Genomic DNA, 144179 nt, shown 5'->3' on the forward strand with positions numbered 1-144179 from the left:
GCCACATAAGTGGGGTCATATTCAAAAGTCTTGATTGCACATCTTTCCTCTACATTGGTCATGATTTGACAACCTTCTTGTTCCCACTAGATGTGGAGAGTGTACCATTTCCATAGAAAATTGGATTCAAATTCAGCTAGCTTTTTCAGCTCATCAAGTTCTTCAGGTGACATTAAAACTCTACTTTTCTTGAAGGACGTGATTAACCATTGGTTTAAGACTTATTCTCAGGAGATTTCAATGACAATCAACTCTTTTGCAATCATGGGAGTTTTTGTGAATATGAACTCAAATTCCTCCCAAGAACAACGCAAAGAGCGTACAACATTTGCTATTTGTTCGTCAAGCAGGCCTAGGTCGAAGTGTTCATAGCTTCTAGCAAATAGAGTGAAAGTTGAGTCCAATCATCTGATACATGTTACTAAGTCACCTTTCGTGTTCATGGCCATATTGAATGCCAATTTGAGAATGGATCGACGTTGATAAGATGGTTTAAAGGCTATGGGTGTTTGGGGTTTGACTGAACTAGATTGCTTACCTATAGTTGCCTCTGCTATGAGGTGGTTATTACAGTGTTTGTTATCTATCGCATGTGATTGAGCTTGTGATTCAGGGGATGTGTGGTTCTCTGTTTGTGTAGTGGGTGGTGCACTGGAGGTATTGAGGCAAGGCCTATTGGTAGCAAGTCTGACTTTTGGGCAATAGATCCATTGAGTGTCCATGAGTTGAGCCTCTTTTTGCTCATTGTGGTTTTGACCTCTTGCTGGCTTATGGGTACGTGTATGTTGTTTGGGAGGTTTTGGTAGATGGGTAAGTGTGCCATTCATGGATTTAGGCAACCACACCAAGGTGTTGCCATCATAGAAACCTTGGGCACACAATAGGGCTTTTGGCACCCATCATAGTTGGTCCTTTGTCTATTCATGTAACGTCAGCTTTTTCTTTTAGATCTAGTGTATAGGACACGAGAGCTATGAGATCTTGCAATTGTGCCCTTGGTAGGTTGCGATTTACATTTGGGAATCCACTTGGTTATTTGGATTGCAGCTTTGGTTGGGGCTTCTAAGTGTTGTGCTATTTCACATCAGATGTCTATGCAGGTTCTCTATTCCCCTCCTTAGGGTTGACACTAGGTTTAACTATCGATGGTGCTATGGGCTTTGACGAAGCCATGGTACCCTTGTTGAAAGCCGTAATTATCCTGACATTGCCGATGGCAAGGTGGATGCACTAAGAGTCGTATCCAATGTTGCAATGAATCTGTTTCTTGAAAGTGCGACCCAAAAGTGATTCCTTGCCAACACCTTTTTTGTTAGGCAATACATAAAAGATGATCAAGAGGCTCTCAATCTCAGTAGAAACCATTACCTTGTACTTTTCTAGTAGTGGATCAAATTGTCCTCCAAATGGGTTGAGTTTGGCATTTGTCGATTGCACTTGGGGCTAACTAATGAGGGTCCAATGATCATGTGTGAGGATGTTGTTCTCAACTCCCTCATCGATTAATGCATCAAAGACGTGTGCCTTTTGGCCAATTGCCATTATGCTCAAGTAGGTTGGTGCTCTTGTTTCTTTGTCCTCATCCTCTATGCCTGTGATGGTTGCCACTCTAACATTCATAGGTGGTGTTATCATTGGAGACTCGTGTAGTGGGTATGATGGAGGGTAGTACGTCTTGATGTGATTGCCATTGAAAAAGCCTATATCCTTTCCTTCTAGGATCTCAAGCTCCATGTTTCCTATTCTACTAATATTACAGAGTTTGAAAGATCCCAACCCCTTAAACTTCATCTTTTGTTTGTGACCCTTTACAAAGTACAACAACACACTGTCTCCATGTTCAAAGTCGTGTTGTTTGACATGCTTGTTAAACCAACTGTTACATCATGCCTTCTCATAGATTAGGGCATGGATTGCAATGAGTCGGGTTTTAGATAAGGCATTCTAGTTCTACTATGTGATTTTTCCATGCTTCCTTGCCATCCCATCTCTCTTGGATCACTATTCTCAAGCTTGGAATGAAGAACTCAATTGGTAAGATTGCTTCAGCTTCCATAGGTCAACTTGGATGGTGTCTATCCTATTTTGTAGGTTGTCCTACAAGCCCATAATGCTCCCATTAGCTTATTTTCCTAATCACTGTGTGAGGCAGAGACCACCTTGGTTAGGACAGTCACTAGGATTTTATTTGTGGCTTCACCATTGGCTTGAGGGTAATACAGTAAGGATTCTTGATGGATTATCAAGAAGATGGATAACAAGTGGGCAATCACTTCATTGATGAAGTGTGTGCCTTGATCACACTGACTAATTCTATGGGACATCTGAACGTGAGATCATTTACTCCCAAAAAAATTTGGCAGTGGTCCTAGCATCGTTTTTTTGAGTTGCTCGAGCTTCAGCCCACTTGGTGAGATACTTTGTGGCTACAATTATGTACCTCGCTTGTGAATATTATGCTACAGGGCTAACTGGACAAATGAAATCAATCCCCCATTTTTCAAAGGGTTAGTGCCCTATCATTGGGATAAACTCCATCTTATCCTTACAAATAGGGACTTTCATTCATTGGCACTCATCACATTGCGTCACAAACTTACCTGGAATAGTGTAAACCACCACAATTAACATGGAGCATCTTACGTGTTGTAATGTTCCCGTTGAAGTATCCTTGAAGTATCCTCCAGCAATTTCTCCATGAGCTTCTACAAGCACATCATGCATCTCATGCTGACAGACACATCTTCTCAATAGTCCATCCTGTCCTAATCGATAGAGTTGGCCGGTAATCAATTGATAGGGTTGAATCTTTAGAATGAAACATTTTAACCTAGCCTTCTCAATTGTTTGATGTTTAGATAATCCATGTTCTAGGATGTGGACTATGTCATCTACTCAATAAGATATAAGGTCTGCTCTAAACAAATCTCTTTCATTGGATATTCTAAATGGATGTTCATCGGGTAGGTCATCTACAATGCCTTGTCCAATTGCTTGTCTTGAAATCATGCAGTACATATGGTCTACCATATAATGCTATTTGCCCTTGCATACTACTACTACAAAGAAGTCAAATTCTAATAGCAAATGTATCCTATTGTGGAGGGTTTGTTCATAAGATAAAGCAATGCTTGATGATCAACAAAGAAAGTAAAGGGTGTAGCTAGAAGGTAATATCGAAATTTCTTAATAGCAAACACCATAGCTAGCCCTTTCCTCTCTATTTTGGAGTAGTTCATTTTCATTTAAGTGAATTGTTTGCTTGCAAAGCTCACCGGGTAATCAAAGTTATGCCCTCCAGGCTGGCACAAAATTGCTCCTATGGTGAACTTTGATACATCAATGTACACATGGAAAGTAATGGACCAATCTGGGGCTCGTAGATGTGTCAAAGCCTTTTTCAATTCTTTGTAAGCATATTGGCACTCCTCAGTCTACTCAAATACAATCAATAGCTTGTAAAGTGGTCATGCAATGAGTGTGTAATTCAACACAAACTGTCGATAGTACCCAATGTGGCTAAGGAAGCATTGAACTCCCTTGTGGTTGGTTGCTGTGGTGGTAAATCGACAATCACTCTAACTTTGGAAAAGTTGGTAGCAATGCCATTTTTCAAGACCGTGGGTCTTAGGATACATCCATGCTTTATCCAAAACTAGCATTTTAAGGGGTTTAGTGAGAGGTCATATTTGTCTGCACCATTCAAAGACAATGCAAAGTTTTTTTAGGCACTCCTTCCAACTGGAATGAACACACAGATCATCAATGAATACTTTCAACCACTTTCTAAGCATGTCCTTGAAAATTGCACGCATAAGATGCTAAAAGGTAGCAAGTGCATTAGTTAGCCCAAATGGCATGACTATGTAGGTAAACACACCCCATTCTATTGTGAGTGCCATTTTATGCCTGTCATTTGGGTACACTTGCACTTGGTTATAGCTATAGAAACCATCCAAGAAATTGTAGGCTTCCTTTCCTGCCACCTTTTCAAGCATCTGCTCAATATATGGTAATGGATAATTGTCTCTCTTTGTTGTTGCGTTGACCTTTTTGTAATTCATGCACACTCAAATATTCCTATTCTTCTTCAAGACAAGTACTATGGGTGATATCCATTCCGTGTGCTCAATCTTATAAATGAATCCAACATTCAATAGCTTATCTATTTCCCCTTTCACAACACGAGCATGCTTTGGATTCATTGTGTATGGTCTTTATTTGACTGATGTTGTGTTGGGGTCATAGGAATTTTGTGAATCACACCTTTGGTGCATTTGGTCTTAGGTGGTTGTAGGATTTCTAGATCACTCTCAAAGCTAACTTCTCACTCAAAGTTGAACTTATAGTAGCCTTCACTGGAAGAAGGAGTTTTCCTTGGTGGTCATAGCTTCGATATTGATTCCACTCTAGGCAATGGTGTGGCACCTGATTAAACTAATCCTACTTGCTCATAGTCCACTATGTCCAAGTGCTCTAACTAGTTACGATCACAATTTACCTTGATGACTTCTTTTTCCACTCTAAAAGTGCTAGCCTCTCAAGGTTTATAGTTCTCTCTTATCTACTCAATCACTCATCCATATATGTTATACTATGGTTTCGGCTTCTTCCTTACTTTCCTCACCATTGGAACAACAGTCTTTATACTCATCATCCAAATCCTCATACTTAGACTGTGCATCATTCCCATGGTTCCCGTTCATAGGACTTTTCTCATCCACAATGAGGGCCCAATTGTACAACAAATTTAGGTCATGCACCTTAGTCCATTGCCACTCCGAATTCTCTATGACATCCTTAAGATGTTTGAAGTTTGTAGCTAGCTAGGTTGCTAGCTAGCTCTCTCGTCAGGTACTCAAGAATTCTATGGAGTTCAAGTTTATTAGTTGGTACATGGTAGGTGATAGGCGTTGGTCGACTAATTGAACTTCTACCTATCATGTAGAGAGGTAATGATGACATAGAATCATTCTTGGGTAACTCAGAAGCTGTGACTCCCTTGGGTTTACTAGTTGCTTCTACAACTTATCTATAGTCATCCTCATCGTCTAAGAATGGCAAGTCAATGGTTGCTAATACATGCATCCAATCATGCTCATCCTCAGGGCAAGGAATATACTTAGTTAAGGGTCCATATTTGTGCTTTCCTTGTGAGTCACCCTTTAGTATTACAAAGTTGGCATCAAGGTCAACTGGTAAGGTTTTCCAAGTGTTCATCTCTACTCGAATAGCTTATGTTCTATTTCCCAAGAATATCAAGCCATTACCCAATCCTCTATCACTCAAGCATTTCTCATCCATGGCCTACCTAACAAAATATCATAGTCCACTCCCTTCGTGACTATAAAGTTAATCGAGAATTGGATTCCTACTATCTTTAAAGGCCAATCTTTTAGCACTCCAAATAGTCTAACTTTCATTCCATTCACTAGTGTAACATTAAATCATGCAGTTTCCACTAGTGGGTTTCCCCAAGCTTGCAAAATTGCATGGCTACACACACTAACTCCTGCGTCTATGTCCAGAATTACTTTTCATGGGGCCTCGCCTAATGTAATAACAGGTAAGACTGTGTACTTTTTCGTGCCCTCCCAAAAGGCATTCATTTGTAGAGATTTAGACAATGGGTTCAGGGTGTTAAGCTTGGTATATGCGTCTCTTTGCATCATGGTCGGCAAGTCGGTCACTCCATGTCCATTGGGTCTTTCTACCCACTGCTTCAATACTTGCCATAGCATGGGGTTTTGCCTAAGAAATTCTCCTAATGGCAAGGTTACAGGAGTTGATATCAGCATTCTAAGCAAATTGCCAACCTTTTTCTTTTTCTCCAACTCAAGGCCTTTTTGTGAATGCTCTTAGGCAGTTTGTATGTCTGTAGCATCTAGATTATGCTTGTGTGGTGCTACATGGGGTGTTGATATGCCTCTTGATCTCAAGTGCATAGGGGAGCCTAGCGGATTCATGCTAGAGAGCTCATTAATCTCATCCTCCATGATAAGCTCTACATCCTACAGGTGCGCTTGAGTTTCTTTCACCCACTCTTTGACTTTGTCCACAACTTCTAGTTGGTATTTTGGGGTGGGGTATTCTCTAACCTTAGCACTTCCCTTTTCCATTGTCTTAGGAGTGGATGCTTCTACCTCCACATCTGTAACTTGTTTCCCTTTGGTTAGTGTGGTGGCACTATCAATTTTGAGTGTTATCTTGTCATCCACCCTCTTCCTTCTCCTCCTCCAACTCTTATTTCCATCACATGTTGCCACTAAGTTGCTAGGTCTAGATAATGAGATACCGGCCCACTTCATTGGAGCCTAGGTCATGATGTTTAGTGGGATTGGTGTGGCTTCATCATCACTAAAGAGTCCAAGTGGTGCTGATGGCATAATTGAGTACTAGTGGAGGGTTTTTGTCTAGGGCAATCAATATACAAATGTGTAACTCCACACTCTAAACATCTCAAGTTAGCCTTGTCCTTGTTTGCTTACTTCTTTTCAGGTAAACGAGATGAAATGTGCCCTGGATGTCCACAAGTCCAACATGCTAGTGGCTCTTGGTTCGGGCCCCCTCCTAGCCTCTATCTCTTCCCCTACCTAAAGCTATAAATGGTATTGGTCTAACATCCATCAATATAGGATTACCCTCCTCGTCATAGTTGACATAGGGGTTCGCATATGTTTTGTCCTCTAGTAGCTCCTCTAAAAAGTGTATTGGAGCATTTTGCAATGGATGGGTCACTATGGGTCTAGGCGGCCTAGGTATTCCTGTGGGGTTTATGTTAATCCTAGGGGCAGCTGGCTTCGAATCATTGGGTGCTGGTAGAGCTAATGGAGATCCTCTTCCAAAGTTGGGTTGCCTATTCCTCGGATAATTGAATTGAGTATAGGGTTGTGGGTATGGGAGCCTTCTTGGCAATCAGCAATACATCGCATCATGTCCAAATCTACCGCAATCAGCACAAGGCCATGATCTATGGTTGAGACATTTAGCTATATAAGATGGTTACCACCATAATGCACACATTGTACATGGGGTCGCATCATTGGCCATCCCAACATCTCTTGTAGCTTGGCAACACTTGATCACTCACTAAGGGTTGTGGTTCTCTTGATGTTCCTAGAGGTGGTGTTCTCTTGCGGTGTGGCTCTTGAGCTTCTCTCTCACAGTAAGTCGTCCATGCATATTGCCTCTTCAAAGACCTTGGCTAACACGTCCCTTTGCATGTTCAAGTTACTAGCTAAGGCCTTATAGAATTCTTCATTTCGGGTTCCGTTGATAAACATAGTGAAGACTACTCTCTCATTGGGTCACTCCATTCGTTGGAATCCTCTTATAGAGACTTCTCATGCGAGTGACTTAGTCTCTCAAATTTCCTCCTTGTCTTTTTGGTTGACATTCATCAACCTAACAATGAGGTTGTCTGAGTATTTGGTTTTAGAAAATCTCTCAATGAAAAGATCCTTTAAGCTATTGAACTTGTTGTGCTCAGCATTGTCTAGGCTAGTAAACCAAGTTGATCCCTTGTCTTAGGTAGAGTCCAAAAGCTTGTGCACACTGAGCGGGGTCCATGAGGCTATTTGCCTCACACACCTACTTGAACTACTCAACAAGTTGTAAGGATCATTACTACCTGCTCTATACAAGTTGCTTTGCAACTATAGGTATCTTGGTCTAGCTTCTAATTCCTATCCTCCTCGAGATTACCTAATTTCATTTATGGATCTCTCGTTGTGTGCTATTTTTGTTTGATAGTCATATTATGATATGAATTGCTGTATGTGAACTAGAAAATCTCACAGGTCAAGGTCTCGGTCACTTGTGTTTCTGCTAGCACCTGCCATGTTGGCGGTCTCTTGAACCACTAAGGTGTTAATGAGGGGGGTGATTAGGTGAGCTAAGGATGCATCTGGTTCATTCCTTTCTTCACTTGGTTATTAGGTGGTTTGAGGCTATTCACTTCTTAATGTTGGGCTTCTTAGTTTATTTTTGTGGTCCTAGGGGTTTTGTAAGTCCGACTAGTGGGTTCCTTTCTTAGCTTAATTCCCCTTTAGTATGTTCTTTATTAATTAAATCACTTCGCAAGTTTATGCTTACTCACACATTGGATGGTGCAATGCAAGGTGAGCTGTGCACAATCAGGTTTTCAACCTTTCTCACGCACCTAAGTGCCTACAATTCAATGTGCAACCTTCAATGAGATCATTCACATACAACTTGGTTACGGCTATTTTACACAAGTTACAATCACACTTGGTGGTCAATTTTGATCCTCTATGGGGTCTTGATGGTGGGTAGTCCACCTAGGCAGTCAAATAGTGTCTCTAGTGGGAAGTAAACTAAAAGTGACCCGCTAATCGGGTCAATTCTTGGGTTGGTCGATAAATTTCAATGTTGGTTAGCTCTATGGTCATACTTGCAGGTTGGGAATCCAACTAGGGCCACCCACCCACTAATTAGCTCATAGCCTTTGGTATATATTAGGGAGTTTGGATGGTCCCTAAAAATGTGTTTTGGTTCACGTTGTCTACAAATTCAGATGTCCAAGTTGTAGGTTTTTGTATGTTCGAGTCTTAGACTTGACCTTCCAAGTGGTCAATTTGGACTATTCGAGTGGTTAGTTTGGATTGTCTGAGTGGCAAGGTCTGACTTTTTCTCTCCTTTTAATGCTCTCTCTTTATTCCCTTACTACTCTATTTTCCTACTAAGGTATTCAAAATCTAATTTCTTTTCTTTCCCTACTTCTCGGTTGTTACAAAAACTTATATTTTCTTTCTTTTTCCTTATTTCATCAACCTTAATACATCCTACTAATGAAAAACACCATACCACTAATCTAACTAATGTTCCTAAATCTTCTAAAACCTAAACTATCTGACAAAGAAGATCAAATACCTTCCAACTCCCTCACTTCCTACCTACGCCAAGCATCGTTTCGAAGACAAACTCCTACTCCATCGCTCAATTTGGAGCGCCTAAGCACTCAATCTGATAAAGAAGATCAAATACCTTCCAACTCCCTCACTTCCTACCTACGCCAAGCATCGTTTCGAAGACAAACTCCTACTCCATCGCTCAATTTGGAGCTCCTAAGCACTCAATCTTGATTTGTTGGTCCCGACAATGGAACCAAAATGTTGTCACTATCACTAGCATTTGCCGAGACCCTACGGACCGCTTATCAAGTCAAGTGTTTCAAGCAAGTGGAAATAGCTACCTCTCACATAGTCTTGCATGCTCTCACACAAGGATGTAGTTAGCTTACCATTGAATTTAATCATTGTAGTCCTCTTCTCGAATCCTTCGATGGCTTTATGATTTAAGGCACTAGCTCAAGCAAGCTTTTTCTATGCTCCAACCTCCAACCTCCATAGTTGTGCATGCGAGAAAAGAGAAGAGAAGAAGGAGAAGAAGAGCTTCTCGGTCCCTTACTTTCACACACTCACACTCTCCCTCTCTCACACTCCCTCTCTCCCTCTCTCATGCATAAGTAGGAAGCAAGAACGAGAACAAGAAAAGAGCTAGTTTGCACACACACCAAGAATGAGCTTATCCATTAACTTGTTAACTTTTATACATGCCCTTCTCCTCTTGGGGATCCAACCCATTTCCATGACCGTCCATTCGGCCTTGGTCCTCTTTTCCACTCTTTTCCTATTCTTTCCCATTCTCATGGCTCCTTTATATACACATTTTCATCTACAACTTGCACAAGAGAGAGCCTGTACTCTTTTACAAAGGACTAAAATGCTCTTTATCTCTTGTTGCCCTATTCTTGATTTTTAAAAAAATTCCACGCTTCTTGGTCTTCTTTTTCCATCAAGCTGTCTTCTTATGATCCTTCTTAAGCCTTCTTTGTGCCATGTGTCATTTTGAGGGTTAGGAAGCATACATCAAACTGCCCACTACGTGGATGCATAAGGAATCTTGGTCATCTCAGTCTTCTGCTCATCATGACAAATTGCGAACAATCTACCTAACTAACCTTTACGTAAAAAGCTAGAGGACATCCAATAGGGTTTATATCATGCGAATGAAATTGCTCAAGGACCTTCCGAATATACCCTTTCTGTGACTTCTGTGACAAGTAGAGGAACCCCTTAGAGAGATCACACATAATGCACATCCCAATAATATGTGAGGCATGTCCCATGTCCTTCATCTCAAAGCTCTTCTTAAGCTAACCTTTCAAGGTCTCCAACTCATCATGAGCACTCCTAGCAACCTATATATCATCCGCATAGAGGATCAAAATCATAAGGTTACTATCACGAGCCTTCTTTGTGTATAAACATGAATCTATATCACTGTGGAAATATCCCTGTGAATGCATAAATGCATCAAACCTGTGGTACCATTCCCTAGGTGCTTGCTTAAGGCCATAAAGACTCTTTCACAATCTACACACTAGGTGTTCCGTGGTATGTTTTGCAAAGCCCTTAAGCTACTTCATGTAAATCTCCTCATGCAAATCCCCATGAAAAAAAGTCGTCTTGATATCCATTTGATAAAGATCCAAGTCAAGTTGAACAACCAAAGCCAGTACCAAGTGTAGGGTAGTCATCTTCACAATAAGAGAAAAGACTTCATCAAAGTCCACACCGTATTCTTGCTTGAAGCCCTTAGCAACCAATTCGGCCTTATATTTCAACTTGGGACATCCAGGGGTACTTTCCAACTTATACACCCACTTGCATGGCAAAATACGTTTGCCAATTAAGAGACTCACCAGCATCTATCACCATAACATAATCCATAGAGGGCTCAAACCACACAGGTTGTCATCTATCTCTAGTGGACAGCCTCAAAGCTGGTTGTGGGGCTTGTACATCCTATATGGAGCATTAGGGACCTAGGCCATTGGGACATCAACTACTATGGTGGTAGGCTATCTAGTTGGCTACACAGTAGTTAGCAGGAGGCTCCTCCTGAAAGATCACCCTGCGTACCTTGATGACATGCTCAGGCTACTTATGCATTTTCTCCTCTCATGGTTACATCATGGCTGCATATAACCTTTCGAGCTTGCTGATACCATATGCGATAGCCCATCACACCTACATCTCCGTAGCCAAGAAGATGCATTTCCTAGACTTAGAATCCATCTTATTGCACTTGTCCTTGGGTACATGGCAGAAAGCCTCACAACCAAAGACATACAAATGAGCATATGAGGAAGATTTTCCAAATCACACCTCATCTGCAACTTGATAGTCGAGAGCAGTATGGGGATCGATTTATCAAGTGTACAGCAGTAGTAACTGCCTTAGCCCAAAAATATTGTGGTAAGCGTGCATGACTAAGCATATTGCAAACTTGCTCCTGAATTGTCCTATTCATGCGCTCAACCATACCATTCTAGGATGGGGTGTACGGGGTGATCAATTGATGCTTAATACCTCTCTTGTCACAAAACTGCTCAAAGGCTTTAAAGACATACTCAGCTCCATTATCTGGCCTTAGGCATTTCAACTTATACCCAAATTGGTTCTCAACCAAAGCAAGCCACTATTGAAATGTGGCCAATACTTCCGATTTCTGCTTAGTAGGATATGCCTAAACCTTATGATATAGTCATCAATGAAATACTTTGTGCCACCTAATGGTTGGCAGGGCATGGAAACATGTACATCAAAATGAACAAGAGCCAATGGCTCACCTATGCATGTCATACCAGACTTTTTATGCATATTGCGTGTCTGTCTACTATATAAACAATGATCACAAGACTCAAAGCACTTATAGTCAAGGGGTAGAAGATACTTCAAACAGGTGAGCATTTTGATTCCTTTCAAGGACATGTGCCCAAGGCAACAATGCCAAAGAGATACATATGGAACTGCATCCATTGCTAAAATATGGTTAATTGACCCAGATACAAGCAAGGGGTAGAGAGTATTGGACCTTACACCACGTGTAATTCCCACAGGTAATATTCCATAAGGAATCACCAAAGGAAACCACATAATCTGCATAATCCAAAGTGCCAACAAACATAAGGCTCTTCATGAAAGTTGATACATGATGTACATTATGAAGAGTAAACATGTAATCTAAATCAAACTATAGCTGGACATTACCAATACTAACTATCTCCAATGCCAGGTCATTATCCAAACAGATAGATCCAATCAAACTATGATAGAAGTGAAACCACTCTCTATGAGAGGTCACATGAAAGGAATCCCCTGAATCTAACATTCAACACTGTCTATACCATGACAAAGCATCCGTTAGCTGTGGAGTATCAAGAGAAGAAGCTACAAGTATGAAATCATCATCAGAATCAATATGTATAACATTAATCTCTTCAATCTTAACATTGGACTTACTAGGGACAATGCTGCAATCATCATCTTTGTTCTGTACTTTACCCTAGCCCTTTTCTTTGTACTTGTCCTTGCACATCTTATGGCACTATGGCTAAATATGCATTGCTTTTCCATAGTAATGACAAGTCAATGAGGACTTATGGGTATGGGACTTGCTGTGAGACTACCCATGTAACTGAGAGCGAGATTGCTAAGAGTCTCTCCTACAACAATCATTAATGCTCCTACCATTATTTCCTCTAACTATCATGAGAGGTGTGGAAAGCATCAACATTCTGTTTGTCAACCTCTTCAGTAAAAAATGCACCCTCTACATCTCTACATCTTGCAAATTATAATCCATTAGTAGGTATGTTGGCACACATAATAGTACGAAAGGTATCTCATGATTCAGGCAATGTAACTGAGAGGAACAAGGGAAGAAGACTGCCATTGAATTCAATATCCTATGAAAACACATGACTAATAATGGAATTAAACTCATTTAAGTGAGTTGACATAGAAGTGCCCTCTTTCATGTAAAGGTCCATGAGTTGCTTCTGCCAATACATTTGAGAACCAGGGCTTTGCTTGTCATAGACATTGCCAATCTTTTTCCATAATTCCCATGCAGATTTCCCATCAGAGACACCATTATAGAATACTCTCTTAGAGAGGGATAATATGATAATGGAATTACATAGCTCATCTACTTCAGCCCAATCCTCTACATCAATAAGTTTAGGCTTGACACCCTTATGTTTCAAAGGCACCTACATTTTCTGCACTAAAACTTGCCAGATTTGGGCCTTCCAATAGCTGTAGTTGGTGCCATCCAACTTGTGAATATTAAAGATAGTACTATCACTCGAGCTACCAGCCACAATGAAGACAAACAAGTGCAAAACTATCAAAGAAGGCTTGTAATTACTGCAAACACCCTTAAACACTGCCAAATCAAGGTGAAGACAAGAGGTACCAACCAAGTAATGAAATGTCTACAAACTCAATGCAAAGAACTGTTAATTGAAGGTGACTACTCACATAAACAATGTAGTAAACTGGAAATACATCAAGTTGAAAGTATAACAGTAAGAAATCAATGCCAAAGATGGGCAATCATTGATATAAGGCAAACTCCAACTTCCAAGGAATAGCTCCAACTAGTAATGAGTAAATATGTGATTGGCACTGAGAAGCGTCAAAGGATTAGTGTGTCAAACTGAGATACATCCCATAGGCATAACCATCATGCATAGAGTGGGTCTCATGGGTAACAAAAGAGACCAACCAAAGGGACAATGGTCTGAGCAATGTAACAGAAGCTCAATACATAACCAGCCAAGATGCATACATTGTTGACAACATCATGCTAGAAATAGGTGCCGGCCCAAGAGGAATATCAGACCAGCCCACTAAGCATCAACTTTGTACATAAAGCTAAGGAGTAGAAGCCAAATAGGAGGTAGGAGAAGTGCCAGACGAGGCAGGAAGAGGGGTAGGGATAGCAGGCGCAAACACGTTGTCTACAACCTCTCTTGCTAGAGCTACTGTTGCCCACAAGGGAGCCCAAAGCAATGATGATTGGGGCGAGGGGAAGGCTTGAAGCAAGCCTCAACACGTTTCCTATCACTAAGAAGAAGAAGAGTACTAAATCATACCTCAAGGTGAAGAATCCATGGCTACCATTGAAACTATGAGTTGAAGCTTTTCTTCACAAGTTGCAAGTTGAACTCCTCAATGGTGGTGTAATTGCTCTGATGCCAATTGAAGGGAGTGAGTCTTGAAGTGAAAGCACGGAGTAGAAGCAAGAGCTATGGTAAAAGGAGTAAGAGCAAGAGAGAGAGACACACACACAAGATGTGGGAACTCCAACAATCACAATGTGTGACCGGCCTTCTCTTTATTCAAATGTCCCTAAAAGAATAAAGAATGAAGTGACAGTGATGGGCGCCCACCACCTATAGTACACAGGTATGTGGATATGTGGGTACAGTCAGTGCAACTAATACACAAGTAGCTAGGTGCAGGTGCCTTTACTCCCAACAACACACACACACATAGGGTCAGACTAGTACACAACTACATTATCCCTAAAGGGCAATACTGACAAATTATATATATGAGAGGTATAAAAGAGTTACAAAACTTTGTGCTTTTTCAATTTGTTCAATAACTTTGTGTGTTATTTAGGCACAAACACAAATACAATATCAAATAATCTTCAAAAAATAATAGAAACAATGTATTCATCCACACCTTCTCCAAGGTGCAATGCTATTTTAGCATTCCATCCCCTTACATTAAGTCTTGCACCTAAAGCACCCAAATACCCATGTCCAAGTCCCATGGATAGAATCCATAATCCACACTTTATCTAGAATAGGGCCTTCCAACATCCAAAGATGTTTGGCCATAGAGGTTTTCCATCTCCATCTTAGGTCCAACAACATGGGGCATTCATCCTTGAACCGTATGCTATTTTATGAGTGAACCAACATTACATGGTGGTCTTCTCATTGCTTGACCTTCAGTTCATGTATCGAGCAATGCCCATCTAGGTCTCTTGCCTTTATCAACATCTCTTTATATATGGTGTAATTATAGACGTGATCCACTTGTGTATCAAACCCTCATCCAACGAACCCTCGGAATGAGTAAAATTTTCCCCTTAGAGCAACTTAAATCAAAAGCAAGGTAAACAATCTATTTTTACTAAAGAAACCATATATTTTTCACACAACAAAATGTATCTTAAAACATGTTTATTGATACCAAAAGAATTTCCTTTGAATATCCCATAAGAAACTGTCCCATAAGAAACGACACAATTTACAACACTTCCTTTCAAGGAATACAACATTCTTAGAAATGAACACATAGCCCATTGTCAACATTTAACAATTGTTCAAATACAAATTCATATTAATGTTTGGCCCTAGGCAATTTTTGATACTCACTTCCCATTTGAAAATAACCATGCATCTTAGTTTCTAGCTTAGTCTAACTTTTAGAGCCATTCTTTTGTTTATAATACATGAGTTCATGTAGAGCTAGGGAAAGAGACCAAGATGACTTATCTTGTAGTGTCTTCCTAAGCAGATGAGTTTGCTACAATTGATAAGCACACATAGTACCAAATTGATTATAGCCCTTCAAGATAATCTAGTCATGTGTTATGCATATTCTTTTACAACATGACCAAATAACTTCTATTAATATAACATAAGACTACAAGGGGATTGCTCTCATGGAAGGAAAATCCACGGACAACTCCCATCTTCTTCTAGTATGATAAAGTTATGGATGACCTTCCCTTTTGATGAGCAATCACCTCATCACTTCTATGCAAGTGTATTTCAATTTAGGGATTGATGAGTTTAAAGCTAGTATCTTTGCCTCATCTTAATAATACGGAGCCCATTGTGACCAACTAAAAAGAAGTAAAAATCAAGAGTGGGAAAGAGAACTAACAAAGCACCTAGGAATCCATTGCAATTCATGGGTTTCATGTAGTAGTTGGAGTGACATGACAACGTGGAGCTGTCTCTTGTCTCGTGTCTCTTTGAGCTTCTCAATACTACCCACAAATCTTGAGTCTTTGAGCTTCGTCTCTAGTGCAAACCACCGAGAAGGATACCAAGTTTTCTTTCATCCTCGAGATCTTCTTGCCTTTAACCTCCTCCCTTCCTTATTCTCTAGTCTCTCTCTCTCTCTCTCTCTCTCTCTCTCTCTCTCTCTCTCCCTCTATTCTTCATTCCTCTCTCTTTCCCCCCTCTCTCTATCTCTCTCTATGCTGCGATTTTAGAAAACAAAATGATCAACCTTAATATATTTTGCTAAAGGCTATTACATAGCCATAATATTCACAGCTGTTATCATTGAACTCAAATTGCAGTTCAATTTGTGAGAGCATAAAAAAAGCTTTTCTAAGCTTTTAGACTTAATATGATTATAAATATTATTCTTACCTTTGGTCCCTCTTTTGCATGCCCTTGGGTGACAAGTCTAGGACATTACAACTTTGTCTTCCTACATATTGTTAATGACATTGCTCTTTCTACTAGTTAATTCATAGTTTTGTTGTTATGTATGCTATGGGTATCATGACTCTTTCTACTACTTAATTCATTAATATCTACATGTTGTGCATAATTTTACTCTTTCTATGGAAAGAAGGACTGCACAATTTCATGTGTAAACCAAATGATTTTTATATAGCACTTATGCTTCCACAACTTAATTAGTAGAAAAAGCATCACGATTGACAACACATAGAAAGATAAAGCTACTCTAATAAACTCTTTAATGTTTGGTAATTCAATGAATTAACTAGTAGAAAGAATAATGCTACCAACAACACACATAAAACAAAGCTAACTACAAATTACTCTTTTATGTGAGGGATACCCCTCCCAATAGCACACAATCTTGCAATTGGTTCATTATTTTCTTTTTAGAGAAGACTTGAATTTTGAAAGATACCTCAAGGATGTATCGAAGGTTTGAACTCATGTACCCATCTAAACACACACACACACACACACACACACACACACACACACACACACACACATAGAGCTAACCAATTTGGGCTCAATGGTTAGTCGTGGATTGTACATAAATCAATTCACTTGGCTACTAGAGAACGTGGTCAATGGAGGTCTCTAGTACATCATTTGAACTTGTGTATTGGGCTGCTTGGAAGCTGGCACATTAGGGAGAAGCTCCACAAAACAACAATATTCTCGTTAAACCCTTGACCTGAAAATTTAAGGTACGGGAATGTGCGTGTGTGTGATGTAGTATGCACTGTCTTTCCCTAAAGGCTTTGTGTAAGTGACAGTCCTCAATGCTTGAAGTAAGAAAACGTGCCAGGAGGCACAGAAGTTAGCGAGCGAGCGAGACGTCGAGAGAGCGAGGGAGAGAGGCATGAGGTCCCGCTCGCTGCTACAACTTCGCGTTCCTGTTGCATTTGTCTCTAACCTTACCACTGTGCGGCGCCTATGTGCAACCACGCAGCAAAGCTCGGTCCAGGCGCCATTGAACACGATCAGCTCATCATCCTCCCCGCCTGAAAATGAAACGGCATCCGGACAGCATGGCCAACATTCACAGGGCGAAGAGGCAGCACAGCCCGCTGGAGACCCCAGCATGGGGGCTGCCGCCGACGCCTTTGAAGGATCTGAGAAGAATCTCAAGGGTTTATGGACAGCCTTTAAGATTGTCTTGAAGGGAGCAATTCTTGTTGGAACAGTAGGAGCAGTATATGCCACTTATGGTAGGAGTCCGCCAACTTGATTAGCGTTTTTGTTGATTTTCATTGGTTCAAAGAATCTTCGGAGCTACTAGCTGTATTTGTTTGAAGCGTCATTTTATGCGTGCATAGCCATAGAAATTATATTTGCTTGTGTTAACATGGTTAAAGCGTAAGTTCATTACAAGGTGGATTGTGGATAGGGTATGGTTTTTGCTGACCAAGCGCACAAGGATCCCTGATGCACGTGAAGAAGAGATTGTCCAAGGAGGAGATGTGTTGCTTCAAAACTTTAGGGGGTTTGGTGAACATAGGCTCTACAAGAATGATTGAGAAATGATGCCCTGACTGGAAGTGGAGTTTATCACTCAATGTCCCATACAAGAAATTTTATAAGCATTACTTGAAGTTTACTGGTTGTCCTATGTTCCTCATAAGCATGAGAGAGCTATTGAATGAGAAACTCAATTTTGTGGACTAATGAAGATTGTATTTAGGCTTTGTAGATGCAAGTTTGGTAGGAAGTAACGATTAAGAAATTGGCAGTTTTATTAGCTAGAAAACACTTTATCAGAGTAGAATCTCCCATTTTGTATTGGATGTGCTTTGTTAAATCTTAAGGTTATGGCCAAGCTTTGTATCGAGTCACAAACGAACATGATATTGCTATGAGCTTGGTGGTGATGGTACCAGTGCTTTCAGATGGATCACATTGTGAGGTTACCTCATGTCTTATGTGCAACTTGGCCTTAACATATTTTATGATCAATATCTCCCATTCTACAATGGTTTGCTTGAAACGCAAAGGCTTGCATGAGTTCTGTTTTACTCTTATGGACTATGTATCATCTTCATAGTATGATCGCTGCCTTTAGAAGTTGAGTTGACTATGCCTCCTCTGTATTAACCAATGAAAACTTCCTTAATTATTGGTCAACTTATTTGGCTCTCGTACAACCCCAAAAAGGAAATTAACTTTATTCCTTTTATTTAGAGTTTGGCAGAGGGGGGACAGCCACTTTTTATCTCACACCAACCATCATTGTGTCCAACGTCATCATCTCCTTAAATTTCCATCAGCCTTGGTGACCTTATTTGCTGCTGCATGTTGATGTCTTGGTTCCTAAAACAGATGTTCCAGCTGTCCATTATCAGCCTCATGTGTCCAAGCTGCTGGTGGTGATTGAACAACAGCCTTCTAGCTGATGTTAGCTCCTATGGCCTGCACTAGAATCTCTCCTCACTTCTGTGCTGCATCAAAATGTAGCATTTGCTTCTCTTGAACACATCCCTCGCATCCTAAAGGGTGCAATTTTGTCTTGTGAACAAAACTTCAAAGCCTAAAGAGTTTGATTGGTGTTTCCTTCAATCACTCTTGGCTTAGGAAGTTATTGAATTTTTTCATGTGTGTTGAGATATTGCCTTGGTGTAGAGGCCTCCCTTGATAGTCACTCAAATAAAGCTCTCCCTCTCTTAGAATGGATCTAGTTGGAAAATTTCTAGATTCATTGGTGAGAATTCACTCTCTACCACACATCTTTGTGACTACGAAGCCTCCTTCACTCATCAAACAATAGTTAGTACAAACAAGCTTGGTAGGATGTGCTTGGTTCCTCTGAGATCACCATGGTCCATCTTGCGGTTGCCACTCCTCAGGGATTCCCTCAATCCTTGAATCACGGAGAGTGTATTGTGCCAAATGAGGAGGCATGATTCCTCCTCTACATACACCATTTGCTGAAGTCTCTGGCACGAGGTGCAGGCTCCAAAGGTACTGTCGCTGGTGCCCAACTATCTCTTGGATCTCCAAGCATGGGGTGATCCTCACCCCCATTTGAGGCTAGAACTTCCACGAACGGAACATCTTGACTCGTGTAGACATCTTGTTTAATGGGATTATACAAATGGTAACCTTGGGATTGCAAGCTATAGCCCACAAATAATTGTCTTTGGGAAGCTACTTCAAATTTATCATGTTGTCTTTGGAATGTGGACATAGGTGTCACCTAAAAACCCTAAAATAAGAAACATTGGGCTTAGACCCAAAATATGCCTCATAGGGTGTCATATCAACAATTGCCGAAGTGGGGGGATTGATTTAGGATGTGAACTGCAGTAGCCACAGCCTTGGTCCAAAGACACGGAGGCGTCTGTCGATGCTCCATCATGGTGTAAGCCATCTCAATCACACTTTGGTTCTTCCACTCTAATATGCCATTCTCTTGAGGTGGGTTTGTGTTTGCAAACTCCAGATGGATACCACGATTTGCATAAAACCTAGCAAGCTCATTAGAAACAAATTCCCCACCCTTATCTAATTGTAATGTCTTTAGTTTCTTGCCTAATTGGTTCTCCTCAAAGAGCAACCAATCGTTGAAGTGGGAGAACGCCTTTGACTTCAATTGCAAAAAATAAGCCCATGTCATCCTGCTAAGATCTGCGAGAGTACGCAACAGAAGAAGGAACTTGAACATACAGTGCTACATTAATAAGGTAAATTACGGGAAACAGGCGCGAGGGACGATCGTCTGGGGGCCTTGGGCACCCGAACGGGGTTTAGGGGAGCCTAGAATGAACTAGAGTCCAAGAATAGTAGGACTCACTAAAGGTTGACGGCTGGCAGTCGGATCACGATGAGAGTTGCTAGCAACTATCTAGGCAAGGTTGGGAGGAGAAACGGGACTGGCGCCACTATTCTGAGGATCGTTAGTTGTCTTTGTGTGTGGAATCGACTCTTAGTGATTTTGGTTTTACCTGGTTCCACGTTTTCATTTCTGCACATCGTATCATAGAGGAAGAGTGAGAGACAATTTGCAAGAAAAGAAGAAAAGAAACCTACCTTGAATAAGGAACAAATGCTGAATACAAGAGGGAGATTGACCAGTCATTGCACGGAGCCCATAGTGTCAGTGAGCGCTCTAGATCAGGCTGATGATGACGTTAGCATTAGAGACAGAGGAGGATGACGGAGTCGGAGTGTGCACTTTCTAGGGAAGAAGGAAGTTGATGATCTGTATGATTGCCAAGAGGGGAATGGCTGTAAATAGCCACAAAACCCCTAAATTGGCTGATTGAAATCTGAAAATGCCATAAATGCTGGCCAACCAGCATTTAATGCTGGTCATGGCATAATAAATGCCTAGAAAATGCTAGATGGCCACCAAAAAATCCAACTAGCAAGGACAATGTCTGGCAAGTGTGGACAACTTGGGAAATGTTGAAATTGCTCATGGAAAACACATTGGAACTTGTCAAACAAAAGAAATGCACCCATATAGCCACTTTAGAATGAGTAGCCTTCCCCATCAAAACACATGATAGACCTATTAGAGCTCCAAAAGTCCTTGTCTGATTCAGAATGCGGCTCACAAGCAAGAGATGACCAGGCATGATAATCATGATTGCAACACCCCCTCTCAAATCTTGGATGTGGCGGAAGACCAAGGAGAAAACGGATATTGGGGTGGTAAGAGGAATGCCAATGTGGAGAAGTCTGTCGATGAAGAAGCTCTTCATGATCTTGGGAAACCCCCTCTGAAACACTAGGGGCCAAGAAATCTATAGCTGCATCACCGAGATCGTCCGCCTCTGAAAGGGATGGGGGGTTACAAGGGAACCACCGGAGGAGTGGGTGGGGGATGGGAAGGAACTTGTGGAAAAGATGGTGCACAAGTGGGAAATGGGTGTAGCAATAGATAATTACCTTGGAGGACCTTGCATAAGAGAAGAGAAATGAAGCCTGTGAAGCTCACTCTTGGACCAACTTGTCGCGATAACAGCCCTTGTGGAAGAATCCTCAATATAAATGGCTTGCTCAGTGAAGACAACTTGGGTACCAAGCTTAGTAAGACCATAAACTGAGAGGAGTGGAAAGCCTAAGTCCGGAATAGAAAGGGCTTGTAAAAGGAGCTCGAAGCGCAGTCTGGAAATGAAGGCAAAGTGCCAACACCACTAATAGGCATTGAAACAATGTCACTAATAGTGATTAAACCCTCAAAAGGGCGTAGATCTTGCGACAAATCACCTCATGGAGTTATATGAGTAGAAGCTCCACTATCAACCAACCAAGGCCTCTTAGAAGATAAGGCAACCATTGAAGGAGGCTTCTCCAAATCGGCAATATGAAGAAACATTGACTCATGGATAACCGCTGGAGTAGAGGTAGACGACTTGGACATTTTGGCTCCATCCTTCGCTCTTGAATGAAAGTGAGGCTACTTCTTCCAACATTTCTCCTTTGGATGTGTCCCCTTTCCACAATATGGGCATTTAAGCTTCTCCGAGTGGGAGTCAGAGCTTGAAGAACTCTCCTGTCAGTTAGTCTTTGACTTCCCTTCCTTCTTCTTTTCCCCTTTTGACCGCGAACAAAAGCTTTGGTGGAGGTGGATCCACTGGCTACCTCTTTGGTGCACTTGTCATACTCCAAAACAAGTGGGGCTAGCACCTCCCATAGAAGCTTCTTATGGGTCCTCGATGTAGAAGGTTGGTGTAGAAGACATTAAATCAGGGAGATGGCAGTTGAGTAAAAAGGTTCATAGTCATATCCTTTGAAGAGATCATCTTGCCAAGGGACGCAAGCTTATCCCTCGTGTCCTCCAACATGTTGATATGATTCTTCATGGAAGGAGAATCATTAATAACAAGCATATGTAATTTCTTCTTGAGAGTAATCTGGTGGGCAAACGTCCTTTGATGATACAAAGAAGCAAGCTTTGTTCACACTTTTGTTGCTTTCCACAATCTGCACACTTGCACTAGGATAGAATCCTATAAGCTTATAAAGAGGAAAGATCGAGCTCTAGAGTTGAGCTGATCCCATAGGGCTGCACGATCCATAAAGAGGAAAGATACACTACACTTTACACAACCAAAGCGAGTAGTTGGAACCATCAAGCAAGTCTTCTTTGATTGTTCGACACCCTCTATTACTTTGGTTCCACAGTACGCTCCATTGAGAGATGACAATTGTTGCCCACCCTTGGCTCTGCATGATCCTCACCTTTCCCCACGATTGCTCAGGTTCAAGAGGCCACCTTCGATATCTTCGATACCCCAGATACCTTCTTCGGCATGTTCAACGACACTTTCTTCGTCATCAAATGACTTGGAGTCCGTGATCCATGAGTTGTTAGAATCCCTCTCTCTTGTAGAGGGAGCTTCAGAGGGGGATGTTCTCTTTGCCCTTAAATGGGGCTTCTACTTCATTGGCTTCAGAGGGGGCCCCTGCGTCTCCACCCTTTGGGGGGGGGCACCTACTCATCTTGAAGTTTGTCACCCTCCATTTACTCTTTGGAAATGGTTGTCTTCGAGCAGTCATTTCTCCTATTGATACTTAGAATCTTTAGAGAAGACGGGGCCTTGGTTCAGTCACGACTTGGCGACGAGATCTTTGAATTCCTTCTAGCATGGAGTTATAGAGCTAGTGGCTTCTCTCGTGAGGTGGAGTCAGGTTCTATAGTTCATCCCATCTACTGTTTCTTTAGGTTACCTTTCAGGTGGAAATCTTAGATCTTTGGGATCCTCTTATTCATCGTATCTCTCTTCGCTCCTTTTTCTTCATCCCTTTTTAAGCTTAAGAGGGGGTGTCGAGAAACCACTTCTTCAGTTCACACACTTCATTTAAGGTTTTGCATTGATAGCCCCTAAAAGGGCTGGTGTCCACATTTTGGCCACTTTTTCAATGCGCTTCCACACAATAGTGCGCCACCCTAGACAGCTTATGCCTATAAATAGGCAGTCATGAGATACCCTTCCCTTCACTAGCCCCTTCCACTACCCTCACACCCCTTCAAGAGGATATTGTGGTTCGTGGCTCATGGTTGCCTTCACCCTTCCTCTTCTGTTCAGGTGCCCTGTTTCAGCATTAGGCCTTGCGTTTGGAGCACCTTTCATTTGGTGTTACCGTCATCTGCTTGGCACCAACACCCTTTTTTATTGGGCTCTATCTCATAGAAACATGAAACGGGGAACGGGAACGGGGAACGGGGACGGGGACGAGGACGGGGACGGGAACGCCAAACCTAGGGAACGGGGACGTGGGAACGGGAACGACATTTAAAAAATCAAAATTCATGAAAAAAATTTAAGATTTCACTTATAATCCATGTGGACTCTGGAGTGTTAAAACTTAAAACCAAGGTATATAATCCACAAGGACAAATCATTTTAAGTTTTAACTTTAAGATATCATGCATTATTCTAAAACTGCTCATTAGAAATTGAATTGCAACTTACAAGGCTCAAGAGGTAAGCTATTTAATTATAAATAATAAAATCCATAATACATATGCAAAAATCATAAATGATAAAACAATGAACAATGAACAATGAACTAAACTTTAAAGTCTAAGCTAAATAGGAAAAGAACATGCCTATGGTACCATTGCCAAAAAACTTAAAAGATTACAAATATGAAATTGAAGTCTAATCTTTGAAAGAACATGCTCATTGCCCCAAAAAAGACTACAAATATAAAGTCTAATCTCTAGACTGAAGCAAAATGCGGCATGCCACAATAACCCAAACGGCAACTGCAAGACTGCAAGACTCAAGTACAAATATAATATCGGCATGGCACAACTGTCAACAGCCCAAGTGTCACAGTGTCATCAATGATCATAATATCATATATAATGTAAATGTGTCATGACTCATGTATCATGAGACTTGTGATAAGTAAGCTAAATCAAAGATCATGATCATGATCTGAGGCTGCTCTAGCCACTCCTGAAGTGCTAGCCTCATCATCATGTGTACCATGAATTGCTGCATCTCCCTCAATATCAGCATGTGTCTTCTCTTCTTGCTGCATCTCCCACTCTGTGAATGGATCAGGCTTTGTTGTCATACTGTTACATAACATCCTCAAATTAGCACTAACGAATACTAGATCGTTTGCCCTCTCCGCACCAAGACGGTTCCTCTTCTTTGAAGCAATGTGAGCGTAGGTACTCCACAATTGCTCTAAACAAGAGGAGCTAACTGACTGACTCAAAATACGGATGGCTAGTTGCTGCAACTCAGGACCATCCGAACCATAGTCCTCCCACCACAAAGCTGCCCCAATCTTACAGCGATCCTCCTATGCATCCCCACAACCAAAAGAACCCCGAAAGGTCCTATAACATGAAAGCTGATCTCTGATCTTTCGTCTAGTGCCATGATCAGGCATTCGACGAGACAATATAAGTCTCCATGCATCCATAACCTCAGTGTCATTGTCCTGACCCTTGCCCTGGAACTCAGGATCCACAACAAATGCAGCTGCATGCATGGGTGAGCTATAGGAGTTCCACCTCGTCACAACTAAATGGTGTATTTCCTCATACACCTCATCATTTGGTGCCAACTCCTGCAACTTTTCATTCAGCCTGTCCATAGCCTCATATACCTTGCCAATGCAAGGCTGCATAGCATCCATAACCCTCAATAAATGTACAATGGGTGATACCATAGCATCTATCCGCTCTACATCATCCCAAAAAGTGGAGTTATTTGCTTTCTCCAAGCATAAGATACCTGTAGGAGTATCTGCCAATGTTGATGAGGTAAACTCATCACTAAGAAATAACCGCCTCAAGGCATCACTGCATTCTCTTTACCTGCCTAGCATCAAGAAGTTAAAGGTAAATCTGGTATCAGAGTATTTTAAAAGTGTCTTCTTCGACCGCAAAGAGAAGTGATGGCGAAGAAACTGGTGATTCAAAACAAAGCTAACCATTTGAGCTCCTTACTCTATGACAGGTGCAATCCATGATACGTTACCAATATCCTTTAGTAGGTTGTTCAAGCAATGAGCCATACAATATGAAACTGTGATATGCGGATAATATCCCTGAATAATAGCACCTGCTGCCCTATTTGCAGGCTCTCCCTCTGCAACAAATCCCACAACATGCTCTGGGCCAATAAGCTCAACACTTGTAATCCACTCTGCTGCAAGTACATCTGCTGACTTTCGTGTCCCCGATGCATCATGTGAAGATATGAAATACATTTCTCCACGAGAATAAGCAACCATACCATGAATGGATTGCTTGCGTGTATCACTCCAACCATCAGCAATCAAGGAAACTCCATTTTTAGCCCACATGCTCTTTCTAGTCACTGCTGCTTGCTCAACAAGGCGCTTTTCCTTGTCGAGCAAAGTGGTGCGTAAGGTCTCTGATGATGGAGGTATATACGAAGGGCCATACTCACCAATCTTCTTGCACATCAATTTAAAATACTCTGACCTGGCTGCACGAAATTGAATGTGGTCATGATAAAAAAAGCGTGCCACTGATGTATCCACCTCTTCCTTCTTCTTGGGATCCCAACTAGCATCAAGTGTGCTTTGTCTACGTGCAACGTGTGGCGTTGTTGATGCCATGGCCAATGCAATGCCCGCAGTAGGTGTGGAGGTAGCATTTCCTGATACTGACCTTGCTCTAGATATATCTGATGGGGATGGTATCACAAAAGTTGCAGGGTCAATTGCAACACGTCGTGGTCTAGATGCAAGATAAGCTTGTTGACCTGCTACACGGTCACGAAGCTCCCTTTGCTTCTCCAAGGTCACATTTGGACAAAACTGCACCTCTGAATTTGGCTCATGTAGGAGATGAGCTCGGACTTGATTATGCATAAATATTAAAATGGAACAAGTGGCAATTGGTAGTCCATATTTAAATATTTAAGTAACTTTGAAAAATTAAAATCAATAAAAATTTGAAATACAAATGCTCGGCTCAATGGATTACCTTGTTTGCTCCACTAGTTCGCTTGTATGGGCAAAGCTTGCAAGTCCATGGTCGAGATCCTCCACCACTCAAAGGGCGGTCAGCATTTACTTTTTCCCATCATGACCAATCATCAGACCTTCTTCCTCGACCACCAACCCGACGAGCGGGGCGGGAAGATGAAGCCATTTATGATTTCAGGTTGAAAATTGAAGGTTCAAGAGTCGAGAGAAGGAAAAATTGAAGGCTGAAAATTGAAGGCTCGAGAGAAGGGAGAAGGCTCAAGAGTCAAGACTCACTCAAGAGTCGAGAGAGAAGGGAAAGGGAGAGAAGGGAGAAGAAGAAGAAAAGAGAACTTGGAAGCTTCAAGGAAGAAGGAAGAAGAGAAGGGAGAAGGAAAGAGAAGGTAGAAGGAAGAAGAGAAGGAAGAGAAGAAAGAGAAGAAGAGAAAGAAGAAGAAGGAAGAGAAGGAAGAGGTTGGAGGTGGGAGGAGAAAGAAGAGAAAGAAGAAGAAGGAAGAGAGGGAAGAGAAGGAAGAGAAGAAAGAAGAAGAAGGAAGAGAATGAAGGTGGCTGGCCGCTGGGGGCAGGATGCATGCGTATCCCGGGAGCAGGATGCAGGCTGGAGTAGAATGCGAAGAGCAGGATGCAGGATGCAGGCGGGAGTAGAACGCGAAGCGCAGGCGGAAGCAGAATGTGGGCGACCGGGCGCAGGTAAGTTTTGCCTGCCACGTGGCGTTCCTTGTCCCGTTTCAGACAGGGAAGGCGCAGGTAAGTTTTGCCTGCCACGTGGCGTTCCTTGTCCCGTTTCAGACAGGGAACGCGTTCCCTGTCTGGAACGGGACAGGGAACGTTCCATCATTTGGAAACGCGGTCCATGACGGATACATTCCGGGGACGGTGATTCCACGTGCCGGGGGTCCGTTCCGGCCATTTCCTGTCACTATGCTCTATCTTCACTTGCGTTTTTCAATGTGGAGACCTTCTGTTTGGTTGGCATCATCACCTCCAGCTTGGCGTCAGCATCCCATGCTTTGGTGATAGTCTCCATCATTGAGCATCGGTGATTTCATCACTTGTCTATCACAAGGGTTTTTGGGACCTGCGTTTTTTGCAGCTTGGCTCCTCCTCCATTACTTGGCGTCACTTGTCTATCATAGAGGCTGTTGGGACCTGCTTTTTTGCAGCCCAGCTCATCTTCCATCATTTGGTGTCATGATTTATCATTATCCACCTAGTGTTAGTGATACGTGGTAACCAGACTGACGAAGAGCAAAATCACTCGCGATGATGGACTGATTAATCTTGAACAAATCAGTGGTACGAGACATTCGTTTCTCCTCCCAACCTCGCCTAGATAAGTGCTGGCACCTCCCTTCTCGTTTCCTCTGCCAGCCGTCCACTTCAGGTGAGTCCTACTATTCTCAGACTCTCTAACTCTCTAGGCTCCCCTAGACCCCGTTCGGGTGCCCAAGGCCCCCGGACGGTCATTCCTTGCGACTGTCTCTCATAATTTACCTTATTAATGTAACATTTTCTTCCCCTTAAGAATCGGTTTCGTCCTCGAAAACGATACTCGGAAGGTCCAACTGTAAATTGGGAAACCTTTTCCTTAGCGTACTTACTCGCTCCCATGTTGAGCTTTCTTCTGAACAATCTTTCCACTTAACCAAACATTCTTGATAAATAGTATTCCTTGTTCGTTTGTTATAAACATTTAATATTCTTTCTGGTTTATGTGGATTAGATTGGTCATCTAATAGCTCCTCAATGTTATCATTTAAGATCAAATTATCCAAATCACCAAGCTTCCTCCTTAATTTACTTACATAAAAAATTGGATGTATTTTACTACTAGCAGGTAGTTGGAGCTTGTAAGCCTGTTCTCCCACTCTTTTAAGTATTGTGAAAGGACCACAATACCTGGGTGAAAGCGTTGGACATCGTCCCATTTTCATGGTTTTAGTTTGTTCAGGCACCTTAAGATAGATCAATTCTCCTTCTTCAAAGGAGATGTCTCTTCGGTGAGGATCTGCATAAGCTCTAGCTCAATTTTCAGCTTTCTTAATATTTTCTTGAGCAAATTTTAACATATTATTCATATCCTCCAAAAAGTCCTTGGGTGCTTGAATCTTTTCCTTATGCATTCCTACTGCATGAGGAGCTCTGGGCTGAAATCCATACATTAACATAAATGGACTATATCCAGTGGAATAGTGCTTGGCACTATTATATGCAAACTCTGCTATCGGTAGATACTCTTCCCAATTAGTTTGCCTTTTACTTACATATGCCCTGAGCATATCTTCAAGGATTTGGTTAACCCTTTCAGTTTGCCCATTAGTTTGCGGGTGGTCTGCCGTACTCATGCTAAGTTTAGTATCCAGCTTCCTAAATATAGCACGCCAAAATTGACTATCAAATTTTCTATCCCGATCAGAAACTATATTTGCTGAAAGGCCATACAATCGGTATATGTTCTCTACGAACAATCTAGCCAATTCTGGTGTCACAACTCTATAGAAACAGAATTTGTATCCTTTTTCATTAATTTGTCTATATAATGATTTATTAAATTTATTTCCTTTGCACTAATTAGATATAAAGAAAAGTGCATTGGAGCTGGCCACTGATGAGTGGTCAAAGGTTATGGTGGACCCACGCGGTGGGTTAGAGAAAAGATAGTTCACACTTCCACCTATATGACCCGATTGGGCGCCTGTGACTAGAACTCACGCATATCAGGGTTAGACTCGCACACAGAAAGGATTGAGGCCTTGAAGTGTGGGCTAGATCCACCAGAACGGACAGTTACAATCAACAAGATGGCATGATCATGAAATGCTTGTATAATGTGCATGTGTGGGCTGAAAGCTTGAAATGCAAATTTCTTTGCATAGGAAAGTCACATGAAGATTCGGATACCATTTTTGTGATGTACACGGAAAAAGCTTTCATATGATACCCATATTGGGGGGTCCCTAAATTTTAGGAGATCCCTAAATTTTAGGAGGTCCCTAAAATTTAGGAGCCTCGAATTAGCCTAAAAATGCTAGTCCTAAAAATAGGGATGTCATTCTAAAAATAGTAAGTTCTGTACTCTGACTGTGCTTACTAAATTTGGTTGTTTCTATTCTTGACAGTATTCAACCCAAAAAGGAAGGCCATAGAGAAGAGACAAGTGTCAAGACACTTGTCACACAAGTTTCCAAGTGTCCCACCACTTGTCACATCTCATGACATGTGGCTGGACACTTGTCTTGTGCTACTCCACTTTCCCCTTTTGTACTAGCTCTCCCCTCTCCTATAAATAAGAGCTCGTTTTTCTTCATTCATCATCATTTTTCTTTGCTGTAAACTCATGAACAACACCCACAGATAGCCAGAAACTGGCCCATCCATCCCCATCATCATCCCCCACTTCTCCATTATCAAATTCCTCCATATTCCCTCTTCTATCACTGTTTTTTTTACAAGACAGCAAGCCTGTAAATTCATTACAGCACCTCCTTCTTGAGCTCTTTCTTCCATTTTAGCTACAAGAAGCAAGCTCTATCCCTGTACTGCTGATCAACGATGGAGAAAGGCTGAATTCCCCTTTTTCTTCTCTCATACTGTAAAGAAATCAGTTCTTATCATTGCATAATAGATAATGCATGTGTGTTTGTACATCTTTGCATGATCTTGTGAGAGTGAGAATTACTTCTTCTCACTCTCAGGTTGATTGTAACTGAGCTCTTCCCTAAGGGACTTGGGTTGAGCAGAAATACATTCCTTCGGGGGGGGGGTTGCCCATCTTCAACCCTCAATCTTGTCTCCATTACTTTTACATTTTTATGGCTGTAATTTTGTGAGTAATTTTCATTTTCAGCTTTAAGTGTTCATTCTCTTTTCTATTAAATCTCGAAAACAAGCAAATATCATAATTGTTAAGCATACTACGTTGTTCGGGGCGTTTACAGTGGTATCAGAGCTTTGGCTCGGTCCTCACCCCCAACACTGGTAGTGCTTACAACTATAAGTTTGTTTGTTTCAGCCCTTGCATTGAGTGCTTGAGCATATTTTTTTTCTTTAGTCTCAATGGATCAATCGAGTGCTATCCTTCAAGCCATTCAAAGTCTTAGAGAGGAGAATCAGCAAATTCGTGAGCAACTTCTCAAATTAGAAAAAGTTGAGAATCCCAAAGAATTCAAGGAAAGAAGCCCATCTACTTCAAGGAGACAAAGCCATACCAATGAAAGGAGCCGATCAAGAAGTCCAACTACTTCTAAGAGGCAGTCCCATTCTACTTCAAGACAAAGAAAGAGATCGCGTCGAAGCTCATCCTCTTCTTCAAAGTCATCTGGCGCCTATTCTGATGGATCCTCTTCTAGTAATGAAGAGTCACACCCTTCTCGTGGAAGACCTCATCATCGTCAAAGGCATCGACATTCTTCACCCTCGTCTCCATCTTCATCCCCATCAAGCACTTCATCATCTTCAACCTCAATATCCGAGCATGGACGAAGGCATAAGAAGAAGAAGAAGACTAAGTCACTATCTCAACTTGAAAAGAAGATCAAGTTCAGTATGTATGATGGTTCCCGAAATCCTGATCTTCTTCTGAAGTTTATTCGTCAATTGGACGGGGTTGGAATATGATCATGCTGCCCCAAAATCATGGCGGTCCTTTGTTCGCCTGATACAAAGCCAATTTCTTCCTGTTCATTTCAAAAGAGATGTAAAAATGGAATGGGATCGGCTTTGGCAAAAGAAAAATGAGTCACTTGGTGACTATACCAAGAGATTTTGGGAGCTACTTTTGAAGGTCCAACATTTCAAGAAGATCAGCAGTTCGGAAAAGCTTAGGAAGTTTCAAGGAGGTTTGCATTTTAAACTTCGTACTGCTCTTAATCATTATCATTGTTCTAGTCTCAGGGAACTCATTGACCATGCTGAGACATGGGAAATGGAGCACAATGGCAACAAATCATTCCAAAAGAATGATAAGAAGAGAGTAGCTGATGATGAGGAGTATTCAGCCCCAAATGAAGGACAAAAACAGTGGCAAAAGCAGCCATCAAATCAAAAGAAGATGAAGCCCTATGCACCTCCTAATGCTCCTCAATTTCGCTCCAATCTATACCCACAAGCAAAGCAACTTTCCGAAGAAGAAAAGCAATGCTTCATGAAAGAAGGAAAGTGCTTTAAATGTGGACAAACAGGCCACATAGCGAAGCAATGTCCAAAGAAGGGACAAAGCAAGGTTTCTGACAACAAGCCTAAGTTGCCAGTGAAAATCAATGCTATCAGTGATGTAGTTGCAAACACAACTCACACTCCAGAGACGCGCAAATTATTAAAAGCTTGGGGACAGTTGCAAGGTAAGCAAGCACTATTCTTGATGGATCTTGGGGCGAATGAAAATATCATTTCCTTGCAATTAGCTAAAGAGCTTGGATTAAAGAACGAAGAGATGGACACTCCGGCAGAAGTTCGCCAAGCTTTAAATGCTGATGAAGGTGACACAGTGAAGACTGTGATACCCTACATTGGCAAGCTCAAGTTTCAAATTCAAGGCTACAGTGACGAAGATACCTTCTGTATCGGAGACCTTGATGGTTGCGATGTGATTCTTGGCATGCCCTGGAATCATAGAGTAGATTCAACCATCTTCTCTCAGAAGAAGAAGGTAGAACTCACCAACAAAGGCAAGAAGTACGAGATCCAAGCTGGAGTTTCTGGAGACACCATACCTATGGTAAGCCATATGCAAGTCTCTAGAGCAATTAAGGATTGTGTTCAATGTTGTCTGCTTTATGTCACTGATGTAAAAGATAATATGAATGCTGAAAACCAAGAGCAACTTCAGCTCTTGGAAAAGTATAAAGATTGTTTTTTGGAAGATCTTCCTTATCAGCTTCCCCCAGAAAGGCCAGAAGACCATCATATTGATATTATCCCGGGCAGTTCTCCTCCTAATATAGCACCATACCATGTGAGCCGTCCTCAACAAGAAGAAATCAGAAAGCAAGTCGAAGACCTACTCAACCGTGGGCTAATTAGGCCAAGTAGCTCACCATTTTGTTCACCGGTTCTTCTTGTTCAAAAGAAAGATGGCACATTCAGGATGTGCATTGATTATCGAGCCCTCAACAAAATCACTGTGAAGAATCGGTTTCCTATTCCCAGAATTGACGACATTTTGGATCGTCTAGGAGGCTCAAAGGTTTTCAGCCGCATTGATCTAAAGAGTGGTTATCATCAAATTAGGGTAATACCACAAGATGTACACAAAACTGCTTTCCGCACTTCATACGGTCTTTATGAATTCTTGGTGGTTCCTTTCGGATTAACCAATGCACCAGCCACCTTTAATCGAATGATGGAGCGCATCTTTAGAGAGCATCGACAATATGTCGGTACTTTCTTTGATGATATTCTTGTCTTTAGCAAGAATGAAGAGGAGCATCATCAACACTTGGAAATTGTTCTACAATTACTACAACAAAATCAACTCTTGGTAAATGGTAAAAAGAGTGAATTTTTCATGCATAAAATAAATTACCTTGGGCATGTCATCTCTTCTGAAGGGATTCAGATGGATCCTGAAAAGATTAGGATAATCCAAGAATGGCCTCATCTTCGTGATGTACATGAGGTGCGATCGTTTCTTGGCTTATGTTCTTATTACCGCCGCTTCATCAAGCATTTTGCACATATGGCTTCTCCACTTCATGACCTTACAAAGAAGAAGATCTCTTTCCAATGGAAGGAAAAAGAGAAGGCAGCCTTCACAAGGCTGAAAACAGCTCTTACTTCTGGACCTGTTCTTATCATTCCAGATCTGGTAAAACCATTTGTGGTGGAAGCAGATGCTTGCGGTGATTGTATTGGTGCAGTGCTAAATCAAGAAGGCCATGCCGTAGCCTTTGAAAGCCGCCGTCTAAATGATATGGAGAAAAGGTATGACATTTATGAAAAGGAGCTCTTAGCAGTGGTTCATGCTTTAAAGATATGGAAACATTATCTTTTAGGCAATGAATTCCTTATTAAAACCGATCATCAAAGCTTGAAGTATTTCAAGACTCAAAAGCATTTGCAGGAGAAACATGCAAGATGGGAAAATTTCTTGTCTATGTTTCATTTTCAAATTATGTACACTCCAGGGAAACAAAATGTAGTTGCTGATGCACTTTCTAGAGTGCCTCGCATTGCAACTATTACAGTGGCTCATCATGAAGATTTTCAAACGATGAAGAATACTTATGATGAAGATACTGATTTTGCAGCAATTTGGTCAAATTTACAGCAAGGAGGTTCTCATCCAGATTATTCCATCAAAGACGGTTACCTTCTCATGAACAATCGCCTTTGTGTCACTCTTCCTGTTCGACAAAAGGTGCTTAAAGAAAGTCATGAACCCCCTTATGCAGGGCATAGAGGGAGGGCAGCCACTCTAAGTGCAATTGAGCGCTACTTTTATTGGCCAACATTACGAAAAGATACACATAACTTCATTGAGGCTTGTTTGGTATGCCAAAAATCCAAATATGATAGGCAGAAGATTCTAGGATTGTTGCAACCTCTTCCAGTGCCCAAAGATCCATGGGAATCTATCACAATGGATTTCATCTCAGGTATTCCAAGAACACCTCAAGGTCATGATATGATTTGGGTCATAATTGATAGATTCAGCAAACAATCCCATTTTATTCCATGTCATAAAACATTGAAATCCGCACAAGCTGCAAGACTTTTCATTCAACATATCTTCAGATTACATGGTATGCCTTCTGAGATCATTTCAGATAGAGACTCCAAATTCACAAGTAACTTTTGGCGTGCTTTATTTGAGAATTTGGGAACCACTTTAAAGTTCTCCTCAGCTTTTCATCCTCAAACTGACGGCTAAACAGAGGTGATGAATCTCACTCTTTTGGATATGTTGAAAGCTTATGTTAGTGAACATAAGTCACAATGGGAGAAATATCTTCCATTATTGGAGTTTGCTTACAACAATACAGTGCACTCATCCACAGGGAAAGCTCCAAATGAAATAGTACAGGGTAAAGTGATTCCTCCTCCAATTATTCGCACTAAAGATAAGATTTTTGCTGCTGATGAGTTTGCTTCAGATTTAAAAACCGCAATGGATCAAGTTCGAGCCACTATCAAAGTTGCCCAAGAGCGACAAAAGAAGCAAGCAGATAAACGAAGAAGACATTTGGCTTTTGAAAAAGGTCAATATGTCTTGCTAAAGTTTGATAAAAGCAGGCTCAAACAAGGTTCTGGTCAAACTTCATCTTTTCCAAAGCTCTCCAGTAGATACTTTGGACCATTCAAAGTGATTGAGAAAATAAATGAAGTTTCTTATCGACTTGAGCTTCCTACTCATTGGAAAATACACAATGCTTTTCATGTAAGTTTGCTAAAACCTTACATAGGACCAGAACCAAAGGAACCCATTACTGAAGATCCCCCAGAAGTTGAAGAAACAGAGCAACTCTTGGAACCTGAAAAGATTTTGTTTCTCAAGGATCGAACCACGAGAAGTGGCCTTGTGACACGAAAATTCTTGCTAAAATTCAAGAATCTACCCACAACAGATGCACAGTGGGTAGATGAAAAATTCATGAAGGATTACCCAAATATTCTACAGCAATATCAAGAAGCTTTTCAGCTGAGGACAGCTGAATAAAAGCCAGAGGGCTGTCACAACTCTATAGAAACAGAATTTGTATCCTTTTTCATTAATTTGTCTATATAATGATTTATTAAATTTATTTCCTTTGCACTAATTAGATATAAAGAAAAGTGCATTGGAGCTGGCCACTGATGAGTGGTCACAGGTTATGGTGGACCCACGCGGTGGGTTAGAGAAAAGATAGTTCACACTTCCACCTATATGACCCGATTGGGCGCCTGTGACTAGAACTCACGCATATCAGGGTTAGACTCGCACACAAAAAGGATTGAGGCCTTGAAGTGTGGGTTAGATCCACCAGAACAGACAGTTACAATCAACAAGATGGCATGATCATGAAATGCTTGTATAATGTGCATGTGTGGGCTGAAAGCTTGAAATGCAAATTTCTTTGCATAGGAAAGTCACATGAAGATTCGGATACCATTTTTGTGATGTACACGGAAAAAGCTTTCATATGATACCCATATTGGGGGGTCCCTAAATTTTAGGAGATCCCTAAATTTTAGGAGGTCCCTAAAATTTAGGAGCCTCGAATTAGCCTAAAAATGCTAGTCCTAAAAAATAGGGATGTCATTCTAAAAATAGTAAGTTCTGTACTCTGACTGTGCTTACTAAATTTGGTTGTTTCTATTCTTGACAGTATTCAACCCAAAAAGGAAGGCCATAGAGAAGAGACAAGTGTCAAGACACTTGTCACACAAGTTTCCAAGTGTCCCACCACTTGTCACATCTCATGACATGTGGCTGGACACTTGTCTTGTGCTACTCCACTTTCCCCTTTTGTACTAGCTCTCCCCTCTCCTATAAATAAGAGCTCGTTTTTCTTCATTCATCATCATTTTTCTTTGCTGTAAACTCATGAACAACACCCACAGATAGCCAGAAACTGGCCCATCCATCCCCATCATCATCCCCCACTTCTCCATTATCAAATTCCTCCATATTCCCTCTTCTATCACTGTTTTTTTTACAAGACAGCAAGCCTGTAAATTCATTACAGCACCTCCTTCTTGAGCTCTTTCTTCCATTTTAGCTACAAGAAGCAAGCTCTATCCCTGTACTGCTGATCAACGATGGAGAAAGGCTGAATTCCCCTTTTTCTTCTCTCATACTGTAAAGAAATCAGTTCTTATCATTGCATAATAGATAATGCATGTGTGTTTGTACATCTTTGCATGATCTTGTGAGAGTGAGAATTACTTCTTCTCACTCTCAGGTTGATTGTAACTGAGCTCTTCCCTAAGGGACTTGGGTTGAGCAGAAATACATTCCTTCGGGGGGGGGGGTTGCCCATCTTCAACCCTCAATCTTGTCTCCATTACTTTTACATTTTTATGGCTGTAATTTTGTGAGTAATTTTCATTTTCAGCTTTAAGTGTTCATTCTCTTTTCTATTAAATCTCGAAAACAAGCAAATATCATAATTGTTAAGCATACTACGTTGTTCGGGGCGTTTACATCTGGTGTTTTAACATCAGTTGAAGTTGGAATAAACCTAGCCATTTTGGTTAACCTATCCACAATCACCCACATAGAGTCATGCCCCCTTTGAGTTCTGGGTGCAACAATAAAGTCCATGGAGATACTCTCCCATTTTCCCGAAGAAATCTCTAATGGGTGGAGAAGTCCTCCCATTTTCAATCTTTCAGCTTTATTAACGTGGCATTTATTACATTTGACCACATAGTCAAGGACGTCCTTATTCATTCCAGGCCAATAGAACTGCATTTTAATATAATAAGACTATAAGTCTTATTAACTCCTGGATGTCCCACGCTAGGGGTATCATGACACTCAAAGAGTATCTGGCGCCTTATTTCTTCATCTTTCGGGACACATACCCTACCCTTGTAGAGTAAATAACCATTATCAATGGTAAAATTCTTCCACTTGAATCCCATTTGAGCAACCCCTGATGCTCCATTTCCTTGTTGAACATCCTCAGATAGTCCTTCCTTAGTGGAGGCCCTTCCATTTGGATCCCCATTTTCTATTGCTTACCATATGTTGGAATATGCCGGATCAACCAGGCATTTCCCTTTTAAGGATTCAAGCAAATCGGAAGTGAACTGAGTAAAACTCAATTCATTTATGATGGGCATTTTGCTGAGTGCGTTGGCCACTATATTATACTTCCCTTTTCTATACTTATCCCATTTGAGCAACCCTTGATGATCCATTTCCTTGTTGAACATCCTCAGATATTCCTTCCTCAGTGGAGGCCCTTCCATTTGGATTCCCATTTTCTATTGCTTCCCATATGTTGGAATATGCCAGATCAACCTGGCATTTCCCTTTTAAGGATTCAAGCAAATCGGAAGTGAACTGAGTAAAACTCAATTAATTTATGATGGGTATTTTGCTGAGTGCGTCAACCACTATATTATACTTCCCTTTTCTATACTTATCTTATAGTCGAACTCTTGGAGGAGTTCGGCCCATCTGGCTTTACGCCCTTGTAGATCCGGTTGGTCATTAAGCCACTTAATGCTTTCATGATCCGACAAGATCAAAAGTTTGGCACCATACAAATAGTGTCTCCATTTCTTCATTGCATGTACTATTGCATACAGCTCTCTCTCATAAACAGAATAATTCCGTTTTGCACGGTCTAATTTCTTGCTTTCAAAAGCAACTGGTCGACCTTCTTGTAATAAGACCGTGCCCATCGCCTTATCACTGGCATCAGCTTCAACCACAAATGGTTTATTGGGATCCACAATTAATAGTATTGGAGCTGTAGCAATAGCTACCTTAAGTTTTTGAAAACTTTCCTTTTGGTGTGTTCCCCAATTAAAACGCTTTCCTTTCCCTTTAAGTTGGTCTGTCATTGGAACAGCTATTTTGGCATAATCTTGAATGAATCTACGATAAAATCCAGATAATCCTAGGAAGATGTGCAGCTCTTCCAGGTTCCTTGGAGACGGCCATTCAATAATTGCCCTTACTTTGTCTGGATCCATCTTGATTCCCTCTTTCGAGATAATATGCCCCAAATATTTGACCTCTTGTGCGAAGAATTCACATTTAGTTTTCTTCACATAAAGGGAATGTGTTCTTAACAATTGGAATACTAATCGTAAGTGTTCCAAATGTTCTTCTCTCTATTTACTAAAGATCAAGATATTATCCAAGAAGACTACTACAAAGTGTCCTAGATCGGACCGTAACACACTATTCATCAGCTTCATAAAGGTAGCTGGTGCATTAGTGAGGCCAAAAGGCATCACCAAAAAATCATAATGCCCATATCTAGTACGAAATGCTGTCTTAGGAACATCTTGTGTCTTAATTCTTACTTGGTGATAGCTTGATCTTAAGTCTATTTTTGTGAAGAATTTTGCCCCTTGTAATTGATCAAAAAGATCTTCCATTCTGGGCATAGGAAATTTATTCTTCACCGTTATCTTATTAAGTGCTCTATAATCAACACAAAGTCGCATAGAAACATCTTTTTTCTTTACCAATAAAATTGGCGAAGCCCAAGGTGAATTGTTGGGTTGTATAAACCCTTTATCAAGGTAAACCTTAATTTGTCTTTCAACTTCTTAGTGCTGTGTTTCACTTAACTTATAAGGTGGTTTAGAAATAGAGTGTGTATCCTTATTTGTGTCGGTGATTTGTATCACCCCTATCTGGTGGAAGGCCACTTGGTAAATCAGAAGGAAACACATCTTTAAATTCATCTAACAAACCACTTAATTCATTACTTACATTTAACTCACAAACATAAGAAAATTGTTGCTTTATATTATAGAAAGTAAAAGTGTTTTGCATAAGAAGAGACCATAACATATATACCTCACAAGCTTCCTTCTTTATTAGCTTCTGAACTTTAGTGGAACACAACAAAGGATTATCGGATACTTCATGTTCACCTTGAATCACAAAAGTCTTACCATCCCTTTCAAATTCCAGTGTATTATGATGATAACTACGTTTTAAGGATGGTTCCAATCCCCATAGCCACTCCCTCCCTAAAGCAATATCGGCTCTTTTCATATTCATAATTTGGAAATCAAGTTTATCTTTATATCCTTGGATCTCAATTTTCAAATTGGATATCATTCTATCCTATATTTTATTATCTTGACCTTGCATCATACGTACAATATATTGATGCCCACTCTTTTGTTGGGGAAGTTTTAATTTTTTGACAAGTGCATAATTTATGAAATTGTGGGTAGCAGAGTCATCAATCATGACTCTAACCCTCTTTCTAGCTATCAATCCATGCACTCTAACTAAATCATGTGGCCTAAAAGTAGGTTGCCACATAGAAGTTGACATACAACACCTGTGTTGTACATCCTTGTGCAAAACCTCTAAAGATTTATACTTTTCATGCCCCTTTAATTCTAGGGTCTGCACTACATGGATTTGTTTTTTTGCCCTTGTCCTTATCCTTTCCTTTATATTCCCCCTTTTTCCTTTGAGGGCAATTCTAGGCAGCATGGTTAGGGGATAGGCAATTGAAACACAGCCTTTTTTTTTGGCCTTATCAAAGTCATCTTGACTTAACTTTGTGTAATGTTCCCCCCTCCCCCTCGTCTTGGGTACAGTACTCCCCCCTCCGTTGTGGACTGCAATAGTGGCCCTCTTGGGCTTCCGACAGAGAAACCCCCCCATGTGATCACCGTGAAGAGGAAGAAGGAGAGAAGAGAGAAGGTGAGGAAGTAGAAAAGAAGAAGAAGAAGAGGAAGAAGAAGAAGGGAGAAGGAGAAGAAGAGGGAGAGGAAGAGGGAGAAGAAGAAGAAGAAGAAAAGGGAGAGGAAGAAGAAGAAGAAAAAGAAGAAGAGGGAGAGGAAGAAGAAGAAGAGGAAGAAGAAGGAGAAGAAGAGGGAGAGAAAGAAGGAGAAGAAGAAGGAGAAGAAGATGGAGAGAGAGGAGAAGAAGGAGAAGAAGGGGGAGAGAGAAGGAGAAGAAGAAGGAGAAGAAGAGGGAGAGAGAGGAGAAGAAGAGGAAGGGAGAGAAAGAAGGAGAAAAAGAGGGAGAGAGAGGAGAAGAAGAAAGAGAAGAAGAGGAAGGGAGAGAAAGAAGGAGAGGAAGAGGGAGGGAGTAGGAGGAGGAGGAGAAGAAGAGAGAGAATGAGAGAAAGAGAAGGTTCTAGAACCTTCTAAGTTTCCCCTCTTCCTCCCCCTCCTTAAGCCTTGTTTCTACTCATCGTTCCCCCTCACTTAAACCGCGGGATCATTGGCACTATTCCCTTCAAATTGAGGGCTGCCGAATTTCTAGCAAAGCTATGGAGTTTCCTTGCAAGGTTCGCTCTTTGAGGAAGGAGGATGAGAGCTCGTTCGACGCGATCGAAGTACGAAAGTGTGAGCTGCGAAAGGGGAAAAGAAGCAGACCGAATCAAGTGGAGCTGTTAATGTCTCAACTCCTGCGGATCAAAATCAGGTTTTTCTAAGACCCGGGATTTATGGTAGATTATAAGTTCGAAAAGATAGTTTAATTACATTAGAACTTGGGACGGAAAAATTCTCCTGTTTTTCCAGGAAGGGGAGACTTACATACTAGGGCAAGGACGTCCTAGTGGACTCAATGCACAACATCATTTAGGAGTTAGATAGGTAAACTATCTAGGGGAAAATTCCTATGAAGACCTAGTCGATGCTAAGGTTGTTGGAAAGAGCGGAGCATCAGTCCATAACTCGAAAAGCACGAGTTGAATTGGTATACGACTATGTAGATTCTTGTTCCTTACAAGCAAAGACGAACTTAGGGAAAACCCCAATTCCTAAGGTATCGGATCTTGCGGGTTGCAATCGACCTAAGGAAGAATGTTGAGGGTATTCAGGAAAGGAACTTCACCTTAACAGGAATGTTGTACAAACCACCAAGCTTGTCTATGTTTGAAACAATAGGACAATGTTAGCCTTGATCAAATCAGGATCAAGGGGAAGACCACTTAGATCATTTAAAGGATCTAGAAGGAATTTGTTAAATTGACCTTGCGAAGCCCTAACCCAAGGGGGAGAGCGGACTTTATGGTAGTTGATTTATGCTAAGCATGTTGCTTGGAACTGTTGAAATGGTTTTAACAAAGGTTGATTTTGTTAAAGATGGATTGTTGACCCAAGTTATGCTTGGTTGTTTGAAAAGGGTAACTTCAAGTGAATGTCGATTGGTTGTGTTGGTAAGAGGAGAGAATCTTACTAAGGATAGGTGGATCATAAGCAAGGTGATTGCTTGATGTGGTTTTGGGTGCTAATCCAAGTTGTTTGTGATTGATGATTGCATGGCCGAGTCTAAGATGACTGATTGCCATGGAAACAAAAGGGATGTTTTCCCTAGTAAATGCTATTAAGCTGGTTGCTTCAGCTGTGGTTGATTTCCTAAAGGGATAATTAAGGAAGGATGGCGGTAGCTACCCTCCGCGAACTGCCAAACCCTAACCAAGGGGGTTATGAATCCGCGCCGAGAATGTGGACCGAACCAGTCGCGAGAGGTCTCTTCGTGGAAATTACTTGGCGTAGGAGGATGCTTGGGTGCCAGTGGGGGCTTTGGTCGTAAATCCCAATGCCTTCGGACCCTACACAAGTGTTCTACGTGACTCGAGATGGGATCTCGAGGCCTTGATACTAGTTACAAGGCAGAATCTTGGTAGGATAAACCTTCGGGTTTTTATTGTCGGAAGACGGAAGGATTTTTCTGCGGAGGCAGAAAGGGACACTTAATTCTCTTGTATGGGCGGGAGACAAACATTAACCTGAAGATAAGTTAAGGAAGTGTTTGATCTTGTCTTTGTGTCAGTGCCCTAAATTACGTAAAAAACTTGTGATTAACGGGTTAATTAAGGAAGTTACTTTTATGTGTCAAGCATAATGTGGTAGGTAATTAGATAACTAAAACACCCCCCCGAGCGTGGTGGTCTTTCTCAAACCGAGCCAGTCACGTTGAAAATAAAGCTTATTGGCAGGAACACCGAATAAGGAGGGGACTAAACACACCCCCTCCCCAACGGGTCACGTGAACGAGCTGTACCCCTGCTATGTGTCAGGTTCGTTCGACTGGCTTCATCCGACTGGTTTTTACTGCGGTTCGATTGCTACTGCCGTTCGATTGCGCTACACGAATTCAATCATGTATGATGGAATACGGGCCAGTGTGACGTGTGACATGTGGGCGCTGTCTTCTCAAATTTGGTACCTGTGTGACGTGTGGGCGTCATCTTCTCGTCCGATATCCGTATGACGTGTGACGTGTGGGTGCCGGTGAAGACTGCTCGAATCTGGTACCCGTGTGATGTGTGACGTATAGGCGTCGGAGAAAGTCTTCATGTGGGGACAATCGAAAGCTTTCGTGGGAGACAACGAAAGTAGGACCCGACGGCTCTGATACCAGTGATACGTGGTAACCAATCTAACGAAGAGCAAAATCACTCGCGATGACGGACTGATTAATCTTGAACAAATCAGTGGCATGAGACATTCGTTTCTCCTCCCAACCTCGCCTAGATAAGTGCTGGCACCTCCCTTCTCGTTTCCTCTGCCAGCCGTCCACTTCAAGTGAGTCCTACTATTCTCGGACTCTCTAACTCTCTAGGCTCCCCTAGACTCCGTTCGGGTGCCCAAGGCCCCCAGACGGTCATCCCTCGCGCCTGTCTCCCATAATTTACCTTATTAATGTAACACTTAGCATTTGGGCTGCTCTCCTTTCGTTTGACAGCTTCGACACTCTGGGATTTGCGTTTTGTTGCCTAGGTCACTCCTCGACATCAGAGGAATGCGGTTTGCTCCGTGGATAGCTGGTATTATCTTCCACATCTCGGATGGCATCAAAGGATTGCAATCCACTTCCTCGATAGTTGTCTTTCATCTTCCAATGATTACTTTAATAGCCCACTGCTTGGAGGACTGCATTCTACTCCCTTCACTATGCAAATTTCCCATAGGTGCTATTGCTTGATTTAGACATGACAATGTAGTTATCTTGTGAGCTTCAGCTCCGTTGAATCAACTTTTCTTCTCATAGCTTGATTCAGTGCATCATCATCGTGTTCTTGTGTTTTTGAGTTTCTCTTCTCTCTCAGTATTTGCTGTACATACTCTGTGTTACTCCTTGCAAACCCTACTGTCTCTTTGCACACACTTATTTTGACATGATATTAGAGCATGCTTGTTATTTTTGACAAGATCGTCCACAATCAACATGAAATACAAGCTCCCCTTAAGAGACTCCGTCCTCATAGATCCACACAGATTTGTAGATACAAGCTCCAAGGGTGTTGAAGACCGCCTCAAAGCCTTACTGGGAATGGCATCACGATGCTGTTTCCAATGAATGTAGGATACATACGGCTGCTGGCTCACCACAATGTCCGGCATATCTTGAACAAGTTGTGCTCTAAAAGCCCTTGAAGGTAATCATAATTTAGGTGGCCAAACCAAAAATGCCAAAGCTTGGATTGAGAGGTAGTAAGAAGAGAGATCAAGGCAGAAGGAGACCTTAACTTGTAGACTCCATTCTCCTCATAACCGGAAGTAAGGACTTGTCTCCATCCATGATCAAGAATCTAAAAGGAATCCTCGTCAAACTCAACCAAGAGGCTGAGGATACAAATCTTGTATATGGAACCTAAGCCTGGCACGTAAAGCACCTATGAAGTATGGGCACCACCTTGCCCATTTGGAATAAGCTACATATTATCCCTCCCTTGAATAGGGACATAAGAGCTATCGCTAAGGAGAATTTGTCCATGGTAGGTTGTAAATGTACAATACTTGCTACAAGAGTCATGATTGAGAGGCACTGTCATGAGGACATGTATTTTTGAAACCTCACTTAACATGTGGATTAATTTTTAATCACATGATCAAGTGAATGTTGCACATTTGAGGTGCAACTGGGGTTAAAGTAAATTTATGAGTCTGGGATCCGAAGAAATCACGGGATGTTCAAAGGCAAAAGTTGCTATAAGTTATGCTGCACAGGTACTTGGTGGTATCTGGTGCCAGTTGTTGGTCTAGGTCATTCATTTGGTCATAAGTGTCAGTTGGTGACACTAGAGAAGTGGCGTTTAATGGTACCTAATGCCAATCTGATGGTCGAAGTTGGTGCAGAGATACTCGGGAATGAGACTTGCCTAGCCAATTTAATTATTGGCCAGTTAGATTATTTTTCAAGGCACCGAAATAATTATTAGATTAATTTTCAGTATTTTAAGGCTGAAAATTAATATTTAATTATGGAAAATGTTGGAAAAACCATTTTGGGAAGGCTGCCACTTGTCAAAAATGTCCATGCAAGAGTGAAAAACGTCTTTAGAGGCTGGAGAGAGGCATTTTTATAAATTCAGCCTGCAAGAGAGAGAGAAGGGAGGTTGGTGGTCTGATTTGCAGCCATTGGAGGACCTTCTGAGGATGCCGAGGGTAGGAGAAGACCAATCAACAGTAGGAGATAGCATCTATAGGCTGTTGAGATAGGGCAGCAGCAGCTGCATTTGACTGATTTTCAGTCATTCTTTGCGACAAAACTCTGAATTTTCTCTCTCTACAGCTTTCCCTCTCATCTCGCAGCCATTTCACAGCCTTGCTCCGAAGATCTCAGCATTTGGACCCTTGGAGGTTGAGAAATTTCAGATTTCTTTGCTGTAAACCCTAATTTACAGTAGAAATTAGGGTTTAGCAGCAGCCTTGAGAAGCGTGCCAGAAATTAGAAGCTCCAAGTCTTGGATTGAACAGGGCTGAAGCTGTTTTTAGCCCTATTTAAGTGGAGGGACTAGCAAATAATTGTATTTGGGGCCTCATTTGAACCTCTAGGGACACTTGCTTTATCACGGTTATCTGATTGTACATTTGATTAAGCTTCAGCCATATGTCTCGAGCCACAGTTAACTGCTCAATGTGAGCAATGACAGCGGGAGTATAGGAGAGAAAGAGGAAAGAACAGATGTAGACATTCAATTTGTCCCAATGTGCTTGTACCTTCATCAACATGGCTTTCTCATTTGAAGAAAGCTTGGAGGGATTAGGAGCTGTAGGACGGTCTATAGCCTCAGTCACAAGCTTTGCCAAATCACAAGAATCCAAGATGGCAAGCATCATTACATGGGAGATGCCGTAATTCTCCCCATCAAGCTTTTGAGTTGTAGGAAGAGGCGGCAACACAGGGTCCTTACGGTCCATAATAGCCTGAAACTCGGCATGAATTTCGGTTGACATTGTAAATAGAATGACTTGCACAAAATCAAGGGCAGCCTCCTCTGACTCTGCGCACAATGCGAGTGCTTGCTAGGGCTTCCTCCACTCGTCCTCAAAGAGTTTCACTTGTCAGAGGCAATGAAAACTCAAAATCTGTAGCAAAAGGCTTAAAACACAGCCTTTCCTCCTCCATGAATAGCAAAGACATGCCAAAAACAGCAACTTCACTCCTTCTCCGCGCACAACCTATTCACCACAGCCTCCAAAGGCTGAAAACTCAAACTTTTGTTGTGAAGAATCCTCCCGATCAGGTCTGCCCACGACCAATCAGCCCTCCTACGTTGCTTTGATGCCATGTTAGAGTGCAGCAAATATAGAAGTGTATGGACAAGACTGAAAGAAAATGAACACGAGAGAAAGGAAAAGAGAAAAGAGACAGAAGAACGTAGAAATCCACAGTCAATGAATTCTGAAATGAAGAGGGCAGATATACAAGGGCTGTAAACATATCTCTTGGAGCCAAATCTCTCCCATTGGCACCTAGAAAACAAGTGTGTGGGGCAGGTTGCCAAGTGGGCTAAATAAGAGAAGAGAATGCAATAAAATAATGCAGTCGGCCAGCAAAAAACTGGCCGACTTGATAAAAAATTACTGACTACAACATAAATGAATAAAATAATTAGTGATCAGTCCTCCAGCTGCCATGTGGCACCATCACCTGCTTGATAAACTGCCCGTACACTGTGTTTGCTGAAAATGCCCATTGACTGATAGGAAAATGAATAATGTCCTTTGAGAGTACCTTCAAGAGAACTAATTGCACCATGGTAACTTGAAAAATGCTAGTCTAGGGGATGAAGCAGCCCTATGTGATTCCACATGTTGGTTCTAGAAGATTACGTAGGACTTAGGAGTGGCTTCCTTTCACGAGATACCACAAGGTCTCAACAATCAGCTTGGGCATTCACCTTTGTGTGAATTATGCTCTTATGAGTTGGATCTTAGAGAATAGAGAGCCTACTAACATTGAGGAGGCTTTGGCACAAGATGTTTGGTGCTGTGCTATTTTGAGTAGAATGAGTTGGGAGTTAGTTCTACGTTGAGGCAAGTGGAAGGTGATTGGTATGAAGTGGGACTATAAGGCCAAATACTTAGTTGATGGCACCTTGGACAAGCACAAGGCGAGGCTTGTTTGCCAAGGGATTTGTTTAAAGGGCAAGGTTGGATGTTCAAAAGCTTTTACTTCAACGGCTCGTATGTCTATTATTTGGCATGTTTTGGCTCCTATAGCCCAGTATCATTGGCCCATTTATCAAATGGACACAAAGTCCACCTTCTGGAATGGCATCTTAAAGGAGGAGATTTTTGTCGATCAGTCTCTAGGCTTTTGTGTGCTTGGAGAGAGGAGTACTATATCTATCGCTTGTGGGAGGTCCTTTATGGCCACAATTCTAACCTCTACTTTCAATTGGATGGTCCAGAGTGTGTCTTAGTCATCCTTTATGTGGATGGTTTGATCTTGATAGGTAGCCACACATAGGAGGTGGATCCTACCCGCATGGATAACTAGAGTGCTCCTACTTTGGTGAAGAACCTGGTGTTTCATGCTTGCACTCATGAAACTCATTGAGGTTCAATATCAACATGTTTGAGAGTGGGTCATGGAGTCCAAGCTAGTTAGCAGTGGTCTATTGTCCTACAGGGGACAATGCCACTGATTTTTTCATGAAGCCTCTATCTTAGGCTTCTATTCTCCCGTCACATGAGATTGTTGGGTCTTCAGCTCCTCCTTGGGATTTGAGAGGGGGTGTTAGCATTGCTTGTATTTCATGCTGACAATCTCCTGGTTATGAGTTCAATTGGAGCCTGATGGAGACAATGCAGCTGCGATAGCTCTTGCATCTCAATTTTCAGCCTTGCATTTCGTTTTTTGTGTCTTAGAGTGAGTTTGCACGGCTAATTACTGATCCAATTTGGTGCATTTCAGTTTGTGCAGCTTTTATGACTGCGTTCACATTGGCAATGGCAGCCTGTTTGAAATGGCACAGGCGATTGCAGCCTGTTGGTTCAGTATGGGCTGGTCAGCCAGTTTTGGGGCTGGCTGCTATAAATAACAGCCCTTCTCTTGCTGCTGCTCATTTGGTCTTTTATGTTGCCACTCTCTCCCAGTTCAGCCTGCCATACTCTCTCTCAATCAGCCTGATCTGGTAAAGAGGAGTGGAAGGAATGAGGATGATCAGTGAGAGCATGGAAGAGTAAGAGAGGATGGATGCCCACATCATGTCCTTATATTGGGGATTTTTGGGATTTGTCTTATTGAATAAAACAAATGCTTCTTTCATAGATAAATCTTTTTGGGCTTGTTTTTTCGAGTGAATTAGGCCAAAATGCATGGTATTATGTGTTAATGCAGGCCTTAATAATAGTGCCTCAACAACCTAGTTCTATAGTTAGCACATTGCACACATTTATTCTCTTAGCTTTGGGGGGACTAGATTCTCCTTGATTGGCTGTCTTGAGCTGTGTAGCCTTCTGCACATCTAGTATGTCTGAAGCCAGAGCAAAGTTGTCATGGCAGAGTGATTTCAAGTATTTCATTGAAGGATATTCCTTGGTGGTGTGATCATGTGAGAAGAAAAATTGTTTTGATGTAATGTTGTCTTTATTAACTTGGAGTATTTTCAACTTTATGATCTAGAATACAGAGCTAGAATAGAGTATGTTATCAAGGCAATGAATGCAAAAGTTATGTGCTCAACTGTTCAGCTGATTCTTAATGCTATGTTATCATGTACAGATTTTATTTCATAATCAGAAATTGTTAAATTTGGGACTAATTATCAAGGAGGAAGTGGGTCTCCTTTTTGCAGAATAGTAGGCTAGGAATCATGACCTGTGTTGACTGATAGTCTGTTTTGGTTTCAAGTCTTGAGTGTCAAATGCACTTTCTGCATACAGATATTTCAAATCCATTTCCTTACTATCACAGCAAGTTTGATTTATATAATTTATTGTTTGTTTAAAAACATGGGACTAATTGGGTACACCTCATAGCTAACTGATTGAGAATATGTTTTTCCATGTCTTGTTATTGTTGTTGGTAGTACATATGTGGTCTGAATGCATCTCATGTGGATTCTATTATTGATGTTTGGCTTGCTGTTTGCCTTCTGTTAGCAAGGTGGTTCAGATATGGGTGGTTTAAAACTTCTTATAGTCAGGAGTAGCAAATCTTTTCCTAACATTGTACATTTGGGATTGTGCAGCTTTTACTCCTGAACAAATGGAGGAGAAAATATCAGCAATGCGTCAGTGCCAAGGAACAGTGTCAAATGAGGATGATAGTCTTTTGCAAGTAATAATTGACTCATTGAATGCACTGCATTTTAAGTACAGATGGCCAACACACTTTACTGTACTGCATGTAGGGTTTGACATAATAAAAATGAATGCTTTGAAGATGGAGGTTCTGGGATGCTTTTTTACAAGGTTGATGCTCTGTGTGTTCTATTTTTGGAATGTTTTTTAACAAGGTTGATGCTTTTTATGTTCTATTTTCTACAATTTTCTTGTAAGCTGCTCTTTGTGTCTTCCTTAAAGTTGGGAACTAAAGGCAAGAGGAAGGCAGGAAAGAAAGAGGTGTAGAATTGAAGCTCAATGAACTTCAATGCCAGTTATTTCTTGCCATTTGAATGAAAAGTGGCGAGTGTACCTTTCTCATGCCCTGAATTATTGAATGGACAAATGAAAGCTCACACTTTCAAAAAGGATCATCTTGTTGTAAAACTTATTAATGCTTTAACTGTATTCTGGAATCTATTTGCTTCTGTATTTGGGTTCGATGTGCTTGTATGGGGTATTGCTTAGCTTAGATGCACGTATTGTGAGTAGTCATCTTGGTCTTCTCTTACCTGTTGCTTATTACATTTTTAATTTGTGCCGCAGAAAATCCAAGGTGCTGCGTATTCTACCGCAGCTCAAGGTATGCCATTATTGCTCTAAGCAGTTTTCTAAAAGAATAATAGAATGATGAATCCAGATGTACTCAATACATTTGAACACCATGCTTTCCTCACATGAGTTGGAATGATGCAATGATTAGTGAGTGGGTCATATTTATGGGATAAGAGTGTTGGCAAAAGCACAAAGTCTATGTGTGTGTGTGTGCTTTCACGTGAGTGTGTGCAGTGAGCCTCCAAATGATCAAGATTTTTGATGTTTTTATTTTTATCTTTGTACTTTGTGGTGGGTTTCACTTGGGTTAGGGTTTCCTAAATAGTAATAAAATATCGAGAGAGATTGGGTACATGAGACCCTTCAGGCTAAGGTTTGGCAGCAAATCGATGATGTGTCAACAAAAGTGCAGAGGGCATGCCATTAGGCAATGGAAACCAAAAGGGGGGAGCCTGATGGAATCTCTCCAAGGGCTCCAACAGGCAAGGCTGGAAATAGACCAGTAGCCAATGAGGGCTGGCCACATCAAGTGATTTACGTGACGGATATTTCGGAGTCACATGCTTGTAACTCCAGGCAATAACATGCCCATGATTCTGATAAAGTTCATCAGACAATGAAGTAGTTGGATGTCAAACTGAAGGCCTCATGTGCATGCGCGCGGGCACGCGCGCGCGCACACACACACACACACACACACACACACTGTGTGTGTGTGTTTTATTTAATGTTGTGTGGAGGCCAAAGTGACCTAGAGAACATACCAGTAACGTCATGTTGGAGCTTGGCATCTCCCTGGACAGGTAGTCCATGTAGGCAGACTGGTGACACGTGGCAGCAGGCAGGTGACACGTGGCAGCTGATGTGGCAGGTCGGACAGCTGGTCCAGTTGGCTGCATGTAATGCAGCTGACTTGTTATTTTTGGCATTTTCTTGCTGGCCTATTTATTGGCCTCGGTCTTCGCAGTCTTGTTCAGTTGTGCTCCCAGTTTTCAGGCTGCAGACTGTAGAGACTGCCCTCGGGGTTCATGGAGATTGAGATCTTCAAGGTGGAGACATATGTAGACATTCTCTTTGCATATGTGTATATTTCTGCATCTTTATATAGCATTCTTTATTGCAGATTTTTTGCGTTTCATTGTCTCTTTCTCTCTCTCTTCACTCTTTGTCTTGGTCATTCGCTTTTGTATTGATTCACTTTGACATGGTATCAGAGCATTGAAGGACTGATCTAGGGTGGACCTTACCGAAGAGGAGATTTCAGCGCGACACAAGTCTGCGTTTTCAGCGTTCAAGGGTGAGCAGGAGGGCTATGCATCAGAACAAGGCTGAGGCGAGCGTGGGTGTGCGAGAAAGGAGAAGATTTGCTGAAGTTGTTGCAGGTTTTTGCTGTTAGAGAAGGAAGAAGAATGTGTTTTGGGCCTTCTAGTGTAGATTTTACATTTTCACTGCCTTCTGCGGGTGAAGGAGTGGGACGAGTGGTGAAGAGCCCTAGTAGGTTGTATTCTCACAATCAGAGGGGGTTGCTTTTTGTGTTTTGTGTAGGCATTGTAGGTGAAGATGTCTTTTGAGGCCAAGACAAAGTTTCAGGCGATCATGGATCGGAAGGTGCTCGTCTTACCATCTCTTTCATCAGATCAAAAGCTAGATGACGAGAATTACTGCATCTGGTGGGTCATGATGCTTGCCATTTTGGAGTCCTATGATTTGGCGGAGCTTATTATGGAGGCTATTCATCATCCTTCTTCATGAGACAAGTCTAGACTCTCTTCCAGTGATAAGGTGGAGTTGGCAAAGTCTCAGGTACATTGGGATAAACTCAATGCTTGCATCTGCTTGTTTTTATTTCTCTCATGTACTACAGTTGTTCTTCTTGGGTGTAAAGGCCCTTTGCTACACTTCCCGTGTATATATTTTACTTGTACATGTGACCGCACTCTTGCGGGTGTAAATGTGTAAAGGCCCTTCGCTACACTTCCCGTGTATATATTTTACTTGTACATGTGACCGCAGTCTTGCGGGTGTAAATGTACCGTACCCTAAAACATAAATACATTCTTTCATTCTTTGTGTGTGCCACACTGGTACACACCCAACTCAAGTCTCTACTCTCTCTGCACTCTCTACTGCTGAACACACTCCATTCTCGTTGCGCACACCACTTGGGCATTTTCGCTTTCCTTCAAACTGGTATTAGAGCTTCGGCTAAGGTGTGCACACTTCCCGGAGCCTGTGCGAGACATCGCCAGCGCTTCGCTCGTGAGAAATCAGCAAGTCGCCATCTTTGCTGGTTAGGCGAAAGCACGTGCGAAACAGGCGACAGTGGTGCAGGCTCGTTTTTGCTCAGTCTGTAACCAGACAGGTCAGGCGCAGCCCTTCCAGGTCAGCACAGGTCAGGTCGTCATCTTTCCAGGTCACGTTTCTGTTCAGGACAGTCAGGCGACAGTGTTCAGGTCACGTTTTACACAGGCGACAGCTGGACAGACAGTCGCCAGGTCAGAAACAGGTCAGCGTGGACAGGCGACAGCCAAATCTGCTCAGCGACAGTCAGGCGACAGCTGACGTGGTCAGCGTGGACAGGCGGCAGTTCGTTTCTGATCAGCGTGATCAGTCGATAGGTCACGATAGTCATTTTTGCAATTTTTTGTGACTTGTCACATTAAAACAGGCCCCAGTTCGCGCACGCAAGCACAGTTCTCAGATTTGTGCAGATTTGAGCCAGAAAATTTGGGGCTTTTCCAGATTTAGTGCTGTTCATGCATAATACAGACATCTGCGTCAAAATTGCAGACATTGTGCGCGTATAAATTGGGGATTTCGCCAAATTTGGTGAAATTTTACTCGTTTGAGTAAAATTTCTCAACATTGGACCCATAAAATTTGGGCCTTTTTGCTGTATTGGTGAAATTTTGCTCAGCTAAGTCAGATTGGTTGACATTCGCGCACACTTGGACCCGGAAAATTTGGGGCTTTTGCAATATTTTATGAAATTTTGCTGAATTTGCCCGTTTTATGCTCTCGGGAACATGTATTAATGCAATTGGGGCAGATTTATTGCAGAAAATTTAGGGCTTTTCACATTAGTGATGTATTTTGAGCTGATTTGTGCTTTGACAGTGGAATTTCAGCAAATTCACTGCTAAGCGGGAGAAATTTGGACTTGGGATGTATCAAATGTTATGAAAAGGCAGCTTCTCTTGGTACATGTATTGCTGAATGCTCATTGTGCAATGAAATAGTGGCACATACAGCACTCGGGTTATTGCATTTGGGCATTACGGTGATGTATTATTGAAGTGGGAGCTATCTTGTATGCATATGTATCAGATTTGCTTTGTGTATATGCTGTAATCAGCCCTTTGGACTGAAATTACAGCAAAATATCTGCTTCTTGGGTACACTTTGAAGTACAAGTTTGTGTATTTGCTGTTATATACAGCAACCTTGCTATTGGCTGATTGCATTCAGCATTCTATTGCAGAAATTTATTGCTGAAAAATGGCTGGAAGTGCATCCACTGCTGACACAAAGAATCTTTTTGAGATTCACAAATTTGATGGCAATGGCTTTGATCTTTGGAAAGATCGTATGCAGGGTATCCTTTTTCTGAAGGATTGTGAAGATGCTTTGGTAGAACAAAAACCTGCTGCTTTGTCAGATGAAGATTGGGCTAAAATGAATAAAAAGGCCATTACTTACATCAAAATGGCAGTTACTGATGATATCTTGGTTGATATCAAGGGACTCAACAGTGCATATGCAGTTTGGGAGAAACTCAAGGCTACGTATGAGAATACTACTCCTGTTAATCAGGTCCATCTCATGCCAAAGTTAGTCAACTTAAAGCTTGATGAGTCTAAGCCCACCTCAGAGCATTTGGCTGCATTTACAGGTATTTTGAGTCAGTTACGGGATGCAGGCTTGTCGGCTTTTGATCCTAAGCTAAAGGCTATCTTCTTGCTCATGACTTTGCCAGATTCATGGGAAGCATTGGTTGTGTCATTGAGCAACAACCCCAACTTGACATTTGATGGTGTACGTGGTTCTATCCTTAATGAGGAGATTAGATGCAAGTCTAGTGGGGAAAACAGTGGATTAGCCTATAATGTTAGAGGATGGACTGAAAAGAAGTCAAATGCTGCAAATAAGCATAAAAATCGCAGCAAAAGCAAAGAAAAACAGCAAGATGTCACTTGCTATCAGTGCGGACGCAAAGGGCATAAAAAGCGCGATTGCAGGAACTATAAGAAGGAGCAAGAACGCAAGAAGCAGGCTAATGCAAAAGGAAAAAATAATGAGAAGGATAGCAGCTCTATCCCTAAAGAAACAAAAAAGGCAAATATGGTATCTAGTGTTGTCATTGAGGAGATAGAAGAAGATAAAGATGCTGATTTGCTGGTTGCATCTTCAGATCCACATGCTATGATAGTGGAAGACATGTATATTACTAAAAGGGATGTGATAGATGCCTTGTTATCTGCTCATGATGATTTGTCATAATCGTGGATTGTTGACAGTGGTGCCTCATTTCATGTAACTCCATCTTTGGAGTGTTTTTCTACTTATGCAACAGGTAATCTTGGGAAAGTTTACCTAGGGAATAATCATGCATGTGATATTGAAGGAGTGGGCACCATACACCTGGCTCTTGAAAATGGCCAGGAATTGATTCTTCATGATGTTAGGTATGTACTTGGCATTAAAAAGAGCTTGCTTTCTGTTGGGCAGTTAGATAGGAGGTTACTACACTACCTTTGGTGGTGGAATGTGGAAAATACAAAAATGATCTATGCTGGTCACTAGAGGTGGTAAAAAGGGAACTTTGTATTATCTTCATTGCAAGGCACTTCCTGGAAAGTTTGTTGCAGTTGCAGAAGTACAGTCACACATGGAGCTATGGCATAAGCGTCTTGGACACATGAGCCAAAAGGATTTGGATGCACTTTCTTCACTTGGAAGAGTTGATGTGAAAAACTCAAAGCTTGACTTTTGTGATGACTGTGTCTTTGGAAAACATGTAAAGAGTTCATACTCTCATGGAGCCTCTAGGAAGGCATGTATCTTGGATTTAGTCCATTCCGATGTATGTACCATGCCAATAAAAACTCATAGTGGTTTCCGTTATTTTGTGTCTTTTATTGATGACCACTCTAGAAAGCTATGGGTTTATTTGCTTAAGCAGAAAAGTGAGGCATTGGATGCTTTTAAAAGGTTTTATGCATTTGTTAGTACTCAAAAGGGCTTAAAACTAAAATGCATAAGAACAGATAATGGGGGAGAGTACGTATCTAAACAATTTAATAGTTTTTGTGATGAAAATGGGATTAAACGAGAGCTTACAGCCCCTTATAATCTGTCATCTAATGGTGTGGCTGAGCGAATGAATCGCACTTTATGTGAGAAGATTCGGTGCATGCTGTCCACAGCTAATCTCTTGCAATTGTTTTGGGGAGAGGCACTTAAAACTGCGGTGTATATTTGCAACCGATCTCCACATCGTGCACTTGATAGTGGCATCCCTGAAGAGGTTTGGTCTGGCAAACCTGCTTTTTATGACCACTTAAGGATCTTTGGCTGCGAATGCTATGTACATGTGCTTGTTGATAGCAGAACCAAACTTGACATGAAATCCCTCAAAGGCATTTTCATGGGTTATGGAGATGATGGTGAAATGGGTTATAGAGTTTGGGTTCCAAGCATGAAAAAGGTGCTATGCAGCCGAGATGTGGTATTTAATGAATCAAAGCTGCTGAAAAATGCCACATCTAGTGATGTAGACAAAATGAAAGTGAAATTTCAGCATGATCAGCCACTTAAACAGCCATCAGCCACTGAAAATTCAGTTCCATTTGATGCTGGTTATGATAATCAGCATGTCATTATTGAGCCAGATGCAAATGGGCAGCAAAGGGATGCTGAAAATCAGTTTGGGCAACAAAATCAGCATGTTGAACATCAATTACAGCAGCCTGAAAATTTATTACAGCAACCTGAAAATGCAGTTCAGCAGTCAAATAATGAGGTCATTGACATTCCTTTGGATGTAGATCCATTGCCTGATAACACATATCATTGGGTGAGAAGGTCTACACGTGTCAGGAGACCCATACAGAGGTTTGATCCCTCTTTGGACTGCATTTTACTCACAGATGAGGGTGAGCCTCTTACATATAAAGAGGCATTGTCATGTGAGTTAAAGAAAAAGTGGGAGCAAGCTATGCAGGAAGAAATGAAGTCATTGTATCAGAATGATACTTGGGATTTGGTTTCATTACCCAAAGACAAGAAAGCTATTCCTAACAAGTGGGTCTACAAAATCAAGTGTGTGGATGGCAAACCCAAATACAAAACCAGGCTTGTGGCTAAGGGTTATACTCAGAAAGAGGGGATTGACTTTCAGGAAGTTTTTTCACCTGTTGTCAAAATGACCACTCTTCGGGTATTGTTTGCTATTGTTGCGTCTATGGATCTTGAACTTGATCAGATGGATGTTAGAACTGCATTCCTGCATGGTGATTTAGAAGAAGAGCTGTATATGAAACAGCCAAAGGGCTTTGTTATGCCAGGAAAGGAGCATTTGGTGTGCAAGCTTAAGAGAAGCTTGTATGGTTTAAAACAGGCTCCTAGATAGTGGTATAAGAAGTTTGATGCCTTCATGCTCTCACATGGGTTTAAAAGAAGCAATGCAAATCACTGCTTATACACAAAGAAGGCTGATGATGGAAGCCTTATTATCCTTGTGCTTTATGTGGATGATATGCTTATTGTTGGTAAGCATAAGAGCCAGGTTAATGCATTGAAAAGACAGCTGAATTCAGCCTTTTCCATGAAGGACTTGGGTGCAGCTGAACATATTTTGGGCATGCGTGTGACGAGAGATAGAGAGCAGAAGCTCTTATTTCTCTCACAAGAAAAGTACATCAACAAAGTGCTTGATCGTTTCTCTATGACAGATGCTAAGTCACTTGGTGTTCCATTACCACCATACCTTAAGCTTAGCAAAAGCTGATTGCCCAAAAGATGACATGGCAGCCAACTCTATGAAGGGTGTTCCTTATGCTTCGCTTGTGGATCACTCATGTATGCTATGGTTGCCACTAGACCTGACATTGCTCATGCAGTGGGAATTGTGAGCAGGTTTATGTCGAACCCTGGCAAAGCACATTGGGAGACAGTGAAATGCATCTTTTGATACCTTAAGGGCACACAAAGAAAATGTATTTGCTATGGAAAGGGTACATTAGATCTGCAGGGATATTGTGATGCAGACATGGCAGGTGACTTGGATACTCGCAAGTCTACTAGTGGGTATATATTTATCTTGACTGGTGGGGCAGTTTCTTGGTACTCTAGATTGCAAAAGATAGTAGCACTTTCTACCACTGAGGCTGAATATATTTCAGCCACTGAAGCTTCGAAAGAAGCTGTTTGGCTTGGTCGCTTGGTCAAGGATTTTGGGCTGCCCACCAAAACACCTGTACTTGGATGTGATAGCCAGAGTGCTATATGTCTGGCTAGGAATCCCATGTTTCATGCACGTATTAAACATATTGATGTATGGTACCACTTTATTAGACAAGTTTTGGATGATGGTCTAGTCACACTGACTAAGATCAAAACACAAGATAACCTTGCAGATGCTCTCACAAAAAATCTTGCAAAGGCTCAGCATGAGCATTGCATTCGACTAGTGGGAGTTGGTTAAAGGTTTGCTCATGACCTTTAAGTGGGAGGTTGTTGGGTGTAAAGGCCCTTCGCTACACTTTCCATGTATATATTTTACTTGTACATGTGACCGCACTCTTGCGGGTGTAAATGTGTAAAGGCCCTTCGCTACACTTCCCGTGTATATATTTTACTTGTACATGTGACTGCACTCTTGCGGGTGTAAATGTACCGTACCCTAAAACATAAATACATTCTTTCATTCTTTGTGTGTGCCACACTGGTACACACCCAACTCAAGTCTCTACTCTCTCTGCACCATAGAAACATGAAACGGGGAACGGGAACGGGGAACGGAGACGGGGACGGGGACGGGGACGGGAACGCCAAACCTAGGGAACGGGGACGTGGGAACGGGAACGGCATTTAAAAAATCAAAATTCATGAAAAAAATTTAATATTTCACTTATAATCCATGTGGACTCTGGAGTGTTAAAACTTAAAACCAAGGTATATAATCCACAAGGACAAATCATTTTAAGTTTTAACTTTAAGATATCATGCATTATTCTAAAACTACTCATTAGAAATTCAATTGCAACTTACAAGGCTCAAGAGGTAAGCTATTCAATTATAAATAATAAAATCCATAATACATATGCCAAAAATCATAAATGATAAAACAATGAACAATGAACAATGAACTAAACTTCAAAGTCTAAGCTAAATAGTAAAAGAACATGCCTATGGTACCATTGCCAAAAAACTTAAAAGATTACAAATATGAAATTGAAGTCTAATCTTTGAAAGAACATGCTCATTGCCCCAAAAAAGACTACAAATATAAAGTCTAATCTCTAGACTGAAGCAAAATGCGGCATGCCAAAATAGCCCAAAGTACAACTGCAAGAATGCAAGACTCAAGTACAAATATAATATCGGCATGGCACAACTGTCAACAGCCCAAGTGTCACAGTGTCATCAATGATCATAATATCATATATAATGTAAATGTGTCATGACTCATGTATCATGAGACTCGTGATAAGTAAGCTAAATCAAAGATCATGATCATGATCTGAGGCTGCTCTAGCCACTCCTGAAGTGCTAGCCTCATCATCATGTGTACCATGAATTGCTGCATCTCCCTCAACATCAGCATGTGTCTTCTCTTCTTGCTGCATCTCCCACTCTGTGAATGGATCAAGCTTTGTTGTCATACTGTTACATAACATCCTCAAATTAGCACTAACGAATACTAGATCGTTTGCCCTCTCCACACCAAGACGGTTCCTCTTCTTTGAAGCAATGTGAGCGTAGGTACTCCACAATTGCTCCAAACAAGAGGAGATAACTGACTGACTCAAAATACGGATGGCTAGTTGCTGCAACTCAGGACCATCCGAACCATAGTCCTCCCACCACAAAGCTGCCCCAAACTTAGAGCGATCCTCCTGTGCATCCCCACAACCAAAAGAACCTTGAAAGGTCCTATAACATGAAAGCTGATCTCTGATCTTTCGTCTAGTGCCATGATTAGGCACTCGACGAGACAATATAAGTCTCCATGTATCCATAACCTCAGTGTCATTGTCCTGACCCTTGCCCTGGAACCCACGATCCACAACAAATGCAGCTGCATGCATGGGTGAGCTATAGGAGTTCCTGTGAGAGTGCGCAACGGAAGAAGAACACGAACACGGAGGAGAGGAGAGAGAAAGCAGAGAATGAAGGAAGAAAGTCTGCACTGACTGAGATGAATGCTAAATACACTGGAATGGACAGAACAGTCCCTGCACGCAGCCTAGAGCGTCAGTGAGGGAACCAGGACAGACTGGAAGCAGTGGCAGCACCAATGCCGGAGACGGAGACGGAAGGAGCAGTGCTGTACCTGCAGAGAACAATGCTGGACTGACTGGGGGGGCTGCTATAAATAGCCCCCAGGCCAGCAAAGTGGCCGACCAGCCAAACTGGCCGACCTGGCCAGATTTGGCCGACCAGCCAGATCTGGCCGACTTTGGCCAGATCTGGCCGACTGCCCAGAAAATGGGCAGTCTGGACAAAAAACAGCCCAGTTTGGGCTGTAACAAACCCAGGGCTGCATGCTGACTAGGGCAGCCACAAAAATGCACTGACAGAGCTCCTCTGTCTCCTGTCAGACTCTGACAGGAGCTCACAACCAGGAGATGACAGACTGAGACTGAAGAAGAGTAGGCTAACAGTTCCACCTCGTCACAACTAAATGGTGTATTTCCTCATACGCCTCATCATTTGGTGCCAACTCCTGCAACTTTTCATTCAGCCTGTCCATAGCCTCATATACCTTGCCAATGCAAGGTTGCATAGCATCCATAACCCTCAATAAATGTACAATGGGTGATACCATAGCATCTATCGGCTTTACATCATCCCAAAAAGTGGAGTTATTTGCTTTCTCCAAGCATAAGATACCTGTAGGAGTATCTGCCAATGTTGATGAGGTAAACTCATCACTAAGAAATAACTACCTCAAGGCACCACTGCATTCTCTTAGCCTGCCTAGCATCAAGAAGTTAAAGGTAAATCTGGTATCAGAGTATTTTAAAAGTGTCTTCTTCGACCGCAAAAAGAAGTGATGGCGAAGAAACTGGTGATTCAAAACAAAGCTAACCATTTGAGCTCCTTGCTCTATGACAGATGCAATCCATGACACGTTACCAATATCCTTTAGTAGGTTGTTCAAGCAATGAGCCATACAATATGAAATTGTGATATGCGGATAATATCCCTGAATAATAGCACCTGCTGCCCTATTTGCAGGCTCTCCATCTGAAACAAATCCCACAACATGCTCTAGGCCAATAAGCTCAACATCTGTAATCCACTCTGCTGCAAGTATATCTGCTGACTTTCATGTCCCCGATGCATCATGTGAAGATATGAAATACATTTCTCCACGAGAATAAGCAACCATACCATGAATGGATCGCTTGCATGTATCACTCCAACCATCAGCAATCAAGGAAACTCCGGTCTCTGATGATGGAGGTACATACGAAGGGCCATACTCACTAATCTTCTTGCACATCAATTTAAAATACTCTGACTTGGCTGTACGAAATTGAATGTGGTCATGATAAAAAAAGCGTGCCATTGATGTATCCACCTCTTCCTTCTTCTTGGGATCCCAACTAGCATCAAGTGTGCTTTGTCTACGTGCAATGTGTGGCGTTGTTGATGCCATGGCCGATGCAATGCCTGTAGTAGGTGTGGAGGTAGCACTTCTTGATACTGACCCTGCTCTAGATACATCTGATGGGGATGGTGTCACAAAAGTTGCAGGGTCAACTGCAACACGTCGTGGTCTAGATGCAAGATAAGCTTGTTGACCTGCTACATGGTCACAAAGCTCCCTTTGCTTCTCCAAGGTCACATTTGGACAAAACTACACCTCTGAATTTGGCTCAAGTAGGAGATGAGCTCGGACCTGATTATGTATAAATATTAAAATGGAACAAGTGGCAATTGGTAGTCCATATTCTAATATTTAAGTAACTTTGAAAAATTAAAATCAATAAAAATTTGAAATACAAATGCTCGGCTCAATGGATTACTTTGTTTGCTCCACTAGTTCGCTTGTATGGGCAAAGCTTGCAAGTCCATGGTCGAGATCCTCCATCACTCAAAGGGCGGTCAGCATTTACTTCTTCCCATCATGACCAATCATCAGACTTTCTTCCTCGACCACCAACCCGACGAGCGGGGCGGGAAGATGAAGCCATTTATGATTTCAGGCTGAAAATTGAAGGTTCAAGAGTCGAGAGAAGGAAAAATTGAAGGCTGAAAATTGAAGGCTCGAGAGAAGGGAGAAGGCTCAAGAGTCAAGACTCACTCAAGAGTCGAGAGAGAAGGGAAAGGGAGAGAAGGGAGACGAAGAAGAAAAGAGGAGAACTTGGAACTTGGAAAAGAACTTAGAAGGAAGACTCAAGAGAAGAGGAGAAGAAGGAAGAGAAGGAAGAAGGTTCAAGGAAGAAGGAAGAAGAGAAGGGAGAAGTAAAGAGAAGGTAGAAGGAAGAAGAGAAGGTAGAAGGAAGAAGAGAAAGAAGAGAAAGAAGAAGAAGGAAGAGAAGGAAGAGGTTGGAGGAGAAAGAAGAGAAAGAAGAAGAAGGAAGAGAGGGAAGAGATGAAAGAAGAAGAAGGAAGAGAATGAAGGTGGCTGGCTGCTGGGGGCAGGATGTAGGCGGGTCTCGGGAGCAGGATGCAGGCGGGAGTAGAACGCGAAGAGTAGGATGCAGGATGCAGGCGGGAGTAGAACGCGAAGTGCAGGCGGAAGCAGAATGTGGGCGACCGGGCGCAGGTAAGTTTTGCCTGCCACGTGGCGTTCCTTGTCTCGTTTCAGACAGGGAATGTTCCATCATTTGGAAACACGGCCCATGACGGATACATTTTGGGGACGGCAATTCCACGTGCCGAGGGGCCGTTCCGGCCGTTTCCTGTCACTATGCTCTGCACTCTCTACTGCTAAACACACTCCATTCTCGCTGCACACACCACTTGGGCATTTTCGCTTTCCTTCGCTACACTTCCCGTGTATATATTTTACTTGTACACGTGATCGCACTCTTGCAGGTGTAAATGTGTAAAGGCCCTTCGCTACGCTTTCCGTGTATATATTTTACTTGTACATGTGACCGCAGTCTTGCGGGTGTAAATGTACCGTACCCTAAAACATAAATACATTGTTTCATTCTTTGTGTGTGCCACACCGGTACACACCCAACTCAAGTCTCTACTCTCTCTGCACTCTCTACTGCTGAACACACTCCATTCTCGCTGCACACACCACTTGGGCATTTTCGCTTTCCTTCAGTTCTCTCTCATATGTAACATTTGACGGTGGCCCGGGAGATATGGCTGGACCTTGATCAGATGTACAATCATATGACCGTCCCAAAGTGAGTTTCTTTGAAAGTGCAGATGAGGACCATGAGTGTTAACAAGTCATCTTCCATGCGGGAGCGTATTAACAAGCTAAGGCAGCTTCAGATGCAGGTACAAAATGCAAGGAAGGTGATCACTTTTGAAGACATGGCGATAACTCTTCTTTCACAATTATCACCTTGTTTCAGTGGTTTTTATTTCGCCTTGATTGCTTTAGGGTGGTTTGAGACTCTTCGGTGGGAAGAGTTGGCTCCGTGAGAAGAGTTGGTGTAAAGAAAATACCCTAACACAGAAGTATAAACAGAAACCGTACGACAAAGCACAGGCTGATAAAAGAACACAGTTAGGATAAGGGTTAGGGTAACTCAGAGACAATGAACACAGTTAATAAATAATAAATGAAATGATATGACTACTAACAATACGATGCTTATGCAGCAAACACACTATGCAATGAATGAATACTGAACCTCGAACCCCTGTATCTCAAGGATCAGGGCAGGGGTAATGAGTTGGAGAGTATCGTACTCCGAACGGATCCCGAATCGCAGCAAGGCAGCCTTCGGATGTCGAATACCAGTAAACGCAGCAGTGAGAAGTTGGATCTGATGCAGACAGCAGTGAGGAGAGAGAAAGACTAAACACGCAGGCAACAGGTGAGAGAAAGACTAAAAACGTAGGCAGGACAATTTGCAAGAGAGAGAACGCAGGCAGGACAGCTTGTAAGAGAGAGACTAAAAACGCAGGTAGGACAGCCTGCAAGAGAGAAAGACTAAAAACGCAGATAGTAGGTGAGAGAAAGGCTAAAAACGCGGGTAGGACAGCCTGCAGGAGAGAAAGACTAAAAACGCAGGCAAGACAGCCTGCAGGAGAGAGAAAACTGTTAGGGTGGCAGCTGGGGCCTGCAAATGCAGCAGTTTGCTGACTTGGCAGACTGTACGACAGCAGTGCAGATGATCAACAGTCAGTCGCCAGGCAGAAACAACAGCAATCAGCATGTGGAGGACTGGAAATAGGCGCCAGACTGTAGGGAATAGTGATGGACAGCAAGGGCTGAGATGTGCTCCGTGACCGGGGTGTGGGTAGCAAGCTGGTAACACCTGAAACCTGCAAAAACGAGATTCTGGGAAGAGTGGAGGGCTGGCTGCCAATTTATAGAAAATTAGGGTTCTAGATCCTCTCCCACTTAACTCTCTTGATCCGCTTCCCGTTTTAGGGTTTTGGCTAAAATAAGCCTAAAATAAGCATGTTTTGGGGCTGTTTAAGTGGCTAAGAGCAATTCTTAGCACAACATCCTCTCTTAGGCCCAAAATAGGGCGAGAAAAGTAGGCCAGTCTAAATTTTGATTTACCGCAAGGCGTCCCACCCCAAAGCAGCCAGGGCATCGGACAAAGGGTGCACGTCGGCTGCCCAGTGGCCTACCAAGACTACAGAGGCAATGGTTATCTTACCAAGGGAGCCCAAGTGATCACTCGAGAGAGGCCAGGGCATCGGACCAAGGGTGCTCGACGACTGCCCAAGGGCCTACTAAGTCCTACAAAGGCGGATATAATCAATGGAATTTTTTTTTTGTTTTGAAATGTTTTAAAAATACATAAGGAATATAGGGGTAGCGGCCGATTAAGTGACAGATAGAAAAATATAAAGAGAGTTTTAAACTCAAGTCACACAAAACTAGCAGACCAGTCCCTCGCACTGACTAGGATACGTGCCTAAGGTGTGTGTATGTGCCAATCATGTGGTGAATATGTGGAAAGGTAAAAAAAAGGATGGAGGGCTTAGCAAGACAAGCAAAACAAGCAAGCAAGCAAGGGTAGGGAAAGTGCCGTTAGGAGAATTGCCATGTGTTATGCTGCGAATATGGTGGATCTTAGAGTTGACCGCTCCAAAAGACCGAAAATGGATAAATGCGCACAAATGCATGTTTGCATGAACAGAATGCCAATGCATGGGGTAATGCAAAGGGAGATGCAAGAGGTCATGCTCATGCAATATGCTATGCAACGGTGCTATTGGGATAGTGCCCTCGCAGGGGAATTGTTCACTTGTCCAAGTGCCCTTTACAATCAGGTCATCCTGACAGTGCGGATGAAGTTACAAATGCCCATAATACAATACAAAAGAATAAGTAAATGTAATGTCTAAAAACTGTAAGCATTATCACTGCCACAATCAAGAGTAGAAGCCGCCCCCTCTTAAACTGGAAGGGAAAGCAAGAGGGAAGCACCCTCTCCCTGTTAAGCTGAAGAAGTTGGGGAGGGTGTACCCAAGCCGATCTTGGGTAGCAGGTACTGAAGAATCGACCGGTTGACCACTTTGGTCAAGATATCTGCAAAATTATCTGATGAAGGCACAAACTCTAGGCGAATAGTGCCTAGCTCAACCTGCTCTCTGCAAAAGTGGAAGTGGACTCCCACATGCCGTGTCCGTGGTGTGATGATCGGATTGCCTTGCCCGCAAGGGCAATGGCGCTCTGGTTGTCGTAGTAGACAATTGTGGGAGAGTCACATGGAAAATGAAGCACCACCAGTAAACTCCTCAGATAGATGGCCTCGGTGGTGCCATTGAAGAGAGCCCAGTACTAACCTCGGCTGTGGAAGTCGCCACCGTCTCTTACTTACGGCTGGACCAAGAAATGGGAGCTGTGCCCAAGGTAAAGAGGTAGCCGCCATGGGAACACCGGGTGTTAGGATCTCCTGCCCAATCAGAATCAATGTGCCCCGGCAAACATAAACCAGAACCATATGTCAAGCCATAAGAAAAAATACACCGCAAATAACGCAACACACGAAGACATGCAATCCAATGTGACATCCTAGGTGTTGTGAAATATTGACTGAGTATGCTAACTGAGTAAGCTAAATCTGGCCTAGTGTGAATTAACCAAAGAAGTTTTCCTACAATAGAACGATAGGTGTGTGCATCGAAGGGCTGCCCTAGGGTATTCTTCGACAAGTGGACAGTAGGATCAAGAGGCGTGGCCACTGGTCGTGTCTGATCCGAAGTGTATTGTTCCACAAGCTGAAGTGGGTACTTCTGTTGTGACACACAAATACATCCTCCAGTGGAACTACCTCAATCCCCAAAAAATAGAACAACAAACCAAGGTCTGTCATTTCAAATGTAGCTTTAAGCTTAGCCTTAATTTCCGCTATGGCAACAGAATTTGAACCTGTGATGAGTAAGTCATCAACGTATAGTAGGATATAGCTAACCCCCTCTGGTGTTGATCGAACATATAAGTTCGGATCATAAGGGGTAGAATGGAATCCATGAGTCCATAAGAACTCATTCATTCTATGGAACCAAGACCGCGGCGCTTGCTTTAGCCCATAAAGAGCTTTCTGCAAGCAAAAGACCTTATCCCTAGGGTTCCCTGAAGGAAAGCCCAGTGACTGCTCCACATAGACTTTCTCCTCCAAGTATCCGTTCAGGAAGGCACTCTTGACATTCATCTGATGTATTGGCCAGCTGTGGTGAGCAGCGAGCACAAGTAGCAACCGAAAGGAAGTCAACCGTGCAGTAGGAGCAAAGGCCTCTTTATAATCAATGCTGTGCTTCTGTCGAAACCCTTGCACTACAAGGCGAGCCTTGTACTTGTCTAAAGTCCCATCAGCTTTTAGCTTTGTTCTAAAAATCCACTTTGTCCCTATGACTTTCTTGTGGCTTGGATGATCCACCGATGTCCAAGTCTCATTTCGGTCAATACTCTCTAGCTCCTTTTCCATGGCCTCTTGCAATTGAGGATGCTGAAGGGCCTCCTGCCATGTATCCGGCTCAGAATGTGCTATGTAATCAACTGTAAATAGCGTTGCAAATGATGCCTGAGGAGCAAGTTGGGTAGATCTTCTAGGTTCCTTCGGAGAGAAATCCGGTGGTAGGATCCACGAATCCCGCATGGTCTGTTGGTACCAGCGAGGTCACCGGTTTTGCGAAGGGGGGCCTGGGAGCTGAAGAAACTGTAGGAATGTCAGAAGAGGGAAGTAGACCAGGCTCATTAGGCACGGTCTTTGTAGTAACCTTGTCAGGAGGCAACTCACAGACGTGGACGAGACTCTCATCGGATGTCTCTATGGAGACGATGTGGGCCTCTGCAGACCAATCAGACAAGCCCTCTAGAGTTGAAAACGTTGTCGACTAAGATGGTTGTGCGGTGGCAGTGTGAGTCTGATCTTTAAACTGCCCCTTGCCATCACCTTGCCTCCCTTGCTGGGGGTTGCTCGACTGTGGAGTGGGGTGTGAGATTTAGGTTTTGGTGCTGTACTTCGTGCCATTTAGGTTGTGGAGTGGGCAGTTTAAAGGTCAGACTCACACTGCCACCGCACAACCATCTTAGTCGACAACGTTTTCAACTCTAGAGGGCTTGTCTGATTGGTCTGCAGAGGCCCACATCGTCTCCATAGAGACATCCGATGAGAGTCTCGTCCACATCTGTGAGTTGCCTCCTGACGAGGTTACTGCAGAGACCCACTCGTCACAGCCGAGCACTTCAGCTCCAGTTTGGGTTGTGGACAGTGGAGCTACACATCACATGACTCCTATAGAGGACATTTTCCGTACCCGAGCCCCTGCAACTGGGCGGGTCCGTGTAGAAAATAACTCCACGGTCAAGATTCAGGCTCAAGGTTGCGTCAATTTTGCCACTGACAAGGGTCCGGATCTAGCTTCGTTGGACAATGTATATCATGTCCCTCAGCTTGGGATGAACTTGTTATCTGTTCAGCAGCTTTGCCGGTTGAGGCAAGCAATTTTCTTTACAACGACCACGGTCAAGGTCCTTGACTCTCAGACTAGTTTAGTAATTACTCGCGGTGAGGCACAGCCTAATGGCCTATACCACATGACTCACTTTCTTACCGAACCGACAGCCGAGGGCTCCGTGTTCCATAGCTTCCATGCCTTAGCCACATCTCGGGAGCCTACACACAATGAGTGTCTTTGGCATTTTCACTTAGGATATCTTGGTTATGACTCATGAGTTGGCACGCTGTGAGCTGGTTGAGGGCCTTCTTACTCATTCTCAGAAAGGGCAACAAGGGAAGGGCAAACCAAACCAAATCTCCACTCAAAATCAAAATCAAACTCAAAAGCTAAATCAATTTGGGGATTCTCAAGAAAACTCCTAGTCACAACTTAAACAAGGGTGGCAGAATATACCTAAAAAGAATAGGTATTGTCAACATTATCAAAAGGCTGGCCATTTTGACGACAAGTGTCAGACTCACACTGCCATTTAGGTTGTGGAGTTTATTTCTTGGGGAGTTTATTTAGGAACAATGTGACCTAATTGTCAAAGGACTTGGGAGTCCTTGTAGTAGAGAATTCAGCGAGGAGATGCCGATACTCAGCCAACTTGACTTTCAAGTTATCCCGGTCAGTGATTTTGAAAAGTTGAAGCTCATGGTCAATATTAATACGACGGGTCCTATCCCGAGCCGCATAGCGGTTAGTTAAGTGTGCTCATTGTTCTGACGCTAAGTCAAAATGCTGAAGCTGAGAATGAAACTGAGGCAATAAGCCCTCCATAAGCTTGACAATAGTAGAGGCATTCCTAACCTTCCATGAGCGGATGACCTCGTATGGAACAAATGCGGGATCGGGTTGGGGTTCCAACCCCTGCACAAGATCCCATAGGTTCTGTGAGTCAAGGACATGTCTCATCAAATTCGACCAAGTAGTAAAGTTTGACCTGTTAAAACGATTTTTGTCATTAAATGCATTCTTGATAGAAGATGAGCTAGAACCATGAGGTGTCGGGTAGGTGGTGTAAGATGATGGAGGTGGGTGCGTGTGATAAGAGAAAGAGGGAGGGGGAAGAGGTGAGTAGGCAGAAGTAGGCTGTGAGTGTCCAATGAGTGCCGATTGATGCGGAGGCACTGGAACATGAATGTTTCCATAAGGTGCCGGTGTAGGTGGAGACACTGGGACACGGTAGCCTTGTCCAAAGTGAGGCTGGGACACAGTAGGATGACCAGAAGGTCTACTAGGTAATGCCATGGAGGCAAACGATGGAGGCAATTGATTCACACTTGGGAGAGACTGAGTGGGATACCCAGACTGCAATGATCCCGAAAGTGTGTATGAGGTAGATGGAACACCACCCGACTGAGGGAAGGATGAGGTCTTAAAGGACGTGTCTATGTTTCCATAACCCCCCGGTGTGATGTGCGGTGCGACATGAGGTGTCTGAAATGGAAATGGAAATGGTGTAAATGGAAGTGGTGAAGCAACGGAAGAATGTGGTGGGATGGGTGGGTTTTGAAAGTGAGGTGGATGAGGTGCAGATTCTTTTTGTTCATTTTTATCATTTAAAGATTGAAAATGAAATTGTGAACATGATGATGCACCATGTAATGAAGTGAAAGGAACACCAAATTCATTCTGATTATGAGAAGTAGACGGAAAAGAAGGAAGGGCGGAAGAAGAGTTACCTGGCTTTTTCTTATAATCCCCTCGACGTGTGTTAACAAACAAGAATTGGTCCTTAAGAAGACCTTTTCCGTAGTCAACAGACTGGATTCTTTTTTCACATGATCTCTACTAGTATATTGCAAAACAGAAGAGGTAAAAGAAGAAGGCACAAAAGACAAATCAAAAGTACCTTGCGCCGGAGAGGACGGAAGAGTCTGAAAAAATGGAAAATACTCCAGATCTTGCTCTCCAAGAGAGGGGCCCATCCCTGATGGAGGTCTCGACGGCCCTGCAACATCATTAGACTTACGTGCAACATCTGAAGAGTGAAAATCATGCATACCTTCATTTAGAAGCTTTTCTTGAAGGGCAATCCTTCGGTTGAGCTCCTCAATCTTCTTTCGTCGATAGTTTATGATCAATTTATATTCCTCAGAGGTCAGCTTGCTTATCTTTTCTTCCATGTACCCAGATGTATCTACCACCGTGTCGGAACTTTGTGGAGCAAGCTGATCGGCCCATCCTTGCTCGGTTCTCGGCATAGGCTGTTCTGGAGACAGAATCGGTGTTGATGTGTTCGAAGTCATTTGAACCTACTATTATTCTTGCTTCTTGCGAAGAGCTCTCAGATCAAAGGCCTAGGTTTCTCATTGAGTACCAAGCTCTGATACCATGTAAAGAAAATACCCTAACATAGAAGCATAAACAGAAACCGTACGACAAAGCACAGACTGATAAAAGAACACAGTTAGGGTTAGGGTTAGGGTAACTCAGAGACAATGAACACAATTAATAAATGAAATAATATGACTACTAATAATATGATGCTAATGGCAGCAAACACACTATGCAATGAATGAATATTGACCCTCCAACTCCTATATCTCAAGGATTAGGGCAGGGGTAATGAGCTGGAGAGTGTGTCATACTCCGAGCAGATCGCGAATCGTAGCAAAGCAGCCTCCGGATGTCGAACACCAGCAAACATAGCTGTGAGAAGTTGGATCTGATGCAGACAGCAGTGAGGAGAGAGAAAGACTAAAAACGCAGGCAGGACAGCTTGCAAGAGAGAGAAAGACTAAAAACGCAGGCAGTAGGTGAGAGAAAGACTAAAAACGCAGGCAAGACAGCCTGCAGGAGAGAGAAAAACTGCAGTGACTGCAACAGGAGAGAGAAAACTGTCAGGGTGGCAGCTGGGGCCTACAAATGCAGCAGTTTGCTGGGGTGGCAGGCTGTACGACGACAGTGCAGATGATCAGCAGTCAAATGCCAGGCAGAAACAGCAGCAATCAGCGTGTGGAGGGCTGGAAACAGGTGCCAGACTGTAGGGAACAATGATGGACATCAAGGGCTGAGATGTCCTCCGTGACTGGGGTGTGGGCAGCAAGCTGGTAACACCTGAAACTTGCAAAAACGAGATTCTGGGAAGAGTGGAGGGTTGGCTGCCAATTTATAGAAAATTAGGGTTCTAGATCTTCTCCCACTTAACTCTCTCGATCCGCTCCTCGTTTTAGGGTTTTGGCTAAAATAAGCCTAAAATAAGCATGTTTTGGGGCTGTTTAAGTGGCTAACAACAATTCTTAGCACAACAGTTGGCTCCTATGATCTTGGACCAAGAGGAGCAAATGAAAGGAACCAATGCTTCTAAATGTGAGGCTTTGGTTCTGGGGTCTGCAGAAAATGTTTGTCACTGCTCTTTGTGTGGGTTCCTCTAGATGAGTTGGCCTCTTGTTTCGCAGTAGTGCTATGTGGTGCCTTTGGAGCTCCAGGAGGAAAAGACCTAGGCATCCAAAACCATCATAGAGAAGGCAGTGGTATCCCCAATTTTAATTGTTGAATTTCCAATAGTAGGCCTTGATTTTTGAGTAGTCTTCCCAAGGTGGCCGGTAGATCCTAATGTCTATTGTAAAATTTGGCTTACTAGTAGAAATTCTTCCATTGCACCCTCTTGGGACTGAGTTCGGCTTAGACCTCTTGAGGGAAGCTATGAATTGGCTAAAAGAACGGAGAGGAAGCTAGAGAGAGAGGAATTTTAGAGTTTCATTAGCCAAAATTGGCTGAATTTTAGTGATGCCTCGTTGTGAATGTCTAATTGATTGCAACCCACCATTAACAGGAGCCCCTCATGCAGTTGCTTGCTCTTGTGGGCTCCACAATTGCTGTCTACAGGCAACGTAGAGGGACTGTTATTCGCTTCAAATGGCCTCATGATCAGGTGGGGGCAACTCTTTGATGGCCTCCAATGGTTGGGCTGATCACCAATGGTTGGAAAGGTGTAGCAATAGCTTGCTCTCTTCCTCTCCTAAACTTCACTAGACTTTAGTAGCCCTTAACCTCTCGGATTCTGAGTGCTCTAAGCACTAGTCAGAGTAGAAACTAATGAAGAAAAGTGCTCGGAAAAGCAAAAATGGCTTGTTGTAGATGATGATGGCATGGGGCAAAATGCAGCATGTAGGAGTCACCAAGCCAAAGGGCAATAGTTGGAGATGACCATTGCAACAGGGTGTATTGGGGCACCTAATGGATAGAGGGTAGGAAGAATTGGGGTAATGTACAAAACAAGGGATGTACTAAGTGTCTAGGTAGCCTTCTATTTATAGATGTGGATTGTCACGAGGACGAGAAATTTTGATTGCTTTGCTTAACATTCCGATTAATTTTTAATCAAATGTTTAAGCATGTGTTGCACATGTGAAGTGCAACCAAGATTATTTCATATTAACAAGCCAAGGATTCGAGGAAATCAATGGATGTCAAAGGCAAAAGTTGTTAAAAGTAATCTTACACAGATACTAGGTGATATCTTGTGTCAGAAATTGGCCTAAGACATTTTATTAGCCTCAAGTGTTAGTTGGTGACACTAGGGATTTGGCATTTAATGATACTTACTGCCAATCTAGCGGCTAAAAAAGGTTCGATAACACTTGGGAGATGAATTGGTCTAGTCAATTTAATTGTTGGTTGGTCAGACTAAATTTTTGGGCACTAAAATAATTATTAAATTAATTTTCATCCAGATGGTATTTGGTGCCAAAAATTGGTCTAAGACATTTTATTAGCCATAAGTGTTAATTGGTGACACTAGGGATTTGGCATTTAATGGTACTTAATGCCAATGTGGGGTCTAAAGAAGACTTAGGAACACTTGGGATGTGAATTGGCCTAGGCAATTTAATTGTTGGTTGGTTAGAATAAAATTTTTGGCACTAAAATAATTATTAAATGAATTTTTAAAATATTAAGACTGATGGTTAATTTAATAATATAGATAACGTTGAAAAATGGGACTAGAAGGTTTCTATTTGGCAAAACTTGCCCATGCAAGTGGGAAAGATGTTTTTGAGGTTGGGGGAGAGAGAGAGAGGGTCATACCAGCCTTTTGCAAATTGAGAGAGAGAGAGAGAGAGAGGGGGAGAAGGTTGCCATAGCTACTATGACAATTGATAGGCCATTTTGCAGCTAGTAAAAGAGACCCCTCAGGAGCTGGTGACATGCCGTGAAGAGACTACATTAGTAGGTGACAACAGTTTTGAGGGTTGTTTCAGCCAAACAAACATCATATTTGGTGGTTCCATCAATGGAGATAGCTTTCATGGCTGTCTAGACAGGATAGTAGCTGATTTCTTTCATTTTCTCGTGATGGAAGCTTAAATTTTCTCTCTATTCAGCATTCTCTCATTCTCCAACCATTTTCCAGCCTTGCTTCAAAGATCTCAACATTCTAATTCTTGGAGGTTGAGAAATTGTTTTTTTCTTTCTTGTAAACCCTAATTTACAGTAGGAATTTGGGTTTGACAGCAATCGCGGGAAGCGTGCCAAGAGATTGAAGCCTCAAGACTTGAATTTTCAGGGCTGATAATTACTTTTTAGTAAGATTCAAGTAAGCCAAAATTTTAATGTGGGGCAAATTTCATTTTCCAAGGAGTCGGTGAAGGCCAATTGCCTTAGCAAATCAAGGGGCAAATCAATTTGAAGACTTGCTGCTGGTTGTTGATAGTGACGGGTTTTTAGATTGCACAGGGGATTGAAGGAATCCCATTGTATTCGAATCAATTGCAATTAAAGATAAATAAATACTAAAAGAGGTGCCATTTTTGGGGCCAATAGGGTGTCCAATGTCCAAGATTGATTGGTAAATGTTTGTGTTTCAGCATTTCATTGATTATTGCTTGCTGTAATTAAGTTATAATTATTACCACCCCTCCATGGGAGGAAGGCTGGTTTCATGGATCGTCCCAAAGTTTGGAAATTTGCTTATGGGACACAATAACTTTGGTAATATTTGAGTTTTGGGGCTGTTGTAATGAGTTAGTTAAGATTTAATTTGTAATGCATCTTTTTTAGCTTAACATAGGCTCTCTCTACTTCAGCAATGGTTTCAACTTGGAGCTAGATGTAGGTAGCCAGGGTATGGAGAGGGATTGACGAGAGATCTATATGAATTGGATTGATGGATGTCTATTCAACAGTTTTTTGGGACTGTTTAGTGATGAGCAGTTTTATGTGATTGTTGTGCATCCTTGAGCTACTTCTCTTCTGCTCGATTTATCAGATGCAAGTATATCACATGCTTGTCTTCAAAGATGACTGGAGTTCAGTATCTGTTTTGGAGCCATCAGCCAGTGGATGTTCCAGTAGTTGGCACTTGCCGAGAGTGATTTGAGCCTCTTATTCATTCATTAAAGGCAACGTCAGGAACAGAGAGATATGGAGGGATTCGATTTTTAAGCATACTACAGTTGTACTAGATTCTTACAGAGGCAGCTTTGGCACTGATTCAGCTAGCTAGGGTTGATGTGTGGGGATATACAGCTTGTGGCTTCAAGCCGATTGCTGTATATTTTCTTGACAGATTCAGGATTTTGGGATTTAGATGTCACATGTACAGAGGAATTGTGCTTGGTTGAGGCTGAGCTGATGATTTACCAATTTATTTTGTGTTCTGTGTTTTGCATTGATGAGAATTTGGTAGAGGGCTTCAGTGATGGAGGTGCAGCTATTGCAGGGTGTCTTTCATTGTTGAAACCTTTTGTAAACGCCCCGAACAACGTAGTATGCTTAACAATTATGATATTCGCTTGTTTTCGAGATTTAATATAAAAGATAATGAATACTTAAAGCTGAAAATGAAAATTACTCACAAAATTACAGGCATGAAAATGTAAAAGTAATGGAGACAAGATTGAGGGCTGAAGCCCCTCCCCCGAAGGAATGTATTTCTGCTCAACCCAAGTCCCTTAGGGAAGAGCTCAGTTACAATCAATCTTAGAGTGAGGAGAAGTAATTCTCACTCTCATAAGATCATGCAAAGATGTACAAACACACATGCATTATCTATTATGCAATGATAAGAACTGATTTCTTTGCAGTATGAGAGAAGAAAGAGGGGAAATCAGCCTTTCTCCATCGTTGATCAGCAGTACATGGATAGGGCTTGCTTCTTGTTGCTAAAATGGAATAAAGAGCTCGAGAAGGAGGTGCTGTAATGAATTTACAGGCTTGCTCTCCTGTAAAACAGCAGTGATAGAAGAGGGAATATGGAGGAATTTGATAATGGAGAAGTGGGGGATAATGATGGGGATGGATGGGGCCAGTTTCTGGCTATCTGTGGGTGCTGTACATGAGTTTACAGCAAAGAAAAATGATGTTGAATGAAGAAAAACGAGCTCTTATTTATAGGAGAGGGAAGAGCTAGTACAAAAGGGGAAAGTGGAGTAGCACAAGACAAGTGTCCAGCCATATGTCATGAGATGTGACAAGTGGTGGGACACTTGGAAACTTGTGTGACAAGTGTCTTGACACTTGTCTCTTCTCTATGGCCTTCCTTTTTGGGCTGAATACTGTCAAGAATAGAAATAACCAAATTTAGTAAGCACAGTCAGAGTACAGAATTTACTATTATTTTTAGAATGACATCCCTATTTTTTAGGACTAGCATTTTTAGGCTAATTTGAGGCTCCTAAAATTTAGGGACCTCCTAAAATTTAGGGATCCCCCCAATATGGGTGTCATATGAAAGCTTTTTCCGTGTACATCGCAAAAACGGTATCAGAATCTTCATGTGACTTTTCTATGCAAAGAAGTGTGCATTTCAAGCTTTCAGCCCACACATGCACATTGTACAAGCATTTCATGATCATGCCATCTTGTTGATTGTAACTGTCTGTTCTGGCGGATCTAGCCCACACTTCAAGGCATCAATCCTTTCTGTGTGCGAGTCTAACCTTGATATGTGTGAGTTATGGTCACAGGCGCCCAATCGGGCCATATAGGTGGAAGTGTGAACTATCTTTTCTCTAACCCACCGCGTGGGTCCACCATAACCTGTGACCACTCATTAGTGGCCAGCTCCAATGCACTTTTCTTTATATCTAATTAGTGCAAAGGAAACAAATTTAATAAATCATTATATAGACAAATTAATGAAAAAGGATACAAATTCTATTTCTATAGAGTTGTGACACCTTTTCTGTTCAGTTATTTCGTTCCAAGTCCAATTAGGAGTATAGCTTTGTTATCTCTCTTTTAAGTTACAATACATATAGCAGGGCTTAGAAATGATCACATGTACATGAACAGTATGGTTAAAGTTTAAGCCTAGGCATGTGTTTATTATTTGGTAAGTTATTTGAGACTTAGAAGAAGTCTGTTGGTGTTTTTGCAACACCCTTGTTTTTGTGAGCTTGTTGATATGAACTGATTTTAATTGCATATTCCTTTAGAGGTGCAATTACAAAGTGAGTAAATAAAGGGACACAAGAAGTCATCTGATATATATAAAATATGTACGATTTGTGGATTGGAAAAATTTGTTCGGAAGGATGTTACTTGTTTTGCCATATTGTGCTCTGTACTTTTTGGTGACTAATCTAGCATGTTGCCCTTTGCGCATGAAAAGGATGATTGTGTTTGAAACTTGTATGTATTGGAATTTGAGAATGTAACCTTCATAGAAGAAAACAAGACTGCTTTCTCTTTAGTCTGATGTTTCTTGTGTAATTCGGACTGGTTCTGGAGTTTGATCTGTGCATATGATGCCCCTTACTTATGATGTTTTCTGCCACATTTCAAACAAAAACTGCATATTTAGAATCAGAGAAACTAAATTGCTAAAGTTTTTGGTAGATATCTTATTGCTCGGGTTTTGTAGCAGCTGGAGCAAGTGTTGCAGAATTCTATCTGGAGACGAGGAAGGCTGTAGAGAACCAGATCAAAGTGAGTAACAGTTCAGGAAAAGTTCACTTCATTTTGCTTTGAACAATGGTATTTACAAGATTCTAAGAATGGACCCTAATATGCTAATGATTGTTCTTAATGAATCAATGGAGTATCAGCAACCAGGGGAGGGTGTTTCTTTTATGTCAGGACTTGGTACCAATTTTCAGGTAGCCATTTGTTAGCAATCTTGTAGTGCAGAGACTAATCAAAATGTAACTTTTCAGGGTTTTGCTGCACCTCCGTCAGATAAACTATTACCAGACCTTATTCCACAAGAGCAGCACGTTTTTACAATTGTTCTTGATCTCAATGAGACTTTGGTATACTCAGATTGGAAGGTATATATGAAATTTCTTAGATGCTTTTAACAACACTGTTAACTGCAGAAGCTCTTTATGTATTGTTTTGTTTAAGATTTAGTGTATGTGTTTATGTGGCGTCCTTGAACCTGTGATTTCAACAAGTTTTTCCTGAAACCTGTGCTAGTGACACTGGTGTTTCACAAGGATTGCCCTTTGATACAGGTTTGCATATTAACCGATGAGCTCTCGGTCTGCTGCGTCATGGTCTCAAGTTGCATCCAAATGCCCTGCCACAACACAGGATAAGGAACATTACATGAACAAATGCAGGGTTGTTTTTGAACAAAACTACAGCAATCTTGTGCAAATAGATCGATATTAGTCATATTGATTGCTAGGGTTTTCTGTCGGTCAGAGCAAGAAGTTCAACCATAATTTTGAAAACACCCCGATACTCCACTTTTTTGCCATTTCAACGTTTCCATTGCTGTCTCTCTTTCTGCGTTTCTCATCCCTATAGTTACTAGAAATCCCTCAAAACTCCAAACTTTAACTATTTTTGTTTTTGTTTCTCTTTTTGTTCCCTCATTTTCCATAACTATGAGTGCAACAATAGGATGAATGCACAATTATATTGTCACAAGGACGTGAAATTTTATTGCTTTGCTTAGCATTTGACTAAAACTTAATCAAATGTGCAAATGTGGCTTGCACATGTGAGGTGCAAGTTAAGTATCTCACAGTGTGGGACTCAAGACCCCAAGATATTAGTTGGTGCCAAAGGCAAAAGTTGTAATAAGTTATGCGTGTAGGCACTAGGTGGTACCTGGTATCAGTCAGATTTGGGCCTAGATCAATTTATTGGCCACTAATGTCAATGGTAACATATGAGACTAGACATTAATGCCAATCTAAGGGTCAATAATTGCTTAGGGATACTTGGAAGACAAATTAGCCTAGCCAATTTAATTATTGACTCGTGGTATTATTTTTCTTGGCACTAAAATAAGTAAATGCAGCGGAAAATTTAAAATGTAGAGACAAAAATCCTATGGGCCCGACTCTAAGAGTGTGAAAAATGAATGCTAGATTGACCTAGGGTATCCAAAAGGACTTAGAGACATGCTAGTCTAAGAAGGTGGTCACCATCGCGTACGTCCAGTAGCAGGGCTCTACCAAGGGAATGCCTGATGAGGTGGGGAGGAAGGTGAGATAGATGCATGAAGTGCAATGGGATCGGAACTTGCAGACCAATCAACCAATCCTTCAGAAGTAGAGAAGGATGGCCGCTGAGGTTGTGCAGGTGTCATATGTCTAACAGTTGCTGTGGGGGTTGGAGGAGTAGATGGGGTAGTAGCGGAAGGCGTAGCCCCACTGGACTGTGAAGTTGCAACACTCTGTTGAGGCTTTTTAGGTGGAAGACCTTGGGCCTTGGAGCTATACTCCTCGTCCACATGGCCTGCTCTCTGACAGTGTGTGCAAAATTGGTTTCTCTTAAGGAGTTGCTGCCAGATAGGTCTTGATTCTTTGGTTCCATCGGAGGAAGCGGAGTCACCCTTTGATTGGCTTGCCTTCGCATCTAGTGAGTTCTTGCTACTGGTGGTTTTCTCTCCCAAAGAAGAAGCAACCAATCCCCTTTGCTTTGAATAAGGCTGTGATGAGGATTTCTTGTGGACTTGATCATGCAGCCTTGCGTAACGCAAGAACTGGCACTCAAACCCGTAGAAGGTTGGCAATCGAGATTGGGAGATGATGTGTTGAATGAAATTGAAGTACTTTTTGGGCAACTTATTCAAGAAGAATGTAACCTGATTGTCATCTGACTTTGGAGAGTCAATAGTGGCGAACTCAGCAAGTAACCGTCTATATTCAGCCAGCTTGACTTTCAGATCATCCCCTTAATAGAGAACTCTTGAATCTCAAAATTGAGATTGATGCGTTGAGTACGATCGCGAGCCGCATAGCGGTCGAGAAGGTGACTCCAACGCTCTGACGCGAGCGGGAAGTGTTGCAACTGAGAGTGAAACTCAGGAAGCAATCTCTATATCAGCTCAACATTGGTTGTGGCATTGCGGGCTCTCCATTGACGGATGTAATCAGGGTGAGCTAGTCAAGGGTCCGGCATAGACTCTAGATCAATGACAAGGTCCCAAAAACCTTGAGACTCAAGCACTTGTTGCATGAAATTAGACCAAGTGGTGAAATTTGACACGTTAAAACGTGTCTTATCCATGAAGGCATTCTTGGCTGTTGCAACAAGAGTGGTAGTGCTCGGAGATGGATAGTGTGAAAAAGTGTAGTGTGGGTAGGATGGGGGAGTGGAGTACACTTGGGAATGGGCCCCAGAGTGCCTACCAGGCATGCGTGTAGCAGGTGGATTCATAGGTAGGGATGGGTTGACTAGGCATGGACACGGTAGTCACATGAGGAACCCAAGGAGGTGGGACGGGAACACGGTGAGTAGAAGATGGGAATCCCTGCGTAGGTGTAACCCAAGGAGAGTGTGAAGACACATCACCATAAGTTGAGGATGGAAACCCCTGCCGTATGAATGGTCATGGGAGATGTGAAGCTGGGGATAGTGAGGGGGATGCCCATCAGAGTCGTCGCAGGAGTTATGGGTGTGCTCATGTGCTGATAGGTGAGAGACACTGTGTTAAAGGGTGGCATTCCCCCTAACGAAGTACCATGGTGCAAAGAGGGAGAGAATGGGATAGAGAAGGAAAAGGTGCTAGGAGCGGAGATGGAAGATCCAACCCCTAGGGTGTGTGATGCAGATGTGGAGTGTAATCCAAGGTTTTGGAAAGATGATGAGAGGTGTGATATAGAAGAGGGTGGGATGGGAGGGAAGTGAGAAGTGTGTGTGATATGCTCAAATGGAATAGAAGCTGTAGATGTACTTGAATTTTGTCTGCTTCGTGAGCCCCCTCTATTGAAGTTCACATACGCAAAGCCATTTGGATCCTGTACCTCAAAAGAAGAAACAAACGAGGGTTTTGATTCATGCAAAACAAAAGAATTGTACAAACCTGACATTGGACCTAGCTGAGATGATGAAGATGGATCGCCAGACGTTCCGAATGCCGTATGTCCTCCATGATCGAAGAGGTGGCTAGCCTCACTAACCGGTCCGGATGTGGTAGCAAAACCGGTAGGAGGGGTGTAAACATCACCATACTTGTTGCGATAGTACTCCTCAGAGTCCTCTGTCATGTTAGTAAAATTTGGTGAAGGTGGAGTGTCGTCCTCCTCACCGAGTCCATAATGCCGTCTCAGGGCCTCCAATGATGGAGAAGCCTGATAAGACATCATAGGAACTGGAGAAGAAGGTGTCTGGGACATTGTGATTCGGTTATGAGTCGTATTGTGTGCCTCGCCCAAAGACTAGCTCTCCACAATATCCGTAGGATACTCTTTACAAGAGCACCGGCTCTTCTTCTTGCACCTGTTTCTTCTCTTCTTGGCTCCTTGGTCCTTCTTTGGTTGGCTTCATTCCATTTTTCAGCTCTTGTTCTCTTTCGGCTCACATATTCTTCAAGTATGGTTCGGCCCTCTCTTTAACTCCTTTAGATTCAGAGGCAATCTCCTAGTCCCACCTCAGCATGATTTTCTCTTGCAACTCCGTGTTGAGATCTCGGGCCAGCTTCACTTGCCACAGCGTGGCTCTCTCTCGCACCATAATCAATTGGTAGTCAACCTCCTTGAGGTCTTCATCCAACTCTACAGCCTTCTCTTTGAGATTGCGCAACACATCTGTTCCTTTGTGGGTCTTCCTTAGTGTTTTGATGGTCTTTTTTGTCTGCTCGATCAGTTTGAGCTATAACTCTTTCTTATTGTATGTGATTTTGAGCCAGTGGTATAGCTTGTCTTATTCTTCTTCAAAGAAACTGTCCTCCCACAGCCTCCGCTCTCTCCAAGAAATTTTTGAATGATATGCCACATGTCCTTATCACGCCACGGCTCCCTCTCAACCTTGTTGGCACATTAGGTTCTTTTCCAAATTTCAGCACGCAACACGCTCGAGGGGACTCATAATGTGGAGCGTTGCACCATGTCGTGTCGCGTTGCGTTGCGTCGTGTTGTGTCAGGGTTGTCATGTCACGTTGCTCAATGTATTATGGTAGAATCTCCTCCGCGTCTATGAGCTTGCTTCCCTTTCGAGCTAGTATGCTTTGCACAAGAGTTGCTCTGATACCAAGTATTATGGACCTTCACGGGACTTCAAGTCATAACCTATCAGGAAGCACAAAAAGGCATAGCGGAATGGCACACAAGATATATCAATAAGGAATCTTTGTACTCATGATATTGAAAGATACAATATTGAGGCACATCTCAAGAGTACACCCTCGTGACGCCACACATGAGGATTCACCACTGAGTATAGGAAATCACATGTAGAGTGGAAACCAAGCAGAGCTCAGAGTCACTACTACTCCCTATATAGGTGTTTTTGGCTATAACGCCATGGTATAGCTACAAAGCCTATATCGTTACATACACACATATCCCCCCTCCCCTCCCCCCAAAAGAAAAAAAAGAAAAAGCAAAAACCCAAAAGAAGCCAACCCAAACCCCTACTTTGCCACTTTAATCTTGGACAATGGATAATGTGTTGGTTCCAAAACTGACGCCCCTTGTGGTATTTCTTTAGCTTTTATTGCAAATGGATGGAGTACAACTGAGATTCTCTAATCTCCTCTGCTAGTCCAAGTGCCTCTTGCTGTCATAAATAACCGGCAAGTCTCCAAACAAAATTGCCCCTTGGTTTACTCGGGGATTGGCCTTCACTTTGCTCCTTGAAAGACAAATTTAGCGCCAAATCTAATATTGGCTAGCTGGCCTTTTGAATCTCCCTAAAATTCCTTAATATAAATTGCTAGAATTCAAGTCCTAGGTTCTCAATTTTTGAGCACACTTCTCGAGGTGATAATCAAAATCCTAATTTCTACTTCAAATTAGGGTTTTCAGCAGAGATTAACTGAAATCTCTTCCTTTGATGGCTCAAACTGTTGGAAAATGTCGAGATGATTGGAGGATGAGAGAGAATGTTATAGAGAGAAATTTCAGAGTTTCATCGCGAGAAATATTGAAAAGCTACTGCTACCCTATTCAAACAGCCATGGAAGTTGTCACCTATAGCTTAGGACCACCAGAAAGACTACTGCCTTCTCCTATATGTTGTCATCTGTACCAAAAAAGCCTTAGGGTGCTATCATCTACTCCTAGAGGGCTTCAAATTGCTGTCACATGCTGTAGGATTTATCCTTGGTGGTTGCAAATCACATCAGTAGCCTCTCCTTGCTCTCTAACAGCCTCCTTCTCTTCCACAATGGCTGGAACAGACTTCCACCAGCCCCTAAAAACGTTTTTCCACTTGCATGGCAAGTTTTTTGCCAAGTGGCAGCCTTCTAATCCCATTTTTCAGCATTATCCAACCAACTTGTTAAATTAACTTTCAAAATATTAATATAATAATTATTCTTGTGCTTGAAAAATTAATTTTACAAGCGAATAATTAAATTGGCTAGGCCAATTTGTCTTCCAAGTATCCTTGAGCAGTTATAATCCCTTTGACTGGCATTAATTAATTAATTAATACTTAATCTCTAATGTCACCATTGACAGAAGTGGCTAATAAATTGATCCTTGCCAGAATTTGATACCGAGTACCACCTAGTATTTATCAAACATAACTTATTACAGCTTTTGCCTTTGGTACCAATTGATATTGCAGGGTCCTAGGACTCACATTGTGAAATAATTGACTTGCACCTCACATGTGCAAGTCACATTAGCACATTTGATAAAATTTTAATGAAACGCTAAGCAAAGTAATAAAATTTCACGTCCTCGTGACATCTACAACGAAAAGTCTTTCTTTTTTAACATCACTTTCCTCTCATGGCTTTACCATCAAGAAACACCCTCACTTTTGGGAAACAAGTTTTAGGGATTGGATTTCCAACTCTACAAACAAAGTTGCAACTATTACTCATGCATAAGGCCTATGGGATGTTGTCTCTGAGGATGATGAATCTCCAACAAAAGGTATTGAGTTGAAAGCTTGGAAGATGGAGCAATCTAGAAGGTAAAAAATTTTAAGGTCTTTTTAGACCCTGAATTTTATGTCTTGACAATGGACGACAATGAGAAACTAAGTGATCATCTTGCTTAGTTCAAATTCTTTAGTCCAACTCATTAGCCTTAAAAAGTGCCCCTGATGATGAAGATAGGATGATAGTGTTGACAAAAAGCATACCAAATGTTGATAACTTCTAGTCAACCATTGAGGTCTTGTGCCTAGTTTCAATCACTCTTTGAAGATATGGTGGCTTCACTTCTCGAGAAGGATTGACACATAAAAGAGGGACAAGCCTTTATAAGTAACATTCTTGATGACAAAAATGGCTGTGGTAAGATGAAGTGCCATTATTGTGGTCGTATTAGACACGAGGAAACCCAATGTTTTAGAAAACTAGACAAGGAATAGGACTTATATCATACTAGTTTGGTGGAAGAGATAGAGATTGAAGATGTAGCCACCACCCTTGCTCAAGTCTCTTTTGATGAGATAGACTTGGTTTAGGGCTTCTAAACCTAATCAATCCTTATATTTTCCTATTTTATTATTGAATTGGTTCTTTTGCCACAGTTTGCAAAGTGATTGTAGTAGATTCTTGTATTCCAACTCATTTGAGCTTAGAGGCAGTAGGCGACAAGTGTAGCCTCTTACCTTGATTTTGTTTCATTCTAAGGATTCGTCACATTGCATGGGAGGTGTAGATGGTTAACCGTACTTCAAGATAGGAGAATGTGGTGAAAGGCTGCAACTTTTTTGTTGTTAGAGTCTCACCCACCTTTGCTGTGAAGAAGGATTTGTTGGATATTTCGTAGCTTTTGTGTATGAACACACATTAGGGTGTGTTAAAAGTGTGTCTAAGAGAGTGAACACCCCTTACACCTTCTTGCCACAAGAGTGTGTGGGCGTGAACATCCCTTACCCACCATTTAAATAGGTTCAAGAGTGTGGTGTGTACTTTGGTGTGTACAAGGACCTAACTTGTACTCTCAAAATAAGTATTGATGTGCTTGTCTCTCACCTCCATCTTGTGCAGTGACGTCACTCCAGTCTATGGTTAACACTTGTGTAGGTTTTCTCAGTGCAGCTGTACCTATCCTGTGCTGAGGCAGAAAAAAATAGGTTGGTGTAAGTGATTAAGTATTCTCAAGGCATAATTGTTCTCTATCACATCATTGTCGATGTTCTTTCTTGTCAGTCAGCCATCCATCTTTGTTTAGCCATGGCAATTTCTGACACTTCTCCCTGTTCTTCGTGCAGCTGTTGTCATTTCTGGAGTGTACTTTCTGTCAACTTTGTATCAATGAATTTTTGAACATCCATTTCTATGTAGTCTTTGACATAGGCCAATGTTTCCAAAATAGGCTATAATAGCCAACTGCTACATCTCGGAGCCAACCATAGCCTTGATATCATAAAGAGTTACATATCATCGACAATTGTGCAAATGTCTAATCCACACGCTGATGACATGTAATCTTGATTAGAGATTCACATTCCAAGTAGCAAAGAGACCTAATTGTTGAGCCTAAGCTCAACTAGTCCTGTATAATATTACTCGCTAGGTCTAGCCTGGCAATCCCTTCACATTAAAGTTGATCTTTCAGTTATCATATAAGGTTGTGTCTCAACCATTCATCTGATTGAATCTTAACTGCATAGGCTATTGATTAGAAGACAGAACTGTCCCAAATCTGGCCCAAACAGTCTAGAAGATGGTGGCCTGACTTCAGAGGAGGAAAATACATAAACTGAGATAATTAGTGCAGTAGTACAAGTCCACCTTTGGGGCACTTAGCCCAAGGTGCAGCCTTGCCCCCTTTCTGCCAGAGTGCAGCAAGGTTTCAACTTCATTATGGCTGTTTTCGAACCCCCAAGTTGTAGTTTTTTTTCCACATGTTTCTCCTTGGGCACATGATAACTTTTTCTTGCTTGACTTGCTAATTAACATCCCCCCAACCCCACATCTTTAAGATGCTTTCTAATTGACTTTTATGGATTAGATCATTGCATTTGCTGATCTCATCTTCTCTAGATTTGCTTTATTTTCTATTTTTGAATTTGAGCAATATTAGATTTGTAAGATTACCTTCACAATGTTTACTAGTTCTTAAAAGACACCACCACCTATATTGTGTTTTATCCAGTTGGTTTATCTGCCCCAAGTAGCCATAGATGTATTTGTTAATAAGGTGTTGCGAGGGTTTCTCTTTCTAGGAGGATGACTTTTGAGCGGGGCCATTGACATATGCAGATCTAGTTTGATGATGGCCTTTGAATCACATGCATATGCCTCTTGAGTGTGCTTGCCTTCTTCACTTTATCATCTTTTGAGCCACGTGTGTACCTAAGGCCTCTTGAGCTTGTTGCTAGAACATGCCATGTGTCCAAGTAGATCGTTTTCTGACTGTTACAGTTACCAGATCCTTTTAGTAAGAAACGGGCTAAGTTTACATGCTTCCCTCTATTTACAGGTGTCTTCACATGTGTGGCTTTCCTAGCCAAAAGCTTCTATTAAAAAAGCATGCCCTGAATGTGACACTCAAGCAATGAGACCTGTAGCATGGCACAAAGAACCTAGGAATCCCATGATGTACAATAATTAGCTTAATGCAGTGTGCACACTTTGTTTACACTAAAGAGGAGGCAGCATAGTTTAGGGCACAATAGTTACTTTTGAACATAAAGGCTTTATGTTTTATTCCTTTCTCTTTTGACCTTCATGTGGCTTTGTTGATCAGATCTTGTGAAAAATATACTAACAGGATGCTGTGGGGTGATGCTAATTCTTACTGTGTCAAAAATGAGTTGTAATCTCTATGACCTTAGCATTTGTGTATGCTTGGTGTTATTATGAATTACTATCTCAGAGTGGTACGACCTGTCACTTTAGGATACAGTGCTTGTGCTTACCTTTGCTTCAGCCTTTGCCCATGTCTGTTAATTTTTGCGTTTTACCAAGTAATGTGAGGACACAGGAGGCACAACTCTTGATCGTTGTATTGTCCTCAAGATTACTGAATGTGTCACTTTAGGGTACAATGCTTATGCTTACCTTTGCTTCAGCCTTTGCCCATATGTGCTGATTTCTTCAAAATTTCTGATAGCGGAAAGAGGATCTGATGGTGAAACTGATGTAATTACTGAGAGATGATTGTTGAACAGTAGGATTGCCTGTGACATAGAGCATTGACGGAGGTGAAGAGGTCTAACCAGTTGAACATTGTAGAGAGACAGGGGTTGGCGGACATTTAAGCGTCCTGGAGTGGAGGCCTTTCTTGAGCATCTTGCACAGTACTATGAGCTGGTGCTATATACTGATCAGCCATCATATGTGAGTTCTCTGCAAACTTGTAACATTAGTCCTAATGAAACGACAGTTGTGCTTTCCATTGAAATTTACTTGATGTCAAATCATTCCAATGTTTTTCATGAGTCGGCACTGTTTTTGGCTTTGATCCAGATAGTTGATCCAATGCTGGAAAAATTAGATAAAAAAGGTTGCATCCGCTACCGCCTGGCAAGAGAGGCTACCCAGTACGTGAATGGCAACCATTACCGGGTAATATTGTCTTTAGTCATGTCAGTCCTGAATTTTTATTGGAATTATTTAAGTGTGGGCTTCAGGTCTCCATTCATTTCCACCCGTTGATTGTTAAAACTCTTAAGAACAAAAAGAGTAACATTGGTGTGTTATATATATGTACATCCTCGGGGGGGGGGGGGGGGGGGGGGGGGGCCTTACATGCACGCATGTGGATGTTCCCACCCATGCATGCAACATCAAGGACAAGTCATTTGGCCAAATTTAGAACTTCTATTGAGCCAAATTCTGTTAATTTTTACTTTCTCCATCTTCATAATAGTTTGCTGTACTGCCAGGATTTGTCGAAGTTAAACAGGAATCCAGCTCGTGTTATCTATGTGAGTGCTCATCCTAAAGAAACTTGTTTGCAACCTGAGAATGCTGTGCCTGTAAGGCCTTGGAAACTTGAGAATGAGGACACCAATCTTCTGGACCTCCTTCCATTCTTTGAATGTAAGCTAGCTTCTTGTGTCCTGTGAAGCTCTTAAACAAGTGCTAGCTAATCATGTGACGACTCTGCAATGAAGTCATCGTACCAATGCTAAACTGCTTGTGCTTCTCAGATGTTGCTCGTAACCGCCCAGCAGACATCAGGACTGTACTTGCATCATATAGTGGCCATGACATTCCAGCTGAATTCCGCATACGAACAAAAGACTACCAAAGGCATGTGTCCACAAGTTTTACAAGCTAATGGTTTTAGTAATGTGCCTGATTATATTTTCTAGAGAGAGAATGCTTTGAACGTCTTCTAAGCTGGGGTGTTCTCTTCTTTGGTTGCAGGAAAATGCAAGAACTGAGATTTCAGAACCCTTTTTTCAAAGGTTCTCGATCCAGCTAGTCATAGCTTTTCCGTTAGACACACTTTAGAATAAGGACCCAACCAAGCTGCACATTATCACATGTGTCTGGGACTGCTTTTCAGAGTTATTTGATATCCACAGTAGGCCACACAATTTTGTTCACTAAAAATGGGCAATTTAAAACCCCCATAGCAATGTATGCACAACTTCACGGCTACAGATCTTACTACCTAGTCTGAGTAAATGGCCATTGGCAACCCAATTTTGAGGCTCTTGTTTACATGATTCTCATATTTTGATTGGATCACTTGGTTGCAGTGTTCAGTTGCTGGGCGAGCCTGCAGATTGTAAAATGGGAAATTGATCAACTTTGGGAGGGGTTGTGGCTTTTGTGGACTGACAATTTTGACACTTTATTCTGACTTTCTGTTGCATGAAAGTTATGACAGGTTTTGTAATATAAGCAGGGATACTAGCCTATGCATCGGAGATGTGTTGATGTTGAAGTCATTTATTTTCACGTGCCTGAGAACATGAAGGAGACTGCACTCTTCTTTTCAGATGAGAGATGGTTGCTGTTTGTAGCCAGGTTGAACTAATTCCTAGGCCCGTCTATATGTATTATGCATTTGGACTAGACAAGATCTACTACTTGAGTTGTCCTTGCCTCCAACTTAAGTCATACCCGTTTTTCCTTGGAAGGCACTGTATTCAAGTGACTTGCATCCCTTCTGAAATGAGGATTGCCTTTTTACCAATTTCTTCGGACGTAGAATGTGAGGGTACCTGAGATGAACTAGTGGGCTCGCTAACTTCAGGGGCATATGCGGTTCTCTCTTTACATGTTGGTCTTGTGAACTGTAAGGCGTCGTTCACACACCTGAGAGTTGCACCTTGCACTTCAGTAGCCTTTATGTACTACAGCCTATGGGCGACTGGACTGTGGATGCTGGGTAGTTCTTCTTGATCCTTGCTTGCAGAGGGGCTAAGGGTGGTGGCACACTTCCAAGTTGCTATGGAAAAAAACAGAGGTCATGTGCCAAGCACCCCAGAGTTGATGAGGTTGGAAACCCTGGTAAGAGCCATTAACTCTACCTGTGGGGCACTGAGTTGAATAGATATGTGTGCATATGCTATACATACACCGTCGGTTATTATAGTTGCCAAGTGGCGCGTTATTGGCGGTAGTACCTGGGACCACTCAGGAGTTGCACTCTACCGTTTGTTCAGATGCTTAGGAGGTATGCAAGAGCTGCTTGCAGCCACTCAATACGGTGCACAATCACTGATACTTTCCCCTTTTTTAAGCATCATTAGTTGCTAAGCTGTGTGCATCAAGTGGCATCTGCTACTCAAGAGGTTGAGAATGTGGCTTTGGCTCAATTATAAAAGTGATCTTTTTGGCCAACAAAGAAACGATTTCGACAGCGTTATCACACAGGGGTGTGTTGATGGAATAATAATGGTCCCCCCGTGAGTGGCAACTTGCACCCATCAGCTAGGTTGAGATTCTTGTAGGGCAATTTCATTTCATTTCGTTTCTTGTAGGGTGCTAGAGAAGTATCAGCACTCTGCGACAAGAGCCCAACAAGAAGCTTTTGCAGTAGGATGTCTGTAAAACTGGTGGGTTTTCCCCTCTCCGATGCATTCAAATGCTTGGGAAGAGTCCTTGTTGGGCATTTGTCGCAATGAATAATAAATGGTTTTGAGATGGATCCATAGAAGAAAACTATAGTGGAAGGGGGAAAAAGAAAGAGGGCTCGACAACGGCAGCATTGACGAGAAGGGCTCCGGAGTTACGGTTGCAAAATGCTGTGTAGGCTCGATCACGTGAAAGGTGGGAGGGAGGAAGCCTTTGTTCTTCGTGTCACCGTGCCCGACCTTGCAATTCAAACTGGGGTTGGATTTTGAAGTTGGCATATGTGCTTGCGCATTCAATTGCGATCTTGGAAATAAGAGCCTCTTGTAGATATTGTGAAGCAGGGATATTAGTGGCATGATGCTGCCCCATTCTGTCTTGCGAGTGATCAGCTCGTGAGAATAGCTTTTTATTCAAGCCCGTGTCTCATTGTTTCAACTTTATGATTATGACATGTGACTTTCAGCGGCAAAACAAGAGTTAGTTTATCCAAGGAAGGAAAAATAGACTTGATGGATGAGCATGTGTGTGTATACATGTGCACGCTGCTCCTCACGTGCACTCATGCTATGTAGATTGCATATTAGTCGCAATGCTCCTTGTTATTTACCTAAGGTTTTAACCTTTAGAAGGTTTAAAAACACTCAAGAATGCAAATATATATCAATAAAAGAAGCGAGTATTTACATTAAACTACTCCAAAGAAGGATAGACTCTTTGCAAAACTCATTCTAACAACCTTGTAGACATAGAGAGGTTGTTTAAGAACCCTAATCCTTGCTTGCTTCAAACATTTGTCAAACTTGACGAAGGGGTATTCCTAATATAGGTGAAAGACATAAGTTATATTTTTTTTCACAAAAGCATGATGGATTTTATCTACAAGATCCACGAATCTTGTCCTTTGCGGGTAGTTTTTGGTACATCAATCTCCATAGCATAAGGTTGAGCTTGTGTGATTGAGTGGCATGCTTGTTGCCGGGAGGCATTAGTTAGAGGCATGATGGCCCTAAATGGTTATCCTTACGTGTTGGGGCACACTCTTAAGGGGATGATGGCCTTAGATGGTTTTTTGGAGTGGAAGTTGATAGAGACATTTGTCCTTTTAAGGTGACACTAACTTGTGTACGTGGATGATTCCACTAGAGATAATTTTGTAATATACACATCAACTAATACTAGTGCTTTGTGTTTAAAGAGTTTTTGTCAATACTCTACATGGTTGAGTGTCCTTGGATTGTCCCTTGACTATTCATTTTTTGTGACAATTCATGTTTATTATTTATTTTTATGAGGTGTTTGGTCGAAGAGTATTATTACTATTTTAAAAAATGTTTAGCCTTAGATTTCAATGATTAATTGTTCATTTTATTTATCATGATTCTACACTTTAACAACAAAAACTAGGGAAGATTATAGCTATTCTTAAGCCGTACACACTTTTGTTTGTTTCTTGCTTTGTTTTGTGGATTCACCTCAATTTCTTGGATTTTAAGTGCTAAGCTATGGTGAGAGATATAACATTGGATTTACAGTTTTGGGGTGATTTGTAAAGCAAACGCTTATCAATCATGGCTTCAGTAGATGCATATGAGACTTCATCATGATCATCAATAGGAAACATACTTTGTCTAATGGATATTGGGAAACTTCTAGTGGTTTATGTTTCAAAAGTTACATGAGATTTTATCTAATCTTGTGCCATTCGCACTTTTCTCTTGCTTTCTTGCTTTGTTGGAATTGCCTCAATTTCTTGGATTTAAGTGTCAAGCTATGTTGAGAGATATAACATATGTATTAGAGTTTTGGTGTGACTGGTGAAGTGAACATTGTCGATCATAGCTTCATTACATGCATAGGAGGCCTCATCATTATAATTAGTAGGAATCGTCCTTTGTCTAATGGATATTTTGAAACTTCTAGTGGTTCATGCTTGAGAAATCACCCTGTCAGCATATACAATATGTGAACAATGTTTTGTTAAGCTAAGACTACATTTAGTTCTCTTAAACACCTTTGATGAATGAATGCCATAATTAAAAGTGGTTTTTAAAGCCTTATAGTGGTTTAAAAATAGAAGAAGCAAATCCATGATCTATCGTCTATATCAATCTATAGGCATCACCATCTAAGCCCTAGAACCACTCTTCAAATCCTTCTTGCCTATTAGTCTCACAAGGCCTTGAATGGACAACTCCAAATCTATAGCTTGTGCCAATTTGTTGTTGTGATCTTTAAAACAAAAGAAGGTAATGATTATTGTTAATCATGATAGGCTTATTTCACCAATTCTGAGCATATTGTAAGTCTTATCATTCTTTAGGTGATGAATTACTTCTGTAGAAAACGTTGGTAACCCTTTGATCCAACTCTTAAAATTTTAGCTATAATTATTTTTTCTTATGGGAGACCACACACCCTCTATATCAGTACTTGAACTCTGATTTGCTACCACCACCACTATCACTATGGAGCAATAATTGGATCTTTCTAGTTATGCAAACTTGAACAAGAGCACAAAGAATGAATTTGATTTCAAGAACAATTCTCCATCCTTGATTGATTGTATGAAGATGATCCCAATCAAATTTCCATTGTCATGGCTTGATGCTCAAGCTCAATGAAAGAAGGCTAAAATCAATAGGCACACTTTGAAATTTTACTTTTTTGATTTTACTAATGATAGTCATCATATTTTTTCTTGAATCACTCAATTTGACTATTAATTTCATGAAGATGAACATTACAAGGCAACATAAGATTGTGTGCTCCACATCATGTGGTAGATAAAGTTGCTTTATGGTGGAACATTGCATAATATTGTTGATTAATCTCTCCCTTAGGATGCTTTTCAAACAAAGATTCTTGAATGTATTAATCTTGTCAATTCAAGCTTCAAGCTCGACAATTGTGGGAGAATAAGAAAAGTTTCTCATTACAGTGGGCATTTTTGGAGTTCTCTACTTCAATTAGACATGGTGGAAGAAGTCTTGGAGTATACACATCAATGTAAATTCATGTTTGGCCTTAATACTACTCTATGATCAAAGGTGAATATGTTTACAACTATTACTTTAGATGAGGCTCTCTCTTTAGTCCATGATGCTGAATAGAAGAGCAACAAATAAAAAAGGCCACCCTAGAAAGAGTATCACAAGGTAGTTTTCCTTCAAGGTGTTTTTGGTGCAACTTATGCTTTCAATCATTTTGCCAATTCCATATTTAATTGTAGGGGAAGACTAAATTGATGCCAAGCCCAAATGAATAAGACTTTTATACTCGTGTAGCAACATCGACTAAAAGTCCATATAATGAGTGGTTTCAGAAAGCTAAACCAGATGCTCGTGATCAAAGAAACAAACCATAAACTGGTGAAGGAGTATAATGAAGCTCTCTAGAATTTAATTTGGCAACTCCTAAAATTTAGGATACTATTTTTAGAAGTTGCTCAAGTTGAAATTCTGTTCATGTCAAAGGCTCTGAAATTTTGTAAGAAACAATTTTATCTCAATAGCAATTATCTCAAATTCTCAACCATTTGAGAGGTTTCTAGAGTAGAAGGCTTAGAAGCTTCTTTCTTTGTAGAAAAGTGACATGTGGTATCTAGAATAGGACAAGTGTCATTTTGAAGAGGTGAGTGTTTCTACACTTGTTATTCTAACAAACACTTGTAATCTCTCATGTTTACTTTTCACTTTTGACCATCCAAGCCTCACACTTATATATTTCAAGTCTCTATCTTCATTTCTTATAAGCTCTCACATTGGAATTTTAGCCTTTGTACTCTTCTATCTATCACTTATCCAAGAAGCACTTTCTACTTAGCTTATCCAATCCAAGCACTAAAGAAGAAAACCAGCTTGTTGCTTAGAGTATATAGAAATTAAAGTTTCAAAACCCTAATTTTCAAAATTGCAACAAATTAGCCATTTTTGGATATGGTTTAGGCACTGGGTACCAATGGTTTGTTTCAATAAATTCTTGTAAAGGGGGAGGGGCAGATTCCCCTCTCAACATGGTATCGACTTTCTTCTTTCTCTCTTTCTCTCTTTCTCTCTCTTCCTCTCTGTCTACTAATTTTCATGGTGATAATTGATTAAGTTGGTTAAGTTCAAAGTATTGTCATTCTCGCGTTCTTCCCCACACTTACAATTATTATCCTCCTAATGAAGAAAAAAAAATCAAACTTACTAGATGTGTATTGATTATAGAGCTCTCAATAAGGTCAACATTTAGAAGCATTATCCTATCCCTTGAGTTAATGATCTCGTAGATAAACTTTAAGGTGCTAGTATCTTTAGTAAAATTGACCTCAAATTTGGCTATCACCAAGTCCAATTGGCTACTCTTGATATCTATAAGCTCGTTTTCGGAACCCAATTTAGCCACATCTTGTCTCTACCAACTAAGGACAATTACTTTCTTACCTAGAGGGTATGTTACATAAGCTAAAGGAATTATGACCTTATATGGTTCTTCCTTGAGTGAAAAGATGATGAAGATATCTATCCTTGTTGAGAGTGACACTCACTCTTGTATGCATGCATGGTTCTAATAGTGGAGGATTCTATAATATACATATTAGCTAGGGCATTTATGCATTTAAAGAGTTCTTGCTAACACTCTTTTTCATAGTCAGATGCCCTTGGAGTATTCCTTAACTATTTATTTTATGTGACAACCAATGTTTGCCAATTAATATTTTAGTGTTGATGAAAACGATTTATTATTATTGATTTTCATAGTAATCTATCAAATTTTAGACTCAATTGATGTATAGAGATAGACAATAGTTGTGTTCATGGTGCTTGATTAAGAATTCAACCTATTTTGGATTGTATTATATCCAATCCTATTTTTGGTGCCATAAGATTATTTATTTTGGAGGCATGTCAATAAACTTATTTATGATGTTGCTAATTATTTATTTTCAAAGGTGCTTAGCAGTGGGTTATTATTATTAAATTTAAAAGGTACTTGGCCTTGGAATTCAATAATTCATTTAATTTTATGATTCTTAAACATTAGCTCAGTTGCTGGCAAGTAAAATTAGAAAAGGCTTGTTACTAGTTCTGTAAAGGGAAATTTTGGGCAAAAAGTATTTTAATGCAACTAAATACTTGCCTTGAGGAGAGCCCTCTCAATGCATGGGGGGAGATTATACCCAATCTTGTGTTGTGCACTCTCATCTCTTGCTCTCTTGCTTTGTTTTTCAAATTCATCTCAAGAGAGAATTAAGTATTAAGCTATGGTGAGAGTAATACAATGCCACACCCTCATACTTCTTCAAGCCAACACGATCATTGTATGGTTGAGAAAGACGGTTCTTGGCTCTAAGCCAATATTCATGGTGCTTGATTAAGCATTCAACCTATTTTGGATTGTATTGCATCCAATCCTATTTTTGGTGCCATTAGATTATTTATTTTGGAGGCATGTCGATGAATTTATTTATGACTTTGCTAATTATTTATTTTCATGAGTCACTTAGTAGTGGATTATTATTATTATTCTTAGAAGGTGCTTAGCCTTGGAATTCAATTATTCAATTATTTTCATGAGATTCTTAAACCTTAGCTCAATTAGTAAGTAAAATTAGAAAATGCTTGTTACTAGTTCTAGAAAGGGAAAATTTGGGCAAAAAGTATTCTAATGCAACTAAATACTTGCCTTGAGGAGAACCCCTCAATGCAGGGGGGAGATTGTACCCAATCTTGTGTTGTGCACTCTCTTGTCTCTTGCTCTCTTGCTTTGTTTTGTAGATTCATCTTAAGAAAGAATTAAGTATTAAGCTATGGTGAAAACAATACAATGCCACACCCTCATACTTCTTCAAGCCAACATGGTCATTGTATGGTTGGGAAAGATGGTTCATGACTCTAACCAAATATTTATTGTCAATTGTGCAAAGTTTCTCTTCTTCAATTGCATAAGATTACATTTCCCAAGGTATTTCATGTAGGACATATGTTGCTCCATTTATCAATGTAAGACATGGGCTGTCCTTTCTTCTCTTTCTCGAACATGTCCTCTACTTGAGCTCCCTTTGAGTTAAATAGGGGGAATCAACACTAGGGACTAACATCCACCTAAGCAATCACATATTAACTGTGGGTTTGTATGATGTGTCATGTATTGGTTGCAAAGGGGCTTTGAAACATTTAATATCGAATTAAAAGATGACGGTGGTGGTTTGGAAGCTACAAGTTCTCCAAAAACAATAGAAATAGGTGCAGTTGAGGACGTTGCATGTTTTAGTTTTACTCTAGTTAATGCTAGAGTACCACCACCACATATTTGTTGGGATGGTAGAGATGGAGAGGCTCATGCTTTGATTGCATTGCGTGTTTATCATACCATGATCCTATATATTGGCTCATGTAAGATAGCTAAGGATTCTTGGGATATACTTGCAAGTTTGTATCAAGAAAGAAATGAGGCTTGTGTTGGTTACTGGCATAAGTAGTTAGAGAGTGATCGTATGGAAGGATGAAGGTGACTCCATGGTCATTTTCTAAACAAAGATCAAAGATATTAAGGAGCAATTGATTGGTACAAATGAGATTTGGCTAGAGTGTTCACTTGTGTAGGCTATTCTCAATGTTCTTCCTAATTCTCATCAAAGTTTTACATCTACTCTTTGTTTGATGATGAAAGGCAATCCAAATGCTTTGTTATTTGATGAGTTGGTTTTTTTTTTTTTTTGCTACAAGAAGAACAATCTAGGCAAAACAAGTCCATTGTGTCTATTGTAGATCGAGCTTTTGTGACTAGTTAGAAAAGTAAAGAAAAAATTCATTTTTTGCTAGTAATGCGTAAAAATATACAAATGCTATTCAGACAAAGAAGGTTGACAAGGATGAGAAGAAAAAGACGAGTCAAATGTTTTGCAAGTATTGTAAGGCAAAAGATCATGTGATGGTTTGCTGTCCTAAAGGGGCTGCAAAAGAGGCCAAGTAGAAAGAGGGTAGTATGGCCTCTACTTTTAGCCAGAATTTGCAAATGTTGTGTAGGATATAGAGTGGGGATTTAGTGCACAATGTAGTTATGACCCTTCTTTACATGATTCTTGTATACATGTTGTAGATTTTGATTTATGGTACTTTTATAGTGGTGCCACAAAGCATAATACTTCCCTATGCAGTCACTTCTTGAGCTTGCCCCTAAGGGAAATATTGTAACATGTGACAATACCTCCTCTTATCCTATTGAAAGAGTTGGAAAAATGATGTTGATTGTTGTTAATGGCAGTATTGCTAGACTATGGATGATTTGTATGCACTAGAAATAAAAAAAAATTTTTTGCTATTAGTTTCTATACTTGCCAATACTGGCTTGATTGTGAAATTTTTTGTTAATGACATATGTACATCTTCATGATCTTTCTTGTGGTGATATAACTATTACATCTAGTACTATATTGTGGTATATATAAGCTCAATAAATATGAAAAATGAGTGGAAGAAATGGCATGTGCAATTGTAGATTTACAAGAAGTTTCAAATGCAAAACTTTGGCATGCATGTTTTGGTCATCTAAATTTTGCTAGTTTTTTGTACATGTAGAAATATGATATGACGTTTTCATTGCATACTTTTGAGGCATATGTACTCAACAAATTTGTAAATGCTACATATTAAATGAAATGCAACATGCTCCATTTCGAAAAGATGGTTCAGTGAGAGCTATTCACAAATTGTATAGCTTGTACATAATTTTTATGGTCCCATGCAAACACTCGCTTTTGAAAACTACTTGCACTTTGCTACTTTCATTGATGACTACTTGAGGTATGCATGTATGTATAATCTAAAATTTAAGTTTGAAGTATTTTTGTGCTTTAAGATATTTGTTACCATAGCTAAAAATTTGTCATGATGTAAAGTTGACACTCTTTGTTTAAATTGAGGGGGGGATTATATACTTGAATTTAATACATATCCACTTAAACGTAGGAACACCAATGTACAATGTTACATACATCACAATAAAATGGTGTAGCTAAGAGAAAAAAAAAAATCATCATATAAATGGTATGATGCATGATTAAGAGTCAAGCTTTGCCACATAGTTTCTAGCTTGAGGCTATTTTATGTGTAGTCGATAGTACTTAACAAGTGTCCCCCTAAGACTTTGTAGTCTATTACTTCATATGAGACTTGGCATGGTAAAAATCCATCTATGTCTTACTCATATATTTTTGGTTGCTTGACTTGTGCTTTGATACCAGTGCAACAACATAAGAAATTGGATGATAAGGATGTAAAATGCATTTTTGTTGGGTATATTTATGAAAGCAAAGGTTATAAGTTATACCATCCACAAAGTAAGCGCATCTTGGGTAGCCACAATGTCACCTTTGTGGAATATGCTATTTAGCCTTCACTTTCATGTACAAAAGAGAGAGATGTACACTCATAGGATATCTATGATACTTTGTTACCTCTTTGCAATAGTACACACTCACATGTAGTGCCAAATGAGGTAGTTTTTAGTCTACATAGATTTATCATGATACCATATATTAGCTTAGAAATGTTATTGTTTCTAGTCTATGTGATGAGAATGAACTAATGTCTTTGGAAGAGGCACAAAATTTAAAAAATTGGATGTTTGCTGTGCAATTTGAGTATATGCTATTGTCAAAAATGGTACTTGGTTCTTATGTGATTTATGTATTGGCAAGAAGGCTATTCGCTTTGAGTGGTTTACAAGTTAAACCCTAAGCTAGATGGTAGTATCAATCACTAAAAAGCCAGTCTTGTGGCAAAGGTTTTTGGTTAGTAGTAGAAGGGCATTGATTTTAATGAGACATTTGCTCCCACTTGTAGTATGATAACTATTCGTAGCATTTGTGCATAAGCAACTCATAATGGTTTGAATGTACATCATTTGGACATAGAAACTATATTTCTAAATAGTGATCTACACAAGAAAGTCTATCTTTTTTAGCCTCGTAAATTTATGCAAAAAATGCTACCTTTGATTATTGTAGCTTGTGTTGATGACATGCTCTCTCATTGATCCTGATGCACCATATTGTTGATTTTAAGACTAACTTAAATTTGTCTTTTGACATGTCTGATGTGGGACTATTGTACCATTATTTGGACATTTAGTTCAAGCAATGTGATGGAGGTATTGCTTTGTGTCAAACAAAGTATGCTGAGATATTATTGTAGAGAATTGGGCTTGAAGACTACAAGCTTATTGCTACTCCTATGTAGATAGGTTTGATATTGAGCCTTCATGATTCCATATATTAATTTGATGCCGTTTTCTATTAGTAGGCTGTTGGATGCTTGATTTATGTATGCATTACAAGGCTTGATATTTAGCTTACTGTCATAGATGAGTAGGCCCAAGCGTTAAGCATTGGTAACAAGGCAATGAAGCATATCTTTCATTAGAGTGGTACTTGACACCTTGGGCTATTTTATCCCAAGGGGGATCATTATCATTAGTTTTACATGATTTTTTAGATTTTGACTAGGATGATTGTTACAATACTTGTGTGCCCATGTGGTTTTTACTTCAGGCTTGGTAGCTCATGCACATGGTGTGGTTACAACCCATTACCATTATTTTTACATGCTTTTTCGGATTTTTACTAGGCTAGTTGCTACAATACTTGTGTATCCACATGGTTTTTACTTCAAGTTTGATAGCTCATACACATCATGGCTAAGCAAGAAGCAACCCATTATGGCCACTTCTAGTTGTGGAGCTGAGGACAAGGTAGCTTTCATAGCTATGGTTGAGTGTGTTTGGATTAGATGCCTCTTGATTGATTTGAGTGTTAGAAAATCATCTATTACCACCATATTTATTGACAATTAATTGCACAGAATCTAATGTTCCATGCATGTACTAAGCACATTGAGGTACACTATTATCATGTTAGGGATAAACTATAGGAGAGATAACTTGGCCTATCTACCAACATAGGAAAACCTTGTAAATCTTTTCACAAAGGCTTTGCCTCGTGAGAACTTTGAAGCTTTTTTCAAGGCTTTAGGCTTACTCCCCTTTGTGGACTGATATAGTCTATAGTGTCAAGATTGTGGGAGAGAAGGAAGGAGTCTCGCTTGACGCTTTCTTGCTTGCACAATGGGGGAAGACACACAAGGGTGGAGGCTGAAAACAGTTTTCCTCTTCTTAGTTGTGTAAGCCAAAAGAACTCAAGTACAAAGAAATAGAAGAACCCTCTATATGGGTCTCAAACCAAACTCAACTAACTCAGGTGGCATACTAACTGAGCCACGAACTAGAGTAGATAAGGATAGCTATCATGTAGCTATTATTCATGGGTGGTGTACCAACCGCGTCTGCAACTGACAAGTCGGTGACATAAATAGACAACGGTCACCCTGGCGTATCACGAGTGGAGCTCGATATCTCAACACTCCCCCTCGAGCTCAATCCCAATTCCTGCACACCAAGCAGGTCTCTGAACTTGCGCAGCTTCTCTGCGCCCAATGCCTTCGTGAATATATCAGCTACCTGATCCTCTGTGCTGACATAAACTAGATCAATAAGACCTAGTAAAACCCTCTCTCGCACATAGTGATAATGCACCTCAATGTGCTTTGTTCTAGCATGATAGACTGGGTTATTTGCCAAGTGTATACTACTCATGTTGTCACAATAAATGACAACTGGTCCATCTGTAGACTGATGCATATCATAAAGTAGCTTATGCAACCAAGCTACCTCACATGCAGCCATTGCTGCACCCCTGTACTCAGCCTCTGTGCTCGACAAGGCAACTGTAGGCTGTTTCTTGCTGCTCCAAGTGACTGCAGCACTCCCAAAAGAGAACACATATCCACTGGTTGATCGTCTATCAGAAATACTACCAGCCCAATCAGCATCAGTGTATCCATGCAATTGTATTTGAACCCCAGTCTCATAAAATAGTCCATACTGCAATGTGGACTTCACATACCTGAGTATGCGTCTAGCCGCATCCAAATGTGGTTTCCTTGGAGCCTGCATAAACTGACTTACCAATCCAACAACATAGCTCAAATCTGGCCTGGTAATAGTCATATAAATCAAACTTCCTACTATGCGTCTGTACATAGTAGGGTCTTCTAGAAGCTCACCTGCATCTGTGCTCAGCTTCACATTCTGCTCCAAAGGAATTGAAATAGGCTTACAGCCTGTCATCCCATATTTGGACAGCATGTCCAATCCATACTGCCTCTGCAAGAGCTGTATCCCACTTGGTGATCTAATCACCTCAATGCCCAAGAAATAACACAGCTCTCCCAAATCCTTCATCTCAAACTTTTGCGTCAATAGCATTTTCACATGAAGGATATCTTCATCACTGTCACCTGTCATAATCAAATCATCAACATAAATGACAAGTAGCATAATACCTTTCTCTATTTTTCTCACATAAAGTGAGAAATCTGCCTTGGAAATCTGAAAGTCAATAGTGACAAGATACTGTCCTATCTTGTCAGACCATGCTCTAGGTGCTTGCTTCAAGCCATACAAGGCTTTCTTCAACCTGCAAACAAACTCAGGATGAACAGCATGCACATAACCTGGTGGCTGCTCCATATAGACCTCTTCTTGCAAATCACCATGCAAGAAGGCATTCTTTACATCCATCTGATGTAAAGACCATCCCTTTGATGCAGCCATAGCAATGACTGCTCTTACAGTTGCCATCCTTGCAACTGGACTGAATGTTTCTTCATAATCAATGCCATATGTTTGTGCATACCCCTTGACTACTAATCTTGCCTTGTATCTGTTCACAGAACCATCTGCATTGTGCTTCACCTTATAAACCCACTTACAGCCAATTGCATTTTTACCTTTAGGCAAAGGTACCAATTCCCATGTAGCATTAGCTTCCAAGGCATCCATTTCTTCATCCATGGCTTTCTCCCATTTTTCTTTTCCCATGGCTTGCTCAAAAGATGTGGGTTCTGGTTCCTGTATCACTTTGACCATATATGCATAGTGAATGGCTGTAAATCCATCATATTTCAGCCTATCCACATGATACCTAGCTCTCGTAGACCTGCGCAAAGTAGGTTCACTCCCAGGTGCTCTCAAAACATCCCTGGTCTTCCTTACTCCAGGTGTAACAATAGAAGGAATACCCAACTCATCATCAATGCTTTGTTCTGAGCCACTCGATTCACCATCCACATAAGAGTGACCTGCATTCACATCAAACATGGACTGATCAACCTTCTCTTTTCCTTTTCGTGATACCTGCATACCACTATCTGCATTGCTTTGAGAAGATTCTCCTGATCTCAATCTTCCTGTCCATGGCGAAGAATGTGAACCACTACTAGAGGACGCTCCAGGTCCACTAATATTTTGTGACTGCTGCTGTGAATTTTGTGGAGCATTACCATTTTGTGCATCTACATCATCAATCACATTTACTGGTTTATACCAGCTACTCATCTCATCAAAAACAACATCTCTGCTCACTGTAAACTTACGAGTAGAAGGGTTATAGCATCTATACCCTTTTTGCTGCAGAGAATAACCAATAAAGATGCACTTCTCAGCTTTTGGATCCAACTTGGATCTCAACTCATCTGGCACATGTACATAGGCAATGCAACCAAAAATTTTCAAATGAGAAATATCTGGTTTCCTACCAGTATACCTCTCCTCTGGAGTCATTCCATGTATTGCTGCAGTGGGAGTCCTGTTCATTATGTAGACTGCTGTAGCAACTGCTTCAGTCCAATAAAAATCTGGCAAGTCTTTTTCATTGAGCATGGCACGAGATACCTCTCCAATATGCCTGTTTTTCCTTTCTGCAATTCCATTTTGTTGTGGGGTATAACTGCATGAATATTGCTGCTTTATGCCATGCTCCTGCAAGAACTTTGCAAACTCATTTGAGAGGTACTCTCCCCCTCCATCTGACCTTAGGCATTTTATTTGCAGACCCGTTTCTTTTTCAGCCATAGCTTTAAGGGTTTTGAAATGCCCAAAAACTTCACTTTTCTTTTTCATAAAATACACCCAAACTTTTCTGCTATAGTCATCAATAAAAGTGACAAAATAATGACAGCCTCCAAGAGATGCAGCTTTAGTAGTCCACACATCAGAGTGGATTAATTCCAATGGCTTCTCACTCTCTTGAACATGTCTAGGAAATGGTTTCCTTGCCTGTTTTCCAAACTGACAGGCTTCACATACCTTATGCATTTCTGCAACCTTGAATTTGGGTAATCCTGCAACAATATTTTGGGCCTGCATTGATTTAAGTCGCTGTACATTAACATGACCAATGCGTTTATGCCAGATATCAATATCTGCAACTACACCGGTCCCATGTGCAAACATTGCTGCACTCAATTCAGACATATCTGCATCCAACGTAAACATTCTGCCCTTCTTCTTTCCTTTTGCTATCAAGCGACCTTTATTTTTCATATCCTCAACAAAGCATCCATGAGGATTAAATTTGACCTGCAAGCCCTGCTCAACCATTTGACCAACAGAAACTAGATTCTTGGTGATATTCGGGACATGAAATACATCAGACAGGTATTTCTTTTTCCCATCCTGCATAGACAAAGGAATTTTTCCAATCTGCACAATAGGATGTGCAGTATCATCACCAGTCTCCACAAATCCTGGTTTTTCCATTTTCCTTGCATCCTCCATCCATTCTGCATGACCTGTCATGTGGTTTGATGCACCTGAGTCAACATACCATACATCGTTGCTTTCTTCTGCACTTGTCACAGAATTGTTCATGTGCTGCACCATAAATAGATGGTCATTTCTGTCATCACCCTGTCTACTAGAGGATGCATAATTTCCTTGTTGCAGTTTTCCATTCATGATGTCATTCTGCTTTTTATAGCAGTCTTTAGCCATATGACCCATTTTACCACAATAGTAGCATTCAACATTACTGTTTGCATTTTGACCTCTTTGCCATCCACCACGACCTCTTTGGCTCCCCCTGCCTCTAGAGTTACCACGTCCTCCTCCATAGGACTGGTTTTCTTGAGTTTGTTGCATATTCTGATTTCTACCACGGCCTCCAAATCGGCCTTCTCTACCTCTGCCTCTACCTCTTCCAGCATTTGAGTAGAAGATAGCTTCTTTTGAAGTTCCTCCTGAAGAAGATGCACCACCATTTCTCTGCTCCTCAGAAATCAGAAGAGCAATCAACTCCTCAAAGTCAGGAAATCTTTCACGGACGGAAATGGATGTCCGAAACTGCGCATAATCCTTTCCTAGACCATTCAAGGTCACAGAAACTAAATCATCATCTTCCACTGGCGACCCAATGGAAGCAAGTGCATCTGCAATCTTCTTCACCTTCATGTGGTAGTCATTGATGCTCATATTTTCTCTTTGCACATTATGCAACTCTTGCTTGAGCTGCATTTTCCTGGCTTGAGTATTTGTGCTATATATTTTTGACAAAGTATCCCATGCCTGCTTTGGCGTACTTGCATCCTGAATATGCACAATCATAGAGTCTGAAATGCTGATAGACAGCCAGTACATAACTTTTCTGGCTCTCTCATGCCATGCCTTAAATGCCTGCATTTGCTGTTGATTGGGAACATCAGGAAGAACTGGTTCTTCTTCATTTCCTGCAACAAATTCCCAATATCCTTTTCCCATAAGGAAATTCGTCATTCTAAACTTCCATGCCTGGAAGTTGTTCTTGTCAAGCTTTTCAGTTACAATCTGTGAAAGAGAATCAGACGCCATTACAAAACACTGCGAAAAATTCTGTCACTGCAAAAACTCAGCTTCACCCTCACAAGGGCAAATCTGCAAAACTGGCGAAAGTGGTATTTGACCACACAGTCACTTCCTAGTGACGATTTTGCATAAACAGGAACCAATGATGATTCTGAAACTCCCAATGTCTCTGCGCACAAGCATACGATGCAATTTCTATAGTAACTTTTCACCGACCTGTAGAACAGTGGCGGAACAGCATAAAACTGAGCCTTTTCCTGAGTGCGTGCAGAAAACTTCCGCCTCCAAAACAGGCCCCGAAATGGCCTCAAATAAAAAAAACAAGGTCGCCAAAGGGCTAAAGCCCTTTCCCGCAGCATATACTGCCCTCTTGCTTCACCGCGAAGGGCGTCTCAACCTGAGACAATGCACTCCTGCACTTTTCGGCTGTGCTACCTGCAGAGATCTGCTCCCGAAACAGAAAATGAAAGCAACACTGCTCCTCTTACCAGAACACCGCGAGCTTGGCTTGCTTTCTTGAGCTCCTTACCACGAACAAGGCTCTGATACCATGTCAAGATTGTGGGAGAGAAGGAAGGAGTCTCGCTTGACGCTTTCTTGCTTGCACAATGGGGGAAGACACACAAGGGTGGAGGCTGAAAACAGTTTTCCTCTTCTTAGTTGTGTAAGCCAAAAGAACTCAAGTACAAAGAAATAGAAGAACCCTCTATATGGGTCTCAAACCAAACTCAACTAACTAAGGTGGCATACTAACTGAGCCACGAACTAGAGTAGATAAGGATAGCTATCATGTAGCTATTATTCATGGGTGGTGTACCAACCGCGTCTGCAACTGACAAGTCGGTGACATAAATAGACAACGGTCACCCTGGCGTATCACGAGTGGAGCTCGATATCTCAACATATAGTGCCTATACATGAGTGCCACTCTTGTTCATTGCATCATTCCTAGAGGGGATTTGTTACCATATTTTAGTAGTGATGTGTCAGAACTCAATTTTAGGACCACTAGGATAACTTTTTCTCTCTTCAGGAGCTTTTTTCCCTTGGCCTTATATATATGCCTATTCATTTTTAGGACATACTTAGTCTTATAAATCGTCTCTATTGATATCTCTCAATATACTTTGAGTTGTGCTCTCTCAATATTCTTCTTCTCCAAGTTGGTTACTTACAGTCCTATAATCCTAAATCCAAGAACAATGTCCTTGCCATCATTACACATTTGACCATTGTTGTCAATGATGCAAATCAGACTACCCTTCTTATGCTTAGACTTTAGTATTGAGATTATGTAGGTAGGGGAGACACTGGACCACCCTTGTCGCAATCAAATTGCCATGGGGGGGGGGGGAGTGTGCTAAGTATACTAACTTTGACTTTAGTAATTAGATCAATAGGCTCATCTTGTTCTCTTTGCCTTATTATGGCCAAACCCCTTGAGAATATTGTCATGCCTTCATGCACTTTTAGAATCAAATTGCCACTTAGAGGGGTGCAAGCATGCTAAGCACACTAACTTTGACTTTAGCAATTAGATCAATAGGCTTATCTTGTTCTATTTGCCCTATTATGGTCATATCCCTTGGAAGATTTTGTCACACCTTCATGCACTTTTACAAATCCACCTCAAGGCTCTCCATGGCTGAGGAGGTGTCCATTCAAATTCATTTGCTTGTAGCACAACATGGCTTCTCTATGAGAAAGGCGATGTTTAACTTGAATGTGAGCACACCTTTCCTAATTTGAGCCACATAGATTAGCTTATTGTAGAATAGAGCCAAGATGTGCTCCAAGCCCTTAACATCCAAGAGGATATGCGAAGAGGTTTTAGGGTCAATCCACTAGCCATTCTTATCCACATAAACCCTATCAAGCCATGTAGCTCTTCATGTAGGCTAAGGTTCTTGTTGTGCCAAGTAATGACTCTAAAGTCTGACATTAGTAATGGTTACATGGACTTTAGTAATACAACCTTCTGGTTGTCTCAAACTATCATCAGCTATCCTTAGAATTGTGGAGGCATCTTTTTGGATCTCTAGTCTTAGCCTCTCCATCAATTTCAAGCTCATAAAGTTAACAGAGGATCTTATATTCACAATGGCATGGTCCACCAGTATACCATCAACATAAGTTGGTACCCTTGGGCAATTTTTTTGGCATGCTCAAACCAGTCATCACCAACATGGGCTATATCTAAGGGTTTGATAGTATATCTAGTGCAAAGGATCTTCTTAAACTCCTTAGACACTCCAAAGGATGAGAGAAGAGACATTTTCTGTTAGAGTAACATATTTAAGCTCATGAATGAGAGGAAGGGAGTCCCATGCTTTTCTTTTCACATCAATAATAAGAGCATTGCTATATCATTTGTCACTACCTGGTGTGTTATATTACAATCATGTGACAATATTGTGGAGCCTTGGCCAAGCTTCTGCTTTAGGTAGGACCATAACACGATACTTTACTGGATGCATTTAGAGCATAGATTGAAATAATTGTTACTTTCTCACCATCCAAGCTAAACTTGATTGCAATTGAAAAGCCTTGGCCATTAGCCCATGCCACTTTGACTCTTAGCTTAGATTTGATGAAGATGATGCACCTCTTTTGCCACGGGTCTGGGCCTCAAACGAAGCAATTGCATTCTTGAGAGTCACTTTCTCTTTAGACCCTAGACCAATCTTCACTTATTGCAACATGGGAATCTCTGACTTGTGCCTCCTAGCCACTTTCTCTTCATACCCTAGACCAATCTTCAATTCCTACAACATGAAAATCTTTGACTTATGCCTCCTAGCCAATTTGAAACATAGCACCCTATGCTTATCATTGCAAAGGCCTCTTAAATTCCATGTTAGTAGTTTAAGCTTTCTTGCCAATTTGCTAAGCATTGAAATCAAAATTATATTCATCCCTAAAATAAGCAGAAATGTTCCTCTCCAACACAGGTTTTTGGGCTAGTTTTAATAGAGACTTCAACTTACCACTCTTCTATGACCCTAGCATCTTGGCTTGACTTGGTTTGATGGCTGCCTCACCCTTGTGGATCATATCACCATTATTTTGTAAAGGTTTGGGAGGATCCTTACCATTGTGCTTATTAAGGTTGACCACTTGTGCACCTTTGGAGATTGGGAGGATCCTTACCATTGTGCTTATGAAGGTTGACCACTTGTGCATCTTTGGAGACCGAGCACATTGAAGTTTGCATGCTCTGCTATGATGTGTTGTGGTTCTAGCTTGAGTTAGCTAATTAGGAGGCTTCTTGATCCTCCCCCCTTCCCTATCCTAGGTCTTTTCCTTGCAAGCATCTTCCATCTTTATAACTTTATTGGGAAGGCTTTGGCAAAGTGATCATAGGCTTGACACATGTATCACATTTCGTGAAAGGTAGTGAACTCCCTTCATGATAATTTCTAGGCCATACGTGAAAGCAGAACCCAATAAGGCAGACGAAAAATCCCGTGCCCATGAAGTGGTATTGACGCAATGAGGCTTGCAATCTGAGGGTGTACAGAAACCACTCTTCGGATTCTTGGACTGCAGTAGAGTACATAGCAGAATGGTTCTTAGGCTTGCGAAGAGAAAAGACTGCTGGGGTGGGCAGGACCCAACGCCTTTCCTTCTTCTTTCACTGATCAACTGCAGGATGTCATGCAGATCCTTCTCGATTGCCAGCATATCGTTTTGCCGCCCCCCGCATTGCGGTTGTATATTTCCATCTCGTGTTTCGTCTCTCTCCCTCACAGCCACCATGAGTAGGAGAAGCTCCTGCATGGCGCTTTGCTGGTCGCATCTATGCAAGGGCATGCACGACATGCCAGGCTGCTTGTAATGGCCGGATAATGTGCCTTAATGGAAAATAATGACACGTCAAAGGTAGTATGCTAGTCTCTGAGTCCGGTCTTGCACTCTCTCTCCATGTGTAGCATCGGTTTTTTTGAATTATGGTTCTTGCATGGGGTAATACACTAGCCCTTGATCCGATGAACAAGTGACTACATAATGTGCAACATCCTACAAAGTCTTCTTATTGAGTTTAGTCCCAAAATAGCTACTAAATGGAACAACCTAGAACATAGACATCAAGAAAGGTATGAGCGAGAGTCATTAGGGAGTAGACCATGGCTTTTAAAATAGTTATTGCCATAAAGGGCCTAGTGATTGCTTCTAAGCAACATGAGTTGGATATAGCAAACGTGGAGAAGCAACTTAGGCAGAATGTTAAAGAGTTCTCGAAGAGTGACATAAAGTTATGGCTGAGGAGGGAGCAAAATTTCTGAAGGCTCTAGTTATCTTCTCCCTACAGAAGATCAAACAAACGTATGTGGAGCTCAATGTTTGTGGGCTATATTTTTATTTCATGGGCAAGATTTTGGGAAAAGATAAGTTTGCACATGTTGAATTGTGCAAACCTACCATAGGAGGGCGATGCTCAACCAATACAAGTCTAGTGGCAGAGGCTTCTATTTCTCTTTGGTTGTTGGAACTGAATAGGAGAGGGATTAGATTGTTGCATTAGCTACTGTGGGGTTCAAGGAAAACTTTCTATATGCCCTCCCCTGGTCACCCCATTTTAGTCCAGAAGATTTTATACAATAGGAGTGTTTTATGTGCGGGTCACATATCCTAGTTTACAAAATCGATTGGAAGACAAAATCAATCCATTGTTGGAGGTGTTGGGGAAGGCCCTTTATATCTTGAAAGCCAACAATGGAGTCACCTGAGTAGAGAATAAAGCATGCATATGATGGAACAAAAACAAAGAGATACAAGAGTATCTAGAAGTTTTCGACTTGCAACGTCTAGAGGTATGTATCAAGGTTACGTTTAGCCATTTCCCTAATGCGTGGCATCTATGCCATCAGATAAGCCATTATGCCAAGGGCTACAAACAAAAAGGAGGTAAGGAAGAGCAACCAATTGAACCTGAGAGTGTGCAATGACCCTAGGTAGTAAAGGTGGATGAAAGCAAGCAAAAGGGGAAACCAATCATTGGGATCCCAAGAGTAAAGATCATCAAGGAAGCAAGCCAACCTAATCTAACAAAGGAGCATAGTAAGGACAAAGCCAATGTTATACATAATGATGCCAAAGAGAATCAATCCCCCAAACAGAGACCAACGATGAAGACCAAGTTCAATGGAAAGAAGAACAATATCTCGCACACTTAATTGGTGAGAACCCCATTGGTGGACAAGAATATATATGCTCTACTATTTGAAGAAAATGAAGAAAACTAAGATTTACTTAGATTTATATTATGGACAACAATAGAAAGCCCAATCTCATTTCTTGGAACATAAGACTACTTTGCTCTAGCAATAGGAAAACTATTTGCAAGTAAATGATTAGGAGGAGAAAACTTGATTTGCTTGCACTGTAAGAAGTTAATGTAGATGATGGGCTGAATCTACATATAGAGTGGTATGTTATCCTATTAGTAATAGAGAAAAGGGGAAGAGGAGGAACTATACCAGTGATAAGAGAAGAACACCATCCAACTTTGTTGTGGAAGGATGAGGGGGGAGCTGCTGTTGGGGTGCTGATCAAAGTGGTAGGCTCCAACCTGCATATCTTCTTGATATGTGGCTCAAATGTGTCGATGAAAAGAGTTAAACTATGGGAGAACCTAAGCTTGGGGGGATGAAGTAGAAGAGTACAATCCTACACTGGGAGATTGATAGCTCTCATCAAGGATAATGATGGAAATGTAGATTCAAAGAATATCTCCATAGCCAAGGTGTTTTGGTCTAGTATTGTGGGGGAAAAGTTAGTCCCAAAGGCAGGCTATGCTAAAAAATTATAGCAATTTCTAGCATCAATCGAGAACGTGGTAGAGGATGAAGTAGTAGCTTTGCTAGCCACATAATTTTCCATTAACAAACTACAATATGTGGTGAAGAAAATGAAAATTGGGAAGTCTCTAGGGTTGGATGGCATCCTGATAGAAGTGTTCCAAGAGATCTGGCCGGTCTATGGGAGTGACATTGTGGAATTTGCCAATGCATGCATAAGAAGAAGAATGATTCCAAGTGCTACCAATCAAGGAAGGCTCCCCAAAGGAATGGTTAGAATCAAGCCATCATAGTGGAGGCCACTATCAATTCTCAATGTTGCATACAATATAATAACTAAAGCTATAGCCCTTAGGTTGAAATTTTTTATTGGGGAGAACAATATACAAAGTCCACTATGGGTTTATCCATGGGCAAAATATCCAAGATGCTATTCTAAACCTATTGGTGGCTATAGAGTATGCAATTGAGATGGGTGGAAACTTTATTCTAATAAATATAGATCTAGACAAGGCCTATGATAGGCTCAGGTGTGATTTCCTATTGGAAGTGATGTAGAAGCTAGGGTTGGGGGACTAATTTTGGCAAAACAATAATCACATTATTCAGCAATGCCTCGACAAAGGTAGCGGTAAACGGTCTCACATTCATTTGAGCTATAGAGATCAATATGGCAAGGAAGGCCTTAAGTAGAGGGTTTGCCATTGCAGTTGACCCTTTGCTAAAGGCCTTACAATATGGGGTGGAAAGGGGAAACTTAAAAGGCCTCCCATTGGCCAATGGCACTCAGATGTGTATCTAGCTCTTTGTAGATAATAACTCAAATATTATACAAGTGGAAGAAGAAAATGTGGCTAGACTACTCGAAGTGCATGACCACCACTCTCAAGTGTCTAGTGTAATAGTAAGCAAGCCAAAAATGGAAGTACTTTATCTTGGATTGGGAGATCAATCGAACTTGATCCAAGGGTTGTGATGTAAAGTGACTAAGATGGGAGAGGCCCTAAAGCAGTTTTAGGAGCACCCATGGTTGTCTCTAGGAAAAAGAAGACTGATTGGCTACTTACAATAATGGAATAAAAGATGGCGAAATACATCAAGATGCCTCTCTCCTTTGTAGGAAGGCTGTTAGTGGAAGATAAAGTATTAATTTCTATAGCTATATTTGTTGCTATAGTAACCCCATTTTCCAAGAAGAAATGTGGGAGGGTGGATAAGGTACTAAAATTCATTATATGGACCCATGGAGTAGAATAGTAATGGCAGTCAGCAGTGTGGGACACTGTGACTAAAGCTATAAGCAATGGGGACTTGGGCTTGGAAAAGGTAGTTGAGAGGGTAGAGAGGCTTGCATTCGGGCTAGAAGAGGAGGAGACTTGGGCTATTATAACATGGACTATGATTAGCATTACAAAAGTAGCATGTGGAAGGTAGGAGAAGCTAACATGGAAAGATAAATCGATGGTGTTAGCCTCTAAGATAGGAATAAAGGGATATGGGATATATCGTCTGAAGCTTGGTGTAGACATGGAGGGGCTCTATCAAAAGATTGAACTGGAAGGATGAAAACCCTAAGGGGGGATGGTGCTCTATTACAGTGCATCTTGAAATTTCCATGGGCCTTTCAAGTCAAGATTCCACATGTTAACATGGATTCCAAGCTTGCAAGCAGGATTGCTAGCAAAGGGATTGTGAGATGGAAGGACATTTGGAGTGAGGAGGATGTAGAGGTTCTGCTAGCTAAAGTGATTAAAAAAAAACACAACTGGAGGTTGAGGATGATAGGTGGTTACAAGGAGAGCTGTAGAGGAAAACTCAGTCATGGCCACTAACATCCATGATAGAACCAATGAAGATTTGGAGGTCTTACCACAAGGAAAAACTAGCCTTCAAGATGAGACTATGAAGAGACGTTCAGGAGGTGAAAGTGGACATACCTATGAAAGTACATAGAGAATGGGAGAGCCTATTTTCACATACCTCAATGAGTGTGTGGAAGAGGAGGTTGTGTCGGGCTTGGAAAGCCACTCCCAAGCCCTACATACCTTAGTGAGTGTGTGGAAGAGGAGGTTGTGTGGGGTTTGGAAGGCCACTCCTAGTTGACAATTGAATAATTTGATAAGGAAGGTAGTGGCGCTCAAGCTACCTACTAAGGATTGGATTGGAAGCTAAGAAATTGGTTTAAGATAGTTGGGTTTAATGACCTAATCAAAATGAAGATAGCTTTGTTTGGCGGACGAGGAAACCCTCAAGCTTTGGAATGTAGCGAGAGCTCTAGTGGTTAAACATATTTGGAGCAGTAGAAACATGGTTCTTATGAAGAAGGAGAGAAAGAGTTTGGCCATTGAGAACTTTTAGGCTATTAGATAGGATAGTTCTCAAAGGCCAAAATCTTGGTGAAACTATTAGATAGGATAGTGAACACTTGGTGAAATATGAAATCTTATAGTAGTTGTTAGAAAATTGGACACAAGGCAAATGAATATTGATACAATGAAAATGCCAAAAATGCTAAGATGCCCCTAGCATTGCAAGTAGCACTTATAAATCAAATTGCACCTAAGATGACACCACAAAGAGGGTTTGGTAGAAAAGGTTAGCCACTAAAAAAACGGAATAATGACCAACTTAGACCATGGAACAATACATAGCAAAAACGGAGAGCACCTTGTTACTACAATGGAAGATGAGGATATATGTTAGGATGACTAAACTATGAGTTATGGGTATACCATAGGGATGAAATAGAGATGTTGATTAGTAATAAAAAAGAAATGCAATCAATAGGAGCACCTCATGGACAACAACTACTGGCACTTGTAGTAGTTGTCCTCATAGTAATCTTTGAAGAGATCATAGAAGAGTAGTCCGTAGGTGAGTAGCTTTAGCAAAGAACTAAGATAGTTGAGGCAACAGAGGTGCCATGAAATGGGGAGGAATCTGTCGGTCAGCAAGTTGGAACATCATATAGGATGTGATTAATCAAATTGTACATAGTGAAGGACTATCTTGAGGAGCCACAACTCTTGACTATTACCAAAGACAAAGACAAGAAAAAGATAGATTGGGGTGTGTAGGGCAAAGCTAGGGAAGTAGCATCAAAAGAGGTGAAAATAATGTAGAGAAAAAGAGGAGTAAATCCATTTAGCCCCACAGATCCATTGTAGGAAATGCAAGAAAGACATGAGTTGGTTAAAGAATATGAAGGCCCATAAGAGATTTTGTAGTAAAAAGATGATAATGATGAATGTTTAAGTCAGCATGAGAACCACAGGGGCTCTCATGAGTTGTTTAGAGCATTGGCTAAGTCTTCTTTGCAATTGACCTTGGGCAAATTATACATATTATTTCAGGCTATAAAGAAATGTTGATGTAAAAAATAATGACCATCCAAGGACAAACATGGCAATAGTATGATCATGATGCAAAGGGCACATTAGAATGCTAAGCAATGATTTCTACTAGATGGAGGTAGTAGACTACAAGGTCTTGACCATCTAAGTAAAGTATTTGGGAAGAAAATTTGATGATGTTCTGTTAGATAGAGGATTAGGTGTTAGTATTATCCCTAAATAACTTTACCTTGCCCATAAGTTGTAAGGCTTGATGCTTGCACCATTTCAAGTAGATGGCTTATTAGAGGAGACTTCAAACCTTTGGGAATCTTGAAGAATTAGTTAATTAGAGTGGAAAAATTAAAATTTAGAGTTAGCTTCGATGTACTTTGCATGGAGGGATTAAGTGACTCTTACCATATGTTGTTGGGAAAACCATAGTTCAAGTTGTCCAAGATTTGGGGAGTGGATACAATAATTATTTCTCATAGTACTAAACAAGTAGATCCTTTTACAACTAATCAAGTGATTTGAAAACCTAAGTTTAGACCTTTGGTAGCTTAGAAAATTAATGTAGCATTAGAGATATGTGTTGGTCAAGAAGAATTATTTCTTGAAGCTAATCCAACTATAATCCCGGTGTTTGAGGTGGATTGAAAATATATTTTAGCAAAATATAGTCTATTATATGCAACTCCTCTATCGGAATTGTAACTCCTCTATGAGAAACCACAACTCCTATATGTAGGAAAAGGGCTTGAAAAGGGTAATCCCATGCTAGAAATTAGAAGTTTTGAGGAAGTCATCAATAGTTCTAAGTAAGAAGGACAAAAGATCGATGAGAAATTGCAAAAATTGTAGGATAATCAACCAATAGAGGCTTAGAACTTCGAATAAAGCCAATCAACAAGCCATCATTGAAGTAGAGTTGAAAATCAAACATACTATGAATACATCAGCTAGAGTTCTTGAGGATGATGTGCAAGAGGTGAACTTAGATCTTGTGGTTGATTCTAGACAAATTAAATTGAGTATTTATGTAGATAAATATTATAAGCATCAGTGAGGGTTTTCATAAATGTTTTATGTGTTTTTGGTAAAAAGAGTATCATTTGCAGCATCTTAGATTATGCTTTGAAAGATGCAATAAGTTTGGAATGTGATTGAACCCATTCAAATCTATATTCATTGCCAAGAGAGGAGTATTTCTTGGGCACATTATCTTTGAGGAAGGGATGGCCATTGACCCTCGAAAGATCCAATGTGTTCAAGAAGCTACAACTCCTACAATGGTACAATAAGCTATGAGGTTCATTGACAAAATCATATGGCATAGTAGTTATCTTAGATACTTGGCTCACATTTATACTCTTCTAACTATTCTTATAAGGGTGTTCAATTTTTTCAAAGAGATGATCATAACAAAGCATTTAGAAACTTGAAGGAAGTGCTCATTGTTGCTCCAATTCTAGGGATTTACCATTTCATGTCTTTGCCAATGCTTCTAATATTGTTGTAGGAGCTATCTTGATCAATGAGAAAATTGAGGGTGGTTTAGACTTGTTTATTATGCTAGTAGGAAGTTAACTACAACTAAAAAGAACTATAAAGCTACACAGAGAGAAGCATTAGGTATGGTTTTTGATTTGCATAGGTTTTGGCCATTACTTGTTGGGGAATCCAGTGATCTTTCATCCAGATAATCAAACTCTTTTATATCTAATTAATAAGTCAGAATTGATAGAAAGATTGGCTAGGTGGATGCTTTTATTACACAAATTTGACTATAAAATTGTACATACCCAAGGAAAGGAACATGCAATGGCGAACTTCCTAAGTAGGATTAAGTCCATAGATCTTGTACATGGAGTGAGTGATCATGCTACCATATGGAGACTAATTTGGAGTATAGGTATATGAGTTTGATTCTCACTTGATCAAATGCTTAGTTGATGGTGTTATGCTAGCACATTTATCTAGATATCACAGAAGAAGGTTAGCTTTGCAAAGTCAAAATTTTTAAGTGATTATGGGAGTTCTGTATAGAAAGGACATTGATCAAGTCTTGAGGAGATGTGTCTCAAGGCATGAACATGCTATAGTCTTGTAATAAGCTCATGTAGGCTTGGCTATAGGATTTTTTTGGGTGAAATTATGAGAATAGTACTTCAAATAGGATTGTAATGGCCTATAGTGTTAAAATATACCTATCAATATGCAAATTTCTATTTGCAAGGGAGGCAATCATAGCTTAGGGATAGAATGCAAGACCATTCGGTGTTATCCCTAGGGATATTCTAAAAATGGGAAATTAGTTTTGTTGGTTCTATCAAACTAGTAGCTTAGAAAAGTAAATATAAGTATATTCTAGTTTGCACTGATTATTGCACTAAGTGGGTGGATGCAAAGCCTCTAAAGGATAACATTATTGCAAGTGTGGCACAATTTTTATACTTTAATATTATGACATGGTTTGGTTGTACGATTGAACTAGTAAGTGATAGAGGTACACATTTCCTTAATGATATCATTTAGAAGTTCATTGAAAAGCATACAATCTTATAGAAGAAATCCACATCATAGCATTTGCAAGCTAATGAACATCCGCAAAGCCCAAATAATATACTATTGCACATTCTCAAGAAGATTGTTAGTGTGAGAACTACAAAGATTAGAATACCAAATTAGATTTTTCTCTATGGTCCTTTAGGACAACTTTTGAAGTGACAACGAGATTGATTTTTTTCAAGTTGGTTTATGGAGTGGAAGTAGTCATTCCCATCGAGTCCATTATAGCACATTACTTGTTGTCAATAGTGGTGCATGCAAGAAGACAAGATCGGGTTAATTGTCATATTAAGAACAAGTTTTTTAAGGAAGTAGAGTCATTGTGTGTAATTCAAAGCTTGGTAAGCATTTTGGTAAATTCAAGCTTAGATATATAGGTCCCTATGAAATTGACAAAGATGTGGGACAATGTACTTTCATATTAGCAACTTTACAAGGAGAGATAATCAAACACGCTCTCAATTATTGTAGCTTAAAGAAATGGATTCAACTAGATTATGATGATCCCAAGCATGGTTCATAAACTCACCAAGAAGTGAAAGTTAATTTACTTCAATTGTTGTAGTTCATTCAAGAAGAACTGCTGGATTTAGTGGATATTCATGTGGTTTACAAGCTTGACACACTAGTAGTGGAGATTGGATTTATTAAAGCAAATTTATCAAAACAAGTTGCAATCATGCACCAAAAAGTGAGGAGTTATGGGCCCATTACTGCAAATCCTTTGAGGGAAATGCATATATTCTTCATTATCATGAGTTATATTTAAAACTAGTTAATTTATGTTTTGGAAGAAATCATAAGTCAAATCAATGATTTTTCTAAATCCTTTACAATGCAAAGAATGGATATATTAATTGTTTTTGATTGCTCTAGAGATAATGTACTTTATGTGATTCCTCATGATGTTTTTCAAGATTATATAGTTCATCATAAGAAAGTATAGGAGTCAAGTTTGAAAAGGGTTTGAGTTTGAGATATTTGAAGTGCATGAAGTCTTGTCTTTTGGGAATAAAAAGGAAATTTGTTTGTGATAGAAGAATGAATGAGGAGAAAACTCATGTGTTTAGAGAGTAATGTGGTCAACTTAGGAAAGAGTAAGGGCAACCCAACAAACACAAACTCATCCCCTCTAAATCAACACTTTTACTACCATAGTCTTATCTACTTTCTCTTTCTCCTCCCATGGCAAAGACTAGAGCTAAAAAAGCTCAAAAGTTGCCCATCAAATGGCATTGTGACTAGCACTACTAGATGATATTGGCAACCCAAATTAGAGTCATAGTCCACCAAAATTGATGCCTTCAAAGCATGATGAGTAGGCAGTACCTAAATCAACCCTGAAGTACTCAATCTCAGCTGGTAATAAGCAACACACACCTTTTGTTGATTGTACACTTCATCTTAATACAAGTGATGCCAACACTTTTGCAAGGCTTTCCTCAATATGAAGTCTCTCATTAGCATAATGAGAATGTATACAATCCACACATGATTTTAATCACATTATGTAGTCTAAGAGAATTCAATCAAGCAACCTTTTCTTTTTGCAATTTTCAGCTTTCTCATTTTTTTCTTCTTTCTAGTAAGGAAGCATTTTCTTTGTTATGTGGATGATATATATTTCTCTCTTACAGTGTTTCAATGGGTATTCTAGAGAGGATTAGTAGCAAAGACATAAGCCCTATAACATAAGAAGTATTCACTTCTTGAACCTTTGAAACTTTGGATCATAGTTAAATATTCCAAGTGCAATATACTTTTCAATAAATGTAACCTTATCTTTATAAAGTTTTTACCGCATATACAAGCAAGATGGGCTTACATAATAATTCATAGATTATGTGACAAATGGACAAAATCCATGATAAAAATTAATCAAATTCTATAAATTTTGTAATAAATATAAATTTAGATATATCTTCACACTATAAAGTGCATAAATTTCACACATTAAAATATACACTTCAAAATAATAATTTCATATAACTCCATCTAATAATATACATACCACAATACAAAATGCATTAGTATCCTTTCATCTATCTACTAGGCATAATGCAACTAGTATCACATACATGTGTTTGTGTAATAAGTCATGAATTATGTAGCATATAGACAGAATTCACAATAAAAATAATAAAAAAATCCATAATTTTTTAATAAATATATTTCATAATATTATGACCTTAGTGGAATAATAAAAATTGAAATAAAAAGATACACTAAATGTTAGTATTTCTTAAAAGGTAAAATTTGTTAGCTTATAATAAGGTGAAAAGTGTTGCTACATAGAAGATGTTGAGTGAAGATTATTTTTGTTGATTACATGTGTTGAATATTTCCATACCATATTTAATTCTAACTTAAATCCTAGAATTCATCCTTTACAATGAAACCTTACATGTTCTCTTCTTTGTTTATTAATATTATGAGGACATTTACAAGAGAAAAGCCTTGTTATCTAATCGTGGAACTTGTTGAAGGGAGTGAGCCTTGAAGTGGAAGCATGGAGTGGAAATAAGAGCTAAGATGGAAGGAGCAAGAGCAAGAGCAAAAGAGAGAGAGACACAAGATATGGGAAATCCAACAACCGCAATGTGTGACTGGCCTTCTTTTTATTCAAATGTCACTGAAAGAATAAAGAATGAAGTGACAATGATGAGCACTCGTCACCTACAATATACAAGTGTGTGGGTATGCGGGTGTTATTAGTGTAACTAATACACGGGTGACTAGGCACATGCACCTTTACCCCCAGCAACCTCCCACTTAAAGGCGAATGTATCCCTAGTGAGGAGAGAACAAGAAAAAAGTGACAAAGTACAAATGTACATAAGTATAATAGGATGAGGAAATATGCCATCCCATCCAATGTCTATCAACTTCCTAAGGAAAAAAAAACACTCCACTGAGGCCACATTAGTAGTGCCAAGGTTTGCTACTAGATGGCCTAATGAGAGATCCTCCTTGCAAGCCTCAATGACTACAACATACTCTTCCTTTGTAGTAGATAGGGCCGTGCATTTTTGCACCCTGGACATCTAGAAAATAGCACCTCCAACAAAAGTGAAAACATAGCTAGAGGTGTAATCAAAGTCAGTGTACCCCATGACTCCTCTATCCTAGCCACCATACCATATGCACACAGCTATTGTGCCCTTCAGGTACCTCATGATATCCTTGACAATATCTGAATGTTGTCTACTCATGGCATACATCAAGCCACCCATTGCAGATCTATAAGGGATCTTGGCCATCTCGGCCTTCTGCTCATCAAACTATGGACAATTAGCCTGACTAACCTTCATGTGAGAAGGTAAAGGACAGCCAATATGCTTAACATCTTGCAAATAAAACCACTCAAGGACCTTCTGGATGTAGTCCTTTTGTGACAAGTAGAGGAGTCCCTTAGAGAGATCATGCATAATGTGCATCCCAAGAATATGTGAGGCCTGTCCCATGTTCTTCATCTCAAAGCTCTTCTTGACTAGCCTTTCAAGGCATCTAACTCAGCATGAGCACTCCTCTAGTGATCAACATATCATCCACATAAAGGAACAACTCTCTCTCTCTCTCTCTCTCTCTCTCTCTCTCTCTCTCTCTCTCTCTCTCTCTCTCTCTCTCTCTCTCTCTCTCTCTCTTTGTGCCTAGTCCAATAACCTAAGTCCTAATTTCTACTATCCCTCTTGGCTTAAAAAACTAATTGTCCCCCAAACCTAACCCCATATTCTACATTCATAATGTTATCCCTTGAACCTAATCCTAATCCAACTATCTCATCCTGTAAGCATAATGCCATGCCCAAAACCCTGATTGATGTGTCATACTAAATATCCTAGTCTCACATCCCCTCTTGAACCCCCACCCAGAAAATAATAAATCTTACCCTATCACTCATAAGGAAGATAGACCTACACATATGCACATGCACCAAGACTCTAGCATTAAGTCTTAGTTTTGGCCCTCAATGACATCTCTAATTCATTGTCTCCCCATAGTAGACTCCCATCCCCAAAACTCTAACTAGTGTATCGCCATAAATACTCTACCTCTACACCTAACCCAAATTTAATCCCACCAAGCCATGTATTCTCCCCCAATCCATGGCTTCCCCCATAGAAACCCTAATGTTGTGCTCCCTTAAGTGTTTAGATAATATAACTGCATCTCTTAATATTTAGAAACCATGAGTTCTCCCACTTCGAATTTCTAAGGCTTTCTCCTTAATATCAAAACCTTGATTCCCAATGCGTGCCCTTCCAAACAATGAATATGAGAGAGAGAGAGAGAGAGAGAGAGAGAGAGAGAGAGAGAGAGAGAGAGAGAGAGAGAGAGAGAGAGAGAGAGAGAGAGAGAGAGAGAGAGAGAGAGAGAGAGAGAGAGAGAGAGAGAGAGAGAGAGAGAGAGAGAGAGAGAGAGAGAGAGAGAGAGAGAGAGAGAGTTAATAACCCCCTTCTTGCCAGGTCAACAACATTTTCCCAAAAAACAAATGATTAAGGCAAAGGGAGTGTGTACATCAATTTATTCATACATGTATAATTCTGCTCCAAAAACCCTAATGCTACTCTCCCAAATGCTGAGCCTTAAAACTTTAATCCTAAGTTCTACTAATTGTTTCCTATGCTTGGGACACTACAATCATATTTAAAACATGGTCGTTTTTCATTTATCTCTTCATATAGTTTATAAAGCATGTTTATACATATGTAAAGCCAAATAAGACCTGCATTAGGAATGAAGTGCCCTCATTATTACGAATTTGGTGCTGTGAACTTTGGTGCAAAGTTCCAAGAGAATATCGGTGTGAGATATTGAGAGAATACCGAAGTACTAGGAGAACCTAAGCGTGGAGCGCCTAGTAAAATATTATTTTGCAAAGTAAGCTTAAGTTGGAGGAGCAAAAAGCTTTGAAAAAGAAAACAATGTGCCCTTCTTGATAGATAATACAATGTGTATATGTGTAATATATAGGCATAAAACTATGGCATTCATCATTCATATATTAAGGGTTGGAAAGAATGGGTTCATACATTCACAGAAGTACAGAACATGCATTTTCCTCCATGAACATAAAATCTTACATATTGTGTAAATAAAGAGGTTCTTAGTGTTGATGAAAGCATGGTTTGGTTGCACAAGCTTTCTACTACTTGAACGACTTGGAATTAAAAATGGTAGGCTAATGAAACTTTTATAACTAAGCTTAGATATTTCCATAGTTTGTTCTTTTAAATGCTAAATGGAATGTAGTGGGGTGCATCTACATGCCAAACCGCAGTAGTTATATGTCTAAACACATGTGTGTGTAAATGCATATGCACACACACACACACACACACACTCTCTCTCTCTCTCTCTCTCTCTCACTCACTCACTCACTCTCTCTCTCTCTCTCTCTCTCTCTCTCTCTCTCTCTCTCTCTCTCTCTCTCTCTCTCTCTCTCTCTCTCTCTCTCAGCTTCATATGTCTCATATGTTGAGATTAGATGCTAGCCTCCTATTTGCCTTGGCTACATCAATGATCTACATCACTATTGTGGGGACATAAAGAAATGACTTAAGGCAAAGGGGGTGTGTGTAACAATATATTCATACATGTCACATTATGTTGGCAAAACCCTTATCCTATCCCCTCAAATGCCTAGCCCAATAACCTAAGTCCTAATTCCTACTATCCCTCTTGGCTTAAAAAATTAATTGTCCCCCAAACCTAACCCCATATTCGACAGTCATAATGCTATCCCTTGAACCTAATCCTAATCCAACTATCTCATCCTCTAAGCATAATGCCATGCCCAAAACCCTAATTGATGTGTCATACTAAATATCCTAGTCTCACATCCCCTCTTGAACCCCCACCCAAAAATAATAAAGCTTACCCTATCACTCATAAGGAAGATAGACCTACACATACGCACATGCACCAAGACTCTAGCATTAAGTCTTAGCCCTTTGGCCCTCAATGACATCTCTAATTCATTGTCTCCCCAAAGTAGGCTCCCATCCCCAAAACCCTAACTAGTGTATCGCCATAAACACTCTAACTCTACACCTAACCCAAATTTATTCCCACCAAGCCACGTACTCTCCCCATGGCTTCCCCCCATAGAAACCCTAATGGTGTGCTCCCTTAAGTGTTTAGATAATATAATTGCATCTCTTAACATTTAGAAACCATAAGTTCTCCCACTTCGGATTTCTAAGGCTTTCTCCTTAATATCAAAACCTTGATTCCCAATGTGTGCCCTTCCAAACAATGAATATGAGAGAGAGAGAGAGAGAGAGAGAGAGAGAGAGAGAGAGAGAGAGAGAGAGAGAGAGAGAGAGAGAGAGAGAGAGAGAGAGAGAGAGAGAGAGAGAGAGAGAGAGAGAGAGAGAGAGAGAGAGAGAGAGAGAGAGAGAGAGAGAGAGAGAGAGAGAGAGAGAGAGAGAGAGAGAGAGAGAGAGAGAGAGAGAGAGAGAGAGCGCTAATAACCCCTTTCTTGCCAGGCCAACAACATTTTCCCAAAAAACAAATGATTAAGGCAAAGGGAGTGTGTACATCAATTTATTCATACATGTATAATTCTCCTCCAAAAACACTAATGCTACTCTCCCAAATGCTGAGCCTTAAAACTTTAATCCTAAGTTCTACTAATTGTTTCCTATGCTTGGGACACTACAATTATATTTAAAACATGGTCATTTTTCATTTATCTCTTCATATAGTTTATAAAGCATGTTTATACATATGTAAAGCCAAATGAGACTTGCATTAGGAATGAAGTGCCTGTTGAGATATCGAGCTCCACTCGTGATACGCCAGGGTGACCGTTGTGTATTTATGTCACCGACTTGTCAGTTGCAGACGCGGTTGGTACACCGCCCATGAATAATAGCTACATGATAGCTATCCTTATCTACTCTAGTTTGTGGCTCAGTTAGTATGCCACCTTAGTTAGTTGAGTTTGGTTTGAGACCCATATAGAGGGTTCTTCTATTTCTTTGTACGAGAGTTCTTTTAGTGAGACTCCTTCCTTCTCTCCCACAATCTTGACATGGTATCAGAGCCTTGTTCGTGGTAAGGAGCTCAAGAAAGCAAGCCAAGCTCGCGGTGTTCTGGTAAGAGGAGCAGTGTTGCTTTCATTTTCTGTTTTGGGAGCAGATCTCTGCAGGTAGCACAGCCGGAAATTGCAGGAGTGCATTGTCTCAGGTTGAGACGCCCTTCGCGGTGAAGCAAGACCTTGTTTTTTTGATTTGAGGCCATTTCGGGGCCTGTTTTGCAGACGGAAGTTTTCTGCACGCACTCAAGAAAAGGCTCAGTTTTATGCTGTGCGACCACTGTTCTACAGGTCGGTGAAAAGTTACTGTAGAAATTGCATCGTATGCTTGTGCGCAGAGACGTTGGGAGTTTCAGAATCATCCTTGGTTCCTGTTTATGCAAAATCGTCACTAGGAAGTGACTGTGTGGTCAAATACCACTTTCGCCAGTTTTGCAGATTTGCCCTTGTGAGGGTGAAGCTGTGTTTTTTGCAGTGACAGAATTTCTTGCAGTATTCTGTAATGGCGTCTGATTCTCTTTCACAGATTGTCACTGAAAAGCTTGACAAGAACAACTTCCAGGCATGGAAGTTTAGAATGACGAATTTCCTTATGGGAAAAGGATATTGGGAATTTGTTGCAGGAAATGAAGAAGAACCAGTTCTTCCTGATGTTCCCAATCAACAACAAATGCAGGCATTTAAAACATGGCATGAGAGAGCCAGGAAAGTTATGTATTGGCTGTCTATCAGCATTTCAGACTCTATGATTGTGCATATTCAGGATGCAAGTACGCCAAAGGAGGCATGGGATACTTTGTCAAAAATGTATAGCACAAATACGCAAGCCAGGAAAATGCAGCTCAAGCAAGAGTTGCACAATGTGCAAAGAGAAAATATGAACATCAACGACTACCACATGAAGGTGAAGAAGATTGCAGATGCACTTGCTTCCATTGGGTCACCGGTGGAAGATGATGATTTAGTTTCTGTGACCTTGAATGGTCTAGGAAAGGATTATGCACAGTTTCGGACATCCATTTCAGTTCGTGAAAGATTTCCTGATTTTGAGGAGTTGATTGCTCTTCTAATTTCTGAGGAGCAGAGAAATGGTGGTGCATCTTCTTCAGGAGGAACTTCAAAAGAAGCTGTCTTCTACTCAAATGTTGGAAGAGGTAGAGGCAGAGGTAGAGGAGGCCGATTTGGAGGCCGTGGTAGAAATCAGAATATGCAGCAAACTCAAGAAAATCAGTCCTATGGAGGAGGACGTGGTAACTCTAGAGGCAGGGGGAGCCAAAGAGGTCGTGGTGGATGGCAAAGAGGTCAAAATGCAAACAGTAATGTTGAATGCTACTACTGTGGTAAAATGGGTCATATGGCTAAAGACTGCTATAAAAAGCAGAATGACATCATGAATGGAAAACTGCAACAAGGGAATTATGCATCTTCTAGCAGACAGGGTGATGACAGAAATGAGCATTTGTTCATGGTGCAGCACGTGAACAATTCTGTGACAAGTGCAGAAGAAAGCAATGATGTATGGTATGTTGACTCAGGTGCATCAAACCACATGACAGGTCATGCAGAATGGATGGAGGATGCAAGGAAAATGGAAAAACCAGGATTTGTGGAGACTGGTGATGATACTGCACATCCTATTGTGCAGATTGGAAAAATTCCCTTGTCTATGCAGGATGGGAAAAAGAAATACCTGTCCGATGTATTTCATGTCCCGAATATCACCAAGAATCTGGTTTCTGTTGGTCAAATGGTTGAGCAGGGCTTGCAGGTCAGATTTAATCCTCATGGATGCTTTGTTGAGGATATGAAAAATAAAGGTCGCTTGATAGCAAAAGGAAAGAAGAAGGGCAGAATGTTTACATTGGATGCAGACATGTCTGAATTGAGTGCAGCAATGTTTGCACATGGAACCGGTGTAGTTGCAGATATTGATATCTGGCATAAACGCATTGGTCATGTTAATGTACAGCGACTTAAATCAATGCAGGCCCAAAATATTGTTGTAGGTTTGCCGAAATTCAAGGTTGCAGAAATGCATAAGGTATGTGAAGCCTGTCAATTTGGAAAACAGGCAAGGAAACCATTTCCTAGACATGTTCAAGAGAGTAAGAAGCCATTGGAATTAATCCACTCTGATGTGTGGACTACTAAAGCTGCATCTCTTGGAGGCTGTCATTATTTTGTCACTTTTATTGATGACTATAGCAGAAAAGTTTGGGTGTATTTTATGAAAAAGAAAAGTGAAGTTTTTGGGCATTTCAAAACTCTTAAAGCTATGGCTGAAAAAGAAACAGGTCTGCAAATAAAATGCCTAAGGTCAGATGGAGGGGGAGAGTACCTCTCAAATGAGTTTGCAAAGTTCTTGCAGGAGCATGGCATAAAGCAGCAATATTCATGCAGTCATACCCCACAACAAAATGGAATTGCAGAAAGGAAAAACAGGCATATTGGAGAGGTATCTCGTGCCATGCTCAATGAAAAATACTTGCCAGATTTTTATTGGGCTGAAGCAGTTGCTACAGCAGTCTACATAATGAACAGGACTCCCACTGCAGCAATACATGGAATGACTCCAGAGGAGAGGTATACTGGTAGGAAACCAGATATTTCTCATTTGAAAATTTTTGGTTGCATTGCCTATGTACATGTGCCAGATGAGCTGAGATCCAAGTTGGATCCAAAAGCTGAGAAGTGCATCTTTATTGGTTACTCTCTGCAGCAAAAAGGGTATAGATGCTATAACCCTTCTACTCGTAAGTTTACAGTGAGCAGAGATGTTGTTTTTGATGAGATGAGTAGCTGGTATAAACCAGTAAATGTGATTGATGATGAAGATGCACAAAATGGTAATGCTACACAGAATTCACAGCAGCAGTCACAAAATATTAGTGGACCTGGAGCGTCCTCTAGCAGTGGTTCACATTCTTCGCCATGGACAGGCAGATTGAGATCAGGAGAATCTTCTCAAAGCAATGCAGATAGTGGTATGCAGGTATCACGAAAAGGAAAATAGAAGGTTGATCAGCCCATGTTTGATGTGAATGCAGGTCACTCTTATGTGGATGGTGAATCCAGTGGCTCAGAACAGAGCATTGATGATGAGTTGGGTATTCCTTCTATTGTTACACCTGGAGTAAGGAAGACCAGGGATGTTTTGAGAGCACCTGGGAGTGAACCTACTTTGCGCAGGTCTACGAGAGCTAGGTATCCTGTGGATAGGCTGAAATATGATGGATTTACAACCATTCACTATGCATATATGGTCAAAGTGATACATGAACCAGAACCCACATCTTTTGAGCAAGCCATGGGAAAAGAAAAATGGGAGAAAGCCATGGATGAAGAAATGGATGCCTTGGAAGAAAATGCTACATGGGAGTTAGTACCTTTGCCTAAAGGTAAGAATGCAATTGGCTGTAAGTGGGTTTATAAGGTGAAGCACAATGCAGATGGTTCTGTGAACAGATACAAGGCAAGATTAGTAGTCAAGGGGTATGCACAAACATATGGCATTGACTATGAAGAAACATTCAGTCCAGTTGCAAGGATGGCAACTGTAAGAGCAGTCATTGCTATGGCTGCATCAAAGGGATGGTCTTTACATCAGATGGATGTAAAGAATGCCTTCTTGCATGGTGATTTGCAAGAAGAGGTCTATATGGAGCAGCCACCAGGTTATGTGCATGCTGTTCATCCTGAGTTTGTTTGCAGGTTGAAGAAAGCCTTGTATGGCTTGAAGCAAGCACCTAGAGCATGGTCTGACAAGATAGGACAGTATCTTGTCACTATTGGCTTTCAGATTTCCAAGGCAGATTTCTCACTTTATGTGAGAAAAACAGAGAAAGGTATTATGCTACTTGTCATTTATGTTGATGATTTGATTATGACAGGTGACAGTGTTGAAGATATCCTTCATGTGAAAATGCTATTGAAGCAGAAGTTTGAGATGAAGGATTTGGGAGAGCTGCGTTATTTCTTGGGCATTGAGGTGATTAGATCACCAAGTGGGATACAGCTCTTGCAGAGGCAATATGGATTGGACATGCTGTCCAAATATGGGATGACAGGCTGTAAGCCTATTTCAGTTCCTTTGGAGCAGAATGTGAAGCTGAGCATAGATGCAGGTGAGCTTCTAGAAGACCCTACTATGTACAGACGCATAGTAGGAAGTTTGATTTATATGACTATTACCAGGCCAGATTTGAGCTATGTTGTTGGATTGGTAAGTCAGTTTATGCAGGCTCCAAGGAAACCACATTTGGATGCGGCTAGACGCATACTCAGGTATGTGAAGTCCACATTGCAGTATGGACTATTTTATGAGACTGGGGTTCAGATACAGTTGCATGGATACACTGATGCTGATTGGGCTGGTAGTATTTCTGATAGACGATCTACCAGTGGATATGTGTTCTCTTTTGGGAGTGCTGCAGTCACTTGGAGCAGCAAGAAACAGCCTACAGTTGCCTTATCGAGCACAGAGGCTGAGTACAGGGGTGCAGCAATGGCTGCATGTGAGGTAGCTTGGTTGCATAAGCTACTTTATGATATGCATCAGTCTACAGATGGGCCAGTTGTCATTTATTGTGACAACATGAGTAGTATACACTTGGCAAATAACCCAGTCTATCATGCTAGAACAAAGCACATTGAGGTGCATTATCACTATGTGCGAGAGAGGGTTTTACTAGGTCTTATTGATCTAGTTTATGTCAGCACAGAGGATCAGGTAGCTGACATATTCACGAAGGCATTGGGCGCAGAGAAGCTGCGCAAGTTCAGAGACCTGCTTGGTGTGCAGGAATTGGGATTGAGCTCGAGGGGGAGTGTTGAGATATCGAGCTCCACTCGTGATACGCCAGGGTGACCGTTGTGTATTTATGTCACCGACTTGTCAGTTGCAGACGCGGTTGGTACACCGCCCATGAATAATAGCTACATGATAGCTATCCTTATCTACTCTAGTTTGTGGCTCAGTTAGTATGCCACCTTAGTTAGTTGAGTTTGGTTTGAGACCCATATAGAGGGTTCTTCTATTTCTTTGTACGAGAGTTCTTTTGGCTTACACAACTAAGAAGAGGAAAACTGTTTTCAGCCTCCACCCTTGTGTGTATTCCCCCATTGTGCAAGCAAGAAAGCTTCAAGTGAGACTCCTTCCTTCTCTCCCACAATCTTGACAGTGCCCTCACTATTACAAATATTGGTGCTGTGAACTTCGATGCAAAGTGCTAAGAGAATATCGGTGTGAGATATTGAGAGAATACCAATGCAAAGCACTGGGAGAACCTGAGCGTGGAGTGCCTAGTAAAATATTATTTTACAAAGTAAGCTTAAGTTGGAGGAGAAAAAAGCTTTGAAAAAGAAAACAATGTGCCCTTCTTGATAGATAATACAATGTGTATATGTGTAATATATAGGCATAAAACTATGGCATTCATCATTCATATCTTAAGGGTTGGAAACAATGGGTTCATACATTCACAGAAGTACAGAACATGCATTTTCCTCCATGAACATAAAATCTTACATATTGTGTAAATAAAGAGGTTCTTAGTGTTGATGAAAGCATGGTTTGGTTGCACAAGCTTTCTACTACTTGAACGACTTGGAATTAAAAATGGTAGGCTAATGAAACTTTTATAACTAAGCTTAGATATTTCCATAGTTTTATAACTTTTATAACTTTTAAGAATCAAGCATAGTCGAGGCAATCAGCCCTAGTATCATTTTTCGAGAAAACATTCCTTTACCCTCATGGCAATTTGTCATCACAAACCCTTGCCATGAATTTACCATCAATCACAAGCACTTAGAATAATTATCCAAACGACAATCCAACAATTAATTGAATGTAAAAGTATTTAGGATGTTGTTTGATCAACCAAGAAAACCAATTGTATTTTTCCAAACAATGCAAGAATAGGCGTAATAATATTTCTATCGCATATTCGCTCTCCCCCTTGGGATCCAAGAGCGATACTATGGAAAATTTTACTTAACACTCCCTTCCTTCAGCTAGGGCATATGTCAAGGTTTCAAACACTGTACAAGACGTACGTTTTATAGATCACTTACATTGATCGATTTCCCAAACAAGTATAAAAGTATCGGTCTTCTCTTTGACGTAGGGTTTCTTATCCCTAGAGCTCTCCACTTACCTTTGAAGCCTGGGGTTGTTGTTTGTATCTAGCCTAACCCCAAATAGGATTGATAATAGTAGCTATCAGATGGATCTCAAGGCGTCTTAGTTTTAATCCTTATGATCGTTGTTTGCACTAATGACGCACACCATCAAGATTCCAATCCATTAAATATGAGTTATCGGTTCATGTTATTAGCAAGAGCTTGGGCAAAGATCTAGAGTTCCTAGGATGAATTTCCTTAGTCTAGATCACTTATCATGCCATCCATCAAGCATGCAAGCTAGAACATACCTTCGGTGTGGTGGAAACACATCTACTATTGCGAGGGACTGGAAGATGGCAATGCTTAAAGCCTGAAATTTATATGGAACTTTTCATGAAAAATTCCACAAAAATTTTGTATGAGTTTGTGTTTTAAATGAAAACTTAGTTTTTCACTGTGCCTTTTTGTGCCACATGATAGCTCCAATTTATGTTCGTTTATTACTATGTTGTTTTTGACACAATTGACATTGTAAAAGAGACCACATTCAATGGCACAAGGGGATAAAATAGATACAATATTTGTAAACATCATTGAGTGCATTGCCATACAATGTTATGTCCATACTATGAAGATAGAAGAGATCCAGTAACATCATGCATCTAGGAGTCTGTACATAAGTCAAGACAAGACATGTTGTAGGAGATTCGGAGACATTGCCAAGTTTGGATTTAGTTCTTTCATTACAATTCAATCACAACAAGTAATGAGGTTGAACCCAAGAGGAGAAAGGGGAGTCAAATAAGTCTGTGACTATGAGTAAGAAGGCATGTGATCCTGTGTAGGGGATAAGTAGGGAACAAGTGTGACTTTTTGGTAGGGTAGGAAAGGGATGGAAAAGGGAGAAAAGGACGTAGCATTTCAACATAAATTGTAGGGAAAATCAAGGCAGATTAGGCTTGAAAAAAAAGTGGAGAAGAAGGGGGCTGAAAAGCTATGCAAGTTGGAGACTTTGGTGAAGAGGAACAAGGTAGAACACTCCTGAACCTTGAAGGTATGGTTTGGGGTAGCAAAGGAGTAAGTTTGTGGCTCATGCGAGCTGTGGAAAACAAGGCAGAATAGGGTATATAAATTGCCTAGTTCCGTCCTAAATTTTCAATATGTTTCTTTGCTCTTTGGGATCAAATCTTGCTGCAATTGCTTAGTTACGAAAATCTGGTAAAATCTTGAAGAATTTGAAGAACCCCCTTTAGGGTGCTTTTAGGGTTGCATATAAAGGAGTTATTTTGCTGCCATAGTACATAATAAAAATAGGGCTAAAGTATAAAAATTAGGCCCATACAAGTTTTCCACTATCTTCAACCATTTCTACCATTTGATATTGCTTCTTGGTGATGGGATTGACCTTCCCCCCATCAAGGTCAGGGTATATGTTGGGCTATTGATTTTGAGTTGACCAATTGTCTTAACAAGGGGTTAGATTGATCGAGTTCAGTTGTTCTTAACAATAATACAAAGGCTTGGCTTTGCACATATTGATGTGCACACATTGTTTTGAAAGATGCTTATTAAAACACCAATTTTACATATACACAATTCAGAAATTTCCCTTATAAATAACTTTTGCTTCACGAATACCTTTATACATATTTAAGTAGATATTGCTATAAGAAAACTAATTAGAAACCTTAATTGTAGTTCTAGTTAAGTAGATGTTGCTATTAAAAAAACTAATTAGAGACCTCATTTGAAGTCGTAGTTACAACTTGGATTATTTTCCATATTTTTATGGGTTAAGAAGGGCTTGTCACAAGATGGTATCATTAAAATATATGTTTACTATCATAGTTTTAGAATCTTCAAGAGTATTACTGAATCAAGCAATTGGGGCTACAGTGCCAATGCCATGATCTAGATGAGAAGCATTAATAAGAGAATTGCTATGAGCTCATGGGGACATTTCCTTGACATACAAATCCATATATCCAAATGAACTGTACGCCTATATCAAGCACTTTTTCATTATACACATCCATAGAGCCATAAACTATATAATGGCATGTCCAGTCACATATAGCTTTGAAACCAAAATTTTACTCAAAACACATTATTCAAATATTGTGTTTGGATCCTTTGAATGTTTTTTTCAATGGGATTTGAGGACCAAGAATGCATTGCTCAAATGGATCTCATGTTTTTGAACTATGGTACCCTTTGCATGTCAAGTAGTTGCATCTCTCATATCTGAGCTAGATTCTTAGATTTTGCATTTAGAACTACAAGAAAGTCCTTGAATGAAGGCTACAATCCTTTGAATAATCATTTGGCTTGCAATTCGATTATGTTTTTTAATCAAATATTCATGTAGCTATGGGTATATTGTCTACCGTGATCTTGATAAGCTTATTTTGGAGAGTGTATATAGAATCATGGCAAAATTAGTGAATAACTTGTACTTGAATAAAATTAGCATCAATAGGTTTAGCTACATCACACCATTTATATAACACATGTAGTGAGAGAACTAGATTCATAATCTTAATCACAGAATGATGTTGATATGCATGTGCACCTTCATTATATACAAGCACACACGCACGTCGAGACTATTAAACTTGTGTGGGATATGTCAAAGTTGCTATGCACACATCAAATTGAAATTTGGAAGTTTAACGAAGAAAGTCAGATTGTAGGTAGAATTTCAAAATGGGATTGAACAAGAAATTTGAACTTGGAAAATCAACGCCATGGCAGCGTTTGATTTGAAGAAAATTAGAAGAATAAGATGATACAATTAGGAACCCCCGGGCCCACACGCACACGCAAAATATTGTTTGTCGGTAGTCCGTCCGTCAGTCAGTCAGACAGTCAGTCATGGCATCCCAGAAAATGACGGCCAAAGCCAAAAGTCCACAACGAGACGACCAACATGCAAAATGCAAAGAAAAGCCATGTGCATCATTTGTGAGGTTCCTTCACACTCAATGACAGGGACTCCTCCGCTTCTTCCACGTCAGATGCTAATTTCACCCTCATATGCTTGTAGGCTTCCGCATTTTGCATGCATGTAACTTGCGTATCTAGAAACACGCGTATATGCACATCTATCTTCTGAGGTAGCTTCACACCTATCGATGCATTCAGTGGTTTGGCATTCAGATTCCTGAACCATTCGTCTATTCTTTCTTATTTTGGTTGGAGTTTCGGTTATCTCCCGAACCTCCATTTTTCGCCCGAGCTTATTGTTCTTCCCAAACCTCTATTTTGAATTCGAATTGCATGCACGGTTGAGGGGGGTTGAGCTGGCTTTAATGCCCGACGTCCTCTCTCTCTCTCTCTCTCTCTCATGATTAGAGTAAGATCATTTTTCACTTTTGATCTCATTTTTTATGGGGGGAGCTTGGGGCATGCAAGTGGAAGCTTGGAGCACACAGGTTTTCACTTTTGCTGAAGGAGCACTCATGGAAGCTTGGGGCACGCAAGTTTGCGCTTGGACTTGGTGAAGGAGCACAGTAGGTTTCCGCTTGGAGAAGGTGGAGGTCGCTTGCTCTCTCTCTCTCTCTCTCTCTCTCTCTCTCTCTCTCTCTCTCTCTCTCTTTGTGTGTGTGTGCATGCGTACGTGCGTGTGTGTGGGCTAGGTGTGGCATGGCGAAGGATGGGGCACGCCGGGTGAGGGCTAGGCGCGACTCCCTCTGTCTCTCTCCCCTCAACAAATGGCATGGCGGATGCAGGCGGGGAACCAGGCGGACGTCTCTCTCTCTCTCTCTCTCTCCCCGACATTAATATTTGAAGTTAACATTAATGTTAATGTTAGTGTCGATGTTAACATTAATAATAATAATGTTAGTATCGATGTTAATGTTAGTGTTAACCTTAATGTTAATGTTGCTGTTAATGTAATGTTTATGTTAATTAATAGTTTAGCCAATGATGACTTATATATTATTATTATTATTAATGTATCACTGTCATTGGCATTGATTTTAATCTATTTATGAATGATGAATGATGAATGAATGAATTAGTTTTTATATTTATATTTATAGTTTATAAGAATCAGATAAGATAAGATAGAGATTATTAATGTGTGTGTGTGTGTGTATTTAGTACATTAATATATATATATATATATATATATATATATATATATATAGTATACAAATTATTAATGATTACTAATTACTAATGTGTACTTTACAGATATAGATAGCTAGATTATAAATGATTATAAATATAGATACAGATACATATATTATAGATTAATCTATACTATATAATTATTATTATATATTATATTATATTATATTATATTATATTATTTTGTTATTATTATTATTGTTGTTAGTGTTACTTATCAATAATATCAATAATAATAATAATAATAATAATAATAATAACAGTTATAAAAATAATATAATTATACTATAATAATATAATATGATATGATATTAATGTTAATGTCAATGTTAATTAATACTTAATTGCTGGTTATTATATTATATTGTTATATTGTATTATATTATATTAGTTTTTTATTCTTATTTTTATAATATAATTATACTATAAATTCATCTTGCAACTACAATATTGCTATTTCAAGACCCGGTTTTGTGCATTCCATGGGATGTCTTTCTGAGATGTGTGAGTGATGTTCTCCTAAATTGTGGAGATGTGAGACTCAAGTGCAAGGATCAATTTTGTTTGGTAAACATTGTTGTTGGAATGAAAAAGTAATGTTGCCACCGTTGCAACGTCCATTGTAGCCATTGCATGATTTGTTGCATGGTATACATCCTCAAAGTAGAGTATTTAAGAATAATATACGGGCGTATAATAATGCTCTTGCATTTGTGTCACTTGGTGCCAATGTTGATGAGTTTTTATCTGTTGCGGGGAATTCTTATACCTTTAGAGTGCATGGCTCCATTTATCATTGTATAGGCCCTTTGCTTCTTAATGTGCAATGACAGGAATGGCCAAGATTTGCACAACTTTATGTTTATGATACTGAGCATGAGTTATCTAATTGATTGGGTGTTATGCCTAATTTATTGCCAAATTTAATTGGGGAGCTTCAATCTATGATGCATCAATACAATGCATATGCGCAAGCTTTTATATCTGTGGGTATGCAATTGCAAAACAATCCCTTGTATGATTTAAGAATGACTATTTTTGGCATTCAGCAAGCTAATAGACAATACTCAGTTCCAGTGGCAATTGATTTGCGGCTATCATGCCAGGACAAGGTGATGAGAATAGTCTCGATCATCGAGATATACATGTTTATAGTTGAGATGGACGATGTATTGCTATTTCAAACTTGCATAGGGCATATATGCCAATGCTATATGTTCTTCTTTTTCCTATGGGTGATGATGGTTGGCATGTAAATGTGCCTTATAGTAATGTTAATATTCCAGTTAATGTACATGGATTGTCTAATAAGGATTGTGTTACTCAAATGCAATTCTATGCATTTAGACTACAAGTGCGTGAGGACACTGAGGTTTGCATGTTGCATGGTGGTCGATTGTTGCAACAATTTATTGTTGATGCTTATTGTAGTGTAGATCAATGTAGGTTGGCTTGGTGTCGTCAGAATCAATTAGTTTTACGCTTGAAATTTTATAAAGGCTTGGCAAATATGATGGGATTGATGGATAATGGGCCAGTACAGGTTATTGCTACCTCTGTTGGTAAAAGGGTGGTTTTGCCATCTTCTTTTACTAGTAGGACAAGGCACATGTATCAGTTGTATCAAGATGCCATGGCTATAGTGCGGAGTAAGGGAAAACTAGATCTCTTTATAACAATGAAATGTAATCCAAAGTGGTTAGAGATAACTAATGCTTTGTTTCTTGGGTGCTTAGGATCATCTTGATTTGACTGCTCGGGTCTTTCATAAAAACCATGTTGATATGATGCATACATTGTTGAAAAGGAATTTGTTTGAAAATGTTGCAGGCTATGTTAGTGTGATTGAGTTTCAAAAGCAAGGGTTGCCACATTCTCATACTTTGTTGATTTTGGACCACCCTTTTAAACCCTCTAAAGCATGCCATTATGATAGGTTTGTTTGTGGTGAGTTTCCTGATAAAGCAAGGTTTTCATCTTTGTTTGAAACTATCTCAAAGTGCAATGCCCATGGTCCTTGCGGTGCGTTGAATCCCAAGAGCCATTGCATGCGTGATAGTTAATGCACTAAAAATTTCTCTCGGAGGTTTGTGAATGTAACAATTGTTGATAGCTCTGGCTATCCTATTTATAAAAGACAGGATGATGGAAACACAATCACAATAAAGGGTAATACTATTGTAATTGATGGATTGTTCCACACAATCCTTACTTGAGTAAGAAATACAATGCACATATAAATGTTGTTGAGGTATGCTCAACAGTGACAGCTGTTAAGTATTTGTATAAGTATACATACAAGGGACATGATCGTGCAACCATTAAGTTTTCTGTTGGAAGCTTAGGGTTGAATGGTACGAGCATCTATGAAGTGGATGAGATCGAGAGTTATTTAGATGCACGATGTGTTTCTGCTTTAGAAGCGTGTTGGCAAATATAGGACTATGCATTGCACAATGAGAAGTCTAATATATAGCGGTTGTAGGTACACTTTCCTGGTGAGAATTGTGTGGTGTTTTGGGATATAGAAAATATATCAGATTCTATGCAAAATGAAGATGTTAAGAAAACAACTCTTACAGAGTGGTTTGCATGCAATCGTGTTCATCCAGAGGCTCGAGCTATTCGCTATCAAGACTTCCTAGTGTACTGGGTGTGGAATGCACAACGAAAGGTGTGGACAAAGAGAAAGCGTGGAAATACATGTGGTCGAATATACTTTGTGTCGCCTACATGTGGTGAGTGTTATTACTTGCAAATGCTCTTAAGAGTGTCTTGCAAATGTATGTCTTTTGCAGATTTGCATACTATTGGCAATGTGATGTACAATACTTTTAAGGAAGCTTGCATTGCAAAGGGCATGTTAGAGGGTGATGATGAGTATACAATGTGCTTGGGAGAAGCTGCCTCTGTGTAGATTGGTGCCCAATTACGTGCTTTGTTTGCTGCAATTTTGGTATTTTGTGAGCCTACTCAGCCTAGTTAGGGGGGATAGGTTTATGGCACCAATGGTAGAGGATATTCTGTATAAATTGCAGCTAGAGCATACACATGTATCTTATGCAAATCTGCACCAAGAGGCATCAAACAAGACTTTATTGCATCTTCAGGACCTTTTGCGGCAGCATGGGTGAAGATTGTCTGACTTTGATGGATTGCCAAAGCCTCATCGAACGAATTCTCAGTTGTGTGCTAACCCCCTTTTAGAATATGAATATGCATATGATATACTAGAGCAACATAGAGTTTGTCTTTCTATGGAGGCAATGTTGAATGATGGACAGAGAGTTGCATATACCGCAGTTATGGACGCTATTGGTGCAAACTCTAGGGATTTTTTATTTTTTGGATGGTCCCCGTGGGTCTGGGAAGGCATTCTTTATAAGTGTTTGCTTTCTAGGCTACGTAGTGGATCGTCATATAGCATTGGCAACGACATCATCTGGCATTGTTGCTTTGCTTCTACAGGGTGGTCATACTGCTCACTTAAGGTTTAAAATTCCATTAGATCTAAGTAATCGATCCACTTGTAATATTTCTGTTTAGAGCGATCTTGCTCAACTATTGAGACGGTCGAGCCTTATTTTGTGGGATGAGGCTCCCATGATGCATAGGTATGCATTTGAGGTAGTTGATAGATTTTTAAGGGATATTATGAGTTGTGATAAACCATTTGGTGGAAAGGTCACTTTACTTGGAGTTGATTTTAGACAAATCCTTCTTGTTGTGATGAAGGGCTCTTGTAAAGATAGTGCGGATTCGATTGCAGAGGCAGATGGTAGCTCATTTTTGTACTCTATAGAGTATCTAAATACACTAGAACTTGGAGGTGGGTTTCCTCCCCATCTATTGTTGGTAAAGATGAATGCACCTATTATTTTTCTTATGAACTTAAATTCGGGAAAAGGCTTATGTAATGGTACACAGTTGATATGTAAGGCATTCAATAGAAAGGTGATAGATGCTTATGTAATGGTACACAGTTGATATGTAAGGCATTCAATAGAAAGGTGATAGATGCTGAGATAATAATAGGAACAAATATAGGGGAACAAGTTTTCATTCCTAGAATCACTTTTATTCCTAGCACTTTGCAATTTCCATTTACTATGAGGCGAAGGCAGTTTCCTATTTGATTGGCATTTGCTATGACCATCAATAAGTTGTAGGGCCAAACTTTGTCTATTGTTGGTCTTTACTTGAAGACACCGATATTTACACATGGACAGTTGTATGTTGCATTTTCAAGGGTGAAATCCTCATGTGGTGCGAGAGTCTTGCTATATGAAAATGGAAGCATTATGAATGTCACAACGAACATTGTATACAAGGATGTGCTTCAGAAGATGCAATAAGGTGTATTGCTTTTTTGCAAGGATGCATGCAAATATGCATTTTTTTGGAGGGTGCAATGGTATGCTTGCTTTTTTGCAGGGATGTATCCATTGAAAGTTGATACCTTCGTAGTCATTGCTTAGCTCATATGTGAAATGGCCTTTATCCCACGTTCGGTTGGTATATACTCTGTAGTAACTAATTATTTCCTACACTATATTTAAGTGTTTACTCCACTTTTGCAAATGCCTACTCCATGTTGGGGCTATTATCTAGCTTCTGAGTATCAGAAGGACCTACAATGTATCTTGCGTTTAGTAACAACACATGATATTATAAGAAGAACACTTGCAAGGGTCATTGAGCGTTTATATGATGATGCCAATATAGAGATTTTACTTCCAGTTTTTATTGAGGTGGTGCATTGTGGATATACTCAGTGTTTTTGAGTGCATATGGGTGAAGCTGAGCAGGATAAGAGGTTTCGATGATCTCACACTGATAGAATACCAAGGGGGTGGCCGACGTATGAATTTAAAGACCTTGGTTACTTTGTGACACTACATCAAGCTATGACAATGCCTGTTGAGTGGTTTGCAGGTGTTAGGCCAGGTATTGTTATTCTAAAGTTAAGTAATCTTTGTCAATTATTAGATGTGTTTACGTTTACATTGTGGCTTTCTAAAATTTTTGGTGCAAGAAAGAGAGGAAAGACTATCATGTCCCCTATAGCATCGCCAAGGCGAGGAGTGGCAACAATGAGACTTGCTGTTGAGATATCGAGCTCCACTCGTGATATGCCAGGGTAACCCTTGTGCATTTATGTCACTGACTTGTCAGTTTGCAAATGTGGTTGGTACACCGCCCATGAATAATAGCTAGATGACAGCCATCCTTATCTACTCTAGTTTGTGGCTCAGTTAGTATGCCACCTTAGTTAGTTGAGTTTGGTTTGAGACCCATATATAGGGTTCTTCTATTTCTTTGTACTAGAGTTCTTTTTGGCTTACACAACTAAGAAGAGGAAAACTGTTTTCAGCCTCCACCTTTGTGTGTATTCCCCCATTGTGCAAGCAAGAAAGCTACAAGTGAGACTCCTTCCTTCTCTCCCACAATCTTGACATGGTATCAGAGCCTTGTTCGTGGTAAGGAGCTCAAGAAAGCAAGCCAAGTTCGCGGTGTTCTAGTAAGAGGACTAGTGTTGCTTTCATTCTTCTATTTTGGGAGCAAGTCTCTGCAGGTAGCACAGCCGGAAAGTGCAAGAGTGCATTGTCTCAGATTGAGATGCCCTTCGCGGTGTAGCAAGAGAGCAGTATATGCTGCGTGCAAGGGCTTTAGCCCTTGGTTGCTCTGTTTTTTTTATTTGAGGCCATTTCGGGGCCTGTTTTGGAGGTGGAAGTTTTCTGCACGCACTCAGGAAAAGGCCCAGTTTTATGCTGTGCGATCACTGTTCTACATGTCGGTGAAAAGTTACTGCAGAAATTGCATCGCATGCCTGTGCGTAGAGACATTGGGAGTTACAGAATCATCCTTGTTGCATGTTGATGCAAAATCGTCACTAGGAAGTGACTGTGTGGTCAAATACCACTTTCGTCAGTTTTGCAGATTTGCCCTTGTGAGGCTGAAGCTGTGTTCTTTGCAGTGTGACAGAATTTTTTGCAGTGTTCTGTAATGGCGTCTGATTCTCTTTCACAGATTGTCACTGAAAAGCTTGACAAGAACAACTTCCAAGCATGGAAGTTTAGAATGACGAATTTCCTTATGGGAAAAGGATATTGGAAATTTGTTGCAGGAAATGAAGAAGAACCAGTTCTTCCTGATGTTCCCAATCAACAGTAAATGCAGGCATTTAAAGCATGGCATGAGAGAGCCAGGAAAGTTATGTACTGGCTGTCTATCAGCATTTCAGACTCTATGATTGTGCATATTCAAGATACAAGTACGCCAAAGGAAGCATGGGATACTTTGTCAAAAATGTATAGCACAAATACTCAAGCCAGGAAAATGTAGCTCAAGCAAGAGTTGCATAATGTGCAAAGAGAAAATATGAGCATCAATGACTACCACATGAAGGTGAAGAAGATTGCAGATGCACTTGCTTCCATTGGGTCACCAGTGGAAGATGATGATTTAGTTTCTGTGACCTTGAATGGTCTGGGAAAGGATTATGCACAGTTCTGAACATCCATTTCCGTCCGCGAAAGATTTCCTGATTTTGAGGAGTTGATTGCTCTTCTAATTTCTGAGGAGTAGAGAAATGGTGGTGCATCTTCTTCAAGAGGAACTTCAAAAGAAGCTATCTTCTACTCAAATGGTGGAAGAGGTAGAGGTGGAGGTAGAGGAGGCCGATCTGGAGGCCGTGGTAGAAATCAAAATATGTAGCAAACTCAAGAAAACCAGTCCTATGGAGGAGGACATGGTAACTCTAGAGGCAGGGGGAGCCAAAGAGGTCGTGGTGGATGGCAAAGAGGCCAAAATGCAAACAGCAATGTTGAATACTACTATTGTGGTAAAATGGGTCATATGGCTAAGGACTGCTATAAAAAGTAGAATGCCATCATGAATGGAAAATTGCAACAAGGGAATTATGCATCTTCTAGTAGACATGGTGATGATAGAAATGAGCATTTGTTTATGGTGCAGGACATGAACAATTCTGTGACAAGTGCAGAAGAAAACAACAATGTATGGTGTGTTGACTCAGGTGCATCAAACCACATGACAAGTCATGTAGAATGGATGGAGGATGCAAGGAAAATGGAAAAACCAGGATTTGTGGAGACTGGTGATGATACTGCACATCCTATTGTGCAGATTGGAAAAATTACTTTGTCTATGCAGGATGGGAAAAAGACATACCTGTCCAATGTATTTCATGTCCCGAATATCACCAAGAATCTAGTTTCTGTTGGTCAAATGGTTGAGTAAGGCTTGCAGGTTAGATTTAATCCTCATGGATGCTTTGTTGAGGATATGAAAAATAAAGGTTGCTTGATAGCAAAAGGAAAGAAGAAGGGCAGAATGTTTACGTTGGATGCAGACATGTCTGAATTGAGTGTAGCAATGTTTGCACATGGGACCGGTGTAGTTGCAGATATTGATATCTGGCATAAACGCATTGGTCATGTTAATGTATAGCGACTTAAATCAATGCAGGCCCAAAATATTGTTGCAGGATTGCCTAAATTCAAGGTTGCAAAAATGCATAAGGTATGTGGAGCCTGCCAATTTGGAAAATAGGCAAGGAAACCATTTCTTAGATATGTTCAAGAGAGTAAGAAGCCATTGGAATTAATCCACTCTGATGCGTGGACTACTAAAGCTGCATCTCTTGGAGGCTGTCATTATTTTGTCACTTTTATTGATGACTATAGCAGAAAAGTTTGGGTGTATTTTATGAAAAATAAAAGTGAAGTTTTTGGGCATTTCAAAACTCTTAAAGCTATGGTTGAAAAAGAAACAGGCCTGCAAATAAAATGCCTAAGGTCAGATGGAGGGGGAGAGTACCTCTCAAATGAGTTTGCAAGGTTCCTGCATGAGCATGGCATAAAGCAGAAATATTCATGTAGTCATACCCCACAACAAAATGGAATTGCAGAAAGGAAAAATAGGCATATTGGAGAGGTATCTCGTGCCATGCTCAACGAAAAAGACTTGCCAGATTTTTACTGGGCTGAAGCAGTTGCTACAGCAGTCTACATAATGAACACGACTCCCACTGCAGCAATACATGGGATGACTCTAGAGGAGAGGTATACTGGTTGGAAACTAGATATTTCTCATTTGAAGATTTTTGGTTGCATTGCTTATGTTCATGTGCCAGATGAGTTGAGATCCAAGCTGGATCCAAAAGCTGAGAAGTGCATCTTTATTGGTTACTCTCTGCAGAGCAGAAAGTGTATAGATGCTATAACCCTTCTACTCGTAAGTTTACAATGAGCAGAGATGTTGTTTTTGATGAGATGAGTAGCTGGTATAAACCAGTAAATGTGATTGATGATGTAGATGCACAAAATGGTAATGTTGCACAGAATTCACAGCAGCAGTCACAAAATATTAGTGGACCTAGAACGTCCTCTAGCAGTGGTTCACATTCTTTGCCATGGACAGGCAGATTGAGATCAGGAGAATCTTCTCAAAGCAATGCAGATAGTGGTATTCAGGTATCACGAAAAGGAAAAGAGAAGGTAGATCAGCCCATGTTTGATGTGAATGCACGTCACTCTTATGTGGATGGTGAATCCAGTGGCTCAGAACAAAGCATTGATGATGAGTTGGATATTCCTTCTATTGTTACACCTGGAGTAAGGAAGACTAGGGATGTTTTGAGAGCACCTGGGAGTGAATCTACTTTGCGCAGGTCTACCAGAGCTAGGTATCCTGTGGATAGGCTTAAATATGATGGATTTACAACCATTTACTATGCCTATATGGCCAAAGTGATACATGAACCAGAACCCACTTCTTTTGAGCAAGCCACGGGAAAAGAAAAATGGGAGAAAGCCATGGATGAAGAAATGGATGCCTTGGAAGCAAATGCTACATGGGAATTGGTACCTTTGCCTAAAGGTAAGAATGCAATTGGCTGTAAGTGGGTTTATAAGGTTAAGCACAATGCAGATGGTTCTGTGAACAGATACAAGGCAAGAGTAGTAGTCAAGGGGTATGCACAAACATATGGCATTGATTATGAAGAAACATTCAGTCCGGTTGCAAGGATGGCAACCGTAAGAGCAGTCATTGCTATAGCTGCATCAAAGGAATGGTCTTTACATTAGATGGATGTAAAGAATGCCTTCTTGCATGGTGATTTGCAAGAAGAGGTATATATGGAGCAGCCACCAGGTTATGTGCATGCTGTTCATCCTGAGTTTGTTTGCATGTTGAAGAAAGCATTGTATGGCTTGAAGCAAGCACCTAGAGCATGGTCTGGCAAGATATGACAGTATCTTGTCACTATTGGCTTTCAGATTTCCAAGGCAGATTTCTCACTTTATGTGAGAAAAACAGAGAAAGGTATTATGCTGCTTGTCATTTATGTTGATGATTTGATTATCACAGGTGACAGTGATGAAGATATCCTTCATGTGAAAATGCTATTGAAGCACAAGTTTGAGATGAAGGATTTGGGAGAGTTGCGTTACTTCTTGGGCATTGAGGTGATTAGATCACCAAGTGGGATATGGCTCTTACAGAGACAGTATGGATTGGACATGCTGTCCAAATATGGGATGACAGGCTGTAAGCCTATTTCAGTTCCTTTGGAGCAAAATGTGAAGCTGAGCGGCGCAGATGCAGGTGAGCTTCTAGAAGACCCTACTATGTACAGACGCATAGTAGAAAGTTTGATTTATATGACTATTACCAGGCCATATTTGAGCTATGTTGTTGGATTGGTAAGTCAGTTTATGCAGGCTCCAAGGAAACCGCATTTAGATGCGGCTAGACGCATACTCAGGTATGTGAAGTCCACATTGCAGTATGGACTATTTTATGAGACTGGGGTTGAGATACAGTTGCATGGATACACTGATGCTGATTGGGATGGTAGTATTTCTGATAGATGATCTACTAGTGGATATGTGTTCTCTTTTGGGAGTGCTGCAGTCACTTGGAGCAGCAAGAAACAGCCTACAGTTGCCTTGTTGAGCACAGAGGCTGAGTACAGGGGTGTAGCAATGGCTGCATGTGAGGTAGCTTGGTTGCATAAGCTACTTTATGATATGCATCAGCCTACAGATGGGCCAGTTGTCATTTATTGTGACAACATTAGTATACACTTGGCAAATAACCCAGTATATCATGCTAGAACAAAGCACATTGAGGTGCATTATCACTATGTGCGGGAGAGGGTTTTACTAGGTCTTATTGATCTAGTTTATGTCAGCACAGAGGATCAGGTAGCTGACATATTTACGAAGGCATTGGGCGCAGAGAGGCTTCGCAAGTTCAGAGACTTGCTTGGTGTGCAGGAATTGGGATTGAGCTCGAGGGGGAGTGTTGAGATATTGAGCTGCACTCGTGATATGCCAGGGTGACCGTTGTGCATTTATTAGATGTGTTTACGTTTACATTGTGGCTTTCTAAAATTTATGGTGCAAGAAAGAGAGGAAACACTATCATGTCCCCTATAGCATCGCCAAGGCGAGGAGTGGCAACGAGACTTGATGTTGAGATATCAAGCTCCACTCGTGATATGCCAGGGTGACTCTTGTGCATTTATGTCACCGACTTGTCAGTTGCAGATGCGGTTGGTACACCGCCCATGAATAATAGCTAGATGACAGCTATCCTGATCTACTCTAGTTCGTGGCTCAGTTAGTATACCACCTTAGTTAGTTGAGTTTGGTTTGAGACCCATATATAGGGTTCTTCTATTTCTTTGTACTAGAGTTCTTTTTGGCTTACACAACTAAGAAGAGGAAAACTGTTTTCAGCCTCCACCTTTGTGTGTATTCCCCCATTGTGCAAGCGAAAAAGCTTCAAGTGAGACTCCTTCCTTCTCTCCCACAATCTTGATACTTGCTTCACCTAACCATGTTGTGTTGGAGAGTGGAAAATTTTCCTGTGTTTCCTCGAAGAAAAGAAAGCTTTGTTTTGGTTAGGCTCCCTATGAAATTTTTGGTTTTTTTGTTCGTATTGGTGCAATCTCTAGAACAAACTTTGGTTTTAGGCTCTACCTCACCTATGTGTATTATTAATACTGAGAGTTTTTTTGTAATGCTTGGATACACAGACTTTGCAATTGTGACATCCAAGGATAATATAGAGGTACTTCTAACTATTGCGCAAAGCAAGTATGGATACAAGTTTACAAGTTTGATGCATGGTCATTGCATATATATACGAGTGTTTGTACACCTACATACAAATGTATTTTTAGCCTTTTATACATGCATATATGAGAGAGAGAGAGAGAGAGAGAGAGAGAGAGAGAGAGAGAGAGAGAGAGAGAGAGAGAGAGAGAGAGAGAGAGAGAGAGAGAGAGAGAGAGTGTGTGTGTGTGTGTGAAAGGAGGGGGGAGAGATGTAAAAAAGGTGAGAGATGGAGGGCTTGGGGGTAAAGGAGAGGGGTAAGAAAGGGGAGGGAGGTGGAGGGAGGGGGAGAGGTGAAAAAGGGGGTGGAAGGAAGACAAAGAGGTTGTAGAGGGAGAAGAGAGATGAAAAGGGAGGAGAAAGGGAATGAGAGAGAGAGAGAGAGAGAGAGAGAGAGAGAGAGAGAGAGAGAGAGAGAGAGAGAACACAAATATATGAGAGGAGACACAGAGAGAGAAGGGGAATGAAAATGCTAGGGAGAGAGAGAGGGGAAAAAATAGTAAGAGAGATTCAAGATAGAGAGAATATAAAATATGCATTTCGTATGTCTGTTGTTTGTGGTCAGGTGCAATGTTATTTCTAATTGTAACATGCAAACCAAGTATGGGTAAAGTTTATAGGTCTGGTGCATAATAAGAGGTGTTGTATACATATATGAGTCTCTATACACCTAAATGCAAGTACATGTCTATCATTTTGTGGCATGCATACGAGAGAGAGAGAGAGAGAGAGAGAGAGAGAGAGAGAGAGAGAGAGAGAGAGAGAGAGAGAGAGAGAGAGTGTGTGTGTGTGTGTGTGTGTGGGTGTGTGTAAAAACAAAGGGGAGAGATGCAAAAGTGGTGTGAGGGGTTGCAAATAGAGGAGAGGGATAAACAAGGGGAGGAAGAGAGAGGTGGAAAGGAGGGTAGAGAGGAAGTGATGGGTGTTGTAGAGAGAGGAGAGATATAAAAAAGGGAGAGGGAGAGAGAGGGGAGAAGGTCAAAGAGAGAGAGAGAGAGGTGTAACAGATATGTGAGAAAATTCACTAAGAGGAGAGGTGTGAAAAGGGTGGGGAGAGAGAGAGATTGGCAATAAATAGTGAGATAGATTCAAAAAATAGAGAAAATAGTGAGCACGTATGTCATCTCTTACGCTCGAGGACAAAACAAGAATATGTGTTCATGCTATGGTTGTGCAATTGTACGGATGTTACAACTATATAGATGTTATTGTTGTGCAATGGAAGCAAATTATATGGTGTTTTTACACTCAAGGATGGCAAAGTTACTATAGCATGGCAGCTTCGCTTCCCTGTTGCCCCGCCTTGCGGCAGCCGTGCAGGATATTGTTCCTTGCGCTTCACGTGTAAGGAGCACAAGGAACGCTAGTTTTCTTTATTTTTGTATGTGTTAGTCGTGTCATCAAAGAAAAAGAGGAAATTTTAGTAAGAATCTAAGATACAAGTCTACCCCAAAAACAACAAAGAAGACATATTCTTGTGTCTTGAAACAAAAAAGTATCACATTTGGCCACCAAAGAATAGAGGAGAGCCCCTTCTCAAATCGTAACCGATGAGCATTTGTTCCCCAAGCAAAGAACGATCACATGAGGTTGCCATGGCA

At 40.8% G+C, this 144179-nt stretch overlaps 1 protein-coding gene across 2 annotated transcripts; it reads left to right on the forward strand.

The window, feature by feature from the left end:
• Positions 1-17077: 17077 nt before the first annotated feature.
• Positions 17078-86336, forward strand: TIM50 (Haloacid dehalogenase-like hydrolase (HAD) superfamily protein). 2 transcript variants are annotated; one of them, XM_087663590.1, is made up of 10 exons: positions 17078-17589; positions 48382-48470; positions 49061-49097; positions 75216-75280; positions 75508-75621; positions 84897-85001; positions 85131-85229; positions 85550-85706; positions 85817-85919; positions 86037-86336. In XM_087663590.1, the coding sequence occupies exons 1-10, from the start codon at positions 17241-17243 to the stop codon at positions 86092-86094; spliced, it is 1176 nt and encodes a 391-aa protein (XP_087519716.1). In that variant the 5' UTR covers positions 17078-17240; the 3' UTR covers positions 86095-86336. The 2 variants fall into 2 exon arrangements, with proteins under 2 accessions (XP_087519716.1, XP_087519717.1); XM_087663591.1 differs by having other exon boundaries at positions 17082-17589; positions 75219-75280.
• Positions 86337-144179: the final 57843 nt, after the last annotated feature.

This window comes from Lygodium microphyllum, chromosome 23 (genome assembly GCF_053477565.2).
Source record: "Lygodium microphyllum isolate KBCC chromosome 23, Lygodium_microphyllum_v1.1.10, whole genome shotgun sequence".
NCBI classification, from domain to species: Eukaryota; Viridiplantae; Streptophyta; class Polypodiopsida; order Schizaeales; family Lygodiaceae; genus Lygodium; species Lygodium microphyllum.

What these genes read in the sequence shown, in the direction of transcription:
- TIM50 (XM_087663590.1), top strand. Translation starts at nt 17,241, where the DNA reads ATGAGGTCCCGCTCGCTGCTACAACTTCGCGTTCCTGTTGCATTTGTC. An exon ending in TGGTATACTCAGATTGGAAG is followed by an intron (nt 75,622 to 84,896) that starts GTATATATGAAA and finishes TGAACATTGTAG; the next exon opens with AGAGACAGGGGTTGGCGGAC. An exon ending in TGAATGGCAACCATTACCGG is followed by an intron (nt 85,230 to 85,549) that starts GTAATATTGTCT and finishes CTGTACTGCCAG; the next exon opens with GATTTGTCGAAGTTAAACAG.